Here is a 143320-nt window from a genome sequence, read left to right as displayed (position 1 = left end):
TGAAAATTATTTTGGCGTGTATTAAATCCAAACATTCTCCCATTAACCCATCATTTTGTACACAGAGAGAAGGTAGAGAGTAAAGGAAAAATGAAAGGTAGCATCACCCAAACCCAAAGCCTTTTGTGTCCCTGCAAGGAAATGGACTAAGCTTACTGGTGGCCCTTCCTTGGATGTAATTGTTGGTTGCACCCCATAACATTTTGTAGAAAAACAGAACACAATAACAACAGAAGTGTGAAGACCAACACTATTTCTATGCAAGTCAACACAGAAAAGAGCTGACAAAATGAGAATGAAAAGGTCTGAGGACAAAAAAAAATAAATACTAATATCTGACTGCCCCTGCTTTAGCCAACTGATACCTTCAGACTCTTAACCTCACAGGCTTGCTAACAAAGATTCTGCTATTTAGGAAGAAGTGGAATTGCTAAAATTTAACTAAGCAGCAGTAAAGACAAAAAAAGTTCCACTGGCAAGATATTAGATGATCCAGTGGAAGCTACAAAGAAACATCCTTCAGGTTGCTAAACTGTGACCAACATTTCTTCCACAATTTAGTTTAAAATTCTCCCAGATTGAGTAAGATTAATATTATCTTGACAAAGGAGATGAAAATATCAGCTCAGACAGTCAGGTAGAAGGTGTTGTGGTTTGGACAGGCTACAAATCTGCTCATCTTCGAAAAAAACACCCAAATCTTTGAAAGCTTATCTGAAACTCAATTTCTTCCCAATTTTTGCATGTTCACTACAGTAAGACCGTGAAGTTAATTTGAAAAAGGAGTACCTAGTGAGTGAAAAAGGCTCTAATGTAGATTGAATTTAGTATTATATATTTCAGTGCAAAATAATGTAAAATAATAACATTCATTATCAGATATTTGATTTCAATTATGAATTTAAGCACAACACAAACACAAATGAATTATATTCTCTGCCATTAGAGATGACCTGTATTTGCTTTCTGTGTTACTGAGCTTTCTAGAAAAAGGTTAGTCTTCTGCTAGCTACACATTAGAGCTGCTTTCTCACATTTCTCAGAAAATAAACTTTGTACACTGACAGGTGAAGACTCAAGCATGTACCAGGCTGCCAAATTCAATCAGGCAGAACTATAAGCAGCCTCCCTTCAGGGCTGTTTCTTTGAATTAAAAGTTTGCAGAGGTCAACAACCTTTCTGCCCCAGGTTTTGTTATAAGCCAAGGAGGTTTTATACCAGCCTGTCAGCCTACTCAACTGGAAGTCATTAGTGTTCTCTGCTACAAAAGAAACTCAGCTCAAGCCTTAAACATATTATAGGGTTAACAACTGTCAGGGAATCCCACAAATGAAATTAGCCACTGTGCAAAACCAAAAGAAATCTATCATCAATATCAATTCAAGCCACTTACAGATAGCTAGAACATCCAGTGAATTACAGCCCTCAATTTCAACAAAAACATGGTTTGTTTTATAACTGTATTTGGATGAGTGATGTAATTAGCATCTGGAGTAACATAGCTGCATTTTATACAAAGTCATTTAAACAGACAATTCATTCATACATGTTACCTGAAAGGTAAGGCTATATTGTTGATTTTTTCCCTATTTTCACAAAAGTAAAAATTTCACAGCAAGTTGAAGAGTGCATTTCTTTTCCTTCTTAAAATCTTAGAGAATAATTAGATTTTCTTAAGTCATTTTAGACATATCCTCCCCTGAAGGAAACTTAATTATGCCTATAATCCTTTCTCAAGGAGTACCTGTATCTTCCCAAACAAATGATGAATGACAACCCAATATATAAGGAAAGGGAGAACAGGGCATCCTCTTCTTTGGACTTTGTAAATAAAACCACTGCTGAATCTGAAAGTTACAAACTGGGCCACAACAAGTTGTTTAAGCACATCATTCCAAGAGAACTTAATTCAGAAGTATGCTATGTTTTCCAAACAGAAAAAGCCCTTTTTTTAGTTCTTGTGACTGGGAGGAAAAAGAGCACTCCTGTTCCAATTGACAAAGCACACCCATTAACTGTCATTCCAACTATTCTGGACATGACTGAGAATCAATTTTTCCTAGGAATACAGGAGAGATACTTACACAGCCTCCAGCAAGGACCTCTGCAGGGAATGGAATGGAACCATCTTTCTTAGTAAATTTGTCTCTGACAAAGTCATTAACCTAATAAAGATACAATATATTACACACCATTTTAAGTTATTTTTCTTCCATATTAATATATATCAAGTACATCTGCAGCCATATATATTAGAATGCTTATAAGTGGTCATCTTTCACACATTTTAGGAAATAAATCCCGTATATGTTAGCAAACAAAGGGATGCCAGGGAGGAAAGAAAAAAAAATATACGTACAGTGAGCTTAATAGCCTTTTCTGGAGCAACACCTATCAGCTGTGGTAACAAGCCTATAGAAACAAAGACATCATAAGGCAACATTATCTTCCTAATAGAGAAAATAGTATTTTATCAGTGCTGTACAGAAATGCTTTTCTGCACAGGGAATACCCTTTGAGGTGGATGGCATTTAAGTATGGAATGCTGCTAGAGCACTGCATATTCATACCAGTACAATTTTATATTACAATTTCTGTTGAAAATTGTTATGAAATGTGTGATCAAATCTGCCTTCCTCGACCATATGAAGCATGATGCTGTTGCTGTACAGAGGAAAAAAGTTTAAGGACCAAACACATAGCTTGTATATATTTATTACATAAGAATTTGTTTGACTTTTTTAGCCCCTTAGCATCATTTTCTCATAAAGCTTGCAATCACTTTTTAAAATGGGATAGTAATTGTGAGATATACACATGACTATGATAAATTATCAACTCACTTCTACTTGACTCACTAACCTGAGTTTTCTGAATACTCGAGTCAACTAAGGGTCTAAAAGATTTTCTCTTGTTCAGTTCAACATGGTAGCATGAACTTCTTTAAACCCTATTACTAATAAGCATATTTTACCTTACTAAGAGGAGCTATTAGTGGACAGAAACTGATTTTGGCAAGGCCCTAGCTCCTGGAAAGTAGCGACCATTAAAATGAACTGTCATTTGAAAAACGCACATACACTTCTCTAGGAACTAACAGGTTTAAGAAAAAAATCAGTAGATGGCAGTCTTAACTTCCTAACATAACACATTATAACAGCAGCTGTTATTTTTAAATCTATTTTCTCCACGGTTGTTTTGGCATAGGTATAGACCATAAAACTTAAAAGAAAGTTGTTTTTATTAGATATGGTCACTTCCTAACGTTATTCCATGGTTATGGAATATCATTTTGTCAAAGGTGTTTGCCAGTTAACTAAAAAAAAAATCCCACAGCAAAAAAACTATCGATGCCACTTTCCATTATTTGTTAAGTACAGAGAAATCATAGCTAAAAATGTTAAATGTTCAAAAATCCCAGAAGTATTCATTCTGCAGAATTTTTAAACTATTTCCTTAAAAGGCAGCTCAGAACAAAGGTGCCTTAATAGAAAGTGTGGCAGTTAATATATGCAGTGTAATGTTTTCTTCCAACATAGTACTTTCTGTGCAATTTACAGGCTTACTATGCTCAGGAAAGGTAGTTATTAAACACAAAGAAAGGTTGACAGTAACGAAAAGAAATGGTGCCCTCCCAGCCTGAATTTCTGATCTACCATGAAAAGACAATCTAGTTCTGCAATGCTTATACTTCAAAAAACCAAAGTCACCAGATAAAACACCACAAGACAATTCCCCCACTCCCTTTTTTTATGTAGCTGAACTCATTGGGCCACACATTTGGTGTGCCAGAGACCCTGGGACACTGCAAGGTCTAGTGAGGCACCTGAGAAGAAACTTTATTAGTTCTGAAGTTGGATGCCAAGACTCAAAAGTGCCTTATTTTCTTGACCAAAAATTGTAATTCTTCATTTAGAATTGTAACATTTCCAGTTTGTGTTCAGTTCTATTTTTTAAACTGCAGAAAATAACTACATTGTACCATTATATTATGGTACAGATGTATTGTTATATTACAATACAATTAGGATAATCCAGCTCAGGAATATTAGAACCCAGTAACAGACCCACAGTCAACTCCCTAAATGTTTCTGCTGTTTGGTTTAACATACTTCCAACAGACCATCTAAATCTCGGGGTCCAAATCTTAGCAACATGTTGACCATTAACTGTAACAGTTTCAAAACAACTACATGAACTTCTTATCCTAAACAATCTTAAAGACAATTATTAAACAGGCTATTAAAAAGTTCAGCAAACTGACATTCTTTCAAACAAGAAATTTTTTCCAAGTATAAAACACTGCTTTTAACTCATCAATCGAATCATCCTTGATTTCAAAGTGTTTGAGTAAGGTCAGAAAACAAAAAAAAAAACAAAACCAAGTTATTTTAGATGCTGCTATGCAAAATTGGGTGTGGGGGCAAGAGAAAGAAAACAGTACTGTAGAACAGCACTGAAGAATCAGTCTCATAGATGTAACTCAGGTATTTGTTTTTAAGAAAGATTTAGAATCAAAAAAAGAAGACAATTTACCAGTAGGACATAATTTACACAGACTGCAGCTATTTCATTGACTTTGCACCAACATATTCCTTCCCTTACTTACTTGCATAGCGAAATCCTTAAAGACTAAAAAACACTCTTTAGCCAGAACACACAGACCTTCATATACAAAAACTTCTTAGGTACTGCCCATAAAGGACACTGTCCAATGTCTTCACTGCCAGAACACATCACAAAGCAGAACAAAATGCTGTAGCCATCACATGATTTTGCTGCAGCTAAAGAAACTGGTGTGCCAATTAATAAATACCTTGCTGATCCTTATGAATAATATGAACTATGGGAAATTACAATTAAAATATATAATTCAACTAAGTATCTATTCAGAGGGCTGGCAAGCATGTACCCTCTATGTAAGTCTCCTTACCAACGTGATTAAAACGTGGCCTAACTTATAAAAAGCTGAATTCTTAACCTGTATCTTAGAATTTTATTCTTTTTCAAAATAAAAATTTTCTGAGTTTCACTGGTGATATTTAAAAGTAAAACAGAGCAACATGATTCAACAGCAGAATGCAACTTCTGTTCACCAGATAAAATCATAAAACAAGTCCCACTACCTGCAAAAGCATGAGGCAGAAGATCTTGCATCCAGTTTACAGATACATTTCCAAGTTACTGTCTTTTGTCTCTTAACAAAAAGTACTTGCTGTAAAACCAGTATTTATTCCTCAGATGCTAATCTGCTCCTGATATCTGACCCCAGCTGAAAGTTGCAATCCTCAATATGTGAGATAACAATTACATCCTCAACACTTACACCCCAAAAATTAGATCTTTAAATTACTTAAGCAGCAAGGAGCAAAATCACAAGGAGCTCATCAGTAACAATAACAAAAAAAGCCCAGCTTTTCCAGCAATTGTCTATGATGAAGGGTGTGCAACGTAAGACAAATACTGAGCTCAGAAATGAGAGCAAAATTAGACACGATATCAAGTAGTCTGATTTTCCCATAGTAAACTAGCTGTAGAGGTATTAAAATAAAAAAGGGACAGAAAATTACTGACTATATATATATACTTTTCTTTTTAAATTCACTTACCTCTGTAAAGACCAAAAAAGCCTTCAAAACGCAAAACCTTTTTAAAGCAGTCAAAGCTGTTTTTATACATCAACTCTCCTACGACTGAACCTGTGGTGCGCTGATTCTGCATACGAGTTTTCACCAGGTCTATGGGATATACTGCAGTAGCACCAACAGCTGTAAGAAAGCATCTGGAGTATTATTTCTACAACATCATTGTTGGTGTAGTATATAATTATTGTGATGATTTTCTACAGCATTTATTTCAACACAAACATTATATGAGCTGATTTATTAGTACGTTGGAGGAAAGAAAGAAAGAACAACAATGAAGGTCTAGGAAAAAAGTCTCAAGGAGAATGGATTACACTGTTACATAAAACAAGGTGTGTTGATGAAGAACACCTATCAGAATTACCACTAAAGAAATTTGCTACTGGTGTAGTTTCAAAGGACTGTGGAGGGATTTAGAACCCAAGTGATAAGGAAAGGAAATAGCACAACCAAAATGGTTCCGACATCCAATTTTACACATCTATATCCTAAACATCCACCTCAGATGAGATCAAGTAGTCTGGCAAAAGAGTGTTAAATTAACCCAAGCTTGGAAACAGCAGAAATATTACTCACCTCCAGCAACTGAGCCTAAAGTGAACCTGTAAGCTGACTCAGCTATCTGGAGCCAAATAGGTCTGCCTAATTCTCCAAAAGATTGCTGTGTGAGGGAAAAAAAAAATGAAAAACAGCTTGAAAATCTGCACAGGAAAGCAAAAGCATCTCTGAATTGCTTTCACAATGGTACAGAAAGAATATGATAAAGATAAGCAGCTTTATGTTCAGGAGGAAGAAGAAAAAATAATTACTAGAAAATATCTATTGTGCCTAATGGATGAAGCATATTTTCCAAATACTCCTTCTAGAAAATATTCCTTACATATTCCTGGTTGTGCCAAACCAGTACACTGGTATAATCAAAACACTGATGCTCAAGAAAAACAAGACAAAAACTCTAAACAACTTCGCTGTTTTCTATTCTGTTGCCTTTGAATTTGTAAGGCATGGAATTCCCTTTTGACTCAAATCAAATTCAGTACTTCAAAAGGAATTCACAGACTATCTCACTGACAGGCTCTATCAGCACAAGACATATTTTTAGATTACATACCCATTAATACATAGCACAAACATGAGATTTCATGTCTTCAAAACAAGCAAAAAGTTAATTATTCCTAAAAGTACTGTTCACAAGATATTTTCATGCAGTTTCTAATTTACAAAGCAATGCTGACCTCAATCCTTTCAATTACATATACTATTATAAATGTGTCAAGTTTTTAAAATAATAGTCTGCACAGAAAATATCTGCAGAGACTCATAATTGTTATTAAATGGCTATTAGAGACAAGATAACTGATTAACAAGACATGTTCACAAACTTGCACTATAAAGTATATAAGATGGGCCAAGTTTTCATCCAAACATAAATAAGACAATTAGAGAAGAATTGGTATTATGCAGTACAGCTTGTTTGGGCTATCTAAGGGGCCAAGATATTAACTGTTAAATTCCATAGTAAAGCAGATACTGAAGTCCAGTGTCCAAACACAAATCTTTTTTTCCTAAAAGTACCCTGTATTGTTAGCAGATGTGCTCCTGCCAGCATAGCTGGAATGTCCACAGACCCCAGACTGATGCATATCGGGAATTTTCACGAACATTCACACACACACACACACACACACACACACACACACACAGACACACACACAGACACACACACACAGACACACACACACACACAGACACAGACACTTCCCAGCTCCCTCTCCAAGGCCACCCAGCCAAGGCACACTCAGCTCACTGAGGCAGCACAGAAAGACAGCACAGAAAGGCTGCCTCAGCACAAGCTCCTCTGTTTGGGCTGGTGTTACACTGGATATGCAAAAACCTGCCTGCATTGCATAAGGTGTTACACAGTATATACTCAATAAAGGACAAAAGCCCACGAGGTCAAGATGAGATCACTACCTGTAAAAAACCATGGATTATATTTTATGCCGTTTTTCCACAGAATAAAAAGGTACAGCTAAAACCACTTCCCTTCACAAGACATTTTCCTCCCCTACAATATAGCTTAACAGAGAAGAATAGAGAAATTCTAGGTAGCACCAAAATTACATACTGCACATGCAGACCAGCATAAAAAAAAGCCTAAATCAAATGTACTGCCTTTACAAGCAATAGAAACAATAAATCCAAAGAATATCCTCCTTATTGTAAAACCAGTATGATTTCCTACTAAAAAAAAATCCACATACAAAATCCCCCAAAGGAAAATAAAACCAAAATAACCACAAAAAATTATAAAATTCAGATATATTTCTTTTGATTAATGTAAATAAAAGATACATGCAATAATATACCCCAAAAAGCCTTAGAAGCAGAACTAGTTCTTCATTCCACTGAAATTTCTCCTAGTTTAGCACACCTGCTGCCTTTCAGCTGGTTTAAGATTATTCTTTTTTTTGAAGCTTCACACGGTTCTCATCAAAATCCAATCATTGCATTTAGACATTAATCTTAGTGAATGCATCACTGAATGTTAAAAATCAAATTCTTTCTGAAGGAAATGTCACTTTTATATTATTAAATAAGTGTTCACAAAGTTTTCAGTTTACTTGTGTGTTCAGATGGATATGTAAATGAATGTAATTAATGCTATAGCTTTCAAATCATGAATATTTATAAAGAGAAAATTACTGTAGCTGTCATCCCCATAGGATATTCAGCTGCTAAGCTTTAAAAAAATCTTACACAATGAAAAAAATTGACAATAAAGTAAACATGGTTGAAAGCAGGCTAATTTTCATTTCTACCAAATCTATATAGAGTGATTTCATGTAAAAATTTAGATTTTTCTTTACAAAGGGATTTTTAAATCATATTGGTTTGATTTAAATTACCAATTAAAGAATTGGTTTTACTTCCCAGGGACAGCTGGACCCCATTGAGATGATATTTGCTCTTCATGAACTGGTATCTTTCATTTTGTCAATACACTTAACTTACTGTTCACTTAGGATAAAGTCTTACAAAAGACTGTCCCTTATAAACTAAACAAAATGAAATTATTTTGCTTTCTGGTGTCTGGTTTTAACATAGAATGTTGAATAAGATGAAAATATAATGTACTACTTCACGAGTGTGAAATGAGTATATTCTGTTCTAGTGATGAGGGAAACTTTTATCAGTGAGCTTGTTTTAAGAGTGCTAAGCTACAAAGATAGTTCTGAAAAGTGAAGTAAGTCAGTATTTTGTTCACTCAGAGAGGTGAGTATGAAGACACTGATTAAAGCTGGCACTGGAATGTCATTACAAAACTTTTTAAAAAATATTTCTTAGCCTGGATAAACATTGTATCTACATTTCTGGGGCATTCCATTCCATTATTCTTGTCATCAGGAAAGCACAGGAAGACCTTTACCACTAAGTAGGTTTTGGACATGTATTGGCTCAGCTATGTCTGACTGCCTAAGGACAACCAAGGACATAGGAGCAGTAACAACTGGGTTCCATGGAAGGACTCACACTGGAGAAGTTCATGGAGAGCTGTGTCCTGTGAAAGCTTTTTCAGGAGTGAACAAATGTATTCATTGTAAGGAATCCAAGTATCCATACATGCTCATATCTGAACAGGCCATTCTGACGTCTCATACCTTGTCTAAACACATACAGTATCTAACAGCCTGCCCATTTCTATCCTTAACAGCAATACACACAGCATGTTCCACTTGTCAGGAATCTGTTTACGGTGCATTATTCTTACTTTTCATTTGCAAGAACATGTTAACATTCACTCCATTTCAATTTTTTTTTCTTTACCCACCTGCCTTTGGAGCTCAGCCAGGTTGTAAGGTAATGCACCTTCAGCCAGTGGTGCTATTCTCTCAATATCTGCCAAAGTTAAGCGCCTTTACACAAGGCAGAGAAAAGCAAATTCTGGTTAGATAAAGCATTAAACATGTTCAGTACAGTATTCATGGCCACACCCCACAAAGTACATCTGAGTTTAAAAAAAGACACTTGTCATATCTGAATGCAGACCTAAGAAATCTGCTACACTGCATTGAAGAATGCTTGGAGATGAAGTGAACACGGATAATTCAGAAGCAAGTTCTTCACTACTAGTAATAAGGAATATAATACACAATTTAAACCATTTCTAGCTACTTCTAAGTAAGATTTTTGCATGCATTGAAGATCTATGCAAAATATCAACCAGTGCAATGTAGCCTTTTGGGAGTATTGTATTTTGCTACTTCATATGTATACCTATAACATATACCTGTAACACAATTAATAATTGTGCTTGACATACACAATTCACTTACAAAACCCATTCATACAACAAAATCAGTTTACACTGAATAAATTACTGTAGCAAAATATATACGAAGACAAAACCTTCTAAAATTAGGACATAAATAAGAAGTCAAATGGAAAACTATGATTACAAAATGATAAAATTCATTATTATGTTACCCTGTAACACTGTATAAGTCTGTAAGTTGGTAGAGAATATCTATTTCCAGTGGTGTAATTTGTCCAAAGCGGATTGCAGAGTGTGTAAATTCCTCTGGATTTAAAAAGGAAAGAAAAATACAACATTTGTGTTATTTGTCACTTTGAATCCTTCCATAAAACTTTAATATAATAAAAATGAAGTCTATCACCAAGAAGCAAAATCCATAATGCAAAAGGAAAAGGTATCTTTAGGAGAACATCTATCCTGAAACAGGCCTTCCCAACACAGACCAAGTCTGATTCCACAACTGTGAGTTATGGTAAGTATTCACCAAAGATAACAGAAATCTCCAAATTAGCAAGCTTAATAAAATGACACCCACAATTTGTCATTCTTGCTTCTGAAGTTCTGCAAAACAGAACAGAACAATGGTCCATTATTCACAGTTTTAAGGGCAACTGACTGATCTATTCCCATCATGTCCAGACTTCTTCCTCTCATAGCTCTGAATGACTCTAAGCTTAGGTATTCATCTGGCCAAATCACACATAACATGTTTATGACTTAATTGGCAAGTTTCAATTAACAAGTCTGAGCAGTGAAACACAGCAGCCTTTTTTCTCAAAACAAATCCAAGCAAGATCTATTTATGCATCTGTATCAAAAAACATTGCTAGGCAATTTGTTAGGACGATTTGGAGGATGAGAACAGGCATTTAATGCTTTCCTTTAGGGAAAAATATGCAGAGCATAAGAATATAAGCTAAACAAAAAAGAAGAATAAAAAGAACTTGGCATGCTTTTTACCACACAATAGTTTGGCTGGTCCCATCCATGCAGGTAGTAAAACTGGTGATAAAATCTGTCATAAAATGGCTACAAAAGTAATCTGCTTATGTCTGTGGCAAGACTGAAATAAAGCAACCTTCCACATGCACAGGGGTTTGTTATGTACTAACTGGGATAACCTATATATAAAACCACTCGGATTTTCAAACTTAACCCATTCCACCACATTCCCTAGGAATTTCCTATCTCTAATGTATCTCTTTCAAAGAGCTGTAAAATCCTCAGTATTATACTGACTTGCAGTTACTCATTCAAACAGTAAGACCAACACAACTCCTGCCAGAATCTTCCCCTTAATCAGCTAACTGAAAATACTTACTAACCTGTGAGGATGAAAATCACCTACAGCTAAAAAAACCACTTTCCCAGAAGCCATAAACTCACTTCTGACTCACCTTAACCCACAAGCATCACCAATTACAAAATGGACAAAATTTAAACATTAATAAACTGTAGGAAATAGATCTTACCTTTTGTGACTTCAACATCTCTTCTTGTACCTGCTATATTACTGTATATCTTCCTAACAAGATCCATGTTATTCAAAAGGGCATTAAATGCATTGAAAAAGGAGAAGCTGACCTGATGTGATACAGTTCCACCAGCTACCTTTGAAAATTAAATGAAAACAGTTAAGTGCCTTAAGCACTTTTAGAATATTTTATTACAATTACAGAAACATTTGAGCAAATTATGAAAGAATTAAAGATATCTTTCTATTCCTGTAATTTTAAGATATTTTTAATAGAAACATGAGGGGAGAATTATTAGACAGGATACTATTTTTGTGGTAAAGATTGAACACTAGGAAACAATTAGGAAATAATTATATAAGTAGGTTATTTTTCAAGTTATCTGATAGACACATTTAAAGTGTCACCGAGTAATCTTCTGAGAAAGAAATGCATGCAAATGCCTTTAGATAAAGGTACTAACTGATTTCTTGCATCACATACATCAATGACCATTTACTTGGAAGTCTAAAGTTAGTAGATACTCTAAATTTTATAGAAGACAGTATGCCTTATGAATAAGGCAAGGCAAGATTTATAGGTAAGATAGTAAGATAAAAGTTACTACTTCATCTTTTATATAAATTTCATTCTTATGTAATTTTCATACTACATGCTTTCAGATTATAACTTGTATGTTATTACTTTACCTACAGATCTTGCCAAACTACCAGGTCTGTAATCATTCTACCTCTAGAATCTACATACTGATTTTCCAAATTCTGATCTGAAAAAGAAAAGAATGCAAGAGCATATGAAAGGACAAAACTGTAAGGAGTCTCCAGCCCTTGAGATGTCATATGACAAATACAAAAACTGTATGTTTTTGTCCTAAATAACTTCCATTGGATTTGATGATTTTAAGGGTCTTTTCCTATATGGTTCTACGATTTTATGATTCCTTCTGTACCAAGCAGTTTGCCCTGCTCCAGTGGAAAGTATAGTAGACTAACTCACACTACTTCCAATGGCACCTTAAACATGTAAACCAGAATGCCAATCTTTTCACTACTGCAGCCAAGGAATGCTGCCAGATTTCACACTGCCCACTCTATTATGAAGCTGATAATCTCTAGCACCAAGGTAGTGAGTGATAAACAGGTAGAAAAAAAAGGGGAGAGAATCAGTGCCATCTTCAAACATCACAGCTATTAAACACTGAATTCAAAGCACTTTTTGTTAACACTTACTGAAACTAAATTTTCTTCCACGAATGGAGTTAGCATATGGGAGCGAATAGTAACCATGATCTCATTGAAGTCCAGCCCAGTTATGACACCACTTTTATTTTTGTCCTTCAGTGCAAAGGCTTGTCTTGCATGTTCAGACTGCAGCTCCTAGAATGAATATTGAGAGATAGCAGATGAGAAGCAAATTCTGTAACCCACTGTTCACAAAACTTTTACTAATTTCATACTTTATGGTCCAAAAGCTCTGTGCATATAGACAATAGCCTAACTACAGTTTAAATTTCAAGGCCAGCTCAACTAAAATAAGAAGTCTGCACACTGATTTTATCCACAGTTCATTCCTCTGTCAAAGAAAAACCTCAATTCAACTGTAAGGAAACATGCATTTTCACTGAATGATTTAGGAAATGAACTTCACATACCCATGTCCTGCCTGCTATCTATTCCTTAATTAAATACTTAAGTGCTAGAAAAACTTCTGATACTGCTCTTAAAGACACAAAGTGAGCTCATCTCTCACATATCCAAGACGAAATATGACTGGGCTATTATATACTAACTCATTGGAAAGTACTTGAAAATAAACAGGAAGACAGTGAAAATTATATAATATGGATTTAGATTGGCCCAAACAGCTATCTCCCATAATGTCACAAATGGTCACTCATTTCAGACAATTTAAAACTCCTATACAAACTGTAAAAACCTTCATACAAAGATCACTGTGGTAACCTAACCTCAAGATAATAATGATAGTTGTAAATCCTACGTCCAGAAAAAGTTGTTTCCTTCTATTCAAGCAAACAATAAAGCCCATTCAGCTGTCATTCAGACCTCTAGAAGCCACTAAAAAAATAACCACGTTCTGACAGACAGTAACAGGGCAAACCATCTAGCTTACATCACCTTTACAGTAATTTCTCAACTCTCATAACCTCATGGACAATGTTTTCTAGATCAGGTACAACAAACCTGCTCTGATTCAAGTCCAAAACCCCAAAAGATGATGTTAGACCAAAAGAGAAAAACAATCTCATATAAACGGAGGGACAAAAATATCCAAATTGTGTACATACTGAAATTACTGCAATTCATACTAGCCTTTCCTACTAAGGCTTTTTATTATATGATGACATTAAGAGGCTGCTATATCTTACACAGCAGTGTCTTGGAAAAACAAACATAAAACCAGAATAGATATTTATCACTCTGCTCAGAGCTCCCAACAAATCACTTTGGAAGCAGGTGCAGAGAAGGGTCATAAAAATGATAAGAATGGAGCACCTCCACTATGAGAAAAGGTTCAGAGTTGGGGCTGTTCAGCCTAGAGAGAAAAAGAAAACAGCAGGCTCCTGGGAGACCTCACTGCAGCCTTTCAATACTTGTGGGGGGCTTATCAGAAAGTTGGTGACAGACTTTCTAGTAGGGCCTGCTGTGGTAGGACAAGGGGTAATGATCTTAAACTAAGTAAGGGTGGCAAAGCACTGGAACAGGTTACCCAGAGAGGTGGTAGATGTTTCATCCCTAGAAACACCCCAGATGAGGTAGAACAGAGCTCTGAGCAATCTGATCTAGTTGAAGATATCCCTACAGATTGTAGAGGGGCTGGTCTAGATGATAAAAAGGTATTTTTATCTTGGACAATAATTACAGATTATGTCAGAGCACGTCTATCACTCCTTACTTTTAAGACAGTACATACAAAACTTTTCTCGCATCAAAGGCAGCTCTAGAAGTGCATAGTCTATTTTTCTTCACGTCTAATAGCAATTGTAAGTTGTATGAAAAGGTGGTCATTGTATGTTAATTTATAGAATTCAGTGCTATTATTAACAACTCTGTGAACTTTTTCCCATGAATTACAATGTAAATTTCTCCTACTTTTTCTCCATCCTTTATAGATGACATTTTCCTTTCTGTTCTTCTAGTATAATGTCCAATTCATATGTTTTAACTATAACTTTTTGGCACAGCACAAAGTGCAGTTCAACAAGTGAAACTCTTTAAGGCCCAATCCCTAAAGGGTCGTTCAGCAACATCACAGGAAATCAGATTTACCTCCTGCAATCTGGCTGCATTTAAGACCAAACTCCCAGTATATGTGTGGTAGCATGCATGCCAGTGAGAGAAAAAAGTGATAGATATTAGAATGTTTCTAAAGCTAAAGAAATCCTACAGAAGCTAGAACGAGCTTTTATGGTCAATATAACTGGCTGTATTAAGGACGTTAAGTTTTTCTGGTAGAGCTCATTTTTGCTACTGAATTCCTATGACAGAAAAAGCAGACCCTCAACCTAGTTTAGCAACAATCAGTAAAATGGTTAACTTCATAAACAGGATGTTTTGTCCCATTCTTTTAAAGGATGGTATTCAAGTTACAGCACAATGAGTATACACTCCTTACAAAATGGTATGGAGAAATAACAGTTCATCATTAGCTGTTAGGATTAGTATGAGATAAGATTATCACTACCAGAATAAGCTCAAAATTCATAATGGTATTAGTGTATTATTAAAAGTTAAATGACTTTCAGTTCCAACTTTGGAACAAGGTTAATAACTGACCTGAAGAAACTGAGTGAACTCTGAATAGTTAAGATGCTTCTTCCTGTTATGTCCAAAATGCAGTCGAATAAACTCACAGTCCCAGTTGAATGGGATTTGATGATGAATAAGAGTTTGTTCAAATATTTCTTTGACATTTGCTTTGGGGAGGGAAAAACAACAGGTGAGCCTTGGGTACAGTAAAACTACAAACATTCCAGGAGGAATACAAAAAAATTATTTCAGTAGCAGTTTAAGAAGTGTTTTAGCTTGTTAAGAATAATTGCCAACCAAACCTCTACAGACCTGTAAAAGAACACATTTGAGACACAAATGATATTTTTTGTATTATTGCATAAAACCATGGAGTGTTTTATTTAGTTTTAATTAAGAAGCAATTTCCCTCACACATGACAAATAAACGCTATTTTGCATTCTGATATAAAAATCAATAGTGGTTCTCTGTCTCTGCCAGGAGTCAAATTAAGCCCTTTATCAAGAGCACAAATACCTGCACTACAATCTCAGGCAATATTTGTCATACTAAGTATGGTTTGATTGAAACTTGATTATTACAATCACACTGTCTGAATATGGCTATTGAAGATAGGTATAAGAAATTACATCTAAAACATATCATTAACTCGGCAGAAAGCACGTTATTAGATGCTTTTGATAAGGCCTTAGAACAAAAATCAAATCCTATAAAACATAATTGGTAGTCTCAGTTATTAAAATGTTTTAAGTTAAGTGAAGATAGAGATGTCCTCCTTTAAATGAAGTAAAGAAAAAACCTGCCATTTCAGATTATGGAATTCTCCACATGTATACTGTACAACTGAAATCTCAATGCTAAACACATTATCTGACTTCAGGCAAAAACCTCATCTGAAAAACAGCATGCATTATTCATATACAGCATTGCCATGCTGCAAAACAAGCCTGCTTTTTGTGCAGATTATCAAACACGTGAACTGTATAACAGGACATCCACCCAATACCACATGAACACTTTTCAAAATTTCCTTCACAGTACTTGAAATGGTTTATCAACCTAGAATCTGCTAACAAAATAAAATGTGGCATACAGTCAAAATTTAAAACAAAATACAAAATATTTTAGCTGATAACACACCTTTTATACGTTTAAACAGTTTTGTGAGACAAAATACAATGAGAAGAACCTTAATTTTCATATGATAACTCTATCAAGACCTATTTACTTGAAGTAAATGTATTGCTTTCTCTATGCTAAAGGACTATTGGATTCATTCATAGTTTCAATTCTGTAGTCTATTAGTTCTAGAGCAAATCTAGGAAAACCACTATATTTTTCAGTGAGAAAAGGACAGTAAGTGTCCTGAATGTATGTCTCAAAACAGGGGTATACACAGTCAGATTCCTTGGCTAGATCACCTCCTTCCGTTAGACTGAGATTACGTATTCAAAGGGCAGGTTATGGCTAATGATTAACTCTTATGTAAAGGTCAAACACAAGAGTCAAAACCCTACAGTTTAAATCAGTTTCCAACACAAGGCAGGCTGAAGGACTTGTTAGGCTCAACAAGAAATCTAAAAAAATATTCTGACTATTTGTAACTGTCTACTCATACCTACTCACCAGTATCAATGTGCATGGTAAGGGTTAAGGAAAAAAGGGAGAAAGCAGCAAATACATAGTGCTAAACTATTTTATTTTGCCATACTTCCTCTGAATGTTCTGTTTGCAGTAGATTTATTTATCATTGTTGCAGATCAAGGAATCAAGGTATGCACATTTAAATTCCCCACTTACAACTAATTCACTGCAGCTTCTGGCTAAGCTAGAGTCTCCATGTACTACAAACACAAACAGGTCAGTGCAGCTCATTATGGAGCCTGCAAAATGGCAATGAACCCTGAACAGAGCAGAAGACAGGCTGGCTTCATTGGCTCTACTGCCTTGGCCACTAATGTACAAACAGGGTGCCAACTGGCTACTACGAACGTGTATGTAAAACTGACTTCTAATGCACACTGAGATCCCCAAATGAAAACTTAGAAAACAATGTGCTGAAGGAGCCAGAAAATCTAAATCTTATTTTCACTGTTTCCAATAATTGCTTCTCTTAACCTTAGAGAAAGGTCAAAAAAGCCTCACTTTTTTCTTTAAAAATTTTATTTTCTTATTTATCCATGTTCACTGAGACAGATTTTTCACTTGTTTCTAGTGAGACTTAAGCCCCTGGTGTTTTCATATCTCTCAAGCAATTTACTGTGTACTTAAAAAAACAAGAATCAATTTCCTACACTCAATTCTTTTCTTAATAAAACATTTACAACTACTCATCAACATATATCAAGTCAAGATTCTTCAGCATATAAAAATAATAGTCAAATTAAGTAATACATTTATATTCAATAGTTGAGTGTATTGCTACTTGATGAATTCCAGAAATGGCTAACTAGCTTTAATAAATGGTATCCAAACTAGCTTGTTGTCTCTCTGAAAACTGAGGTGCCTTACCCATTTCTCTTTTCCAGGCAATCTCTAACACTCAATATATTCTGCATGTATTACTACAGTTGGGGTTTGAAGATACACTCTTGTATATATGCTTAATTACTTCCATGTTGGCTTGGTTTATGAAACACTTGGGGTACAGAGGCAAAACTGTGCACTTGTTCTGAAAAACCACTGAGCCACAGAATGGTTTGAGATGGAAAGAACTTTAAAGATCCCCTAGTTCCAGCCCCCCTGCCATGGGCAGGAACACCTTCTACTAGACCAGGTTGCTCAGAGCTCCATCCAACCTGGTCTTGAGCACTTCCATGGACAGGGCATCCACAACTTCTCTAAGAAACCTATGCCAGTGCCTCAGCACCCCCACAGCAAAGTAACTGACCTAGTTAAACCCATGGGAACATTAAATACAATTTACCAAACCCACCTGACAGTCTCAAACACCTCTTGTTAGGTGCTAAAACTTACTATGTCTACCCAAGAGCAGGTGTGCTTTCTTCACAATATATCAACAATACCTTTATAATCCAATTCTCTTGGCTCTTCTATTACATTAATGGAAATAGCCATCACCACAGCTTGTGTGATGAGAAGCAGCAAAAAGCCAATCACATTGCAGAAATTATACACGGGATCATCACCTACACTTTCACCACTCTGAATTATCAACAAATGTTCAATTCTTAATTTTTTGTTTCCACAGTAGAAACAAAGCACTGACAACAAAGAAAACAGGCAACATTAATGTACAGATGCTGGCTTTGCCTTTTTTTTTTTTTAGTCTTCCTCAGTTAAAACCTAGTAATGCTTCTAAATTAAGATAAACTACAAGTGTTTCAAATTTCCAACAGAGCTATTCTGCAGGAGGCAAACAGCAAATTATTTTTCAAGCCTTTCATTTTAGTAGGACATTTTACAGAACGCATTCATTGTCCTTGTCAATACATGTTGCTCATTTACTAATGTCTTCTACTCTTTGCTCACCTTTCTGTAGTAGAATTCTTTCCTACTGAGCTGATAACTTTCTTTCCAGGTTTATAGTAATGCATTTTCTTCTCAGATAGGCATACAAGTCAGCAGCCTGATGATATACTCAACTTACCATCAGCCCCAGGAACAAAAACCTACTACTCTAGTGTACTAGTACATTACCTCCAAGGCGACACACATTCTCGCAAGATTGCTTCAGAATTTCCCCACCCAATCATTTTAAACAAATTATAGATGCTTGGAGCAGCTATCTGCAGGCAGCACACACATGACTGGCTCAACTTCCATCAAACAGTGCTACCTATCAGGCTCAGAAAAACGATACAAACCCCCAAAGATTCTAGGCAATAATCAATTTCATATAAGGAGGAAGAATACTTTAAATTATAAACACTATGAGGCCTCGTTGGTGGCCCATTGTGGGCATGAGCTCAATACTCCAAGTAAACCTTGCAGCAGTACCTATTATTTATTTTGACATATCAGCTCCCCAAGAAGCAGAGTGGAAAGCTCATACAATTCTAGTGCCATCAACTTGTTAACAGAGTTTGCCATTCCCTTGCACCAGTGATAAAAAGCGATCACACTTCTTTGGGACACAAAAACAGAAAAGTGGTAAGTTTTAAGCAGCAGCATAAGTATGGTAAAGATTTGTTGTTTAACGGGGTTGTTTTGAGTTTCTTTAAATCTGCCTACTCAGTAATCTAATGTCCAATTTGTGCATATTTCATGCCTAATGTACATAATGAATTTTAACACTTATATGTTGCTATTGTTCACTATTTCTGCTAACAGCATATTTTCATTTTGAAGGATAAAATAAGGAACCACAATTAAGGCCAGAAAGACATTTTTGTAGCACTTGATGCAGGAGAAGCATATTAAAAGTAATCCAAATGTAATACAATAATTACTTTTATGTGAGAAAGTTTAACTAGAAATAGTTACATTTCTACTCTCATTTTAAAAGGATTACTGAGTCTATTGAAAGATGAATGACAGCCATAATAAAAAGTTGTCAATACATATAATTTTAACTTGAAGTTCTCCTTTTCTGTTCCCTCTTGTGGAACTGTGGTTTTGAAAAATTAGTAGTAGTAGTGGTAAGAGGCGTTCCCATTCTGCTTTGCTTACAAGCATTAAGAACTGTAGTTTAAGCCTGAAAAAAAATCATACAACACGAAACGAAAAAAAAAAGTCCTAACAGTGACATTTCCTACATTATCTGCATGTGTTAAGCAAGACACTTTGAAAACAGGCAACTAATGTAGAACTAACAGGAAGCCAAAACAAATAGCAGTTCTGGTTTATAATACTTGATAAAAACAAGGATTTTTCCCTCACATCCTCGTGTATGTAGTAATGTGATTATGAGTATTTTTCTGTTTATATTTTAAGATATATTTCCAGTCTTTATGGTTGCCAGAAATATTTCTGAAAGCAGAACTTTTAAGATTAAATCCAAATCCTAGCATTTTCAATGCAGCTGTCCTTTTAGAAATGGTGAAGGACCGAGTACTAGAACTGATCCCTGTTCCCTGAGAAATAATACTCAAGCAAACACGAACATGTATTCAACTCCTATCTTTTTTCTTGCTCATCTTCTTTCAGTTTTCTCAAACTCTAGGTCCTGATTAGGGAAACCTGAACTTTCTCTCTCAGATTAAAACATGTCTAAGAAAACAGATTGGGCAAAACTTCAGCATCCCTGTATACTCAAATTCTGAAACTATTAAATTGATGTTTATTATTCTAGTTCATCAATATTGTACAATTTTCACACAGTTGCATTATAAGGCATCTGATCACCTTCCTCCCCCCAATGCTTTTGAAGAAGATGCTGTTATACTTTGCAAAATATCTGTAATTAGATTTTGAGTGCAGGATGTTTTTAAAAGCCTTAAATTCAGTTCCACAAATATTTTCCAATTATCTCCAAAATAATTCTGAATACAGAAGAATCACAGACATATTTTAGCTCTATCTTTATATCTATACTAGCATGTGTATTTAACTGAAAAAGCATCTCTCAAACTTTCCAGTTTATCAGAGAATGGCTTTCTTTGTGGTGACTCTACAAGAAAGAACAGCTGGAAAATGCCTTGAAATTGTATATTCCAATTAAAAGTGATGCAGTCCAGATCACTGTATGGTGTGCCAGAGAGATAAATTACAAAGAATCCTTTTACTTCCAGTTAGACAACTTATTTTTCAGAGAAGTTTTGCAGATAACAGACTTTACCTTTTAAACACAGTTAAGATTATCTGCTTCAACATCAGAAAAAAACCCAAATAGCTTGAGCTGATTTAATATTCAGGTTTGCTTTAACCTGAATTCAGGTTAGAAGATCTGCACAGAATATAGAAATAAAAACAATATTCCTTAGTACAATAGTATTAATTTTATGGAGTGTTTTTGAATATTTCGCTCATGTTAAGCAGCACAGTCAATACATCCCATAATCAAAGGAGCAAAGCACTTGTCAGTCTTCTCTGGCTACAGACAACAACCTGAAAAAAACATCACTTGTCTTCATCAGCTTCAGCTGTTATCATTTAAAGATTTTTATGGATAATGCAGTATTGTAAGGACTCAGCAGCAACTCATTTAGCATAAAATATTCACCTAGGAAGCATTGATGAAGATGTAGGAGCACTCGGTTAGGAATACATGCTTTTTCCTCTATTTCTTCATGATTAAAAACTTGTTTAAACTACACTGTCACTTGTATCAATGGGTTACTAAAATAGTAATTTTACTGCTTTTTATTCACCAAGCTGACAGCAAGTCCAGTGCAGCTGAAACATGCAAAGAGTACTGAGCATGCTGTGCAGTTTGCTCAGGCAAAGTAGGTCCAGTTTCATGTTCTTGCAATGGACCTACTTTACAAATGTTGCAGAATACCAACTACACATCTATGGCAGCCATTCACAAAGGATTTCTGGATGTCCAAAGCTCCTGGAGAAGTGTCCAAAGCAGTAAGAAAACAGTAGATAACATTAAAGTGATAGAAGGCTTCAAAGAAGGCTTCATGTTTCAATATATGATATGGCAAAGACATTGATTAACATAGCATACAAGTATTTCTCCAAAACAGTTTCTACAGTCTTCTTCTAAAGCAGTTCTTCTGTGACACAATTAATAGTTTCATCACTGGAGAGTTGGAAGCTAAGTATTTTAAGAGACAACTAGAAGACTGAGGCTCAAGAGGACTGCAAAATGCTGACGTGCTTGAGAATGGTTCAAAATCATGTCAGTAAATAAATCCTGAACAGAAGTAAACCCAACTAGAGCAGCTTGCTTACAAAAACAGACACAGCTCTAAAATTCAACAAGCACACCTAACTTCCCCCAGATAACAGAAAATTTGAGTAGACGAGAGCATTTTTTGAGAACATGTTAACTCATACAGGCCAGTGTTGGTTGTAGTTACTGGTCTAAAAGACCCAAGTTGATTCTGTCCCTTGCTTTGGATGCACAGTGCAGAAAAACCTCAATAAATCCATGTTGCTTCTGGCAGGACTTACGGGTTTGAGATAGCTTTGGCATCAATGCAATCACATCCACATAGCATTTCATCTGAGTTAGAAAATCTTGACTTGCATTTGCTCTCACAACAAACACAATTTACCTGCAGACTGGATACATTACACAGTCTATAAAAGACCTGACTTGTCTGACTCACACCAATTGGCTAAACTTACTGCATTTCAGCGTATTTCCAATAATTTATTAAAACCTTTAACTTTAAAACTTATGTTTCTATACTGTCTTGTTTTTACATTAAACTAAGCTCTGTGCCTGTCTGTTTCTGTGGTATGAAAATGAAAGGGTGCTGGTCTCATTTATAACACAGCCATAAGAATGACTTGGAAATCGACTGACAAATTCTGAAGATGTCATAGATCATCACTGACATTTTTCACAGTTGTATTAATACATATGATATGCGTATGAAGTAAAAGTAAGTAGCCCATGTTACAAACAAACAAAGACAAAAAAGCAGCAGCAATTGTGGGAACTGTAGCACAAAAAATATGTACCACATTATGTTAATAACATAATGTTAAATATAGTAATAATTGCAATATAATTAATTTTGTAAAAAAATCCAAGATACCAATAGTAAATGTAAAATTCCTTCAAGAATTTCCTTTTCAAGATTTATCAGCCTTACCAAAAAATCAGCAAGGAAGATACAGAAAAAAACCACAAATTTTCTGTTTTACAGTTTCTCTTATTTGTGTTTTCTTTTAGACTTTAATTATATAAAAATAACAATCCTCAGTCTAACAGAGGAATTAGTATACAATCTGAAATGGCTTATTGTTCAATTATGGAACCAGCTATTTCAGTGTGTTCATGAGAGCTACCAAATTCAAACCCCCATTTTATAAGATTATTAAATAAACCATCTTTAACACGGTCATACTGATTGTAGTAGTTTGTCCAATTCCTTATGACTGCATTTACTGACTTCACCTTTATTTAAATTCTAAAATATTTTCTTTTCAAGATGTTGAGCTTCCAACCTGCTCAGTATCTGACTCTTCAGTTAACGATGTCATTTAACAGGCATCAGAAGTCAAACAATTTGTTTCCATCAAAAGACCTTTGCTTTTTTTTCCCAACAAGTTACAGCAATTTTCATAATAATGAAATAGTACAAACAGCAAGTGGTTACAAATCCAAACATAGTTTGTATTTTCTTTATTGAGTGCTTTATTCTTTTGGATATAAATAACATTTAATTCTCATTCCATTTTATTGAAATTCTTACCATTGATTTATCCAATTTTCATAAACATGAAGTTTTAAAAATAAAGCCTAATCCTCCTTAAACTGCAATGTTAGTAACAGTTATTTAGCAATATCACAAAGCAGTATTATAAGCCTCAAGACTTTGGTCTAATTACTATCTTATGTGATTAGGTAACAAAACCAAAGGCCAGATTTTGCAAATATATAATCTCGTTGTAAGTTACACTCATAACATTAAAGTAAGTTTTGATTCTCAAGAAAAGGAACACTACCACAGGAAATCAAATTATTAGACATCCTTAATTTCTATATTGAGCTCTTACTGTATGAAATGAGAAGTATTCAAAAGTATGTGAAGATCCAGAACGTATCTTAAACTCCCCCATGGCTGCAGGAGTTTGAAGTCCAGGATATAGAATTTTAGTCAGGATGACACTGAACATCACTGTATTTACTACTTCAGGAAAATGAAAAAACATTGATTCAAGAAGACAGAGAAAAACGTATTTTGTCTCTGTGTACTTCTTAAGCTTGAATTGAAAGAAAAAAAAAGTTCTACTCATGCAGAGTCTTAGGAAAACAGTACAGTACTGCACAAAATGCATTTCCATGCACCTGTGGTCATGAACCATTATTATGACAGATACCATTATAATCACTTTCTTAAAACTGTTTTTCTTTAGGTATTCTTACCAAATGTTACTTCTCCATTGCCATTCCTGTCAAATAACTGAAAAGCAACAATGAATATTGCATCTGGAGTACACAAAACAGATTCAAATGCCACAAATTCTTGAAAGGAAATTAACCTAGAAAGGAAAACAGAAAAGTTATAAAGATTTTTTTCAACTGTTCATAATATCAATGATATTTTGCACTTGAAACTCTAGAAAACAGGGTGATCCAAATAGTAAATAGAATTCTAACTTAAAATAATTAACACTCTAGAGACTGAAAAATATGTTACATTTAAGTAGTTAACATTTATGCAACTCAGTTTCTTCCTCTATGAAGGGACTGAATTCTCACAGAACACCTACAAGTTATTACTTATAAATAGAAATGTAATCAGCACCTGAAAATTAAGACATAAAAACATCACAAAAATTCTAACAACATGAAATTTACAATCTATCATTGTATTACTACATATGTATTTCTACTAAGAAATGATACTGTAATGCAAGTACAGGAATATACCATAATACATGCATTTTCTTAAAACAATACATAACATTCATAAAAAACAGGTTCAGAAAAAGCTACACTTTACTATGCATATGGAAAGAATACTACACTCCAAAAATAACATGAGTCATGCACTCAGGGCCAAATATAAAATATCTGGACTCAAGGACAGGCATGACAAGGCAGGGAAGGATCTGAGTGTAAGAGCAGATCACAAGGTTCTGGGCTGTGTATGCAAGACAATCACTGTGCACAACTCAGGATGCATGGGTAAATCCAAATCCTTGTGGTCACCACATACAAACTCAGACTTGAATGTATGCACAGACACCTTACTAGGATAATAATAAATAACTTTTACAGAAGAACTCTACTTATTCTGACTAACACCAAAAAAAAAACCTTCAGAAGGCATCCTAATGCTGTATGTATGAACAGCTGCAGGAATATAAACCTGAAGGTAAGTGTAGATAAAGGACAACACTGGCACAAGAAAATAATGAGATAAATGATAGGATATATATTTTAGCATGAAAAAATCAATGGGAATAAGAATTTCAATTACATCTTTTATATTAAACAAAAAATTTACTACGTATCAGTAAATGTTGTTAAAGCAGAGATTAACACTCTTTCCTAGAAATTTTCCTAGAAAATGTACATAACTGATCTCAACTTATTACTCATCATATGAGATCATTAGCTCACAGTGATGACTTCAAACGTTACTGCTCACTGCTAAAGAGCAAAATATAAAGCCTGTTCCCCCCAGGAAAAAAAAGGAGAAGAAAAATCACAATATTCACACTATTCATTACTATATCTACTCCTTCTCTAAGTACATGTGAAGTACAATTGAGATATTTTAAAAAGGTTAAATACGTTAACATTCTTGTACATATGCATTGCACAAGAAGACAGAAAAAAACTAAGTGACTTTGAAAATAAGTAAGATACTGAAAATACAAAATTATCACATTTACCGCATTTTAGCCAGAAAAATCAGAGACACGAGAATGGCTCTTCACATGCAAAGTCAATTTCATCCAAAGGATGATCTTGATAAATAAAGAGTTAGTATCAAAGAAGCAAATGTTCTTTTATAATAACTGTAAATACATCTCACATACATACATAAAGCTGACACACAAATTAACTCCTAAGCAGGAAGCTTTATAACTGACAAAATCAAGTGTTGATTTCTGTAGAATGTATTCGTAGAAGCCTGAACCTGAAAGAAGACGTCTTCAGCAGTCTGACTATAACAGTGCCTACAGCAAAAGGAGATGGATACATTCAATTTCCTTTCCACATATTCAACTTGCAATGCCTAAGAGCAGGGATAGCCTCTGTGATCCTCCATTAGCCACTAGGGCAGAGATAACAGGAGCTGGATTAAACAGAATGATAGAGCTTCCCACCCAATCACTACTCAAGTATCATCCAGTGAACCCACTGCATTACAGAGTCCATAACAGTATCAAATCACTCACCTTTCGTTTTATCTGTAACATTTAAAAAAATTTCTTTTCCTCTGATTTCTTCTGTACTGCTACCCTTCAAAAGCACACAAAGTAACCCATGTGTTTGCAATTCTCTGTCTTTCCTTTTTTACTACAAGTCTTTTCTAATTTTTCCCCACACAACATAGCCTTTTAGACTATTTTAGATTATGTATAGCTGTGTTGTGACTCTCCATTAGGTGAAATATCAACTTTTTCTTGGGGACTTCACTTAAGAACACATTTCCAGATTTAAAAATGATATGCTGATAAAAAGAGTACCCAGAAACAAGCAGTTAAAATGAAGAATTTTGAATTACTACTGCGAAATTCTGTACGTTTCAAGGGGGTAGAAAATATTTTAGCTAGTTTTTATGTATGTAAGTATATTCTTCATAAAAGGAATTTATCCTAATTTCAAAACCAGTGCTGGCAGTCTGAAGACACGGGAGTGCTTTCAGCATCAGTGAAATCCTATTGCACTAAATAGGTAACAGGCAAGTTTAAAGCAAACTCTAATTTAGAGGTGATCACATATATTTCTAAGAACATGCACTTGTAACTTGTAATGAGGAATAAAGATTTTGGAAGTGAACAGTCATCTGTTTTAAGAACTACCTTAATGAGTTCCAATAAGCAAACCAGTCTTGTAGAGCAGTAATGGGAGAAGGCAATAGTGCTCCGGAACAGTTAAGTAAGGATCAAGCTACCATTAGAAAAAAAGTAAAAACATTTTTTTTTAAACACATGCCTACAGAGAGCCAGATCCAAAACGTGCTGTTTCTGTAAAGTGCCAAACTTAAACCTAAAAGAAATAAAAAAATATTAACAATGGAAGCAACCATCAACACTTAGTATTTAATTCAAGGGCAAGCAAGGCTAAGACAATATGGTAGCAGATACAGGAATGGAATTTTGTAACAGAACCCAAAGCTTCTCAAAGACTTGCTGCATGGAATTGGGCTGTCATTTAATGCAAAAGTGCATGTATAGAACAGGACCACTGATACGTCTTTGGACTTTATAAAGTAAGTCCTTGGAAAGATGCAATGCATCCTGGAATTTAGCTGAAGAGTACAACAGTTATTCATGATATTAGAGTCTGGATTTTGATATATTACAGCTCACTACAAATGAAAGAACGTGAATGTAAAAAAACCTGATGTTGATAATGAGGATACAACAAATTCTTCACATAAAATATAGATTAAATATACATATAGACTAAAACATTTAGAAAAAAGTTTCAGACAAGTATTCAAACATTTTACGCTTTGAACGACATGGCAGTGTAAAATAAAAAGTCCACTCTTCCCATAAAGAAGGTGGTAAAGCACACTTACCCATACTCGATTATCTCACTTCAAATATTACTCAAATTTTTTTAAAAAAGCAATAAGCAAAACCAACAAAAATCTTATTCACAGGAAATTAACAAAAAGCAATGCCTAAAAGTTCTGCTGTAGCATCAAAAGAAACTGATTTCCGACTGTAAGAAAGACCGTTTTATAAGACATTTTCTGAAGAAATGCACACCATAAAAGATAACCAACAGCTTTCAGAGAAACAATATGCTAAGCATGTTGGTTTACTTTATCAATTAAACTATTTTGAACAGATAGATACAAAATTACCTTTTCAATCCATAATAAAGCAACAAACTGCAGCCATGTATTGGAAACAGAGACAGGTTACTAAAGTTTATCAAATATATGTATAATCAAATATATTATCAAAGCGCTGCAGCCTTATGAAAAGAAAAACCATATAGCATTACATCAAACAGGAAATCCTATATTTGTCCTTTACAGTAAGAAGTACACAGCACATACAATTTCATTTCCACAGCACAGATACTAGGCAAGCTGCTCAGGATACCAAGCAAACTAATTAAACGTTCTATAGCAGAATGCAGGAAAACAAACCCAAAATTTAAATAACCAAGGACGCTAAGGAGCTTTCAATTTAAAATAAGTTATATTTATATATTCAAAAATGTATTGTATATTATTTTAACAGCATTTTCTTCTCAACAAAAAATAACCACTCACTGCTGCATTCTTGACCTCTTCTCTGATCCATCTTAACCTTCTCACCTTACTTTAACCATGCCCAGGCCTCCTACTACAATCCAAGGCCAAAACTAGAAGCCTACATACAGCAAAAGAAAAGCCTCCTTGGAAGACAAACGAGTTAGAGGGCACTACCTCAGCAGAGCAGATATTTTGTAAATTGTTTTCAGGGAACTCTCTAAAAGCAAGCAGGAGCATCTGTAAGCAGAGTTGGAAAAGCTTTATGTGGTGTGTCCTGACCTTCTTTAGGCAAACAACTTCTTCCTTCATAATGCCACTAGTGTCTCTCTTTTCTAATAGTCAGTACTTTTAAAAAAACCTTAGTGGTTGGATTTGAACTGCACACTACAGAAATAAGAAAGTTCTTCCATATTTTTGTGTTTAATTACAGGTACTGAAGACTCTACACAGTACCTGATGATGGACGTGGACATACTTTCCCAAGGCAACCATACTACCCTTAACTTACCCACTGTTCAACCTCCTCAGCTTTTGTAGAATTTAACAAAATATCATCAAAATAAATCTTAGCTTTAAAAAAATCCATGTTAAACACCGTAACTTTTTCTCAGTTTTCACAAATGTATAATCCATTGTAGTTGTGAAAAAAAATTCTCATTTAAATAAGCCTAGAATGCAATAAAACCAATAACGTATTTTAGAAGATGAAGTTATTAAGCTCATGCACTCACACATTTAACAATGCACTACAAGTTTAAAATGGAAAGCAAAATTCTCACCCATCCTTAGTTTGATCTGCCACTCCAGCCAACAGCTGCACTGTTTTAGGATTGTGATGTGGATCCGTATGAAGTCCCAGGTATTTCTGCACAAAATCCTCTGGGGTCATGTAATGCTCGCCATCTTTCTCAACACTTGCATACTAGAGTAAAAAATAAAAAACCAAAGCCACACAAACAAAAATTAAACCATTTAGATGCTAATTATCAGTGACAACCAAATTAGTATCTTTACTGAATATAACTTAAAACGGTGCACAACAGTCTGCACATAACTGCTCTGAAACTAAAGGGCTGGATAAAACTATTAGTGTTATTGTACTAGTTTTATACTACCAGTCATCAGATTTCCCTGTACAGTAGATGTGTTCACATAATGACCAGTATCTTTTAATTAAAAGACAACTACATATTCCAGAAACTGTCAGATAACTGCAAAAATGTATAAAAATTACAATCATGCTATAGCATTCCATTTGCAGCTACACTGAAAACATAGTACATAAATTTTCTTATAATTTCTAGTACCAGATACCTTCTGAATAATTGTTCCTGATCTTTACTATAATTATTTTGGAAAACATAAATTATTTCTTTCCTCTTTTGAGAAGATAAGTGAGAAATAAGTGTTCAGATTAATTTTTATCCTGAAACTAATGTTTTTAAGAAAAAATTCACACACACAGACACACAGACAGTGCTTGCTTCAGCATCTCGTGTATCTCTTCCACAGCATCAGCCCTTCACATCACCTCATCACCTCTTCCACCCTGCAGCTGTGATGACAGCTGTTTGCAAGACTACACTGAAACCAGATTACTGAATTTATGGAGAAATAGAATAGAGTATTTCCACAAAAACAGGAAGACAAAGCAGTGGACAGGAATCCCTTAATTCAGCACTGCTGCCAATATGACAGCACAACGAAACTGTGGCTTCCTTGAATCAACTCTGAGAGGTTCTCTTCTCAGCCATACACACAAGTGAGTGAAAAATGCCTTACAAAGCACCATTCTGCTACAAGACATGAAATCCAAAGAAAACATTATGTATGAAAGCCCATCAAACATGCAGAATAAGGAGCACATCTTCAAGACTCACTGAAGTCAACTGTACGACAGTAGAGTGCATATCGAAGACAATTAAAATCTAAACATTATCGGTTTTTCTCCAGACACCAATTTCTCTAAGTTTGTCATAGATAATAATTTATAATAATATCTTCCATGATAAAAAATGTTTGGGGGAAATTTTGTTAAAAAATTTTTGAGACAAAAATAATTAACTGACAGATACATTGAGCTCCATATGAGAAGGTCATGGCATTTTGGAAGAGTTTGGCAGCAAGTCACTACATTAAGGCCTGACACAGTAGCTAAGCATGTAAATACATTAGCCCTATGTTTGCACCATATAACTTTAGTCAAGAATCTTTTAGCCCAAAATAGGCAATTTTAAATTGTAACATAACTTGAATACAAAACATAACACATCAATTAAATCTGTGTTTTTCTCAGTCTTGAATACTTGTTACCTTATAATATAAAATTCTTAGTATACATTTGTAGATTGCCTCAGGTAAGCACTTGATGAATTTCCATGAGAGTTTTTTTAAAACATCCTCACATAAGACAAACATACAAACCCCCTACTCTAGTTTACAAGCTGGTGCTAGGTATCACCACACTTTCAGAAACAATGCCTTGGAAATATCTTTTTGTTTCCTTCTCCACCTTACTTGAATAGGTTACACTTGAATTCAACAGGCAGGGAATAATTCAACAATATTTTCCAAAGGCTGGTTGTGTCTTGTCTAAGAAAAATAAAGAAGATTCACTAAGAAATCTAGTAACTGTTTTTCCACCCAACACTTTTATCTTTCTGTGGCAATTTGTTACAAAATTTGTCTTTTATGGTTGTTACTGAAGTCTGTGGTTAGCAAACACCTAAGAGGTAACTTACGTCATAGTGCACAGAAATGAAATTTCAAAGGCTGCATTTCACAGTTACAGGATTAAGAGAAACAGCCTATCTTTTTAATGCAAATCAAACTTTATCTTTTTAACAGTTTAAAATGGTTAGAAGAAGCAGATAGGACACTTCAGAAAGTCTGAAGAGAAAGGTATATATTAAATATCCTTTAAGATACGACATAAACTGCACGGCAAGAGGGCATGTATAATACTGGAAGACATGCATGAACAGAAGGAAATTTAAGTAGACACTCTATGATTAAGGTGGATGGTGACAAGGCCTAGAGCTCACATCTTCTCTTCTAACCATTTCCAAGGGAAGCCAAATTTAGGAAGGAATGCACGACCTTTAGCTGAAGTTCACTAGAGGCTAGCACTCTCAGCAAAGAGTACAACATATCTGACCCCTAAACACTTGCAATATTTCATAAAAAGACTTTCTACAACTTAGTCTTGAAAAGAATGATTTTTCTTTCGTTTTAAAACCTGCAACTAAGTTCAATTTCTGAGCATCAAACAAAAAGACAATTTCAAACTCAACAGAATGCAGAAGAAATACAAACTCTTTTTCTATGCTTTTGGTTTTTTACTGCAAAATTTCAAGATACTCAAAGGGAGAATAGGAGAGCTTTCCTATTTTTCATTCCTCAGAGCACCAAACAATCCACAACTTCAATTGCATGTAAAAGCCATTTTTTTAAAAGACTGTCTGCTTTTTAGGTCAGTAAAACATGTACTGTCAGGAAGAAAATTTCAACATCCAGTGAAAAAATGTTCTTCCTCTCCACTGTTCTCTTTATGGCCACTATCAAGAACTTCAACTGCTCATTTCCAGAAACAAGAATTTCTACTGATAGGATGTCAAGAATCATAAAGAGTTCACATTTACAATTGAATAGAGTGTTTTGACACCTCATTTCACTTTTTTTCATTCAAATGTGCAAAATCTTGCAAAAAGTTGGAAAAAGATGTTCTAGAATCACATTTTTATACTGTATTAATAAATATTTTTAAAATTATATTTTCATGTTGCTAATTTTATTAACATACTCTACTGGAATCTATCTACAAAAGCTGAATGCCATGTCAATCAACAATGAACCTTAGAGTATTTTATACCATAAACTAAATGTTGAGCTTCCACAGTTCGATGCCAGCATTCTAAGGTTTTGCACTCCAGCAATGTCACAGTGTAATCCAGTATGCAAAAGAACAGGCCACCAAAACTGATGATATATGATATATTTATACATATACATATATAATATACTTATCACATATGGAAATTGTTAGATGATATAATAGAACCAGAAGATAGGTTTAAATAATTAAATAATAGGTTTTACTAGTGACAGTATTAGTTCCAATTTTTTTAATAGAGAAAAGCTTCTTGAATATACTGTCTAAAACCCAACATTAGGGGAAAAAAGATATTTTAGTAATTTTGAAATATCGGTGGCCCTATTAGGGACCTAAGACACAGTTCTTTTTCTTCTTATTCCATATGCCTGATTCAAACCTTATCATAAAACTTGTAGGATTGACTGGATTTTCATTTCTCATCACACTTTACTGAAACTAAGGGAGTGGAGGAAGCTTCATACTATTATTTATATGTTAATCCTAAGGCCCCACAAGGGACAGTATCACGACATATATAAATCTTGAGAAATCAACTTTAAGTTCTAAAAACATTGCCAGTGGTCCCACCATTTGTAAGAACACATATAAATTCCAGGATAAAACATACAGCCAAGGAAGATTTTTTTTTAATTCTGCAAAGGTGTATTAAAAAAAACCCCAGTACTTTGTTATAATTACTGCTTTATAGAAAATTAGAAAATAATTCAGGAACTTATTTAATATTATAATTTGGAAATGGTTATCAGAGTTTGGGCCAGCAGCAGTTTCTCCTCAGTGCCTGACAGCCCCTTCAATACCCTGTGCCTGCAAAGTGAACTTTTAAGTGTCCCATCAGCACGACACGAGTTTGATGCCATGGCAAACTGCTGGAAGGGCTAAACACAGAAGTCTGACAAACAACATTAGCTCTTTTACCTGCAAAAAAATACTTCGTAGTTCAGCAGGGTCCGCTCTCTTGGTTGAATGCGTCTGTAAATACAAGCAAATTAATGCTCCGCTCGGGCGGGCTACTGTCAGAGCGCAGGTAAAGCCCGGCCAAAGGCGGCAACACGGGGTCCCCTGTCAGACCGACAGGCCCAACCTCAGCCATGACCGCGCCGTGCAGCCGCGGGACGGCTCAGGGCTCCGCGCCGGTGACAGCTGTCAACAGCGGGCTGCCTGCGAGCGGCGCGGCTCCCCGGCCCCACAGGGGACCGCCACCGCCACGGCCACCGCCGCCCCGGAGACCCCGGCCCGCGACCCCCGGGGCCCTTGGGAGGGCGGGGGTAGCGCAGGCTGCGCTGCCGCTCCCCCGGGGCCGCCCCGCCATCACCGCCCCCGTCGGCGCCGTTCCCCGGCCCCCGCGGAAATCCCGCAGCGGCGGCGGCCGCCTCCCCCCGCCGCCCCCCTGTCCCCGGCCCCGCGCGGGATCCGCCCGGCTCCTCCAGCCACCAGCGGCGAAGGGGGAGAGTCACCTTGACCGCCATGCTGCGCCCGCCGAGGAGGAGGAGGAGGAGCCGCCCGCCCGCCGCGCCGCCGCAGCAGCCGCCGCCTCAGAGCAGCGCTGTGGGGTGAGAGCCCAGCCCGGCCCTGCCCTGCCCAGCCCTGCCCCGCCCCGGCCGCGCCGTGCGCTGGCCGCGCCTGCCCCACCGAGGACCCACACCCGCGCCGCCGGAGCCTTGGCGGGGGGCTGCAGGTAGCGCCTCCACAGTGCAAAACTGAGCCTTTTTAAATGCTGCTGAATCTCACTTCTGGCGTAACAAATGCAGCCGTGCCCCTAAGGGTCAACAGATGTGAACGTATTGGTTTCAAGCGCCGAAACTGTTCGTAGACTGATGTTCTGACAGCTTGGCTGCAAATCGGTTGTAGCTGCGTATTTCAAACATAGAACTAGAGGCCCAAAATCTGGCTGGAATTCAGTAACTTCTGACAGGGTCCTTTATCAGCAGAGCACACATATGCTTTATACTTCAAAATGCAGATCACAGCCTTAAGAAAAGGTAAGTTTATACTTTGTTTGAACAGTTCAATCACAGTGCTTATAAAACCTGACTTAAATAATACTGCATATTTTGTCTTGCTGTGCTATTTCAAGGGCCCAACAAAGTGCCTTTTATTAGATACTACTAGAAAACATAAAAAGGGCAATTCTGGTACTCCGTAAATAACACTGATATTAAACTATAATACAGTACCTGATAGTTTATAATGGTGGTCATGAAACAATGACTCAACTTTGGAACAACTTTTCCCTGGAAAACAACTTTTTTTTTACTTGCATATCAAAACAAACTTTCTGCATATAACTTGCAGTTCATATACTACATATATGCCCCAGCTAGCAGCAGCAACAGTTTTGCTAGAAATCTGCCTATTTGGTAAGCATCTGACACCACCCAAGCATCTTGTTCAGCAAATCCATATATATATATATATATATATATATATATATATATATATATATATATATATGCTAGCTGCAGTGTCATAGGTTAACCTTAGCCAGCAGCCAAGACACAGACAGTCACTCACTTGTTCCCCCATCAGCAGGACTGGTGAGAGAATTGGATAGGTAAAAAGTAGAAAACTTGTGGGTTGAGATAAAAACAGTTTAATAGGAAAAGCAAAAGCCACGCATACAAGCAAAGCAAAATAAGGAATTAATTCACTGCTCCCCATGGGTGGGAAGGTGTTCAGCCATCTGCAGGAGGGGAGGGCTTCATCACCTGTAGCAGTTGCTTGGGAAGACAGACATCATCACCGCAAACATCCTCTCCTTTCTTCCTTTTTCTCCCCACTTTTATATACTGAGCATGATGCCATCTGGTCAAAAATAGCCCTTTGTCACTTGAAGACACCTGTCCTAGCTGTCTCTTCCCAACTTTTCATTCATCCCACCGTGCTTACCAGCATGGCAGTACAAAAAGCAGCAAACGCCTTGGCTCTATGTAAGCCCTGCTCAGCAGTAACAAAAACATCTCTGTTTCACAAGGTATGATCTGTGCTGTGTTCAGCATAAATCACAGAATCATAGAATAAGCCGAGTTGGAAGTGACGCTCAAAGATTGAATCCACCACCCTACGCAACCCATCGTGGAAACTAATTCTACACCAGCCCACACCAGCAGAGAGACTACCAATGTGCATCAAAAGCCAGGCCTTTGAAAGAAAACGGCAGAAATCCCCATGGTCCTTCCCGCAGTGGCGGCAGCAAGCGGTTCAGTACAAATAGGTTTGTTTTGGTATTTTTTTAACTTATGACAAAGCTCCGCTTGTTTTCTCGGCCAAAGCGTAACTGCAGCAATGAGCAACTAGGTCAGTGCGTGAAGGAGGGAGGCGGAGGCGGCCCCTCAGAGGGTCGCTGCCGAGCCAGGGGAGCGCCCGATCCGCCCCGCGCTCAGGGCCGGACAAGGCCGGTGGCACCGCGAGCGCGACGCGAGCCGCCCTCGCGCAGCCGGCGCACGTGAGAGGTGCGAGCACCACTGCGCACGCGCGCCGGCCTGCCTGCGGTCTGGGGGAGCGGGGCGGGGCCGATCGCGCAAAGCCAGCGCGAGGCTCGAGGCAGCGCTGGGCATGCGCGCGGGCTGCGCGCGCCGCACGCTGCAGCCATTGGCTCCCCGCCGGGTTTCGGCGGGCGGAAGCGGAAGCGCATGTATGCGCACGCGCTAGTTTCCGCCGGGCAGGCGCGCGGGTTGATTCGCTGCGCGCGGGGACTCGGACATGGCGGGTGAGTTCTGGCCCGGCCGCTCGGGGGGCGGACGCTGTCGGCGCCTCGCCGTGGGGGGCAGGGGGGCCCCGGGGGTAGCGCTGTGACCGGGGTGCGGGGCAGGGGAGCGTGAGCTCGGGGCTGGCGGATGCGGGTGAAGACAGACCGCGGTGAGCGCGGGCGGATCGGGAATGGGGTGTGAGCGAGGGAAGCGCAGCTGCTTCTCTGCCGCCCGGCTCCCCTGGTCCTGCTCCTGCATGTCCTTGGGCTTAGGGCTCCCACGGTCTGGTAGTGTTAAACCAGAGTGTATCTCCGTGTCTGCGGCCACGAGTTTGCTGGCAGTGGGCAGGAAATTAAAAACCCGAAAATATTTGCTGTCTGAGGTAAGACGTATAAGAACTTTCTTATGGTACTTCTTAGATGAAGGGGAACTATGTTTGTAAAGCATTTGGAACATATCTGAAATGAAACATGTTTTCTGTCCTGGATTAGGCTTTGGAAATCAGATTAAATGCAGTTTATTTTGCATTTTTTTCTTCCACATCCGCTTTGGAAGACTAGCGCTGGCTTAATAACTGCTTGTTGTGTACGTGCCACTGTAGTTCATGAACAGCTGTTTATGAAAATTACGTAAATGCTTGAAATGTCCTGACACATATTACTTAAATAACATGTTATAGTGAATTCTTATTTTCTTGCTGACATCATTAAATATATACTTAAATTGATTGTAACTTAGGATACTTAGTATTTTTATAGTAATGACTTTAATTCTCAGAAACTAAAAAGAGATACTAGTATGTTTTCTAGTTCCAGAAAAGTGTATGAGCTAGATCTCTTTAGTTTCTGTATTGACGTGTTGTGGCATACTGTAGCTTTTTTAAACTTTCTTGTTCGGTGGTTTTGTGTTTTGTGTTTTTTCTTGGTTTATGACCCTTTCTTTAATATATTTGTTGAGTAATAATGACAGATTGGACACCTCTTAACTCTTAAACCTTTTTTTTTCAGGACTTACTGCTATGGAGAAGAAGTTGGCTGAATACAAGTGTAATACAAATGAAGCAATTCAGCTGAAGCTAGGTAATAACACTTTTTAAATATCGTGCCACTTTTTAAACATCATTCTAGAATACGGAAGTAGTCTAGTGCCTTCCTATGAAACATATATATATGTATACATCTGTGTCAATTTCTCAGTTCTAGTCTGAATGCTGATTTGATATTCTCGCATCAAATAACATGCATCTAAATGGTATAGGACGCCTTGATTTCATTTGTATACCACCTTCGCATAGTTTCTTAACTAAAGTTTTCTGACTCTTGTGAAAACATGCATAAACAGCAAGCAGAGCATCTGTGGATAAACAGATAGAAGGTGGTGACTTGGTCATGCTCTATTTTTTTTTTTCCTCAGTTCGCTTTCCTGAGGATTTGGAGGATGAGAACACAACATTTAATCCGGAGTACAGCCACCAAGTGTTTGGAGATGAGTAAGTTAAAGTTTCCAGAATCAAATTAATAGGTTCCAAAGGGCAGAGTTGCTTCCAAATCATTAAAAACCAAGAATTTTGCTAATACTGAGTGCAGGGGAAGAAGTGCTGCCCTGGTGCTGCTGCTACATTTGCTGATACAGGCCAGGATGTCACTTTATGGCCACCTGGGCACACACTCACTCAAGTTCAGTCAATTGTCAACCAGCATCCTCATCTCCTTTTCCAACTGTTCTTCCCCAAGTCTGTCACCTGTTGTGACCCAAGTCTAGCAGATTTACACTTCTGTCCAGCCTATTGTTGACTGCAATCTGACTTAAAGAGCATTCAGATCACTGATCAAGACATTAAATAGGACTGTCCCCAGCACTGAGCCCTGGGGAACACCACAGGAGAATAGCTTTCTGGTGCATTTAACTCCATTCCCCACCTCTCTTTGGGCATGGCCATCCAGACAGTGAAGAATACACCTGTTCAGGCCAGAAGCAGCCAGTTTCTCCAGGAGAATGCTGGTTTCAAAGTCTCTCCTAAAGTGTTGGTAGAAGAGTATTGTTTCTTTTATTTTGAGTATGCTGAATTAATTAATGCTGAAGTGTCACTTACTACTTTCAGTAGAGTGATATTCAACAATCTAGCCGTAGATTTAAAAAAAAAAACACAAAGCAAAACAAACATACAAAAACCCCTAAGGAAAATCTAGCTGCATGTTTCTGTGGACTTATTTAAGTAGTAGTGTTTCTTAATTTCAATTTCCTTTTGAAAGCATTCAAAGTACTCCAATTAGAATGAACTACCTATATTAAGTGTAATAGATTAGTTACATTACCAGACATTTGCTGCAGCTACCATTGACAATAATTACAATTTAGTAATCGGAGAACTCTTTCCAATCTGTTAGTTTAGCTAACAAGCAAGTTTTTCTGGCACTTACATTTCAAATTTTAAATTAGGAATGTACTACCATAAAATAAAAATCCCAGTATAAAAAAGTTTTAGCTATGCTTTAACAAAAAAATGGCCTTTCTTTGTGAGCATTACTATTTTCTGCGTGTGTTTTTCAGAAAAGAAATTCTCTATTCTTTATAAAAGTATAGTATATTTGTGTTCAGGCAACTTGTATTTTCAAAATATAAAAAAGGCTTTCGTATTCTATACTTCTTTTGCACATACTAATTTCTGGTTAGATTGCATAACTAAATAGAAACCATCAACTGAAAACTCTGCAAGTTGCTACTCCTGGTTATCTGTGCTTTGTACACTGTAGATTGAAATAGTTTATTTCAAAATATTATACTACTCTAAAAAGTAATTTTTAATATATGTTAGCAGTCAATTAATATAAATAACTGTTAATGAGTTAAAGCAGTTGAAAAAGCATAAGCACAGTATTAGCTGTTTCGGGTGTTCTCTCCTGAGCTGTCACAGTAAGGACACAGGCACTGCCTTACTGAGTTCAGAATATTTCCACTAGAGAAGTGAAATAATAGAAGCAGTGTAAGGCATTTTCTCTGTCTGGATAGTGCGCATCCAGTTAGATTCCTTTTCCTGTTAGGAAGATTACTTTACCTTACTGGGAAATATTATGTGAATGTCACATGAAATGAAACCACTGTGATGTGAATGCTCAGTTATGTATTGAGTTCCTGGTTGTTATTTTCTCCTTTATCAGTGAAGTTGCTTTTGGCTACAAGGGACTCAAGATCCTCTTGTATTACATTGCTGGAAATCTGTCAACGCTCTTCCGCATTGAATACGCATCAAAAGTAAATGAAAAGTTTGACTGTGTGGAGGTAAGTGCGGGTCTGCTTCTGTCTTTAACATAACATTGAGAAGGTTTACCTTGGTATGGACAGGAGTTCTAGGTTTAGTAATTGCCCATCTAAACATGGTTTAAGTTAAAAGGAAATAGACAAAGGTTTTGTTTGCTAAGCTAATGAAAGCTTTGAACTTCATCTATAGATTTCCCATTCCCTGATGACAGTATAATCAAAATTGTGTCAAACAGACCAGTCAGATGTGAAATGCTGATGCCAAAGCCAGTTCCACAAAATCAACCCCAACTTAGCAGGTCTGTATTATCATATTAACTGACCAGGAGGAGGACTACCATAGGTGGGGTTTATGATGGAGAGAATCAGTGAGCAGGAAAAGGAGGTTTCTGTAAGAACTTCATGAGACAGAACGCTTAACTGTCTCCCTAAACACGGCGAACAAGTAGGGCAGGAAAGATTATAAACTTCTGTATGGGTATCATGTATGCTTTACATCTTAAAGGAATGTGGTAATACAGTTACCTGCAGGGTTTTTGTTGGGTTGTTTCTTCTTTTTCCTGCAAGTTTTCTGAGCTTATAGAATACTTGTAGAATAGCTTTTTATTTTCCTCTCCTACTGTCTGTATGTTCTACAAATATTATTTCAGACTGCATTTAAGTTACTACTTTCAAATTTGTTGGAATCCATTTAAATTATTTCAAGGAAAGGCCTATTGTAAAGGAAAAACACATTGGAATGACTTCATTAAAATGATTTTAAAGATTTGCCCTTCCTAGTTTTGAAGGTGTACTAGAATATACTCAGTTCAACAATCTAAGTTCCTGGACATGTCTGAAATACTTTGGAGGCTAGCACAATATGTCTTAGGAGTGAAAGGTCATGCTCTTCAATCTTAAGAAGGATTTTTTGGAAATAAGGAAAAAAAGGAAAGGCTGTTTGCCATATAGTAAACATCTATAAATCAAATTATCCAACCTTTCACTGCTATAATTTCAAAATAGAATAGGAATCTGCACCATAGCACTTTTTTTTACTTCATCTATTTTCTGTAGAAATGCCAAACCCTATTTGCTTCTCTGGAAGTCTAATAATGATATGTCTTGCCCTATGCACACTGCAACTTTTCTGATTGCTCAGAATGGTTGCTTTTTTCAAGCCCTGTTTCCTATACTGAATTATTCCTCCAATTCCTTTAGGGACTGAGATGGGGACAAAAAAGATCTTTTTGAGCAGTACTTCTGTATGCTTTCCAGAGCATTTGCATGCCTTGACTGAAGGGGAAGAATGTGGTTGCTTGCCCTGTGCTTCCCTTAATGTTACTAGCACTGTACATTCAAATAAACTGCTTATATTGCTATATCTAAACATATGTAGTAAAAAAGATATGGCTATAGTCAATCATTTTCTGCATTTGTATTTGTCGTCAGTTTAACCATCCTAAGATAATTCATTTGCAGAGGTTGAAACATAAGCTGTCATTACAGCAGAATGTGGATTTGAATGAATAGTAACATTTATTTTTCTAAGTTAACTCTTTGCTGATATCTCCTCCTTGATGATAATTATACTAAGATGCAGACTATCTGCCACACATGACAGATAATCTTGTGCTGCGAATAGATGGCATTCAGTAAAGGGCAGCAGTTTCTGCCTTTACACCATAACTGGTTACAAGTAAGTTGGATTAATGTGCCACTAAGTTATCACAGCTGAGGATTTTGTATCCAAATACCCATACAAGCTCATTCAACAGCAGTTGGTTTTGTTCTGTAATATTAAGTTTGGTTTCATTATTGCTAAAGCAGCTGCTGCTATCCCTGCTAGGTACTGACAGAAATATTCATCCCAATACCATTATTGTTTTTTTCTCAAAGGTCTTTTTGAACATGAGGGAGAGGTACAATCCTGAAATGTCAAAAGTCAGAACTCCAGGCATATTTATGCATCTTAACATGGTTTAGATCCATCCTAAAGGAGATGATATTATTAGGGAAGCCTGAGCAAAGTATGATCGTGTTTTGAACAGAAGCTGGCACTTATTTAGTGAAAGTAAACAGAATTTATCCCTTGAATGGAGTTAATTCTTTCAAATAACTGAAGAGAAACTGCTTTCTTCTAGTGTAAATATTAATAGCCATGACCTCTGAATTGCTTGCTGCTTTGAGATTTGCAGCTGTTCCAGTATCTTCCATTCATCTGCATATGATGGGGTAGGGGTCAAGTAAAAACTCCATATCTTGCTTTGCATCTACTGTATGCATTTGCTTTATACAAAAGTTAATTTTAAATTATTTTTTCAATATCTGGCGCTTTTCTAGTGTAATACTGCTGATTTCTTTTCTTCATTTCTCCCCTCTGAAATATGTGCATACAATTTTCAGAGAAATTCAACTCTCAAATATACTTCTACAGTTATTTTAAATTAAGTCACTTTGAAACAGCATCTACATGGTATGCAAATGTCATAGCTGCCTAAATAATAATTTCTAAATTAAAATAAAATCAGTAAGTGCAAAGAAAACATATTTTAGCTAATATTGGTTTATGAAGAATAGCGAAGACGCCAACAAATTATCTTTGTTTTGAGAACTAAATGAGTGTAAAGACTGTACACGTTTTTACTGAGCTCTTACACCAGGTATTGTAGAACTGTATTTTAACTGCTTAATAGCTCTCTCTCCAAATATAAATGTAAATGTTGGTAGTACCAAACCATTAAGAATAAAACTTGTTTGTGCTGAACTAAGTCTATCTTTCTCTACACTAAAAATGTAACTGAATGATAAAGTGCTATTCATTTGCAGGTGCATTGCTTCTGCTTAAGGGCCCATGGTTGAAAGGACAGGAATTAGTAGCATGTTGTATTAGCCTTTTGTAGTGTATTTTGTTCTAAGCATCTTAATTTCCCTGTTTTGAATGCTAAGTAGCAAGGGTCTTGGTTTTGAATTAATACCCATCATGCATGTAAACGGTGTGAAAGAGCTGCTTAGTAAGTTAACACAAAGTGTTCTTGTGTCCGCCCTTGTGGAAATAGATACAATACAAACATTACAGCTGAACTCACGGCAAACTCCATTAAGTAAAAACCTGGATTCATTGTCCAGAGAAAAGTTTGAATTGAATGTAAGCTCATTTTGTTGAATGTAATGTCAGGCTTTTAGGGGTTGTATTGAGGAGTATGGTTTTGTTAAGTTGAGACCAATTCATTAAGTTTTATTGCCTGGTGAGAAGCAATAATACATTATTGTGAAGCTTCATCAAATATTCATGGTTAAAAAGAAGTAGTAAATGTATTCAATCAAGTGGTCTTTTGGGGGTCTGAAAAGGATTATGAAGTCTGCTCAGCTGATAGTCTCTAACTTCGGCTATCTGAAAAGGGTAATCTCTGAATTAAATTTTGGTGTCAGAATATTTTGTCTTTTGCAGTATGTTAGACTACAGGTCAGATTTGCTGACAGTATTCATAAGTTGTACTATTTTATGTCAAACTTTGTTTTCAAAACTTTCTTTTATTACAATGGCGGATGTGGTTGTCTGAGTTTGTACTGTGTTTAGCAGCTGATTCTATAGACAGGCATTTCAAGCAGTGGGCTGTAAGAATGCCAGAGTGTGCTAGCTGTCGCTTTGCTATTTGGGAGCTACCAGTTTTGATCTTTGTCCCTTTTTTTCTGCTTAGTTCTGCATCACCTAATACCTCTTGTAAGCTGCTTGTTTGGGAACCTGGGTTCTACAAGGCCATGTAGCATAGCATAGTCTTGGTGAATTGCTGTCTAGAAAGTCTTGGCTTCTGAACATGCTGTGCTTACAGAATAGCTACCAACGCTCTTAGTCAAGCTTGAACAAATACAACAATCTCTAAACATAAAAATGTTCATGAACTTGGGCTGTAATCAAGAGCTTTTTGATGCTTACAAAGGCTGGATGTGACATTTGTGATCTCATGAGTAGAGCTCCTTTACTTGCTTGGAAGATCTCTAACGAACAACAAGAATGCTTGCTTTTTCTTTTTCTTTCCTTTTTGGTTTTTTAATTACTGGTAGATATAGTGTGTCTCAAATATTCATTTCTTAAACAAAACAGTAACATTAATGCTGTCTTTTTTGAATCTTCCTCCGATCCTTCCCCTTTTTGTAATCTCCAGGCAGATGATGTTGAAAGTAAAATTAGAGAAATCATTCCGCCTGGTTTTTGCACAAACACAGATGACTTTGTGTCTCTGCTGGAGAAAGAGGTCAACTTCAAGCCCTTTGGAATGCTGCTACACACATATTCTATCCATAATGAGGAAGCTGGTGAAGATATAACATATCAGATATACAAGGTATGAAAAATTAAGTAAAACTTCTGCTTTTGAGCAACCAAATTCAGTTTTATTTTGCAGAGATGCACCTTCTGTAGTGATTAAATACTTCTGTAGTGCATAAATACTATAATTTTACCCATTTAGTAATCATTGACATGCTTTTTTATATCAGAGAATTTAATTAGATTTTGCATAGGTTTTCCTCTTGTGTCTGTGATAGGTTTCACCTGACTTCTCCTGGCTTTTTCCCTAGGCTGACATGACATGTCCAGGCTTTCGAGAATATCATGAAAGGCTTCAGACGTTCTTGATGTGGTTTATTGAAACTGCTAGCTTTATTGATGTAGATGATGAAAGATGGAACTACTTTCTAGTGTAAGTACAGTTCTAAAGCAACAGTGGACCTTATTACCTCCACAAAGCCTGCATTTTAATTGTGGCTGGCCAATTATTGGAGCAGTATAATGATATTTTTCCCAGGAAAGAAAAAACATTGTTTATGAGGCTTGAGTTTTCCTCCATTATGCTTTGGGAAAGCTTGAGAATAGAGCTGAATTAAATGCTGTTGTCCGTTAGAGCCCTGAATGTAGGCTTAAACAGTAAAATGAGCTTTGCCTGTGTTTTCTTTTACTTGCCACCTATTCATCTTTATAATAGGCAAGTGCACTGAAGTGCTGTAAAGAGGTCTGATTTATCCAAGTTGCTGCACACCAATTAAGTGAATTGTACATTCAGAACATAGCAGGTGTACCCATTGGGCCCTCACAGAGTAGCTTGCTGACACTGAAAATTCAGTTGGAGAATGGAAAAGAAAATGGACACTGCATGGGAGCACAACTGTAATTGACCTGCTTGGCTTTCTGTTTTATCTGCAGATTTGAGAAGTATAATAAGGACGGAGCTACGCTCTTTGCGACCGTAGGCTACATGACAGTCTATAATTACTATGTGTACCCAGACAAAACCCGGCCACGTGTAAGGTAATTGGCGGTGTAACTCGTGCCTTGCCTTTTATTTCAGAAGAGGGAACTGCTGAAGTTCCCAATACTTGTTTATAATAGTGTTGATTTGTTTAAAAAAATCCCCATTATTGCCTGTCTATGCACTGATTTATTTCATTGTTCCCTTCTTGAAGCAGAGGGAATCTCAAACAAGTTTTGAGTATTTAACATTTTTAAGATTTTGTTAAAAATTGCACTTCAACATGAAGATTGCACATACCTTAATCTAAAATGAAATACCATTTTGTTTTTAAGACTTCGTATTGTTGCCAAATGCTTGAATTTGAACTGAAAATGCATTCCTTTGTCTGTAGCCAGATGCTGATCTTGCCACCATTCCAAGGAGAAGGCCATGGTGCTCAGCTGCTTGAAACAGTTCATAGATACTATATGTCTTCTCCTACAGTACTTGATATAACAGGTTTGTGTTCAATTTTTAATAAGGATCTTTGACAGATTGTTGGCGCACAATCTAACTTTTATGTTTATTTATCTGAATTAAAAGCCTTTTGAAGATTTAGCTTCTGCTCAGTTCAGGATTAATAGTACCCTGGTTTACAGAAGTGTATGTAGTGTAGCTTCTTAAATACTTAACTCAGAGAACAGCTCACCAGGAAAATTCAATCCCTAGCATGAACGGATTACCAGCTAATTAAGTATTTTACTGTGAGATATACAGCTGAGTTTGCCAAGAGATCAAGCATTGTCAAATTCCTTGTTCAACTTACCCCTATTAGCCAAAACTCAAACCTGAGGGGTGATTCCACACATCTAACTAAAATAGCATGTTAATATCAGTGTGCAAGCTGAAATTTTACAGACAGTAAGAGTTTGTAGAGAGCTTGTGTTCTAGGAGCACATATTACTGGCTGAAGGTATCCATGACATTAGATGTGAGTGCATAAATACCTAAAAACAAAAGATTGTGGAAATGGTAGATAAAGAGTTCATGTGCATAACAAAACCAACGTTAAAATTGCTACAGGCATGACATCAGTCCTGTGGTTTCTAGTCTCCTAAAGGAAGAAATATAGTTCAAACACAAGCTGACTATTCGATTCTATGTGTAGTCTCATCTAGGTTAGAAATAACTCCATTCTAATTCAAACCCAACAGACCACTTGATTTCATAATGCCTTGTTGCTGGATCATCGTAACAAAATAATCCACCTCATAATTTCAATCCAGTTCATGGGAACCTAAGAAGGTTTAACTTAGTGTATGCAGCAGGAACTCATGTGCATCATTCATTTACTTTTTTCTTTTAATAGTACAAACTTTTACATAGCTTTTATAATTGAGGATGAGCAAAGTCAACATACCACTGCATAAATCCTATGAAGTGTTCATGGCTCAGTGCCTTAAGTGCAGGGTTGTAGCAAACAGTAAAAATGCACTAAAACAGGGTTCAATTTTTTTTGTGGAATGAAGCAGGAGAAAGCTTGCAATATTCTACATGGCATTCAAGTTATGAAAGTTAAGGCTCTTAGAGCAGTATTTATTGTCCTTTTTGAGAGGGACATTGGGCTTGGACAACTTCAGTATGGCTAGGATATTTAGGATATATCACCTAAATTGTGAAATAAAGCCTTTAACTTTTCTGTAAAGAGGAAATGAAGATCCAATTAATTTCTTTGAAAAAGCTAATAATTTACTAATTTAAATTACTTTTGAGTTTCACATTTACAGCAAATATTTTGTTCTGCTCATGCTTTGTCATCACACAAGCAAAATGTATGCTGATAGTGCTTACTGGACAGAAACTGCCTCGTTCTTCTTTTAACTAATCTGAGTGCAAAAGAATGAATCAATTTACTTTAGTGCACTTCTCCAATCTCTTTTGCAGAATAAGTGCTATAAGGCTTGCCATACAAGATTAGGCCACTCATGCACAATACATTTTAACCCAACCCAGAAAAAGAAATCGTTAGTTGTGCAGTGCCACATACACTATGTGGCAAAAGCTTCTATTCCAGTCCTTGGTAGCTTTGTTTTGCTTTTCATTATCCTAAAACTGCAAATTTTAACTATTTACAGTGTACCTCAAAACTAAAGGGAAACATTGAGATGTAAGCTGGTTAGCAATACTCCACAATGCTAGCTCCCAGAAAAGTAAGTGTTAAGGGTAAGCATGGCCCTGCTACTACTTGTTTGTAGTGAGCTTGTCTAAAGCAACAAAAAAAGAAATATCTTCACAGTGTTGTAAATATTTTCTTGCTGCATTAAATAGTTGCATATGGGCTCATGTTGATCTTAACTGAGGCTAGTTCTCAATTTCAGTGGTTTTTTTTCTAAAGCAACACTTTTGATAGCTATGCTGTCTTTTTAAGTAAAATGGAAGTAACTTGAAATCGTGATCAGCTTTTGTTTAGGTCATTTCAGCCTTTTAATTTTGGATAATCTTGTTCTTTGGGTTGTACCTTTTCCTGCCTTCCCTGCTAACAAAGACTAACTCCTGCTGAATATATGTCTTCAGCTAGTTTACTTGCATACAATAGGATATTTTCACCAGTTTTTTTCCCACATTTTCCTTTTTGTTTGTGTTTTAGTAGTTCTACCATTGTCAAATATAGAATAGATGAAAGATACAACAAAAAAAAGGTTTATAGGCTAGTCGTCTTTTCCCAGGGAATTAAATGGGTTTTAAAAAGTCAGTTTCATAATATATATGTGCAGCCCTGCATACACAAAATATTAGAAGTTTCTCTTTCTGGGACCTGTTTGATGTCTACTGTCAAACATAGAAACTTTTGATAACAGTGCTTACAGTTAAACACATCTGTTTATATACCAATGAATACTGCACCTGCTTTTGTTTTCCATAGTTCTTTGTAATTGCATACCAGAGATGAGAAAACAAATAATGCTGATAAGCTTTTTTTATTCTTTCTAGCTGAAGATCCATCTGAGAACTATGTAAAGCTTAGAGACTTTGTTCTTGTGAAGCTCTGTCAAGATCTGCTTTGCTTTTCCCCAGTGAAGTTAATGCAAGGTTTCAGTCAAGAAATGGTGACAGAAGCTCAACAAAAATTGAAAATAAATAAGGTATTAAATCAGTACAGTTGTAGTTTGACATATTCTTATCAAAGTAGTACAATACAATTTAAACTTAGAGAGAGACATGGAATTTACACATTTATTTACACATTTATTTTGACCATTGTTAAGGATGTATCAGGAGATACATGGCTCATGGTTGTAGATAAATGCCTTTTTTACCTACAAATTCTGTTGTAATAGAATTTGACATGATTTGATTTCTTTCAAGAGTATTTGTACAAATAAGTGTTGTTTTGGGAATGCAGAATGCTAAAGTGGCAAACAACTTAATGCAACTCTAAACACTTGGAGAACTGAAGAGTTAAATTGAACAATTAAATTTGATGGTAATCTTAAAATATTAACTCGATTTTGAATATGGTAGTGAAATAGAATTACTTAATTAAAAATGTTTTTGAATGTGATGTGCTGAAGACTTTAAACCTTGAAGGATGGACAGTGTGAAGCCATATTCAGATGTGTTCATGAAAACAGTATCGCTTATATAAGGAAATTGCATCTGCAGCCTTTTTATATTTTAAATCTGAAAGGATAAGTAAGTTTCATTTGTTTTTTTAACAGTATATAAATGTGGTAGTATAGCAAACAAACCACTTTATTTTTGTGTTCAGAAAAAATATACTTGGTCTTAAATTCTGTTTTCATACAGATGCAAGTTAATACTTTTAGTAACAACATAATTTTCTCCCTAGATGTCTTACTTTCTGATCCTGATACCAAGAGCACTTCAGTTTTCCCATTTGCTAATTAATTTTCTGCCCTAGTAAACAGGAAGCTTCAAATATTGTTGTTTCATTTTCATATTTAGAACTTTCAGTGGACCTTGTGAAGGACATTAGGTATATGTGGATTGTTAAAATTGGCAAATGGATACTGCTTGGTATTGTTTAATGTCACTCTAGTTCCAGTCCTTGCTCTTAGAAGTGTTTTTGGACTCTGGCTTCTGGGTTTTCTGCTGTTCACTTAGTCCTTGAAGCACCTCTATGACTGGTGCAGCACTTGAGAGATCAGACACTGGGTGCATGGAATAAATTGTTTTGAAGTAAAAAGAAAAATATTTATTCACTGAACCCACCAGATACGAGGACAGATTTATCCATGCCCTTGTGTTCTGATAAGATGAAGAATTACTCAAATATTTCAGTATTTCTCCACTTGGAGTTCTGTTGAGTGACCTCTTTATTCAGATGTGGTTTTTATTCTCCTTTCTGTTCATTAGCAACACACAAGACGAGTTTATGAAATTCTCCGATTGCGTGCAACAAATATGGGTGATGCAGAACAGTCCAGAAGCTATCGGTTGGATGTTAAAAGAAGATTGATTGGGCCCTATAAGGTGTATATAACTTAAGTATCATTTAATATTTATTTCAAGGCTAATTATACTTGATTTTACTTTAATTTCCATAAATGTAGTTGATGCCAATTATGTTGCCAATCAACTACTATTAGTTATGCAGTGTTCAGCTGACATATATACAGATGCAGAGGACATTTGTACATAGCAGCACTGAAGATCCTGTGTTTGGCTCCTGACTGTTTCCTGCCCATTTCTAGCAGGAGGTTACTATGAAGCTTATGCTATCTAGCTACAAGTGGCATTATGCCCAGGTAGGTTTAAAGGGAAAAATGGTCAATTTCTTGAAGAGGTTAAAAGCATACCTTAAATAGACAAGCCAGAAATTTGAAGAGAGGTAAAGTTTACACTGCAGGTATAGTTTAGATTCCTGTTGTAATTGTTTGCTAGGTCTTAAGAAACCAGTTTGCTAGAAGTAATCAAGTCATGTCAGCATAGGACTAACTCCATGCAGACGGAATATAAAATAATACCAGTGGTAAATTTCAAGCAAGTATTAAACATAGTACCATGTAATTTTCTTAGCTCCTGTTACTAATGCATCCTGGATTTTCAATGTGGCTGGTCTGTGTTGCATAAACTGACCCTTTGAGATAGGGATTTTAAAATTTATATCATAGTTGCTAATGGCGTCAGCCTTTGTATCAAGAGTTAAAAAGGCCACAAATAAATCTAGGTTAATTGCTGTAACTAGCATGTTAGCCACTGTTGTCAATTAAGTACTTGCCAAGCAAACCAAAATCCTGCATATAATTGTACACAGAACACGAGGAGTAGCTTGAAAATCTTCCTAAAGCAGCATTTACCCTGTTACATCAAAATAGCAAAACTTTGCTTGTAGTCATGTTGGACTTAGAGGAGCTGTTAGTGGAAGTGAGAGGCAAGCATTGTATTAAATACCTATCTGATCTGGTGATAACTTCAGGTCATGCTCAGTGCCAGGACCTTAATCAAAACAGTGTCACGAGTGTCTTGTCTCATTTGCTAAATTTCACTCAGTGTCCACTACAAATAAGGTGATTTTTCAGCAACTGTTTTTCATGACTATTACATGATTTCAATTCAGTCACTCATCACTGAGGTCCTGTAGGCGAAATCCAAAATTCCATAAGCAGCTTCAATTCTAGTGCTTCTAGCAGGTGTTTCCACTTCAAGTCTTTGTACACAATAAATGCATAGATAATGAATGGATTTTGTATTGCTAAATATGCAATATTGCTACTTCAGAACATTGCATTTTTAGTTTTTTGTTTTTTCAATGTGAATTCAAAAGAGTCCTTAAAGCAGCCAAAACCTTTTTTCCCTGATTTTAAATTTCACGTTCTGAAATAGTCATCTTGTTTATGGTAGTTCTACCTAATAAATAGCTTACTTATACACTCATTTTAAACTATTTCCAATAAATTTTAGTTACAGTCCCATTTTCAAAAAGTTTTCAGAAATATAATGAAACTAACTTCAAATATAGGGAGGGTAATTTTGAGGGGGGAACCAAACTTTATAAACATAATCAGGAATATTACTGCATACTCTAATATGGTGTCATTTTATTACATAAACTGTTTGATAGCTTCATTTGAGCAGTGCTGTACAGATGCAGAATAATTCTAAGTTGACTGCCTTAGTTTATTAAAAGTGGTATTCCAATTATTTGCTGGTTAACAGTAGCAGGGAAAAAACTGTATGCAGAAACTTCAGGGGAAAAACATACGATACTTCTATTCCTATTGAAGTCATTATATTAGCAAGGAGGTGGTGGCTAAAGATGCTGAGATCTTTCTGCATGTGGCATCACTAGATTGGGATGTGTTGCTGTCTGTATAAGTAGTACTAATAGAGGAAATAAAAGATTTGGTATATTACTTAACAGGGCATCACCCCAACATAGTTCAAAGGGTAAGCAGCTTATGAAATTTCTGTTTCACTGTGACTTCTCCATTTCTGATGAACTCTTCTTTTTATTAGTGGATCATGCTGGTAGACATATCTCCTTGATCATGTCTTTGTTCTTCATGTTCCTCTTGGAAGTAAATACCACTGCTGCACTGCTTTTCGTAATTGTGATACTTTGTCTGCTACTTAGCCCAACAACTTGCTCCCAAAGAATCCTCTTGAAGCTGCCCAGACAAAATGTTACTGATGGCAGTTTTCAAAATCTCGTGTACCTGGATATGCTTGTGTAGTATATTTGGGGGTGAAATGGATAATGAAACGACTGGTTCTCTGAAACATGCGGAGTTTGCTTTTTAGCAGGAGTCTGGAACTTAAAGATGGCCTAATGGTACAGTATCAGATGTAATGGGCATTTAAAAGCTGGCACCCTTTTTTCAGAGCTAATGTTTATGATCTAAACAGACACTTCTGTTAATTAGGCAGACTTTGAATTAATTCTAGAATGAAGTTTTAGTTGTTCTACTGACAGAAGCTTGGCCAGAAGATACTCATCTCTATTTTCATTTGGGCAGCTTGTCAAATGTTTTCAGTATCTTACTTATTTTGAGTACATGGAGCTAAAGTTTTGAAATGAAACAAAAATTTAAGCATCTATGCTGCTTTTCACATCCTTTTAACAAGGAAAGGTTTCTTAATTATTGGCCAGAAATATGCCAGAACAGCTAGTCAGGATTTAAGTACAGAACCTCCTTTTCTGAACTGAACTTTGCCTCTGTCTGGAAACTTTGGGAGATTGTAAAAGTTTTTCTGGTCTTACTCATTTGCAGTTTACTTTAGTTTCCACTTGTCTCTCCTGACTCTCAGCATCAATCACAGAAAGAAAACAAATATTCCTTTGGGAGATAAGCATAAAACCAGAGCACAAAAGGGCTTTGATTTTGGGACTGTTAGAAATAGTAATTTGGTGAAATTTTGTTGTTTTAATACGTTGATTCCATAGGTATTGTAAAGGTTTATTGGTAAGATACCAGACATATATAATACTTTTTTTTTAATGAAGTGTTGAATGATATTCTGCTTTTACAAAGCTAGAGAAGACTGAAGAATGGAAAGTACCTGAAGAACTGAGTAGTTCAGAAATAGGTATCAGCTCTATAAAAGTATATCTGGGTAAAGAAAATACAAAAGTATTTTGGGGTGTTTTTGAGAAACAGGTAAAAATCACATGTGGCAGAGCAAGGACAACTCATCTTCCTGTTCAAATATGTTTATGCTTATAAATAATCTTACTGCTTTTCAGTAATGTTACTGCTAGTCCCTGATAACGTGAATAATTTGTAAGAGTTTGTGAAACTTTTTCTGTGTACTGGAGGCTTAAAATTAATATTTGATAGTTACAGGGAAATTAGTTGACTGAACAGTCTTGTAATGGGACACCAATGTAATTAATATTAATGTAGGACTAAATATTTTGGTCAGATTTCTACAGTCAAGTTTTTCGTAAAGTACGTCTTCAGCTAATGTTTGGTTAAGGAACAAAATTTGAAACCATTCCTCCCTTCACTAGCTAATTGGCAATATAGAAACTATGAGCCTCTAACAGAACAAATGTATTAATCAAATATGGTTACTGCTTCTCTTGGGATTAGGGACATCTTAAAGAACCAGATACTGAAATTGAATGAATTTTAATGAAACACCATAATAAAATACCATATTCTTGATAATTACTAGCTGTGTTCAAACTACTGTTTGTTTGATTGCTTAGAAAAAACAGAGAGAACTTGCCAAGATGAGAAGGTGTCTAAGACCAGAGGAGATGACTAATCAGTTGAACCAAATAGACCTAAACTTGCAACGTGAACAGTTAGAAGAGAGCTTCCAACAGCTTGTTTCAGATTACCGAAGAGTCCTAGAACGGCTTGCACAAGCGTGAGGATCCTACCTGTACAGGAAACTTGCAGATATCTATACAGTGTTGTAAAGCACATCCTTAATTGCCACTTAACTGCAAAAAAACTCATGTGACGTTTTAATCACATTAAAGGTGACTTGTGTTTCTGTGCATTTTGAATATTTTCTATTTTTGTGTTGTAGATTTAAAAATGTTGTACTTTAGGTTTGGGGGGCACTTCTTGATGAAATAAACAATGTAGATTCTCAGATACAGTGTTACTTCAATTGTATGAATTTTCTTTTACCCATTTGTTTTGATCGAGACTTAATAGATACTTGAATAGCAAGTTAATATAGAAATCTAAGCAATCTCAGATTTCTCCTAATGTGATTGTCCTCGGGCTGTTCTCTGTGGATCCCATTGTACAGTGTAGGGCCTGTGCAGATTTAATGTCATGAGCAGGTTACGAGATTGGTTCTGTGGTCTCTCGAATGTTTCCTGTGTACAGACTTTACCCTTTGCTAAAAGTGGATCCTCCTGCTGGAAGCAAACAGACACATTCTGTTTAAGCCTCTAAAGTGCCTCAAGCACATTCTTTTTCAAACCCCCAAGTTTCCGGGTTCGTGATTTTCAGGAAGATACCTCACAACTGGGGAACCAGCCAAGACAAGTCCAGTGAGGATTCCAAAAGCACTTCTATTAGTGAAACATAAATCTGTAGGAAGCAAGTGCCTTTATATAGTTCCTTGATCCTCTTCTGCTATCCCTTACTTCTCAGACCTGAGATTAGTTCTTAAATATCCTGTCTGTCCTACCTCAAAGGAATAAATTGTTACCTTTTCTGAAGTTCAGACTTCAGAGGATTTAATCTGAATAAGGAGCATTGAAATTTATTAACCATGTTTGCTGGTCCTAATGGGATTCAGGTCCAGCTTTCAAAACTGGAACTTGTAGGTTGACAGTTCTGCACTATCTGATGTGATGTGGAAGAAGTGAATTAATTTTTAAATGTTTAGAACCGTGGGATTTTTTTTTGCATTTTCTATTAAATTATTTTTAGAAATTTTAATTCTGGGTTAGGGTATCTTGGCTGTATTATACGTCTTTCATCTACTGTAGTATCCAAATCCATTAATCAATAGTAACAATTGTTAAAAGACGTTTCCTGATAGTAGCAATAAGGCTGAGGTTAAGTTGAGAAACTTGGAGTTTGGTTTTTTCTGTGGACGGTTTTGTTTTTTTACTGAACATGTTCAGATCTTGATGATAAGTCAGAAGTGGAAAAGCTAAACTGAAGAATTGTGCTTAAATTTGGTTCCTGCATAGAGGTCCAGGATACTTCTGGGGCAGCCTGTACTAACAGTCCCTGAGCTTAAGCCATTGGAAAACCTGTAGGACTGTCAAGAAAAAACACTGCCTAATGGGCTGTTTGCCCACTTAGAAATTACTGAGCCAAAAAGCACGACATTGCTTTCCTTAATCACAATTTCCTTTTGCCGTTCACAAATAGTGAAACTTCTCTCACACAGTGACAAGGGCAGATTTATTTTTTCATAGCAGATGAGATTTTTTTTTTTTTCTTTTTACGTTGACAAAGTTGAAAGCGTTTGAATTAGTGCATCCAGTTCCTATAGTAGGTTCTCGTTCTGGTAAGGCCTTGGGAACATTCTAAGATGTTGGGATGTGCCTGTGAACTGCAAAACTTCTTGGCATGAAAAATAGGAATAAACAGCTTTCTAGAGGTCTAGAAATTTTGAATCCTTCCATCCTGCAGCAGATTACAGCTTCTGCAGCTCTGCTACCAGGAAAAACCTTGTGAGTACACCCTAGTCCATTACAGTAAATTAAGCCAATTATCTGTAGCAGATTAAACTAGCCCTGCTGACTTTGCCTCAAGTCAGCTGTGTGGACTGTCCTTTCCCTTGGCAAAGAGAAGGTGGCAATAATCTTATAGGATAGCTAGAAAACTACAGCAATACTTCTGACACTGCTGGGGGACATATGCTAGTTGCCTTCAGTAGGCTTGTGGGATGCATCTGTTCAAGCTAACATTTTAGAGACTATGCATTCATGGTAAAATTGACTGAATACCCACATTTCAGGATGCTGCTAGACAAAGTCCTAGCCTGCCAGTCTGGATATTTTGTTCATGGTTTTCAACAGGATAACGAATTTCACCTACAAGTGAACTGCAGGATGCTTGTCTCACACACAGTGGCAACTCCAGCTGTTCAGTGAGTCATATTGTGAAATAAAAAAGCATAATACTATTTATAAAAGTTCAGTAAGTTTTGTGTAATGTTTGAATTTTTGTATTAGCATAACTAAGAACGGGGACCTTCTATATTTAAACAAATACTTTGTGGTGTAGTACACAACTAGTGTTGTTTGACTTTTGTATGCTGAGAAGACCTGTGAACTACTAACAGCTGTCTGTATGGAATTGTAAGTAGGTACTAGAGGGTTTCAATTGTGTGGATTTGTGAGCTGACAAATTAACACAGGCTTAGTAGCAGCTCTTTCACTAGATATTGGGGCCATGAGAATTGGAGAGCTGAAGCTGAATGCTATTGGAGTCCTCTCCTATTCTGAGCACAATATGATGCTAAAGTAATCCTGGATTAAAAATATTTTTATTCAAATACTTAAGCTGTAATCCTAGGTTTCTTAAGGTGCTATTGTTCTTTTTAGTTATTACTAGCTAACAGAAACTTAAAGCAAATACTAATAACAGTCTTATTAATAATAGGTTTACGTGACTTTTTTCTGCATTTCGATAAAATCCAGATTCTTCAGTCACTTCACTCAAATTTCAAGTTAAACTTTGCACGACATACTGATAAAACATTTCAGAGAGTTTTTTTACATTTGAATATTCACAATGTGCATAAGATCACTGAGTATGTTTATAAAGTTTTTCATTGTAGAGGCTTCTGGCATCAGGATGCTGGCTTGCCCTTCCATCACTTACTAATCCAGCCGTGGCAACAGTGAATCTACTTCCAAGTAATTCAGTAAAATAGTGAATTTAGATCAATTGACAGACACAAGTTTTCTTCCAATGTAAAGATACTGTCAATGGTGCTAATGCAAGATTTTGTCTTAAGAGGTAAATAAAGCTCTGAAAAGTGTTCTATGTCCAGCAACCTGGGTCAAACTGTTCCCTTTCAGGTATTTTGAAACATAAAAGTTACCTACTGCAGATACTAGGAAACAACTTCTTGTTCAGCAACTAATAATCTCAAAAAATACAACAGAATACCTATAGCTTCAGAACTGAGAAAGTAAACCACCTCAAGCTGCAGGATTTGAAGAACACTAACTGCTGTATTTGTGGGAATAAAGGTCTGTGTGCTGCTGAAGGAGTGTCTTGGGCAGCAAATGTCTTTGCCTCCTACGAACCAACACACAAAGCTGCTATGTGGCAGTTTAGGCAATTCAAGACTGACCTATTGTCTCTCTCTGCAATATCAGCAGGAGGGTAAGCAGCCCATAATGTCTGTATGAAGGATTTGTGTGTGCTTATATGGATTTTTTTCAATTCCTTTTTTTGTCTCTTACTGAGACTTTGTTGTTCTTTATGCTTCTCTTTTATCATATTTTATGACTGTCAGACACTAGAAAGCTTGAAAATCTTATGTTGCATATTTTCCCATTTTACCTTTCCTCACAGTGTCAGTTCTGACCTCCTTTCTTCAGTATCAAACTGTTAGAACTAGAAATACCTGTTACATTGGTAAGCCTATCATATAAACCCTTGGAGTTTCAGCTTTTAAATTTAAAATTATTCTGTAATGCTACTGCTTTGTGAAACATTGCTTGCTAGGATAATTTGGACTTGAAGTTGCAAAAAAGGATAGTAAAATATTAACATCTGTATCTCATAAGCAAGTATGTGTCACAGATATTTCTATTTTCTGAAAAAAAAACCAAAAAACCACCAGCCCAAAGTCACCAGAAATATTTTTCCTCATGCTGTCATTCATTATTTTCAGTAATTTCAGCTAGTTTACACTGCTAGCTCTTTTCTCCAATGATCAGAAAGATTTCAATCTAACCCTGGGTTCTTTCTATTAAAACATTCCATTTACAAAAGACAGTTAACCACACCAGTGACAATATTTGGAATTGTGAGGCTAAAAATTTAGTGCAGCCAGTAAAAATGGAAGGCTATTACACAAAGCAATACAAATGGATGCAAGCTCGACTCAGGCAGGGCATGCTATGCTATCTGCCTTCATACTGGCTTATAACTGGTGGGAAAATTGTAGGCATGAGCTTGCCTCCCTATCACTCATCTTTTTTACAATGTAAAAAGAAAAATAATACAACTACCAGTTTCTACTCATAGCTACTCATTCAAATACATGCTTACCAGGTTCTTTGTTCCTTGCACTAAAGCCTTCAGTAATACACATCACAAGAAACAAGATTACACACTGTGTATCAGAGCTTCCTTTTAGATCTAGAATGATACAAACTACTGTAGAAAAGTTAATTAATACAACAGTTTTCAGATTTCCATGTTCAAAATATTTTTAGTTCTCCAGACCAAAGGCAGAGAGAAGAGGTTGGAAAAAATGTCCTACTTTGGCTCTTCAAAGCTCATTTCATATATAAGGCTCCCACCCAAACTGGAGGAATCTCAAGTAATGAAGACAAAGCCTTGGGAAGAGGATTCAGAATTCCCTCTTTGCCTTTATAAAAATTCTATGTAACAGGAGCAGTACTGTGCACTGTTTTTTTCTGAGAGTAGCACTAGCTTCTTTTTTAAGTAAATAAAGAACATGTAATGCTGTAAACATTCCTCTCACAGGAGGTACGTGCTCCATTTGTGGTTGTTGCACAGTTTGAGCTGAAGAGATAAAATGTAAAGAAAATCTGGATCAATGGGAAGAGCTTGACATCCCTTTTTTTGTTTCTAAATGGTAGGGCAATAAGGGAGGTGTTCCATGCTCAATAGCTGCTATTTTTAGATGCTTCCCTTTCTTCTAGTTAAGCTTTTCTCTGAGCTATATGGGGTGTTCATGTTTTAAAACTTCATCGTTGCATAGAAAAGAGAAAATCTTTGCCTAGAATGAATTTAATATGATGGGGACCTGTAAATATGTTACTTCATTTTCCCTCGACTTGTAATATAAGTTTTATTTGGTGTAGCTTTAGATTATATATCACTGATACAGGAGATTTGCAAGCTAAAGGCTCTAAACCCTCTCACCCTGGATCAGATGAACATCAGTGCTGAAAAAAAGAACACCTATTTGTGATTAGAGCAGGACCCAAACAGCACCAGTCTCATCAGCAAAAGCTGCTGTGGAATTAAATCATCTTTTAAGACTATCTTATATAGGAAAGTCTAAGCCTAACCTCAGCTGCTATACTTACACTAGAAGTGTGTTTCTATATTGCTGTATAAAAGATTTCATGTGTGCATAAGATACAACTCTGTTGTCTTACAGGATGTTACAGACTGCTTTGAAACTTGCAGGTAAAAACCTGGCTTTATGTCTTCTTTAGCACACTTGTGCTTATTTTAATATCAGCCTGCCATATTTTGGGAGGAAATAAAGTTGAGATTCTACATTTATTGGTTGGTGGCTTTGACAGCACAAAGCCAATATAAGTGAGATGGGATGTGAAACATTCTTCAAGGAAAGTCTTCCACACCAATGTGGAAGACTAAATAAATCCTAGACTGAAAAGTGATCTCTCCAAAATTGCCTCTCAGCCTGATGCTCAGGACATCTTGAAACATCACTGTCCATCTTAAGCATTTCAGGAGATTGTCAGTTGTAACCAAAAGACAATTATACATATGAAGAAGAAAGCGATGTATTTACTTTTGGTGACAATTTGAACACAGCAGAGTATGATTTTTTTCACGTTTGCTATGTTAGGATCTGGTATCTCTCTTTTCTGAGATATTCACCCCCATTTTACTGCTATAAAGGTCCTAAAAACTATATCTGTTGTTTGTATTTCTTAGCAAAAGGAGAAAACCTGCATGTAAGCATAAATTAGAGACTACTGAATAATGACTGTTGTTAGGCTTAAGATGCATCCAGAGACTGCAAAAATTACACAGTTCGCTTGAAATGTTATTGATCGTAATTTGATTGATCCCCTCTTGTTTTCTGGCATGCAAAAATAATTGGTCCAATCTAACCACTAGTCAGTACCTATAAGTATTTGTGAAATAGCCTGACACTTAAGGACAAGGTAATTACAAAGGTGGTAGCAGCATAACTAGAATTGCCTCCATTTTGTTATGCCATCCACCAATTTTCAGGCTGTTACAGTAAAGAATTTAGGGCTTACAGATGCAGACAAAAGCCAAGCATTCACTTCATTTTCTCTAACAGTGGCCTCGTTCCACTGAGTAGGAAATACTTGCTGACTCAAATAAGAAAGGTGAGACTAGGCTGCCTTAGAGCTCTCTGTTTCTTTCCTTTAGTGACAGTTAAGGAAAACGTGGTGAGTAACTCATCATACATGGATACTTTCACGTTCTCTTTAAGCACATACAAGCACACCCACTCAAGAGTACATATAGTTGCTTAGGCCAAGCAGCAGAATGCGTGATTACTTTACACTGCACATTGATGTTATAAAACTAGTGGTTGAGTGTCTGGATTCCTAAAGCCTTGCCAAGATACAAGAGAGGATAAAATGATGCCTAATGGAATTCACACTCCTGAAAAACCATATTACATTGTAGAATTAGGAATAAAGTGAAGACATGCACATTTCAGCCCTGCAAATGAAATGTGTGCATAGCTCTCAACAGTGAGCAGTGGGTAATGGTGCTCATGAGGTGTAACTGATCAGCTTAGCAATGCTCTCTCTATACTTATTTCTATATCTGTATTTCTGTGAAAATCTTATCATTCTCCCCTCTCTGAATAATGATGATGAAACATGTCAGTTCATGCAGAAGGCGGCTGTAAGAAGTATAAGAAGTGGAATGTTTTATTTTTTGGAGGCAGTGCAAGGTATTGTATTGATCTTTAAACTACTGTGTAGTATGGATATAAGCTATATGATAGGCTGCTTATCATGCTGTGGCAGCTGATTAAGACATGCACTTTTACTAGCGAAGTTTAAAAAAATGTGCTGTGATCCTCTTAATCAGTGAATGCTTAGAATTTGCTCCTTAAATCAGAAATGCTTGAAGTGTAACTTTCAAGTTCATAATTTTTGGGGGCTTTTTCTAAAGCACATGTAGGTAAATATGCTCAGTATTCCCATCTGCCTTGGGCTTTGAGTCTATTCTTAACTAAATAATAAAACTTGTACATGTTAAGTTAAAAACTCCTAATGGCTGTACCAGGAGGTAAATAAATCTGGAGATAAGCAGCCTCAGTTCCCATTTAACAATTTTCTTTCTTCTCCCACAGTTTACCACTGTGTATGTTCACATGATCATTATGTATGTGAGGATGTAAGAAAGGATTCCTTGTATTACTTCTGTATTTTGGAATGCACCCAAGTGGGTTTTGAATGTCTCCAGAGAAGAAGATTACAGCCCTTCCCTGGGCAGCCTGCTCCAGTGCTTTGCCACCCTCAACATAAAGCTCTTCCTCATGTTGAGATGAAATTTGTGTTTTAGTTATGCCATTGCTCCTCATCCTGTCACTTGGCACCACTGAAAAAGGTTTGGCACCATGCTCTTGGCACCTACCTTCGAGATACTCCTTTGCATTAATTAGTTCATGAAGAGCAGTTCGTATTTTATTCACGCAAGTACAAGTTGAGGGGAGAGTGGTGGTGTTTGCTTGCTTGCTTGCTCAGTTGGTTGTGTTTTGTTTATTTTTAATGGCAAGAAATTACGAGGTAACTCCAGCACTCATGGAATAGTATGGCTGCAACTCATGCGGGACGGAGCCCCACTTCGGGCAGCTCTGCCTCACTGCCACGTGTCCCGCTGGCGGCAGGAGCAGTGGCCAATGCCGCTAGGGATGCTGTGGAGCCGAGCAGGGTGGGGGCACAGCAGGGCAGCTGGCAGCACCTGCGGGCACCGGGGATCCGCGGCCGGAGCGGATCGCGCCCGCCGCCCTCACACCGCGCCCGCGCCGGCCGAGGGCGGGAGGGGGGCGCTCCCGGCCCGCCCGCCGCCGCACGCGCCCACGTGACCGCCTCACATGGGCAGCATGGCGGCGCCCAGAGCCGCCCGCGCGCTGCGCAGCGGAGGTGAGTGCGCGCCGCCGCCGCCGCTGCCGGGGTGAGGCGCAGGCCCGGCTGCCGCTCTGCCCTGCCCTGCCCTACCCTGCCCGCCGCTGCTCAGTCGGGTCTCGTTTTGAAATCGAGGAGCGAAAGGTCCCGCCGCCGCCGCCGCCGCGCCTGCCGAGGGCTGCGAGAGAGCGCTCCGCCGGCCGCGGCGCGCCAAGGCGGCCGGGCGGGGCGCGGCCTGTGGCGGCGGGGCCTCGCGGCAGCGGCCGCAGCTGTCAAGTCTCGGCTTCTGTTAAAGCGTGAGGCGGGAACACGGCAGCTCCCGCCGTCCCGGGGATCCCGCCGTGCGGGAAGGCTGTGGGAATGTTTTGCTCTAGGCTTGTTGTGGTGATTTTTGCTGCTGAAGTAATCTGACATAAGTATGTGGGTTTATTCTACCAACCCATTCAACTGCAGAACTTCTTACCTGCTGGCACGCCCGTCTGTGTAATGGCTTTTCCGGGCCCGTTTTCCGCCGTGCCCTGGGGTTCTCTGCCGAGCCCTTCTCCTACCCCACAACCTTTCACAAGCTGAAGCTTTGTGCCCATGTCCTACATCCGTCATTAGCCCCATGCGCACTGAAAAACCCAATGTCTGTCATCCGGTTAAAAGAATTTAGCGAATTAAAGTTGTTAAGCCTTCCTACCTTCCGTTCCGGCATCAAACTTTGTTCAGCTTCCCTAGGGAATATGCTTTGAGATTTGAGAAAGTGAAACTGTCATAGTTAAGACAAGACTGATTAAATCAAATTTTCCCCGAATTGAACAGTTCAGTACAATTTAATTTGCAAATATTGAAAGACAAAAGTAATTTAAATTAGATTTCTGTTCACCTAAGGGTATCTGTTCTACCATAATTGAACAAAAATTACTTATTTATTACCTCCTTTGTGTTTTCTTTTTAATATATCTAATACTTTTTATAAAATATGAAAGTTTTCTATATTACAGAATTGTTTCTGCATAAGTTCATTTGAGCAGCAGTGATCTTGGAAGTTTGTATACTGATTAAATGCTTTCTCCACTATCAGAAGGACTTAGGCTAGCCAAAAAAAAATCCATTATTAAAAAAGAAAATTGGCTGAAAGATGCTAAGAAAATAAAAAGTACTTTTTGGTAATCATATAGGGAAGTTATTTGAATAGTCTCTGCCTTGCTAATGTCAGAATTCAAACACTTTCAACCCAAGGAGAAGGAACACAACTCTTTAGGGTGTGAGTAATTTCCACAAACCTGTGTGAAATTCTGTATGCTCAAATGCTGCATTTCAGAGTGACCTAGCAGTGGGTTGAACTGCACTTTAGCTGTCACCTTTTCTTGAAGAGTATTCAAAAAAAATTTTGCAGATGATGCATAGGTATGTGAATTGAATTTACTGTTTTGTAAAAGAAAGCCAGGAAACACCCAGAACACAGACACATCAAATCACTGTCACAGTTTGTAGTTAGAAATAATATGGATTGTGTGCTGATTCACTGGCTTGTAAATGGTCTGATTAGATACTATCACCATTTCGGGTATTATCATAATTGAATCTGTGCTACTTTATTGGTAATAAGTAGAAGACATGAAAGAACTGCATTTATATCTACAATTGTATCTTATATGAATTAAAGCATAGTAATCTCTTACAGATCTATTTATTTTATACAGGTAAATTATTGTAGAGTAGAAACCCCTAATTTCTTATAATGAAATTTCAGGGTTTATAGCCACAGGAAAATAATTGATGAGAAAACATTCCATGTAAAATGAGTTACTTTTGTGTTACATCCTGATATAACTGATTCCTGATCTTTCTTCCCTAGCAATGAATAAGAATTCTGTGGTAATCTGTGTGACTTGCTGTGGGCCAGGTTTTTAAAGTCACTTCAGCATAGACTGACAGGGTGTGATACATCCCTTGCCTATGTAGTTTGTGTTCCCAGGCTGGCTATTTGCTTGGAAGGGGCTGAGCTGCCTTGTTCAGCCCCTTCTGGAACTGGGAATTTGTCCACAGGCTCCTCAGTGGGGAACCTGGAAACTGCACCTGACTAAAAGCTACAGCTGTCTCCAGTACCACAGAATGTGAGACGTTGTGAGATGCTTCTTCTTCTGAGACTACAGAGCCTTTTAGAGATGGAGATGTTTGTTTTCAAAATTTTTCTGAGAATGTTACTGTTTCCCCTCTGTTAGTAAAATGAGGAGGAAGTACATAGGTATTGTTTTAAACTTGTTTTTTTATTTTTTATAAAAACAGAGGGGCATAGCTAGAGTTGATTCTGTTGCAATACAGCTTCAAAGCCTCACACTTTGAAATTTGCCCAGAAGTGCCAAGTCTCATTAGAAATGAGTTGGGGTTTGGTTTGGTATTTTTTGGTTTGTTTTTTATGTTTTGTTTTTGTATTTTTTTGGGGGGGGGGTTGTTTTGGTTTGTTTTGGTTTGGGTTTTTGGGGTTTTTTTCCTTTTTTTTGGGCCATATAGGTCACAAGTTTGGTTCACAAGCCTTGTCAGTAATGCATGGTTGAGTATTTTCCATACTTCATAGTTAGGTTAGCCAAAACTGTGTATATTAAAGGAATAATAAACTCTTCTCCAGCAGGGTATTTATATGAAAATCCTCAAACTATCCTGAAGCACCACACAAGTTAGAAACATTAGTAGGATTAATAAAGAAGTTGTAGCAAGTGGCTGAGGCAATGTGAAGTGATCTGGTTTACATGCTCTAGATAGTGCAGATGTAATTTTCCGTAGTTTTTCTTTCTGGTCAGACATGGCTTTGACATTTAAAACTGGTAATCAACTTTTAAATTGTCATTTTTTGTTGGACTCTGTGTGTTACTGTATGAAAGTGTATTATGAAGTCTCCATCTGGGAAGTGATTAAATAGATAAAGTACCTGCTTTACTGAATCTTTACTGAGCAGTGTTTCTGATACAGTTAATTTCTTGCCTTTTTTTAAATCTGCGGACCTTGATAATGCTCATGGTTTTACAAAATTCAGACTTTTCAATATTTCTAAGAGGAAGTCAAAGGACTCAAAATTAAATTATTTTCTTTTTTTTTTCCTGAAATCAAAGTATTCATTTTAGCTTTTTTTGCTGCTATAGGCTACTGAATCAGTGTGTTAACATCTTTCTGATGATGCATTTTGAAACAGGTGTTGTATTTCTTTATTAAAAATTGTTACAGCTTCCTCTTTGATAAGCATATTTAGTCACAAATTTCAGCATATTAGATACCATTCTCATGTTCAGAATTATTCATAAAAATCTTCTTAGCACTGTTAATATTCAAATGATAGAAGTATCTCTGTATTTTTCTCACTGTTAAAAAGAAATTCAGAAATGTACAATGCAAACAATTAATCCTCACCTAGAGTAACTTCCAGTACTTTTAACCTAATGCTTTTTTTAAAATTAGCCATAGAATATACAGATAACAGTTTTGGAGAGACTTGACTGTTTCCTGGTATTCCAGACTTACAAGTAAATACGTACTGTAATTCTGATTTATTTTAGCTAATGAGAAAAAAATATTTAAAACGTGTGCAAGAGAGTTTTCAAGATCAAATGTGCTTGGCTGCATTGTGCAATATATGAGTTGGGCAATTAGCTGGAAGAAAATATTAATTCACATTTTCCATTAATTTGTAGACAGACTCATGTCTCCAGAATTTAACATTAGCATTATGAGCTGCAAGTGATGCATGGTGGAAGTTCAAACCATTTGATTGTAGTACACTTTCAACATTTTTTAAATGATCCTAAGGTATTTTCATCCCTGTTTCAAAAATAATCAGGCGGGCAAGGAGTTATTCCCATTTCAACTGTGCAGCAGCTCTGGGGAAGACATCCACTTTCATGGTTTGAGGCACGAGAGAAAAATATTCCCCTTTCAATAAAGTGTTTAATTGTTCTCTTTTTTCAGTTGAGAGGTAATGTATTGTTGGCAGCACACTGTGTCTTTTTTTCTTACGAGATCTATCACTTCTGGGCTGTGGGTGGATGTGTAGGGTGTGGTTTCTCTGTGAGCTTAGGCTTCTCAGCATTAGCTAAGATTGCCTTTAAATGAAGGAAAGACATTAGCAGATGTCCTGGACAGCTGCTGAAAACCAACATTTTCTGCCACATCAACAGCTTTAGTGACCCCCACACCTTCTCTTGTAGCCATTCATTTCAGACTAAGAAGTCTTTTCTCCTTTGTAGGAAGGTGCCCATTGCCCTGGCACCAGAGCATCACCATTGTGGTTACATCTAAAACCCACATAGAGACAAAGTTAATGACAAGTTCCTGAAGAGTACTAAGTTTCAGCTTTTTGATAATGCTTTCTCTGCTCTGTATGCCTTATATATTGTGTGCCCAGGTCCCAGGTAGTGTCCTGTATCTGCCAGTGTTTAGTCTGTGATCAATCTATTAGACAGGTACATTTTCATATGCATAAGTTAAGGAAAGTAAGCCCAGCCATAATCCTTCAGGCAAAATTGACCTTGTTTGGAAATGTATTTTGCATGTATCACTTTTCATTTTGCAAAATTTTCCTTAAAGCTCACCTGGAGCTTTCTCTAAGCAGAAAAGAGCTACTTCCTCTTTCCATTGCTGTGGCAGAGCTCTGAGACTTTTCCACCACCTGCAGAAACTCTGTGCCCTGGTGTGGTGATTCACTGAAGGATGATTGTCCAGCTTTGTGCACAGGCTGCTGACCCTGAAGGAAAATACCAGAAAGCTCTGGGAATTACTCTAGCAAGAAAGTGGGATGCCCCATGGTAGGGAGTTGTCTTGCTGCTGTGTTTCCAAAGTGGATTTTACGGTGCTGTCTGTCTTCCCAGTTGGACACAGGGATATCTGTGAGCGAGGACTGTTAGCATTCACAGCTTCTACACTGCCTGCCAGAGTCTCTTGTCATCTGCCATTTCCTTACCTGGCTGCAGACATAAAAGCAAAGGCTCGACATAATACCATGTCATAGGGTGGAAAGTCTGAAATGGAAATTCATGTCTCTGATTTTAATTCAAGATACTCAGTTCATTGCTGCCTCTGGGCAGCACAGAAGGCAAATTTTGTCTCTCCTTTAGGTGTTGCTTCAGTCTTCTACTCTTCAGGCTCACAAATGCAGTGTTAACCAACACACACTAATGTAATGTTGTTTTGCAAAGAACCAAATAACTGATTTTAGTTCCTCTATACTCATACAGCAAATCAGTGAAATAAATAATAATACCACTTCACAATCTTCAGAGATTAAATTAAAGGGAACAAAAATACAGTCTTCTAAAATCTATCCTTGAATATGATCCTGCCAAGGCTATGTGCAGGATCAAACTGTGAAGTGTGTGGCTACTTGGTCCTTGCATGTTCTGTTACTTAAAACATCAAGTATAGTGGTAGAGTATATGACATCTATGGTGGCCTCTAAGCTTGTTTAGGGTAATATATAGCATTTCAGGAGACAAAATGAGGGATTGAATCATTCCTAAAGAAATTCTGGACCTCAAATAGTGAATTACCTTGTATTTTAGAGCAGATAGCTTCACTGCCTAAAGTCACAGGATCAAATGTAAGCATATAATAAAACTTTTTTTTTTTTTGCATCTCAGAGCTCACAGTTCAGATAGCTAAAGCAGACAAAAGGGGCTGAAATCATGACCACTAGCTGATAGATGGAGAAACTCTAGCACTGAGGGAGTAGTTTCTGGAAGGTTTTGTGGCAGCACAGCATCAGCAGGATGAAACAGGGCCTGAGCTTGCCCTGGTGCCTGCTGCTCCTGCTACCAGGCAAACATGCAGTTTAGCCATGGACCTAGGTAAAGTGGTTTTCTGGATTTAGATATTGAATATCTTTTACCCAAGTTTTTGCACTGAATTACTCTACCTAGACCAGAAGCTGAATTTAAGGTGCACATAAAATCAACATACCACCTATCTGTAAAGTTTGGGATTTGTGTCATGGGTGTTCTCTGGCTGTGCAGGGGAAGCCCTACTTAGCCAGTTTGGCACACATAACCTCATTTCTTGTGTGACTTTCCATGTACAGCTATAGTTGGAGTGTAGGGTTGAGGCTACCAAAAATATTTCTATGGTGTCATGCTATTTTATTTTTTTTATTCTGAAGAGATTTGAATTTTGGCTGAAGTCACCTTAAAGACAAGCTACTTCTGTTTTTGAACCTGTTTTGATGCTAAAGCTGCAGTGGAGGTCTGTGTCATGAAATCTAAACGGGTTTTCCTTTCCTTGATATTTGGATATAGTAGACACGATGTTCTGATTGTGACAATTGTGAATCAAGAGGAAATTTAAACAAAAGCTTAGGAGCTTTTGAGCATTCTTCAGTGACAGTGCTGCTGGTCTGTGATTTCAGAGTAGTGCTTGATAGTGTATGCAGTCTGAAAAGGCCTTTTCTGTGCTAAAACTACCTGTAGGACACCTATTACAATGATCTTATCAACTGGGGATTGATAATTTTCCTTTTTTTGGTTCCTCCTTCCTTCTTCACTCCCAAACAAGCACATTCCTATAGCACTTCAAAATGCACATCTGGTGGGAGTCTTGCTGCCTCTTCTTCTCTTTGACAGTTTGACATGTTGATGTGCTATGATGGGTAGCTTGCAGTGCTTCTAGACACCACATCCCAGTGCTGTTGATCTAGCAATACTTATTAGCATGAGAATTTAATTTGAAAATATTTTGAAGTAATGTAGTGGGAGGGAAAGTGGGTTACAAGGCAATGACTTCTTTTTAGTGTTTTATCTATTCAATCCATGTGTATTTGTCACAGTGGTTTCTTTCCTAAGCATTTCTATTTAAAATCAATGTTTGTTAAAATATGCTTGTCTGCCCAATCCAGCTTTCTTATTATCTTTGGGAAAAGGCAGGAGAATGTATATAAGGAACAGTCTGTATGTTGTAAACTCTTTGCCTTGCAGTTATTGCATCCTGTAGAAAGAGGCTGTTTGGCTACAGCCTTGTTTTAATTTCATTTTTTAGTTTTCAGTTACATATTTCTGGAGTCTCCCTGACCACTGCTGTTACCTAATGGCGCCTATATTTCATCAAGTTTAGACAAGCAGTCTACCTGGACTTAGGCCCAGAGGAGCTGCCGTAACTGATGAACATGATCCCCTCTGCCTGGGAATTCAAGACCTATGGAATCATGATTCCCAAGGGAATTGAAAGAAAAATGTGTTCAGACCTTGCCTCTTGCTTTTTTTATTTTCTTTGTTGTTTTTATGGAGCATTGCCTTGTACTGATGGGTAGCATACTTTACCACAAGTGAAATCTGGTACTGGTTTGCTGATGATTAGGAGTAAAGATTCTTTTTAACCTACCCTGAAAACAGAAGCAGGAAAGAATAGAGCACACAGAGACAGACACAAGTTGCTGTGACATTCCTTCATTACTGCGTACAAATAAAGTGAGGAGTTATTGAACAAAATAGCAAAAAATGTTGCGGCATCACTGTTATGATGTTGGGTGGTTTTTCAGCTTCCAGAGTTTAGTGGATACAGTTGCACATTTACATTTTGTTCTTGCTTGCTGCTCTTTAATCTGTTTTGTTCTGTTGGAAAAACTGCATTATATAAAGATTGCGTATTATTTTAGCTGTATAATATTATGGTGGAGTTTTTAATTTAGAAAATGTTTTTAGAATTTTTTTGTGTGATTGCAGAATGAATGTTAGTGTTCAGTGTAATTAAATTTAATTGCATTTCCTGTATGTGATATTTTAGTTTGCTCTTATATGCCTTTATTTTCATTGGGAGTTGTAGATTTGACTTTTTTTTTTTAAAGGATGGTGTTGGTGGTCAGACACCAGCTCACTTTAAATCAATGAAATAATAAGCTTGGAAGTCTTCTAAATTTGAGGAACTTGTTTCTGCTTAAAGATCAGGAGTTGTTTCTTCATGTTGTTTTGAATTATATGGGCTTGTTTTTGTTTTTCTTTTTAAATGTAAAACATTAAGATAGGGAAGAGTAATTAAAGGCTGCTTCTTTCTTCTTATTCTGCCTTTTATACCCAGGTTAACAGGGCAGGCTGGCAGAGTTCTTTTAGCTACATACATTTTTGCCATTCATTTATCTTTTGCTGCTCGTGTTTGCTTAACTAACATGTTATACTATTACCATTACAGAGAGACTTTTCTTTGATATCTTAAGAAAAAGTGGGGTTTGTTTTTCTGTTATTGTAACAGTTTGTATGACTGACCTATATTTTTATACATGAGCTGTTTACCCAGGGAGGAACTACAGTGGCTGGAGAACTTGCTAAGCTCTGGATTCACAAATGTGAAGAGTGAACAGATAAGAATTCTCAGATTTATATATTTAAATCTAGTGACTAATAAACATCTGAAATCAAGATGTTATTACTAAAAGTTAATTATTTGTTTTCTCCATATAAGGGAATATAAAGTCTGCTGTAGCACAGTACAAGTATTGTTCACACCTTCCACATTTCTCATCTGCTCCAGGTTTGACATTCCTGGTATTTCTGAGGTTTAAGAAAAATCATATCAGGTATTTTTAAACTTCAGAAAGTTAAAAGTACAATCATGCACTATAATCACGTTAAGATTTTTTTTCCAGATACCAGCCAGGAAGAGAATTACCATTCTTGAATGGAAAATGTCATTACAAGTTTTTAACAGTTAGAGAACACCAGAAGAGTGAAGCTTTTTCTTGAATTGTGGCAGTACTCAGAGGCCAGAGGCTTCAAGGTTCTTCTGTTGTCTGACTTGTAGGGATCTCCTGCTCTGGAGTCTATGCAGCAGTTAGAAATAAATAGCGAGAGAGAGGCAAAGGCTTCTGCCAGCGCTGAGGGTTTTTCAGCTCACTGCTTGGTGGTGAATCAGTTTGAGAATCTATGTTGTGAGTCTCACTTTGGCGTCTCATGGACTTCCCACTTCCTGGGGCTGGTGATCCTAGTGGGAGCTAGCAGTCCTTGGGAACTTTTCACCTTTGGAAAAGGGAGGGTCTCCAGCTAGACTAGCACTCTGCCACTGCCTTGCAGTGAAACAAATTCTACAGCTGTGTGGCTGAAGACAAGGTATGATCTCAGGTCGTTCATGGCACTAGGAGCCAGGAGGCAGGGCTATCTGGGGCTGGTAGTGTGCATGGCTTTGGATGAGTCATTGAACTTTCTGTCTTTCTCCACGTACAATGCAGATATTTCTCTACCTCACAGGTGCATTGGTTGAGATTAATGAGTTGTTTGTAAAGCACTTTGAAGATGAAAAGCTCTATAAAAATGCTAAGTATTATTACATATGAGCTCTTGAGTGAATAATGGCTGTTTGCCTGCCAGTATTTAAAGCAATTTATAATGCACTAAGTATGAAGGCACTCTATGAAGTCAGCTTCTAGTTTCCATTTAAGAAAAGTCAGATTTTGTGTTCACCAGTTCAGGTCACACCACTGGCCTTCGGTGTTATCTAGGGTGAAAACAGACTCTAGAAGATTTTTTAGAAGGAGCTGTTTCAAAGCATTAGAATTGTGTTGCTTTATAATAAGGGCTTCTTCTCAGTTGGTAATTTTTTACCCTCTTTATATGACTTGTGTTTTGACCGCCAAATTCCCATGTTAACAACCTTGTTTTGTTTTGCCAGCTGCTTCTTCTGACACTTTCACTTTTGTCTGTACTACTGTAACTTTTCTCTCCCTGCCCCTTGCATCTGTCTCTGCAGTTGCCATCAAAGCTTATGTTCCTCTGCTCAGTGGCTCTTGGCACTCAGGTTTCCCTAGCCCTTCGTCTGCCCATTGCTTACTTTGGGGCTTCCACAGCAATCCTACCCTGAGAAGTCTCCTTGCCCATCACCAGCCAGTGCTGCACACTATGGTGCTTTTCTTCAGGGTGCTTCTCCACAAATGTCACAGTGAACTGCCTGGCAGGCAGAAACTCCCCAACAACAGGAGGGACAAAGCTGCCCTGTGCTTGGGAGCAGACCACCCTGGCTGTCACCTGTTGGTTCACTGTTCTTCAAGCATTTTGAGCACTGTTTTTTTTAAGCATCCTTCAGTGGCAATGTGGACTCTCATTTAGAAAGCTGAAACAAACTGATAATGGACTTGCTTTCTAAATAAAAGTTTTGCTATCAAATTCCCAGGTTTTGTCGAGTCACAAGTTGAAAACAACTGCATATTGTTTGTTATGTATCAGAACCATGTAGTCTGTCTAGCTTGCATAATTAAATACTCACTTTAGCCTCATTCTTGGTTTGCTGCATCGGGTTAGAGATGTGACAGAAACAAATGCCCCATCTTTAATAGATTCACAGTCATATGTAATTACTTAACTGCAGTGACCTTCACTTCATAAGATGTGTCATGTAACCAGAATAGTGCATGTTTTAATTGTAGGAGTAAAATGTGAGAGAGTAGCATGAAAATTTGCATACCACAGGGTAAGGTCCTGTAGTTTATTGGATGCAATTCAGGCAGGAAAATATAGTATGTGGTTATGTTTAGTATAATAAGAAGTTTCTGAATTCTCTATTTTGTCATAGTTATTATGTTATATTGCTATGTTTCTAAAATTATCTAGTAGATGTGATTGGTAAATGTTACCAACTGAACTGTTCATTAGCAGAGGACTTTATCTGCATGATAACTGGCTGTTCCTTGGATGACAAGGCAAGTTTGAATTTTTTTTTTATTCTCTCAAGGTACTTCATATTGAAAACATTATTTGAGTGAAAAACACTGAAAATATTTTATGACATAGAAAACAAGGTATGGAAAGTTTGTTCATTGTCCTTTTAGAGATTATGTCCTTTCCAAATCAGTAATGTCTTTCCCTTTGTAATTTCTGAAGAAAAAGGAGGCTGTTAAAAACCAAGTGTTCAACAAGCAGCCCTGCTGCATCGAAGCCTTAGAAGGGAGAATAAAGGGCTCTTCTGAGCTCCTTGGAGGTCTTTTGGCAGACATACTCTTCTGGTATGCAGCCTGAGAAAACTTCCATGGGTATTTTTGGAAGTCGCACTGTTCTCTTTTGAGTTTAGATTATAAAATAACCAGCCACTCTAACCAACTCTATAAAGACTCCAACTTTCACATTTTAAAAATATTTATGTTCAGGTGTTCGTTGTTAAAACCTGTTTAAAGCTGTGTTTTGTTTTAGATCAAGCTCATTTTGAACCATGAAGAACTATTGCAAGTCATGAACATGATCTGAATTTGTACATTAATACTTACAGCATATCACATGTTCTCTGTAGAAATTTGTACATTTCTCAGATTATCTGTTTCATGCTTTCTTGTACATAAATTTAAATTATGTCCTGCGCTATGTATTTTCTAAAAAAGTCAAGAGATGTGGCATAACATTGAAAGAAAATGGCAAGTTTGTTTCTCATATAAATTCCAGCTGTTCAGTGTCAGATTTACTGATAGACAGAGGTGAAGATGGAGTTGGGCAGAAGCAACAGAAGAACTCCTAGCTTTCCCCCATGTAAAATGGAGATGCTTTGTGTAAGAAATGGTGCAGTCACTGCAGATCTGTTTGTATTCTGCTTCACTTCTCAGCTCTTGAGGGTGCTTGTAAACTCATCTAGAGCTGTTGAGTTGAGGTCCTTTCCCACTGGACAAAGTGGAGACATGCTGGGTTGGCACTGAGAGGAGGTGTTACCCGTAGCCATTTGTGCAGATCTGAGCATTGAGTCACACTCATGCCTCATGGATGAAATGGTAGGTGATGACAAGACTTAATGTCACTGCCATGTCTTTTTGGAGCTAATACCTGTGAGGTGGCTAGGCAGGTCTAACCTCTCTGAGCCATTTCTGGTTGTTCTGCACTGATTAACATAATTCCTATGAGTCATGGTAGAAATGGGTGTTCTTTAAAGAAGTAAATAGAGTAGTGGGTCTTGTCTGGGTTTATAAAAATTTATTCATGCTCTAACACACCCTGCTAGATCAGCAGAAGCTCATCTCAAGAGAGTAGTTCTCTTAAATCAGTTGCTCAAAAAGATCAAGTAGTACCAGCAAGAATTATTTTACTGGTATAACTGTCCCAGCAGCTTTCTGAGTAGTACCATTATGTTGTCTAAGAGTTTTGAGTTATAGAGTACTCTCCTTAACTAATACTTGTTTTCTGGCAAGAATGTAATTGCAGGGCAAACCGAAGACTGCAGAAGTGGCTGTTTCTAAAATCTTCTTGATAAAGATAGTCTTGTTTTTGTTCATTTGGAGGCTGTTTTGTCCAAATAGCTCTTCTGTAAATCTGCTTCACAAAATCAGGTATAGAATGAGGTAGCTGATGGACAGACTTGGGCAGAGCTTGCTGCAACAGCTGTGGAAACCAGCTGTGTGTTGCAAACAGGTAGGTGGGGTGTTGGCAGCTGGAAGTTCAACCAGATGAAAATAATCTGCTGGGGTGTCTGGGGAAAGGCAGCAGTTCTCTCGTGTCTCCTCCAGAGTGGCAGGTGGTGACTGTGGACTACCAACCTCTGCAGGATGAGCAAGCATGGCCCAGGCACTGGCATAAGGCTTTCAATGACTGTGCCATTGCCACGGGAACAGCCACATCAGAATCAACTTTATTGTAGCTTTTTGCCTACTGAATGGAGATCAGGAGCCTTGACATTTATGAAGTTGTGGCCAGGGCTGTAAGACTGAAATTCACAGTCACATCACTTTTCACTAGGCCATGCGTGTAGATTGAGATAGACTTCACATTTTCCATGTGAAAAAATAATGCAGCGGGTTTCTTAGCGTGTGATTGACTGAATCTAGAAGTTCTGAGTTGAGTTTACAAATTAGTAATTGATTAAATGGATATCCCTATAGAGAATTTCATAGATTACTGCCCAGTTTTGCAGACAAGGTAGCTAAACATGCTCAGGAGAATTGCCTGTCATATTTTGCTGGCAAGTTAGATTATCTTCATTTTATGGAAAACAAAAAATTTCTTCTTCTTACAGATTTACTATCTGTGCAGAAAAGACTGTGTAAACTCTTTATGGTCTAGAAAAAGGAGTTTGAGACCTAACTTCTTGCAAAGACTCCTTGCTTACTCTGTCTAGCTTAGAAAATCAGACTGTAGAACAATCCAATAAACTATGCAAAGTGAGTGAATAACCTGATGAAGATAGCTCAGAAATTAGTTGGGGGTTTTTTTAGCTTAAAAATAAATTTTTTAAATAAATGAGTCTGAATGTTTGGTGCACAATCATTCTGTTAGTTTCTGCCTGTTTTATACTTACATTCTTCCCTTTAGCATTTATTAGAACAGCTTCCCTTTCTACGGAAGGGCTGTTATTTATAAATTGCCATTTTATTTGCCATAAGCCGTATATGAAGTGGGCCGTAGATAGTAGTTACATAGCTTGAGAATAGAACCCTTAATTTTGATGTGTTTTATAAACAATTGGCAATAAATGGCCTCATCCTGTGTCCTTTGACTTTGGTGGGAGCTCTGACAAGTGTGTTTACGCCAGAAGAAGCCGGCTGCCAGCGCAGCGGAGCAGGCAGCGCGCCTTTGCTTTCAGCACAGTTGTGTGTCCCCGTGCCAAGAATGAATTTTGCCGATTCAGATTTGCTCAGTTTGTCAACACACAGCTCCCATTGAAGTTGGCAGGACGAGAATGATTCTTGGCACGGGGCCGCGGGCAGCCCGGAGCGGGCGGGCAGCGGCGGGAGCTGCGCGCTGGCGAGGGGAGCAGCGCCCAGCCTGGGTCCCCAGAGCCCGGCTGCTGGAACATGTGCTTGCTGTTGTTGGAGTGGTGGGAAGAGTCACTGAGAAAAAGAGATTTCCTAGGTTAGTTTTCAAGGCTATTTTTTTGTGTGTGTGGCTGTCTAGATGATTAATGTGAATAGGAAAATACTGTTGACCCATTTAAATCATGTTAGACAACTTCCATTGCTCATCTACATAATGAAATACACACTGAACATTACAGCCTAAGTATAAGAGCCAGTGAACTACAAAAATAATATTTTACTCATTTAGATTATGAAGTAAAATATAGGACATTAGTACTAATGATAGTATTAAATTTTAAGCCATGCAAATTGCAATTGTCAGTGAAAAAGAAGTATAAGTTGAAAAGGCTATTAGCATTTCAGCTTTAACAGTTAATTTGAGTAATTTCTCTTTTCTGCTGGTGTGCGGCTTAAAAAAGTCTATATGCAAAACATTTAATAGTAAGTGCAGAAGTTTTTGTTTTACATTGTTATTTAATTTCAGTCATTAAAGAAATGTTAGAAATTAATTTGCAATAATAAAATTTATTAACCTTTTATATTACCAGAGTAAACTGCAATTTTTACTTGGGTAAAATCAAATATAAAAGGCAAATTCTTAGTAACCAACAGATGAAATAATTTTAAGCATTTATTTAAGTACCAAAGCAAAAACTGAAGCCTTTAAAAATACGGATTTTGTCAAATAGTAAGAGAATTGTCAGCATTTTAAGCTAAATACAAATTTTGAAGTGCTGAATTTAGGCTGACAGGTTTCTATGGTTACCTACCTTTCCAATAGTTTGGTGAGATGTGTAAATAGGCCGGTGAGTCACTAGTAATTATTTGGGTTTTGTTTGTTATAGTTGTAATTCTGTGTTCAGTTTGAATCTAATACAGTTCATACCACATGCTTTGGTTTATGTATATTTTGGTGTGTATGATTGACAGTGATTGAGCATTTCTTATGGAGTGCTTGGTTTTTTTGTCATAAGTGATGTATGTTGGTACTTCTGAAAACGTAAACAACTTCTTCCTGTATCACTGTTTGATAAACAGGGATTTTTATGCTAAAAAGAGATCTTTGTAAATGTTGAGCAAGGAGATAAGTGAAAGGTGTTTAAAAAACATTTAAAACACCTCCCAAACATTATACTGTACTCTTCCAAATTTGATTCATAATTCTATCATTACAATTCGCTCAGTGACCCAAATGTCACATATTTATGAATAAGCTTCCAAGTTATGCATTAATAGCACATAGTAATGACTGACAGGTTTAAAAATAAATGTTTTAATCAGGATGCTACAAGTTATCTGCAGCAATGTCTTGATTAGAACATCTTCTTGTGCAAAGCATTTTCTTGAAATAAAAATAAGGGCTTATTTCTACCACCACCACAGCAGTTTAACAGAAAAAACTGTAAACTCTTAGACCTCTCTGCTCATATATTTTGAAATCTGGATTATAGGGTGTAATTCCCCAACCTTAGACTCGTCACTCTAGCAAAGGACACATGCTTAAAAGACTTACTGTCCTAACTTAACTTGTGTTTTCATGTGAAAATAGGACAATACAAGTGATTAACAACTTTTAACTCAAGGCAAGAAGTAGTACTAGCTGTCAATTTTACCGAATGAGTAGTAATGTAATCTTATTTTATTACAGTATTCATCCCAAAGTTACTGGCCGTGTGCACTTTTCTCCTTGATTCTGAGATAAGACTGACCTATGATTCAGAAATCATCCTATGTCCTTAGAGATTTGGCTGCAGGTGTATGGAAAATACTTATTGCAGAAAAAAGACTGACTGCCTGTTCTCTTCCCATGTGTCAAGCTACGCAAAACATCCTGATACAATGTTCAGGAGCATTCCTAAATTTCCTAGGCAAAGATTACTCTTATTACAGATATGTTACTTGCCTACTGAAAGGGTGGGAAATGGATTTTATGGTGATCCAGACATATTTTTTCCATTTCAGACAGAAATTTAAGAGGTTAAAGTAAAAAAAAAATTGTAACATTTAGTATAGTGTCAGGAACGTATACAGAACATAAACATGCCAGTTGAAAACCAGTTGTTTCACAGGGCACCTGAAAAGATTTTAACCCAGTAGGATTCAATGAATGTTAGAGCTGTGGATGGGTGCATATAAACAGCAAGATTTGATATTGTGCTGTGTGTAAGGACTGTTTGAATAGCTTATTATTTTAATCTGAAACTACTGCTATTTTTTAAACTAGCTTGTTCCAACAGTTGTTACTTCCCTACAAAATCAAAATCATTAATACAACAACCAATCTTTCAAGCAAAAGTAATTTCTCTAATCTTTTAAAAAATCTAACGATAGATAGAAAATGCTTAGAAAATGTATTTAAATATGGAAGCCTGAACAGATATGTTTCTCATTCTAATTTATTCATTTTATGATAAATTAATTTACTCAATAAAGGAATGCAGTAACATAAGAGGAATGTTTCTCCTGCTAGTCAGAGAAGTTGAAACTTGCCAGATGCTGTGATCTGGAGCCTGAATTCCCTTGATAGTAACTGTGATTGAAACCCTTAATATTGCTTTGTCCAGCTTTTGTACTAGACTTATCTCATTTTGCAGTGATATTGCTTTAGACAACACTGTCTTTTTATTTTCCTGCGTTTTTCTGTCAGAGACAGAAAATGTAGTAGAAATAACACTGGGATGGAAGGCTCTGTTGGAGGACTGCAATGCCCTGTTCCCAGTGTCTGTACAGCTTGATCCCGTGTTCTGTAATAGACAATTCATTTCCTTTGGTATATTAATGAATATCACTCAGCTATAGTTAGATTGTACTCTTTATTTTTAAAATCCTATAATAAAAGGGAGAAATACTGTTTAATGATAGCAGAATTTTACTCAGTAGTTAATTTATTTCTTATACTGCCTTGGTGTGACTCCATGTGTGTGTATATATACAGAACTGCTCAACTGGTCAAAGGAGATTTTGAAGGATATAATACTAATTTTTTCTTCTTGTTTGTTAAAGTTGCACTGTCAGTTGCTGCTGATAAAAGGTGGCATCGAGCCAGCTTCCTGAAGGAGCTATGGGGAGGGTCATGGCTTGTCATGACCTGGGCACCAGTACTTGAATGTTGTTATTATTGGGATGAAGTACCCTTAGGCTGTCATCCTTCCTGTAAATAGAAGGGGTTCTGATTCTCTGTGGTTTCCCAGTTTACCAACTTGCAGAACAGCTATTTTGTCAGCCCTGAGTTTGACTGGATAATGAATTTGAAGCACAGCACTATTCTAGAAGGCACTGATTCATCATTTTAGCCTGTTAGTCTAGACTAAATCATAGTAAGTAAAGCCAAACAAGAATCTGTTTCCATGTAGTTTATGAATTTACAGATTCATTTGTATTGGCGTATAGCCAACAAATTGCCCAGTTCCACTCTGCATGAAGTAAGGGCAGAATTGTAATTAGCAAGGAGTGTAACTGAGGGCCAGAACTGACTTTTTTCAGTGGCATGGAGGAGTGACAGTGATGCTGGCAGAGGGGCTGACTCTTCTCCCTTGGAGTTGGTTGCCGTTCGACCATTGCTTTGCTTCATTGCCTCTTAGGAGAGTAACAAGAACAGTTCTGTTAATGCCTCTATTAACTAAACAAATTCTGTCGTTAATTTCCAGAAAAATTAAATAAAACAATCCCAATTAGAATATAATGTTTGCAAGATACTGGCCTGTGTTTCGGTTTATCAGGGTAGGGTCGTAAGCACGCTGTTGTTGAAGTTTTCACCGATGTGTTGCTGTTGTAACTGAAGTCACATCTATCCTGATGAATATTTCATTTCCCCAATCATGCTATTAAAAACAGAGTGTTTTTACCCTTTCATTTCTGCTTGCTTTTTTCCAGTACCATCGTGACAGCTGTGGCTGCGTCCTGTTTACAAATTGCTGCTAGTCACATTTTCAGTAGTCCTTATGGGTTTTGCTTTCCCCTAATACATCCAATTAGGAGGAAATATTTCTCACAAGCACGGACTTGCTCTTCTCCTTGTAATGACATAGTTCTGCAATCCAGGAAACAGTGCTGCATGGTGTCCATGTCCACGATTTCCTGATGTGGGAAAAACGTGTGGAAAGCATCTGGAGAGGAGGAGACCCCCTTTACCAGCTTGTTTCCTGTAAGCGAAATTGGAAGACCTTGTCTGTGCAAATAGATTTCAAAATAGAGTCTGCCCTTTGACTGTCTCCGTAATTACACAGCGCTCTCTGTATTTTATTTGGCTGCCAGAGCAGTTAACCCCTGGAAGTAAGGGGCTGATGATGGCGTGACCAGCACGGGTATGCAGACATGACCATGTGAATACACTCTTGTTTGGAAAAGCCTGTCGTTAAGACCTTCTTACAATATGCTTTTACCAAATTTGAGAATTATCATGTGTTGGATTATGTTGATTAAGATACATTATATCCGTAATGTACAGAAAATGTGGAGGTATTAGTTGCAAAAAAGGAAAAAAAAAAGAGAAACCAAAAAAAAAGTTCTTTCATGGCTTTGATGTAATCAACATCTGTCAACAGAATGAATTTGCTTTTGTTTAATTTCAAGGGCTCTTGTCCTTCTACTTTGCCCAATCAGTTTCAGCTTCTGCCTCAGGCATTTCCCTATGTTGTTCTTGGAGGTTTTTTCCTTTCTTCTTTTCTTTTTTTTTTCTTCTTTTTTTAGCAAATGCACAGGTTATTGCATGTGAAATGTGAGCTGCTCTTCTGCTACACAGGTTACACGGAGCTGGAAAGAACCTTTAATCTTCCCCATCCTATTTTTGAAGCTTGGACATACATTTGCATGGGGGGTTACAAAGTCAGTGTTTTATTAGACAGTTAGAGTTACAATTACAAGTAAAGATCTTTCAAACCACAGCCATTATTTTGGATTGAAAAATGGGAACATTTGGCAATTAGCAGTAAGAAGCTATGTATTCTTACCTAGTTGCATTGGCTGGATTCCACATATTGTTACCCTTAGTGATTTTTAATACCTAATTTTAAACTTTAATTCTCAGAAGTTTCAGCAAAATGAGTATTTGCACAAGAACCTAAATGATGCTAGAGTATTAAAATTACCTGACAAGCCAAATGAAAGATCTCTAGTGTTTTACCTCCAAATGATTATATAGTAAGAAAATCTCCAGTCATTCTTTTTTCAGTTTACAAAGAAAGATTAAATCACATATTTTGAAAAGAGTTGCCAGAACAATGCTTTTGATGTTGTTAACTTTATCAAGAGCAAGTTGATTTTATTTCCTAAATAGTTTTGGATGTTAATTCTTGTAATCCTAAATAATTTTGGTACTCTGCTTCTCTTGATACTATGACTAAATTATTTTAAAATATGTTAATTTATTTCTTATCTTCTTTAAGATGCACCCTTGTATTTATTGTAGCTCAGAACTGGTATGAAGTTTATCCATTGGTACTATTTCTTTGTTAATTCCTTGGAAAATTGAAATCTTTCATGAATAAATACCAAAAAAATGGTTGCTAACAATCACATTTGATGAATCATGTAAATGAGCAGTTTTTTGCCCAGCTACCCCACACTTCATTCATTGGAAACATAGCTTGATAAATTGCTGTAACTGTTAAACAAGAAGCATTAGAAAAGGGCTTATGTGAGAGTTCATTTTCAACATCTCCCATTCAAAATACTTCTTGACCAGAGGAAAATCACATTTAAATTACTAAAATCAACTTAATTAAGGGTCATTAATAGAGATACACATAAAAAACTCTCCACTCTAGGAGTGAAATGGGAGCATTTCATTATATAGTGTAACATGCATGAACAGATAACAATTAAAATAGCCCTAGAGTAAAAGGCTAATAAATATAGGGCACACTGTGCTGCAAAATCAGTCACTTAAAAATGCTCCCACCCATCATAATTCTTGAATGCCATATTCAGCCCCTCTGACTGACTCGTTTAAAAGGAAAAGAAATGTAATTTCCACACAAGATAAATGCATCTGGTAATTCCGAAGAGCTCACGGTGCATATTTATATTATGAGCGCAGATGAAGTCTGGAAGGTGTGCTGAGGAATGCAGCGGCTCCGGCAGGGTGCGCGCACCGGGACCGCACGGTGCCCTTCGGTGGCGGCTCAGCGGAGCAGTTGTCAGCGATTTTCTGTGCTCCGTGCATCCGAGCTGCCGATGTGACTCGCTAACACTGCTGATCGTTCTCCTTGGTGCAGCTGATTGTAAATATTCTATTGCACATGGCAGGTGACGTCGCCTTGCTGTTGGGGTACAGGATAAACACATAAAGGGTCAACTTTGTATCCTGGCTGTGCTGCTCTGTTACCAGCCTGCCCAGCTTCACACACCATGCTCTCCAGTGGCTGCAGCTGCTGCTGGAAGATGCATAAATGCCATGGTTATGAACTATCTTACAATAATTGGTATACACGGAAAGCTTAACAAAAGGATGTGCTTGAGCACCCAGTGTTGCAAAAGTAAATAAAGGCACTGAGAAAAGCTTTGATGGATGTAAGGGGTGGGGAGGAGGGAATCTCTGAGCCAGACTTAGAGAATACAGACAGTTGTTCCTGTCTCAGGTGATTGATGATGTTGCTATATCGAATTAGCTGGGAATATGGGAGCTTGAAAAATAAAAGGAGCTGTGGAGGCATTAGAAGGTCTTCTTAAGGAAGGAAGTGTCTAGATGGAGTCCAGATTTTCATTATAGACCAGTAACTTCATTGTATTTTAATGCCATTTTATTTAATTTTATTTTTACTTTGTAGGAGAATGTTTTCTCTTATAATTTTTTATATTTCAAATAAAGGTTTAGTTGTCCTGTGTTTATAGTTCTTGTGATATAATTTGGGAATTGTATTTTAGAATGGTGATACTTATTTGCTTGTCTCATTTCAACTGTTTAAGCAGTAGATATTTTTGTATGCATCTGGTTTATAATGAGTAGTTAGTAGAATAACAACAGGCTACAGTACCTTATTATCCTGTTATTTTGTGACAACACTTGCAGTGTATCTTTGAGAGAATAGAGGTAAAAATTTTATTCCGAATAAAAAGGTATCCCTTCTGAATGTGAGCTAGTCGATAGACATGCACCCATGAACGTGGTTTAATGTATTTAAGAGTGTGTATTTGGAGGAGCACGTTGGAAATAACTGACAAGCACACTTGCACCTTTTCTTCCCCAATTAAATTGTGACACAATAGGCAAGGTGCCCGGGGAGCATTGTGGGCATCAAGCAGAGCATTTAAAATACATGTTCACATATTGATATCCATGTGGACCTCAGCTAACCACATTAGTGAGTGTGGGATTTGGATATCTTTGTAATACCTTTAGCTGTGCTAAGAGAAGGTACTTTAACTGCACTTTGTAAGAGAGGCAACTTGGCCTACACTGTCAGAGTGATTGCTACTTCTTGGCTACTTCTGATGGCCCAAAAGTTGCTGCCTCAGCAGATTATGTACTTCCAAGTTCCAGAAATGAGTACAAACCAGACAGGGAGTTTGTAGGATGCTTTGGATTCTTTGGACGTGCTTACAGTTGCAGTTTAGGTGATCCTTTCTCCTTTTTTTTTGTATGTTTGGGTCGTTTTTGTTAATTGGGCAATTATTTTCTTTCCTGTGAAGGAGGCTCCAGGAAAGTAGATTGAGTCTGCTGTTTAAATTCTGGTTAATAGGCTACCAAGTCAATCCAACCCACTGCTAACTGGGCAGCTCCACTTCCCTGGAGACACTTTCTTCTGTTTTGAAACAGTCAGCTTCCATTGGGTACTTAGGTTATACTGAGAGCTTGAGGTGAACCTCACCCTTCAGCTCCACTTTGTTATTTATCAACAAGTAAAACAAAACGAAAACAAAGCAAAAGACAAAAATTCAAGTGAAAACCCCAAACAAAACAAGCTAAAAACACAACAACAAAGTAAAAATTTGCATGAGTTGAAGTTTCTACACCTAGGTTTTAACTTTTCAGATATTGGTAGCTAAATGTAGCCCTGACCAGTGCAAAGAGACAGTCAGGATCATTTCTAACACAACCTCAATGCAGCTATTTCATTCAGTCCGGGTTTGGTGCATAACTCAAGTCTTCTGTATGTGATAGAATACTGTAAAAGGTTTGTCTTTGGAAGATTGCACATGTGGAAGGATAATTTCTGCATCTAAACATGATAAATGCATCCAAAGGAAAGAAAGGAAGGTACAATAGAATAACAACATGCAAGATATGAAAGAAACTCTTCTGGAAACAAACATTTTTACATAGTTACAAAATATGCGGTAGATTAATTTCTTAATTTCTGTGATATAAAAATGTTTAGTTACTTCTATTTATACAAACTTTTTACTGTAGAATAATTATTAATCTGGGTTACTTGCCACATGATTGCTCTTGTATTTGTATACATAATGACATTTTTCAGAAGCAGATCCACTGTTATGTTAAACTTACATTTCAGATAAAAAACTTGTGTTTATATTGTAGAACATTTGAGTAGTGGGAATACACAGTGTGTAATTGTAATGTAATTGGGCAGTGCCAATAATACTTTTGAATTTCCTGGTTTTGATGCTAGCATTTTCTTTTGTGGTGCATTATTTTGGTTTTGATGTCTCTGAGAGCCTTTGGGCCTCAATTACCCTTGCTTTTCTCTTTTTTCCTTTTTTCTTTTTTTTTCTTTTTTCCTTTTTTGCAGAGGCAAAATATGTCATTGCCCAACAACCAAGTTCGAGCTATGAAACTTTTGTCCCAAATTCCCATGTGAATTAAATGGAAATCTGATACAAATACTCCAACTAAATTGCAGATTTTAATCCCTTCAATTACTTCTGGCCAAGATTAAAAATATCTCCTGAAGTTTCTTCTGTTATCCCTGAACAAAATGAACTGTTCTCTTTGTCTTGAGCAACAAGACAAAGAGCAATATTACCTTTGTTATGCTCAAATCTGTGACCAGTTCTGCAAAAATACAGCTGAAAATATTGTATGAAATAACATTAAATCTTCTTCTTTTGTCTTGTTTTGCTATTGTGACTTATTAACTGCTTTGCCAAGCCTTGAACAGTACAGCCGTGCAAATTGCTTCAAGCAGAGGCCAGTTAGAGCGTCACTCCTGTCTGTAAACTGTGGGGAACTTACCCACACTGCTTTGTAATGCATCAAACCAAAGCAGATTTGGTATTTTATAAAGCTTCAAAGTATTGTTTGGGAAGTTTTTTTGTTCTCATTTCTTCTTGTTCTTTCTGCACTTTCTTAAACAATACAAGATTTGAATTTGGCAGCGATACGAGTTCTGTGCTTTGTTTTACATGGTGTTCTTCTTTTTGCATACTTTCCATTTTGTAATGTGGAAGTAGAAAAAAATATTAATAATTTTTAATTTATCTGTTAACAGGTTCTGTGACTGGCTCCCACATAATCTTTTCTTTGTGCAATCGTAACTACCTGCACAGGCACTCAAGCAATCATCAGCAAAGATGCTTCTTCTTTCAGGGACAAAGAAATGCTGCTTATAGTATAGTTTGGCCAGCCATGGTTTCTCCAGCTCACCGAGTTCCTAAGGTACTGCAATTTCTGTTACCTAATCTGTTCTTCAGCCAGCGTAGAGTTTGATTGCAGTCATGATCAAGTGTATTTGTTGTCCAACAGCTGGGGGTTGGATCATTGTCCTGTTGCTTGGTCTGGTATTTGAAATAGGAGAGCTGATGTTCAGCTGTCTACCATGTTAAACACAGTGATGTGTTTAGTTATGAGGGAGTTCAAACCTGGGGCTTGCTCAGTTATAGTAGAATAAATGTAAGTATTATAATTATCTGTCGACAATTCTGGGTCCAGATTCTTGTTTGGAGCAATTGTAAACATTCTTACCAGAAGTCAGTAGGAATCATTCATGATCATCTGAGTCCTCATCTGTATAAATCTCTAGCAAGCTAATTATAAAAGTGCTTATATTTTGCTGATGATTTTATTATTTGGTTATGTCAGAAAGAGAACATACAATACCTGCTGGTAGCTGTCCCACAACCCCACTGCATGTTTTAAACTTGTCTTTTTTGTGCCTGAGTGTTCTTTTTCCTTGCAACGTATATTTTTGTTTTTATTTACTTTAGAGCCAAAAGGGACTTTTTGATGCAAATGCATATTTAACATGTGCTCCACTTCTGGTTTCCTTTTTTTCTTTTTCTTTTTTTTTTCCCATTTAATTACAGCATACAGATTAACTGTTTAGTGTCTTTCCTTTAGCCAAAAGAAACCAAAGTACCCTTTCTAAACAGTGCTTCACAGGATGTGTATTAGTACATTTTACAATTTTATTTTTCATTTTAATATAGATTTTTTATGCCAAATATAGGGCATTTCTGTGGGCCAGATATACTAAAAAGTTGTTAGATAGGAAAGCAGATAAGAAAGTAGGGCTCTTAGCCCTAAGAGGCTGTGGAAGCTCTGTGTGCAGGGAGAACACAGGGTTACATGCTCTATATATTTTCAAAAGCTTAAAAATCACAGAATTTAAAGACTTTATTTTCTGTATTTAGATGCTTCTATTAGGATAAAGAGGGAGAAATATACTGTCATAATGAAAAGTTGTCTTCCCAGATCAGAGTTCTCAGATGTCTAAAAATCAGTCCATGTCTGTGAACTCTGAAAACTTGAGGGCAAAGTTATTACTTTTATTCAGAGTATGCCAGAAATCACGTTGAAATAACAGGCTTTTTTGAGATGTTGGTGTGAAACTGTCCACATAGACATTTGTATGTACTGCAAATGCTGCTTTGGGCTTCTCCCTTCACAGTACTTAGAGGTCAGTAGGATCATGTCTCAGTTAATAGGTAAGTTCCCTCCAAGGGGAAGGCAAGGATGCTGTGTATGGAGTTGCTAATTTAAATGGTGTTGTTTTGTTGGGTTTTTTTAACTAAGGCCCAAACTACTTCAATAGGACGTTGTTAGGGTTGATATGGCATTAATTTGAAAGAAATGGGAATCCGAAATTCTGTTGACGTAAGTTCACTGAAAATAGTTTCCTAGTTTTTATTGGATTAGACATAAAATACCTGTAACAGTAACAGTAGTCTTCCTATTTAAAGTCCCAACAGAGCTTATTAGTTGCCCCACTCTTTGTTACTCCTACACCCTGTTGTTGTTTGGTTGTTTCGTGTACAGCCAAAATGCCTACTTTGTTTTCTGCCTGCCAGCTTGACTATTTCGTGAAGTCAGTGCAAAAGTCACCCTGCAGCCAGCATGGCAGAAAATCAGGCCGGCTGTCATAGGTAAAGGGATTCTTCTGCAGCCAGTGAAACAGCCCAGACCCTCTGAGAGAAAGTGCATTTCCAACTCTGTGCAAGACATTGCTGTTCTTATTAGCTTTCATGTTTATAAATGTTGTTAAATTGTTGTGGATTTAAAAAAAATCACATATTAAATTTCACCTCATACAAGGGCTGAGAAGTTCTTGCATGGAAAAAATGAGGTTTATTACACTTCCCTTGACATAGCAACATTACCTTTTTGTAATGTTGTAGATGGACAAATTTGGGCACAGCATATGAACTAGAATAATGTGTAAAAGCCTCTAAATGAAAATCAGTTAAATCCTAAGGTTCTCATGGCTTTCTCAATAGGAGTTTTGTTTGAGAAACACAGGATTTGATGAGGTTTAATTTTGAGACTAGTTCTGTGTGTTTGTCCCATCACTTCCAGTTTTTAGGTGCCTTTTGTAGAAAATGTCCCACTTTGCAAAAGAAAATGAAGAGTTTTTAGGTGTTTCTCCCAGTTTTTTGGCTTGAGACTGTCTGTGCTGGAAGTCAGCTGCAGTATCTGGGGTTTCAGCACTGGAAGGCTAGCAGACTGTGTAAGTCAGTAGTAACAGGCAATGTTAAGTTCAAAAGGGCAGGGGAAGAAATACTGAGGCAGCCTTGAGGGTTTGCCCTGATGGCTTAGGAAGGTCGATACTACGACAGAAAGGGCAAGCTGCCATGAAGCAGGAGGCAGTATCTGAGAAAATGATCCCATTGTCATGCTCAGTTTTCTGATCTTCATTTTCAATCCTTTTTCTCCAAGCACATAAAGAAGCCAGACTATGTGACGACAGGCATTGTACCAGACTGGGGAGACGACATAGAAATTAAGAATGAAGATCAGATTCAAGGGCTTCGTCAAGCTTGTCAGTTGGCCCGTCGTGTGCTGCTTCTGGCTGGAAAGGGCTTAAAGGTAACAATTACAGAAGTCCCATAACAGCTTGGGTGTCTTTTATGTTTTCACTTATTTAGGTTTTGTTCCTACTTTTCTGTTCCTTTAACTTTCCTATAATGTGCATCCAACTTGAAGTTTAATCCTGAAAAAATAAGGATTTATTAACTTTTGATTCAGGTCTTTATATGCCTGTTAAATTATTTCTGTACTTTGGACCTACGTAGTGCATCTTTACTGGCTCAGATGTAATATCTCTGTGTTTGTAATCTCCCTCTCTTCAGATTGTGTCAAATCATGTGAGTTTCTCCTAAAGCACATGCTGCATTTTTTCCTTTCATTTCATGGCCCATCTACCTCATATGTCATGCTTTCCAGCTTGGCATGTGTACAAGCCCACACTTGGTCTACTTTCTCCATTCCTGCCCATCCTTCAGCCCTCACTGTACTGTAGGATCTGATACAACTCATAGAGCTGCTGTTGGAAAAACAGCTGCCAAATTCTACATAGTTTCCCAGCATGCATTGATAATAAAGCCTCATGATTTCCAGAAATTTTCCTACAGCACGCTTTTTAGGATACCTCCCAAGAAAAAAACGTAGAGGGGAGGAGCCTACTACCACCAGGTTTTGCAGATGAAGAAATGCTTTTTTAGCCTTTCCTTGGTATTTCATGTAATAGCATATTGGATAAGGTGAAATGGGTTGAGTAGCTATGAGATGCAGAGATAGATGGGGACTGTAGGTCAATGCCATTGACTTAAAAGGAGATTTTTCTTTCAGCTATCATCACTCCTTCACAACGGTTTCGTTCTGGAGCTGGGTTGGCAAATAACAAAATTGCCTGAAGCTTTACTCTTACATAGCTTTGTGCATGTTTAACTTTTTAATGTTCAATTATTTATCAGTATAATGAAACTTACTAATTTAAAGTTAAAGGCATATACATGCTTCCAAAGGATCAGGGTGCAATGGGTTTTGAATGAGAGCAATTTTTCACAAAGAGTTTTTGGTTGTTCTCATGTGTAAATACACATATATGCAGTATGGTGTAGTTTATAACACAGTTCATATTATGTCCCAAATCATACATAACAGCAAAATGCTACACACACATAATGAATGTTTTGGAGCAAAAAGGTATATAAGGTAATAATTACATAACCAGGACCCGTGTACTGGGAGAGAGGTGGCATTTGGGGGTTGCAATGCTGAGCCATGGCCCAGGTCAGTCACAGACTGGTGGTGAGCTCTATTTTACACAAGTAAGTGTTTGTTCAAGACTCCTCTGACTGGGAGGATGCTCCAAAACCCTTCCTCATTGACAGAGCATCTTCTGCTTTCCAGCCTGTTGCTGCACATGGTCAGTTTATACCCATCTGTTCTTGTGCCAACACTGCTCTTTAATTTAAAGAGCTTCCTGCCTTTCCTTGAATCTCCCCCTTCATGCAGGAATTAGTCTGTGCACCAGACTAAAACAAACCAAGCTCTTTTAGCCTATTCTCATAAGCTAAACCCTACATTCCTGTCTTACCTGAAGAGTCCTATCCCTCCACCTGTTCCTTTTATCTTGCTGAACCCACCTTGTACACAGTCCTCTAAACTGGCTCTTGCCTGTGCTTTAGCTAGTGGCAAGTAAGATCCCCCAATATAACAAAGGTGCATTATAATCCATGGATACAGAGAGATATAGTTTGAACATGGTTTTGATGTTGCCATTACTGCCTGTGGGATTTCAAATTACAATACAGTATTATATATGATAGCTTTCCTGGGTTTGAGTTACAGATTTGGGAATAAAACTGCAGATTCTATGGCATGAAAATATTTTATTATATACTGTTGAATTGCCCTGTTCCGAATAAGGAATTAGGGGCACAGCAGGTGCCACCCCAAACTTGCCCAGCTAGCAAAAGTATCTTTAAAAGTAAAGCACATACTGTTAAAAGCAGAACTTTTCACAGAGTGTAAGCCATGCAGAGACCAGAGAACTTTCTGCTGAGTATCCAAAAACCACATCAAATTGCTTGAGCAGAGCAGCAGTAGACAGCAGCCAGTCGGGTACATAGTTCAGTTTGTTTGTCAATGGGAAAGGTGAAGATGTTTGAGCAAAGGCAGGAGCAACAAACCTGAATTTATCCAGTACCAATGGCTCCTGTACCAAATCCAGACAGCCTGCCAAGGCTGTGGCTGCCATCCCAGCACTGAGGCTGCCATGGCTGCTGCAAAGCAGGGGACATGTGCAGTAATCCCAAATCCTGGTGTTGAACCCACCTTCATTGCTCCTCACCTGCCCAACAACGTTTCTGTGCTGAACAAAATTCAGCTGAGTAAACAGATCTGGTTTTATCCTCAGCACAGTACACAAGGGCACCCTCCTGTATTGACTGTGCAGCATTTCAATATATAACTGTCCCCTGCACCACAGCCTACCTGTATTCCACTTGTTACTCCAAAATCACAGCCACTGATATTTCTCTCAGTGTGCTAAGAATGGTACTTGTATCTGTACAAAGTATGATTTTCAAAGGCTCGCAACTCATTCAAAGCAGAAACAATTTACAGAGGAACCCTCAAAAGTACCTCTCAATTAGAGAGGTTTCCCCGCCAAATTTCAGCTCCAACCATTCCAGAGACACAGTTGATCCAAAAGAAAAGCAAGAATGTTATTTTAAGCATGTGCACTTTGCACTCCATGGATACACAGAAAATGGCTGAATTATTTATGAAAAGGGGTTTTTTATTATGCAAAATCTTGAGGAAAAGATGAATCTAGAAAACATGAAGCATAAAAATGATGATTTCTAAAAATGATGGGTCAGAACCTGTAGATTCATTATGATCATCCAGGCTATGGCAACTTTAAGTAAAATACCCTTAAAATTTGAATCTAAATATTTTGATGTTTAATAAAATTTAGGAATACCTGGAAAACAATTTCTTAAAATGCTTAAATACATTATGGTGATTGTACTGGGCAATTATAAGACTTAATATCCTTTCCTTTATAAATAAAAGGAGAAAACAATGTTGTGTTTTCAGGGACCGAAAGCATTGAATCAAGACATTTCTATAGCAGCTACTGAAATGATGCCATGGGAAATTGGTGTCTTTGAGAAAGTAGATATGGAAAAAAGAACAGAAAGGAAGTAGACAGGATTTTAGGTTTTATAGGAACCTTTGAGTGCTCATTTCTACTGCATGCTTTATTTTAAATCTTTTTTTTTTTTAAGTCCATATATCAATAAAGTATATCAGACAGTATAGCATTTTGTATCAAAGCAGGGTATTTGAAACATCCAATATTTCATTGAAGCTTGGCTGCAATCACATTCAGTAAGTATGAGAAACTGTCTTTGCTTTTTTAACAGGATGTTATGTTTGATATTTTAGGTTGGCATGACAACTGAAGAAATAGATTCCATTGTTCATCATGAAATAATCAGACAGAATGCCTATCCATCACCTCTGGGCTATGGAGGTTTTCCAAAATCTGTTTGTACTTCTGTAAACAACGTGGTATGTCATGGTATTCCTGACAGGTATTTCCTCAATAATGTACATTTTGCGACTGAAAATGAAAATGTTAAACTGAAATTAATGAATTGTGTTTAATATTGAATATACTTCAGCTTAACTAAATGTCGTACTTAAACACATTGTAGATGCAGAGCATGTTACCCTACGATGCTGATAACTGTTATAGAAGTATATGTGAAATAGGAAAAAAAAAGACATTAGCTTGTTTTTCCAGACACTTAAAGAAAAATAGCATATTGCATTTTGAATTTAGTTTGTGTGGGGAAAAAAACAGTATGGTCTGATTTTTTGTTCATCCAGCAAAATAAGTATAGGTTAAGGAATATAAATATATTTGAATTTATGTGGGATATTTTTTTGTATTCTCAATACATTCAGCTACTCACAAAGTAAAATATGAACCCTAGTGAGAGAAAAAGAATAAATATAATGGTAGATTTTTCAGGTAGATTTTTTTATATGTTTTTCTGATAGTTGTTTCTCATTATTTTATATTCAGCTACACTTGTTCTCTAAATAGTCAGAGCTGAGCATTAAAAATGGTTATTCTGTTTGCTTCTGCCTTCCTCCATCACAAAATATCTACCCCTTGATTTTTTATGTATGTGTCATTAGGTGTTTATTCTCATATTCCTTTTGTTGGAACTGTCTGTCACCATTCTTTTTTTTTTCTGTTTATGTTTCAGTCGACCTCTTCAGGATGGAGATATTATCAACATTGATGTCACGGTGAGTAATTCATATAAAAAATAGTCTTTGATCAACTTTAGAATCACTAGTAGCAACAGGAAGAATAGTGGATTGGAGATGGGGGATGCACAGATGGATGTGCTGTTTACTTCTGAGCCAAGGCACAAGCAGCTGGTTTCCTTTTTTGTTTTTAACTGTGTGTTTATTCCAGCTAGACCCAGGCCTGACTTGAATTTAGGACTGGAATCAGATGCACTGAGATCAATGTTGGCCTAAGTGAAATGTCAACCCAATCCTGCTATGTGTCATGTTTTTGAGAAGGTGTAATTGTTATTGATCCACTGTGTAGTTAATGCAGAGCACCACAGTACTGGGCAGCAGCTGAAGATAGATATGTATGAGATGAGCTAACATGAAGAAAGCCAGCATTTTTCCTTCACTCTGCCAAGATTGATCTTCCTCTTCCTGCTGATTTTGAGTGGGGCCTGACATTATCTTACTCTGTCATTAGAGGCTGCATTGGCCTGGGTATGTCAGTCTATTTGGACAGCAACTCTTTTGCTAGCAGTGTTCCCTACATTTATTAAAATCCCCGAAGGTAGTGTTGTGTTCCATTTCTGGTATAGGAGCCCTGAACCTTTTGAGCAGAAACAGAAATAGTGTGATATACTGTGACTTAATATTTCCAGGGAATCATCAATTACAGCTATTTAAATAAACACAGGCTGGGTTTTCCTAGGAGCAAGAAAGCACAGGAACTGAAAAATAATTCTCATTTCATTTATGAAAAGAAAATTGTATCTTGCCTAAGTTTTTTTTCTTTTTGCTGTGCATGTTTTTATTTTTCTGAAGTGCTGTTTATTTCTAGTATGAACACAGAGGTTTTTTGAATCTCAGCATTATTTTGCAATAATATGTCACATACAAGGGAGTAGAATCTCATAAAAACAAGTTTTTAAAATCATTAAAGGACGTATTGGTAATTTGATATTATTTTTACTATTTTCATATTGGCAGAGTGAAGAAATATTCAGAGACCTACCTCTGAGCATGAGATTCAAGCTTTCTAAAATATTTTTTCTATTAAAATTAGGGTCAATGACCTTTTTCCCATTATATACTCACATGTGATCCAGAACTGGATTTGGTTTGACTTGGGTTTTTGATCTTTTAAAATTCTTTCCCATCTCCATACTTTCTAATTGTAGAATTCTGACTATCAGGTTTACACAGTGCAATCTAGCATTTTTAAACTTTATTTTTTGCCTTCATTTTTACTTTGGTGAACTGATGTCACTTTGTTCTGTTTATTAAACTAAAACAGTTTGCAGCAACTAAGGATTTAAATCATATTTCTTTGTACCTCCTTAAGGTTCATTTTACTTTTTGTTCAGTCTGTCAGGATAATAATGATACCTTAGATTTAAAAAATGCATGGACTCATATCACAGATACTTTCCATGATAAACTAAATGAAACATTTTTATATTAACATAGTGTGCATATCTTGTCCACTCGGCTTCACAAATGTCTGACTAAATGTTACTGGCCTTTTTGCAGACATATGTTTATTTGCTTTGAATTTACTCTCATAAAATAAAATAAATCTTGACATTTCTGTGAATGTGAAGATTCCTGCAAGGATGGGAATTGCTGACCATCTTTGTAAGATTCTTTTTATCGTTTAAAACTGAACTGTGCTGCATGTAATAATTGCTTAGTCTAAAACAGCTGAGGAAAAAATACTATTTTTTAGCATTATTAACTGATCTCTTAGCTTATTTTTAATGAGCAAAACTGGGACGTTTCACAGCTGGACAGAAAAAAATCAAAGTAAACATTGCACAACAAATTGTTTATAATTGTGTACAGGTTATATAAAGTAATTAAATAATACTCAGATTGTTAAGTATAAATACCTAGCACTATGTACAAATTATCTGAACAAAAAAAATCCATTTTAGCATAATTAAGATGGTAGCATTTCATAGATGAAATACGAATTTTGTAGGCTTGAAATATGTAGGCTTGAAAATGTGTTTTAGTATAGAGACAATAGTGTTATCCATTACTGGATCCTCAGCATAGTGCAATTTTCAGCCTATTGTTACCAGGTTAATGTTTCTTACAACTTGGTTCTTTCACTGAATTTTAAGGAAGTAGTATGTTACAAATGCTGTGGTTGTAAATTATTAACATCAGAAATACGTAATTGCAGCTGATGGACTGCAGTAAATATTATTATTTGGTTTATTGTTGGGTTTTTGTTGTTGTTTGTTGGGGCTTTTTTTTTATTCTCCGATGTTTTAAATCTGTGTTTGCTTTTCCAGGATGATGATGTTTATGTTGGGTGGTTTTGTGTTTTACTTGATAGAGCTGAAAACAAACTAGTTCAGTTTAAATATGAACTATCTAGTTTAAAACCTGCCCAATGGGCATTAAATAAAAAAAAAATACTTTCTGCTAGTCTGAACTGGCAGAGGAAGGTGTAGAGCAGAGGATTGCAGCTGCTTTTTGCCAGAGCAGTGGCAAACACAGTTGGGCCCTTGCTGGCACTCACCTTTCTTTAAAATACCCCTTGCTCCTAATGGCCTGCATTTTCTTTATATCTCAGCCTGGAGACAAACCTGGCCTTGAGATAAACTGTCTCTAGCATGGGGTTCTTGGGGTTGTGGGGTTTTTTTTAGTTGGGAATCAACCAAAAAGAATGTGAGTCTGTCTTTCACAAATAGCTTGCCAGTGGCAAAAGTTCAGTGGTTCGAGCTCGGTGAGTAATTAGTTGTAGAAGGATAGTTGCCCACTGTTTGGGGGAGGAAAAATGTTTTAGAAGATCAAAACTGTGCACCATTATAATTTGTCTTTTTGTAGGGAAATATCACTTGGTCTTACAATTATGGCCTGCCATGTGCAGAGCTGCAAACCCCATTTTAATAGTGTGTTGCAAAGCTCCATAGTGCATGGCTAGGATTTCTTGTGCTCAACTGAGAATTTCAGGAGGACTAACATTTAAAATCTATGAAATGTTGAAAAGAAAAGAAAAAAAACAATATGTAATTAATTCAACACCGTGTTTCATTTTCAGAACATTTTCCAGTGCCACAGCGGTACATTTATTATCTCAAAATTCATCTCTATAAATCAGAAGTAAAATCCGATGTTAATGCCACGTTGTAGTTTAAAAATGAGATTAAAGAAAACCTGCAGCAGCTGACAGTGGATTTGGTGCACGCTTTCCATGGGCTTTACTCTGGCTGTTGGTAGCAGGGCATGGCTCTCACCTCAGAGCTCCAGCGGGGGCTGACTGTGGGCATTCGCCTCCCTGCCAGCCACCAACAGGTTCCCCGTGCCCATGGCCAGCGCTGGGGCTCAGTCACTGCCTCTCTGGGGTGCCAGCAGGTCCCTGGCCGCAGGGGCCAGCACGGGTGGGCACCTGCCAGCCCCCAAGGCCTGCTTCAGCCCATGCACGGCCCCCAGCCATCTTGTCACAGTTATCCTCATGTCCTGTGGCTGAGCAGTGGCACTGCCTGCTGCACTGCTGGGCGCTGACACAGCTTCTGCTTTGCTTGAATTTTTAATTGGCCTCATTGGCAACCCTTAGGCACCTTGCAGTCTTTCAAGTTGTTCTGATTTTTTTTCCTCTGCAATGTTTTGCTTTTCCAGTCTTGCAAATATAACTTACCTGTCTATCTGTTGCAGTATACAGCTTGTTCCTAGAAATAATGGATTTAATTAAGACTGCGATTTGTTTCTGGATGCAAAATGAGAAAATGTCTTTACATTTCTGCGTATGTTTAGGTGTATTACAATGGCTACCATGGTGACACTTCTGAAACCTTTTTGGTGGGCAGTGTGGATAAATCTGGTGAAAAGTTAGTGGAGGTTGCCAGGAAATGTAGAGATGAAGCAATTGCAGCTTGCAGACCAGGGGCTCCCTTCTCTGTAATTGGAAACACAATCAGGTAAGCCTTATATTGACAAGTAAAAGGAGGGCTGGCAAATGGGACAAAGGTTATTGGTGGTTTGGTATAAAGCTGATGACATGTTTTATGATTCAAAACCATCATTTCAGTCTGATATCAGTATGTGAACTGCCAAGCTATAATGTTGTTCCTTGGGTAAGAGGTATTTTTTTTTAAAGTGAATTACACTAGGGTCAGCAAAGATAACTACAAAAAGACAAAGATATTCATAAAGTAGATTTAAATTAACAGATGTAATTTGCAGTGGGCTTTTGTCTATTTTTTATTTGTGTGTGACACTACACCACATATGTCTAACAGTGTAAGACAGCTAAAAACCATTGTTTTCATTGAATGTTACAAAGGAATTAGTCAACATAAATAAGCCCTTTGTTTAAAAACTACGAAAATATTTAACTCGAGAGCTTCTGATCTTACAAAGAGCAGTGCCTGCTAACGTCACAGGGAAAAAAGAGCTGACATTCAGAGATTTTTTCCCTATTTTGCATCTCTTCTAGCCTTCACATAAATGCAGTCATGACTCTTCTGCTGATGGCTTTAAATAAAAATGCGTCTTAGTTTTTTGAGGGTACCTATGGATTATTTTAAAATGTTTGCCAAAAGAAAGAAATAGACATATATCATATACATTTCATTAAGCAATACTTCTTTGGACTGCTAATGGTCCCAACAAGCTATTGAATTCATTCTGATTACTTAAAAGCTGCAAGGCTTAGTCATCTTGAAAGGATGCTGCCTTTTTTTTTTCTTTGTAAATCTTCAAATACTTTAAGAAAAAAAAGAGAACGGCAAAATATCAGTTAGATGTATTTATAGCTTTAAAAATATTGTAACAGAGTCTGAATCAAACTTTAGTAAAACCTCTTTGGGTTATATCTGAGAAGCTTTTATTGAAGACTTTGTATAAAATTGTGTTTTTGACAGTTTTAAATTATAGGCTAACTAGCCTGGAGAAAAAGGATAGTGTCTTTCTGTTCTTTCATAGGAAATGTTGAATCAGACCCCTACTGGGAAAAGAAATTTAATGCATATCTCACTATCTTACTGTCCATGAATATAATAGAAGTGAATTCAAAATGTAGTTTTATTTTTGCAAATGGGATGAGTCGATAGATGCACCTCATATTTTTGAACACCTAGGGTTCAACAAATTTACTGGTGGTGCTCTTGCATTTTAACAAAATTTATTCTTGAGTAGAAGGGGGCACAGAACACTGGATTCTTATTCAAGCATTCTATCGAGCTCTGCATTCATGGCTGTGTCTAAAGGGCATGTCAGCCTTTGATTCTCTCTGAGAGGTAATTATCCTTTTCCTGTCACGGAACAACAAATGATAGCTAACTACAGAGGCACATTTGCAGTAGTCACATTCATCAACTGCAGAAAAAAAATTCAATTTAATTGTGCAACACAGCTGCACATAGGCTTTTTGAGCATTTCTGTTGTTCTCCCTGTCTTGCTATTCCTCCCTCCAGATCTATTTTTTAAACTTTTTTTTCTGGTTATTTTTTCCCCCTTTTTGTCTCTTCTTCCATTTTTACTCTCTGTACTTTCTTGTTAAAGTAATTTTCTTTTGTGGCTCTCATTCTTTTTTCCCCATTGAAGGCTATGAATGTAGAAAATTATCACAATTACTCATATAATTGAGCCTCTTTGTAGCAAGTGCAACTCCAGTAGCCTTTCTCCATCATGAAAATGGTTTCATTATAGGGTTTTTCATATTCTCTGACACCATCTACACAGAGGAACAGGCGTGCAGATGAGATGTACTAGGAACAGGGTAGATCAGTAAGGTCACAGTAGGAATAATTAGCTCTGCTATGGAAAGAGCATCTAGGCCTTTTACTGCTACATAAATGTACTGTCCATGGCTTTTAGTCACAAAAAAACTTACTAACAAATGGAGCTCCCGCCTACTACTTTGAAAAAAAGATTTGTATCAACACTACAATTTTCCATCATTAAGACTAATAACACAGAGCCTAGTATACATCAAGGGGAATAAAAAGAAAAATCTCACATTCAAGTGGCGGCTGGGTGCTGACCTTTGTTCCCTTTTTTTGTGTTCAACTTAACTCTTTACAAAAAAGAGCCACACGCCACACCAACATGCAGGTGAACTCCAGCTAGTGCTAGCAAAGCATGGCATTCAGTTGGAAAATCTGATAAATCTCCATGCAGGATAATGCATTTCATTACAGATTCACTACATTAATTCTAGCTGTTTTAAAAAAAAAAAAAAAAAAAAAAAAAAAAAGAAGAAGAAGAAGAAAAAGAACAGAGCTGAATGTGACATTGGATTTTTGCTGTGTTGTTACAGAGGTCAGTTTACTTGCAAAATGTAAATATATAGTCAGTGTCCCCTTTGCAAAGCAGATTAATTGAAGCTAGTAGCTGTTCAAAACTGCATATGAAATTGCAGGTCATTAACTTTATTTCTCAAGATTTTATTGTGTTGACGATTTAAATGTGCTGATTTGTTTAGAACTACTTTAACACTCCCTCTACTGAAAGCTCACCTTGGCTTGGTGAAGCTGTGTGTTACAGATTGTCATTTGACATTTGCTTGCAGACGGACATATAATACATATATATATATATATATACACATCAAAATCTCAAGTTTCACAAGAGTTAGATATTATGAATGCCTGAGAACAAGGACCTACAAGCTGAAAACATTTAGGTCCATCAGAATGGAAATGTGTCTAGGTTTCTTTCATCAGTTTTTCTATAAAGCTGGTCCAGTCATATGCCAAATGCATCTTATGCACAAATAATGAGAATATTTCCTTTCTACGGTGTGTCTCAGAATAATTATGTCTCAGAGTAAGTTTGCAGTCAATATTCTAACATAGTCTTTGTTATGGAAGCTCAATAGCTGACACTGAGTATTTCATTGATAGTGGTTCATTCTCCCATCAGCTACAAGTTACAAATAAAAGATTGCATGGATTCATGAGTTACTTTGCTTAGAAAAATTTGTGTCTTTGCTAACCTCTTTCTACTGGAAGGCATATCAAAACTATTGATCAGTTCCAGTGTAAATGGAATTGGTCCCTATGGTCCATTTTATTCTACCATTTCTGACATTTTCAGACAAAAATATACCTAGATTGAAAACTGCTTTTTGGAGAGTGAGTTAAAATGCATGAAATTGTTATAAGCGTAGAGAGCTAAAGAACTTGAAGTAATGTTGTTAAATAAACCAAATTTCAGCTCCTACAAAATAAACCAGTAGTGATGAAAGTATTAATAAATGGTTTAAAATGTTTAACTCATAAGTATATGTTTTGATATTAATTTAGAACAATATAAAGCAGATTTTTTTAAAAATCTGTTTCTATCAGATTATGCACATTTAAACAATAAGTGGCTCAGGCAAAATAAGTCATTTTAATGTCATCTGTGATAGATTTTCCTTGACAGCTACTGTAAATTACAATTACACTGCTTCTCTCTGCACTTGAAAGTAAGCATTGCAATAAATTATCTTTTATTTCAATCCATCATGTCTGCTTTCAGAAACAGAGAACCTCAAATAAAAGTTCAGCAGTATTGTAAGAAAAATATAGTAATTTGTGTTCCAGTTTGAAACTAAAATGTACCTTTCTTTCAAAAAACAATTGTTGGCTTTCAAAAATATTACTAATTATACCTCAACATTTATTGTCATTATAGGGAATCCCTGAACTTGTGCATTCCCTCAGTCTAGGATTACTATATCAGAAAAAAAACACTTGAACATTTTCCCTGTAGAATTTTGTAATTTCTCAAATTAGATGCTATGGTACTATTCAAAATAGGTATTTTTATCACAAATAAATATAGTTTAGGATGAGTCTGGTTTCGATACTTTAAAAAAAAAAGTATTCCATTCAATGGCCATTTTGTTACTATTATAGCTAAGACAAACGTGATTACTTCTAATTTAAAAAAAAAATCAGATCCCTACATAAGAATGCAATTATCATGGGGCTCTTACCAGTTTCAGTGTTTCTCAAGTATATTCATTGTCAAGACGTGTAAGACAAATTTGTTTAACTTAGCCATTCATGTCATGCTGCTCTGCAGGATAAAGTTTCATCCCTGGTAAGAGAAGCTGGCACTGTGGGAAAAGCATCCCTGGCTGAGGATCAGTTCACCAGGATGCTCATCCTTGGCAGCCAAGTAGTCTTTGTGCCATCTTGTCCAGTCAGTCAAATTATTTCTTCCCTTGTGCCACCACAGAGCCCAGAGAAGCAGTAGCTTTCAATGCTGAAAATTGTTTCACCTTTTTTTCTTCAGTGAGTGCTAAGAATACTAGACGAGACCTACCTTGAGGAAAACATGACAAAATCTGGTAAAAAAACCCCAAAATGCTCCTCTAGGTTTTCCTAGACGGTATCTGCACAGGACAGCCCCCTAAGGAAATTCTTTCAACCTGCTTTTCAGCTTAACAGGAGGGATTTTTCACCCAAGAGCTCCTTTGAGGGGAAGCTTGACTATCAGGGAAAGCTTTCTAGAGAGTCAGTCCTGCCTGTTCCTCCTTTGTGGCAATTTCCCTGTTAGGCTGCTGTCAGGACAGCAATGCATGTCTCCACACTTATCCATCCTTTCAGAGAATTAGCTGTTGTCTGGCAACATGGGAAGAGGATGCTCAGATGGCAACTGACACCCATCTCTCCTGTCTCCACTCTCTGAAGCATGACACCACCATGTGACAGGCTCTGACAATGGCTTCAGGAGAATAGCTTGGCCCTCAGTGATGTTCCTTTACCAGCTTGGTCACTGCTGGTCCATCCCAATGCCAGACACTTGGCCTGGCTTTACCATCAGCAGAAGAAAAGCAGCACTGCAGCTGCTCTTGACTCCGCAGCCACTGGGCTGGAGCACATGGCAGCAAAACATAAAATCAAGTACCAGCCTCACTAAATAATTATGCATTTAATCCCGCCCAATTCACCTCTGCCCAAATATGCAACAAAGATCAATATGTGTGATAATAAATGTTGTCAATGGGTATTTTTAACAGTGATTATTCTGAAGAACCTTTTTTTTTTTCCTCTTGATGCTGTCTTGTGAGGTACACCTCTGCTGCCCCAGCATTTGCTCTGGAAATGATTTCCTGGGATGTGCCCCATCCAAGGGGAACTGGCAGACTGGCAGATCCTTTCCCACAGCAGATGCCAGGCAGCCCAGCTCAACCATGCCAACCTCTGCCTCCTGCCTTCACTGCTTTCCCACTTGCAATCAGGGCTCCTCCAGCTGTCTAAGCTTACGCTGCCTGTCTGCAAGAAGCATCTGATGAAAGCTGGGGCTGCAATCTTGTAAGATTGTCTTCTGGGAAAGCTGCAAAGAAAGGCCACCCTGACAGGCCCTGAACTGGGCAGCAAGACTGAGACCAAAATGTTGAGCTGTTGTCAGCAACAAATGGCAAATGTGTGAAAAAATACTCCACTCCTTGGCATCTTGATTTTTTAATCAGATTCCACAGCCTGGGAATCCTGGAGAGGGAGGAGGCTAACTGAGACCAGTAGTTCAATTCACTCTTCTCAGAGCTGTTTCAAAGTTACAGCCAACATGTACATTTCCATGATTACCTTTGCAAGTTGTAGCTAGGGTTAGCAGCTTTATTTTGTTATGAAAGCTGGATGTTTTACTGTAACTCCACAAGGATATAAGAGCCAAAGTAAAGCTAGTAGTTGTGGAGAGTTCAGAAGGTACTCATGGACCTTCAAAAGCACATGCAAATACTAAAACCAGTTTGAAAGTGGCTGAGTTTCATACCTGCAGCTTATTTTCTGTGTGTCGCTTCATATCTGTTGACCGTGTTACATCTTATGTAGAGAATACCAAGGCTCTGCATGTAAACAAGAGGGGAGAAGGAGGGGCACGGTGTCTGTCAGGGTAGATGCCAAAGCCCTGTGATGAGCTCCAGGATCTCCTCTTTTTATCACAGATAGTAACCACTGAAGTACTGATACTAACAGAGCTGTTTTCAAGCCGTTTGGCAAGAAAGTAGTAGAATTCACCATTGAGATGCATATGAACCATTTCTTTGACTGGATGAGGACCGGATACTGTTGTAACACTGCCTTCTGTGTGCCCCGGTGCTTGTGTGCTTGATGCCCAACATGCTGCTGCTGCTGCTACTGCCACCCTCCTTGGCAGCAGCTAAATGCTGAGGCTGGAGCTTCCCCTGCTCACTGGAAAGTATGTAGCTATGGTGCTCAGAAGAATAGCTGCACAGAGAGAAACTATTTCTGTCTTGCTACAGAACATTAATTTTTCTGGAAGAAAAAATTCTGTAGTAATGCAAAAAATGACCATGCTGTCAGTGGTCAGGGATGCCATGTAAGGACATCAGCAAAGCTGAACAGTTAGTGTGATTGTTTATGATTTGCAAAAAGACTGGCAGAAGATGAAAGAAAACCTTAACAGATTTTGCATGGATGGCTTCTCCCATCTCTCTTCAGAGAATCACTTCACTCACATGGGAATCATCATCTGCATTGCTCTGGGTGTGGTCACTGGAGATCTTGGATTTTGAGTATGTTTCTGAGGAATCTGGCTTTCTAACTCATCGCCATTCCCTGTACTTATTGCTTGGCCTTCAGCAGCATCATAGCCAGCAGGCCAAGTCTCTGACCCAGATAAGGGGACATGATAGAAAGGCAGGGGAGAAAGTCTTTTCCTCTCTAGTAGGACTTCTCATTGCATAATCCTTCATGATTTTTTTAGAAATAACTGATGTATAAAGTTTATGTATATATAAATAATTTATAAAGCCTGGACTTTGAGTGCAAACAAATGAAGCCTCAACTTTTAGCTTTTTTAGTAATCCTCTTTGCCAGTACTTTGGAGTTTGGGGGTAGCTAAACCTTAAATTTCCATTCTTCTCCAGAGTTAATGAAGAAATGTGATGAATCTTTATATCAGAGCAATGGGTAGGTAAAAGGTAATACACGAATCTTGTTAAAACATGTTCTAAAGCCTGACCACTGCAGCATTAACCAACTCTACTCTCTCACTGCCATTTTACTGTGGTGGAGCAGCATGTTCCTCAATTGAGTGGCATTAAATTCTGGGACGATGACCCATGGTCACTGGAGCCAGCACTGCAGAGTCTGTGGAGCCTGATGTGCAAAGGGGATTACTTTGTACAGCAAGCTGAGGCCACTTTGCACCTGAATAAAAGCTACCCCATGGGGATTAACAGGCTTTAATTTCTGCAATAGCTTTACCTTTAGATGAGTTTCTTAACTTTTTCAGCTTTCCACCTGTAGTGAAACTGAGAGAGCATTTCCTAAGATGTAAATACATGCAAACCTGAAGTTCTTCAGTGCCTACCTTCATTGAAAGAAGGAAATTAAGCTCTTAATGTTATAGGCAAAATCTCTTCAGGCTAAGTGCCTTCCTCTCTTGCTCCTGTTTGATTTTAGAAATAGGATGCGGATGATATGCAGGGACAAAGGTAACTTTCTCGTCTCTTCTAATCCGTCTCCAGATCTTTGTGAATCTCTTCATTTTTCTGGTTTGGATATGGGCGGGCCTCCTGGCTGAGCTGCCTCAGATCACTCTGTCCACTGCTGCTTGAGTGCTTGAAAGTGAAGCCTGCAGATGTGGGGTGGGCTAGCAGCCAGAGGATGCCCCATGTATCTCTAGGTCCTCCAGTTTTGGGGAACTGAGATAGGAATTTGCTTTCCTACCATGAAATTAGTGCCCAGCCGTAGTCCTGCAGGCAGTTCTCAAGAGATGCTTCTACCTGAGGCAGGCCGTGAAAGACAGGGCAGATCTCGAGGGCAGAACAGAAACACTGTAATTGTTAGGATTTGGCTTTGCCTCTGTGGCAATAGGTTCATTAGAAATACATTGTTATTTAGCATAAATGTATTTGCTGGACTTTCAATAGGATTTTATACTAAATATTTGAAGTATTATGAAAGTGAAGTAGTAGGGCTCTTAATTCTCCCTGTTGGCAGCAGGAGCCTCTTCTGCAGGAAACCCAGTTCAGGCCCCTGGGTGTGCAGCCCAGTGCAGACTCAGCACTTGCAGAGAGCTCGACAGAGGCTGCGGTTTGGTCCTGTGCTGGGATCTTGGCTGCCCGACTTGGCAACGTCATCTGTGGCATCTTAAAATGAGTTCCCAGTTGCTTGTGGAAAAGGTTACCCTCCATCAAGCAGGGAGACAACACACTGCCGTTTTACCTAGACAGCAGGGCTGGCACGGGAGCTGCCAGCCTCTGTTGGCAGGCATGTTAACTCTGAAGCCTAACAATGGCTCAGCCATGCTCGCTTCAATGACTGGCTTTCGGAACGGTGGCGAAGTGGTGACCCAGTGTCGGTAGCAACGCGGTAGCCGGGGCTGGGGCCGTCTAGCGGGGGTGGTGGTCAGGGCACGCACCATGACACGTCCTCTTTGCCCCCGCAGCTCCGTGGCATGGCAAGGTGGCTTCCAGGTCTGCCCCTTCTTCGTCGGCCACGGCATCGGGTCGTACTTTCACGGGCACCCCGAGGTGTGGCACCACGGTAAGTGGCCCCCGCCCGCCGGGCCGTCTCCCCCCGCGCCGCTCCGCTCCGCCCGGGCGATGAGAGGGCTCCAGGGAGGGGGAGAGGGGGAGAGGGAGGGCGGTAAAGGGAGCAGAGCCTCCCCCACACGCATACATACACTCCCCACGCACGCTGCCGGCCCGGCGGGGCGGGGGATTGCCGCTGGGGAGATCAAATCGCTGGGAAGCTCGAGGGCATCCCTGGCCTCGTTTGCTGAGGGTCGCGTGGATGTTTTTGAGGACAAGTCTCTCGTTAACGGAGTTGTCGGGGCAGCTGAGCGCCGCGGACCGCCCTTCCCTCCCGCTCCGGGAGGCAGCCGCCGTGTCCCGCAACTCCGCATCCCCCCCCCGCCCCAACCACCCCGGCAAAGTTTGTCACGGGGCAAGAAAAGCCTCTACTAAAACATTAAAGCTCCCGGCCTGGACGGAGCCGCCGTCGGCGTGGTCTCGCTGCGGCTGGGATGGGATGGCTTTCGGCGGGTGCTCCGGCTCATAATGGGGCTCGGGTGCACAGTACCTGCGAGCTAAAAAGGGGTTTAAACAAAGGGCTTGGTTGCGTTTTCTTAAAAAAAAAAAAAAAAAATAAAAAAAAAAAATAAAATAAAATAAAATAAAGGACCCCAGATGCATAAACGCGTATTTTTTTTTCTTTTGTAGCCAATGACAGTGACTTGTTAATGGAAGAGGGAATGGCGTTCACAATAGGTTAGTAACTCTCTGCTATGGTTTTCTGTTAAAAAGCACACACGGAACAGCCCAGATCTGTAGCATTTCTTTATTGGGATATAAAAATCACCGTGCAGACAGGGGACGTCGGTGAGATTGACCTTTTAGGAAATAGATTAAAATATCATTTAAAAAATGCATTAGGGACTTTTTGGATTAAATAATTTTCAAATTACAAGTTTCAAGAATGAAATGTTAATTATAAATTTTGGTAATATTTGACTCATATTTTTGGCAAGGCAGAGACTCTGCCAGTACAGCTGATTTGAGGAGGGTGAGAAGGATGCGATCGTGTCCCCGAAGCCGAGCAGCCTGGTGGCACTTAGTCATTCGCTGCCTGCCAGAGCTGCTGTTGAGTTTGGGGACTGCGGCGGCGGTAACCAGCCGCAGCCTCGCCCCGCAGACTGATCGTGCACACTTCTAGTCGTGGAGAACTGCTGGGGGAAAAGCCTTCTTTCTCACTGTGTGGCTAAATGGCACGGCAATTAGAGGGAAATAAGAAAATTGTTGTTTTGCTGATTTAATGAACATTTTAAGCCTGTTTAAAAAATTCAAATATTTAAAACTATCTGTTGTTTATAAATGTGGTTGGTGCTTTGGTTATTATCCACACGGCCTTAATTAAAGCTTGATTAAAATTCCATGCTTTTACAAAAGAGGAATGGGCAACTTCCTACCTTGCTATTTTGTCTTCCCTTTTAGTTCACATTTTAGTGTGTCAAGCAAATGCCAGCCCAGGGAGATGGTACCTGTGTGGAAAGGGAGCTACCTGCTGGGATACCCCCCATTTCTTGCTTGTTCCACAATCCACACAGGAGTGCAACTAACTTTAGAATACATTTTGTTTTTCTTGCTGCAGAGCCAATAATAATGGAAGGATCCCCCGAATTTAAGATTCTGGAGGATAAATGGACTGCAATTTCTGTAGATAATAAAAGGTGCCTGATTTTTTTTCTTTTAATTAATTTCCTAAGACGTAGAACTGATCACTGACAGCCCAAAAAACCCTAATATATGAGTTTCTGGGCATGGTGAATGTATTTGCCCCCTCATAACTGCTAAATATGAATTTCAGATCGGCCCAATTTGAACATACCCTTGTGATTACCTCAGAGGGAGCAGAAATCCTCACTAAACTGGTGGAAGAAACCTAAAGATGGAGCAAGGAGTGGAGAGACTTGCTGTACTTCTGGGATTTCAAGTTTCATTCGGGACAGAGAAGAGGTTTCTGTAATTTCTGAGGGGAATGGGTGTTGCATAAGTCACTCTAGGGGACACAAAAAGCAATCTGAAGGGTTGGCTCTGGACATAGTTCTTTCTGTGTATTACCTGGTGAGTATTTAATAAAAGTCCTTTTTTGTGACCCTTGGAGCAGCCAAGCGCAGTCTGCAAGTGGCAAAGGGTTTGGGTTATTCGGGATTAGGGGCAGAAAGTGGCTTCCCTCTCTTCCAAATCCTATGTGGGACAAATAGATATCAGATGATACAGTCTTTAAGCAGCTGAGAGGACAGAGAAACGTAGCATTTTCCCTTTATTGCTGAGGTATGGAGTCAATTTGTCTTCATTGCGATTAACACAGTGCTGTTTCCCAGGCTGTAACTTCTACTAGGATGGGAAAAAAAGTTTCCCAAGTGTCAGGCAGAGGGAGCAGACTCTTCCCAGCATCATTCCCAGCAGGAATCCCCCCTTTTTGCCTTTTTTTACACAGCACAAAAAGTGATTAAAAATGAGATGCAAAGCATGCCTCTCCGGGGATCAATAATTGCCCTGCTTGAAGAATTAGCCAGTTTGGGATAATCACTGCTCTGTGGTGCCCATGTTAGTTAAGGGAGAGGCACTCTGCAGTGTAAGTATTTTATGGAGGCAGAGGAGTTTGCAGTCCGGGAGATGAGGCCTGACTCCTGCACAGAGTTTGGAACCGATGGACCTCGTAAGTTGTGGCTCTCACTTGGCCCTGTACACTCTGCAGTCCTGTCCCGGGGCTGCCAGGGGTGCAAGGATTGATTTGCAATTTAGCCAGTTGCTGAGTGCCCTGTGGGGCTATACAGGTCTGGCATTGATATTTGGAGCCTACCAGAGCAGGACCTGGGCCTGTGAAGCATGGGGTAGCCTTGTAGATAATTAAAGGACTTACACAAGTTCCCCAGGCCCAAGGCAACAGTGATGCGGTTTGGTACAAATAACTTGCCCCTCATTGCAGGCAGATGGGGTCGCATGCTGGCCAGTTGCACATTCAGGCAACCAGAGTGGCTCAGCACTGGCTCCTTCAGTGGTCCTGGACAGAAGTAAACTGCTTTCTTACAGCTTTACTCTGCTTATTGCTTTCATTCAAGTATAGTGAGCTCTCAGCTCTAATAGTTTCTAACAGCAGCTTTTCAAAAAGCAGGGACCCCCCTCCCAGAATATGGCTAACACGGCGGGGCAACCACTCAGCTTCATCCTCCCCGAGAGGAGCTTGGAAGGCCATAAAACCTGCAAAATAAACGATGCAGCCAAGTTTACAAATATGCAGAGATTAAACAATGCGAAGGACAGTCGGCATTGCCCGGAGGGGCATGTATTTTGTTATATTCCGTCGCCCAGCCACACTGCCCCTTCTGAGGGGCACTGGGGGCAGCTGGGTGTCCGGCGCGTCCCAGAGGCGCACCAGAGGCGCCTCCTGTGGATTTTGGCCACGCCGGCAGCCCCTGGATAGCACCGCAGGTGCCAAGCTTCTCACCATCATTTGCCCTCTGCCTCCTGTCCTGCTCTTACCGCGGCGTGGGATGAGGCGAAGCGGGGCAACCGGGAACAGGGAACCTGCCGCAGCCCGTCGTGGGGGGCATTGCCGGCAGCTCCTGGTAATCACTGCGCTCCGAAGTCCCACCGGTAACTCTGGTGGGACTGCGAGTTTTACCGACTGCTGCGGAGCGCTGGCGGCCGGGCGGAGGCATTGATAGCGCACCTTTATAATCCGAATTACGGACGGGCCTAAAGAGATGTCTCGGCTTTTCGGGGACAGCCAGCGCCTCGCACAAACCCGTCATGCAGAAGGGCTTGCCGGGCCAGCACGACGAGAGTCCCGACGTGGAAGTGGCTCCTGCGGGGTCAGGACGTCCTGTGGCCGCGGCCCCTCCGCGCCCGCCGAAGCCGCGCTGAGCGGGGCCAGCAATGCACGGAGGGGCGGGGGCCCTGCTCAGCAGGATGGGTGCAAGTAGAGCCTCAGCGGCCAATCCTCGGGGTTTTGGCGAGGCTGGAGGGACTGTGGTTCGCCCCGGACTGCCTATGTCCAGCCGATCGGAGAAGATGGCAGCCCCCGCGGACGCGGAGCGGCCTCCCCTCTCTCAGTTGTCAGGCTTGAGGTGGCGAAGGTGCCGGAGCTACCGGGGCTCCCTGTTCCCTACCCGGTGAAGCTCGCTGACCCGCCTCGGGTGGTCACTTCCATGGCCAGGAGAGCAGAGCTGGCTGCCGGGGGAGACCGCGTGCGTGCGGAAACACCGCCACTGCCCCTTCCCCGCCAAGCCTCGGAGAGTTAGTGAGAATGAACTTTGCGTATTGCGAGCAAAGCAAAAAAAACCCCAAACCACTGAGAAAAAAAAAAAAAAAGAGGGGGGGAGGGAAGGAGGTAAAAGAGTCGTTAGGAAACGGGCAATTAAAACCGACAGAGCCACTAATGAAAGGGGGGAAAAAAATTTAAAAAAAAAAAAGGCCAGGAGCAGAGTCGGTTGTGCCAGCTTTGCACAGTCAGGGGCCGGCGCTTCAAGGGCCGTCGCTGCCCGAAGGAGCCTGAACACTATGCGGGCTCTGCCGGGGGTGCCCCAGCCCCGCTGCCGGCGCTAATACTTCTAACGACATCAACGCTGCGATTTGTTTTGAATATTCACTTTTATTGGTGTTCTCCGTTTGCCAAAATGTGCTTGATTACATAGATGTAGTGCCATGATAACTGCGCACCCTAGACAGCCTAGGTGTAACCGGGAAAGTTCAGCCCAGGCCAGATCAAATCCCAGGCTGTTTAATGCTGGAAGGCTGCATGTTGCTATTAGTGTTAAATATATGGCTAATTATGCGTATGAAAATTAAACATCAGTGTTATGCTAATGGGGCCGCCTTCAGCTGTGGATCAGAGCACTTGAGACTAGCATTTAATCAAATGAATCAGTAACTAATACATCTGCACGTGTGAACTTTCACAAGATCATTTTCCTGTTACAGTCACACCGCAGAATTATGAAAGAAATAATTATCAACACTTTCTAATTATCTAGCAAAGTAATTTGGGATTCATCGTGGGCTTTCTGGGGAGGATCTCCTAAGTCCCACCTCATTTACCGCTCACGCACGCGGAAGTTTTCGTTTTAAGCTCAAATGCGCCTTTGGGCCCTTTCAGGGCGATTTGGTTTGGTTGGATTGCTTGGATTGCTTTTTTCGCTTTAAAACAATGACGGCGGCAGCCGGGCGGCGCTGGGACCCGCGGGCCGGGGCCGAGAGCCCCTGCGCGCCCGCGAAGTGCGCGCGGCCTGGCGGGCGGGGGCCGCTCGCTTTGTCCGCGGGTCCCGCCGCCGTCTGCCGGAGCGGGCCGGGCAGCTGCAAGAGCCCCTGCAGCCCGCCGAGGCCGGCGGAGCACGGCTGCTGTCCCCTCCGCGCCACCTTCGCGGCGAGGGGTGGAGAAGGGCGGAGGGGGTTGCGGTGCCTTCCGCCGAGCTCCGGATCGGCGCCGTCGGTCGCCGGCGGCGGGAGCGGGCGGCCCGCAACGGGAGCGGGCTCCCCGGCGGCTCCATGCCGGGGCCGGCCGGCAGCGGGGCGGGCGTGCGGCCGCCGCCGGCGCTCGGGCAGGAGCGGCGCTGCCAGCCCGGCTCTCCGCGCTCACCGGGGTCCGGGCGAGCCCCGAGCGCCTCGGACCAATCCAAAGCGATTATGCAAGACGGCGGACCAATCAGCTCCGCCGTCTCATGAATATTCATAGACTTGGCTGAGTCAAAGCTTTTAGGCGAGTTTGTGTAGATCTACAGCATCATGCTTAGACTTTTCAAAGAGACAAACTCCATTTTCTTATGAATGGAAAGTGAAAAACCCTGTTTCGCTTAAATTGGGTTCTTTCCTGTCCTGAGAAACACAACAGACCCCAAAAAGGCAAGCTGAAGAGAGAACACACACACAGACCAAGCGACAAGAAATGACCATGACTACCATGCCAGAGAGTCTAAATAGCCCCGTCTCAGGGAAGGCTGTCTTTATGGAGTTTGGGCCGCCCAGCCAGCAAATGTCTCCTTCTCCCATGTCCCACGGACACTATTCCATGCACTGTTTACACTCAGCGGGCCACTCTCAGCCTGACAGCTCGTACAGCACAGCTTCGTCCTTCTCCCGACCGCTGGGCTACCCCTATGTGAACTCGGTCAGCAGCCACTCGACCAACCCCTACATCAGTTCAGTGCAGTCCTACCCCAACAGCTCCAGCCTGACTCAGACCCGGTTAGAGGAGACAGGTAGGTGCACTCGGCTTTGGGGAGGGGGGGAGGGGAGGAGGGAAGGCAAGGCGGGAGGGAGGGTGTTGTATTTAAAAAAATCTATCGGGGGAAAAAATTAAATTAAATTACAAAATATTAGTCAAGAGAGGCTGAGGATCGCAGGGGACCAATACACAGAGCACACAATGCTTGGCTGGAAAAGAAACCAACCCAGATGTGCACGTATTAGTCTTCGTAATTATTTATTGCGTAGCGCTATAAACAATGTATGCAATTAAGGGTAATTAAACCTAAACTGCAGCCTGTAAAAATAGCAAACTTTCTCTGGGAAGAAGCCTGGGCTGCCATAATCGCCCGGAGCCTTTGTTAGCGTTACTCGAGCTTCACTTTTCTTCCTTCTCATTATTGTTATTGTTATTGTTGATGTTGCTGTTGTTATTGTTACTGCTGCTGCTGCTATTACTGTTACTGCTATTATTGCTATTGCTGCTATTATTATTATTTATTCTGCATCGTTTGTTGTTTATAGGGGCCGAATCGGAGAAAAGCACTGTGGTAGAAGGAGGGGAAGTTCGCTTTAATGGGAAAGGGAAAAAAATCCGCAAACCCAGGACTATTTACTCCAGTTTGCAGCTACAGGCTTTGAACAGGAGGTTCCAGCAGACTCAGTACCTGGCTCTCCCCGAAAGAGCCGAACTCGCAGCATCTCTGGGACTCACCCAGACCCAGGTACAGCTCCGACTGAGCCGGCCCCTCTCCCGTGTCCCCTCCGTGTCCGCACCGTCGGCGTGGGAGACCACACGCGTAACGCACACGGGTCACAGCCGCGAGCAACGGGGCGACACTCGTCCCGCCACAGGGCGCTCCCGGTGCTGTGGAAGCCCCCGCAGAGCCCGCTGGAGTGGGCCCAGGAGGCTCCTGCTGGGTGGCTTGGCGTCACAAAATAACACAGAAGTCGCGGGGGGAATGAGGGAGAGAAGCTGGGGGGCCGCCGGGTGGGGGGGTCCGTCGTGCCCTTGGAGGGATGGGGGGATGCTGGACCGTACCGAAGGATGCTGAGCCCTGCCCCGTTCCCCTTTGCAGGTGAAGATTTGGTTTCAGAACAAGCGCTCCAAATTCAAGAAGCTGATGAAGCAAGGAGGGGCCGCCCTGGAGAGCAGCGCCTTGACCAACGGCAGGGCTCTCTCGGGCAGCTCGCCACCCGTGCCTCCAGTGTGGAATACCACCTCTGCCTCCGGTAAGGCCTCGTCGGGGACCCCGGGCACCTACATCCCCAGCTACACGTCGTGGTATCCTTCGGCCCACCAAGAAGCTATGCAGCAGCCGCAACTGATGTGATTATATATATACGTTTTCCCCTAACGCAAGCACTATCGGTCCCAAAAAGAATTAAAATTATTACGGGGGAAAAAAAAACCAAGAAAAGAAAAAAGAAACTAAAACAAATAAAAGGAAAGGGGGGAAAAAGAGAGGGGAAGAGAGAGAATTTAAAAAAAAAAACAAAAACAAAACAAACAACAACAAAAACACAAAAGAAACCCAAGCAAACAAACAAACAGGAGGTCTCTTGCCCATCCAGCCATTAGGACGCTGCACGGTAGCTCGGTGCAGGAGAGCACAGATGTGATGCGGGCCGGTTCCCACCGCTGACAGCTGACGGAGCGGCCCCGAGCACGGCACAACAGCATGGGAGCAGAGCGAGCGCCGGCCGCGGCTTTGTGGGACAATCAGAAAAAGATGTCTGGGGGGCGGGGAAGCCCTCTCCTCTGTCCTGTCTGTCTGTCTGTGTCTGTTGAAATGTAGGTCATTTATTTACTACCCCGATCTGACGGTCTCTTCAATTGCAAGGGGGAAGGAAGCTGAACAATTTACCAGAGCTTCTTTCCCTCGACACTTTCTGTACCTTTCACTATCCATCTGTATATTTTTTGTTGTTGTTAAAAGGGGAAGACAGGGGGTTTATTTATTGATTTAAATTACCACTATGAGAGTGCTAGAAACAAACTCAGCTTGCTGAGTTTACTGCTTGGACGCACAGTTTGAACAAAACCACAGACGGTCCGTCGTCCCGTTCCCCCCCTTCACCCCGAATAAATCACCACGAGGGAAGGATGCGATTTTAACTTTTACAATAACTTTTATACTTCGCTGGTGTGGAGAGTTTTGGTCCGAATGATTTGCATTTCTCGCGTATTTAACAAAGGAAATAAATGCACATTGTTTGGTTCTCTGAAGTGGAATTGCAGCAGCTGCCAGCGCTTTGCTGAGGTGAAGCAAGGCGCAGAGGACGGAACGAGGGCCCGGAGGGCGGCGGGGGGGACCCACCGGGAGGGCGGGCGGGCGCGCACACCCTCGCAGTCCCGGCGCGGCCTCCCCGAGCAAAGCCGGCCCGAAGTCGAAATGCACAAACCGACGTGCAGGAGCTACTCACTGTACATATTTTATTCTTAATTATTATTATTATTATTATTGTTCTGTAAACATGTTGCACAAATTTAGCCTTTTTTAATTATTATTATTATTATTATTATTATTTCCGTTCTGTTTCGTGTGGCTGTAAAACATGATGCTTTGTGTACTGAGATCTTGACATTTTACTTGTGAAATTCAGAAAATGTGATAAATTGAGCTCGGCTGTGTTTAGTGTTCTATATGTCAAAGTTTAGTTTTATATTGAGAATGTTAACTTATTGCTTTGTATCTGGGGGAGGAAAGGAAAAAAAAACCACACAAATCTTTGTACATAAGTTATAAAGTTTCTTTGAGACAGTAAAATTATGGTTTGGAAAAAGAGACACCCATGCTCTCTGTCTCGTAGCGCGGCCGGGAGCGGGGTCCGGGCCAGGCTCCGCGCTCCGCGGCGGGACGGCGATGGCCAAAATCGGGAGGCGAGACGGAGGAGCGGCGCGCCCCGAACAGGGCAGCCTGTCCCTGTCCACCGGCCGGGCCCAGTTAGGCGGCGGCAGCCGTCGCGATGGTCGCGGGACCCTCTGCGGAGAGGTCGCTCGGAGCCGGGGGGGAACCGGGCACAGCTGCTGGCATGGGAAGGGGATGTAGTCCAGCTGGGAGAGTCCCGACCCCCGTCCCGACAGCCGAGCCGGCTGCCTACCCGCGCATCCCACGGGAGGCGAAGCTGTGCCGGTTCCGCCGCGGTCATCCCAGCCCCAGACTGAGCCGTGCCCGCTCCTCGGGCTGGCGCAGTGCCGGGCGCAACCCGTAGCTATTGCTGGGGTGCGTAAAACGCTGCAGAGCGGAGGGAGCTGCGCTCGGCCGGCTGCCCGTGCGCATCTCTGCGCTCAGGTTCCGCGGGGGATCGGCTGTGCAACCCTGCGGGGGCCGTGCTCACTCGCCCGGAGATACGCACCGAGTCCCCAGTGAGCGGGGTCGGTGCGCAGCCGATGCACGGCGGCCCGCGGGGTGCTGTATCCGGCATGGAAAACCTCCGCAGCTCCGCATTTCCCGCAGTGCCACGGCTCGAGTCTGGTCCCGAGCGACCCGAAGTCCCGAGCGGAGCCGGAGGGCTCCGCGGCCCCGTAACGCCCCAGGACCCGCACAGCTCCCGCGGCGGGTCTACCGGAGACCAAACGCCTTTGACCGGGCCGAAGCGGTGTGGTCAAGCAGCTCGGAGGGCTTTAAAGATATATTAGCTTCTCCTAACTCAATAACGTCTTTCTAACAGTTCAAATAGAGAAATTATCAGTTTTCTCTCAGCGAGGCGGTCTTGAGTTAGAGGCTATTATAATTGTACATTTGAAAATGTTAATCTCAGTACAGGCCTAATTAATTCTGCCTTGTTGCTGATAAGTAGTTCATCAAATATCTGATTCGAAGATTTTCATAATGAGGATATTAATTAAACTATGAATAATCCAAAGGTGCTTATATTGAAACAATACCTCATTACAATGATTAAGCCCTGATTTCGAATATTATACCTTTACCAATTGTCACCCGGCAAATACAACCTTATGGATGAGCCCGTAAATGGCAAAATGTAATTTTGGGATATACTTTTCCTTGTTGGGAAAAAAAAAAAAAAAAAAGTGTCCCTCATTTTCAAACACTTCTGAAATAGGTTACACACAGCTTAATGATGATCAAAATGACTCTTTTCTGCAAAAAAAGACCCCAAAGTGCGCGTACAGCTGCAAACCCAAGAGGGTCAGCATCATTTCACTGTATTCTCTTCTTGATTACAAGCCGAGCCCATCAAACACAACATAATTACAGTAATTTCAGGTTTATTTATTCTAATGCAGTTTCCCCATCTCTCTGGTAATTATGAGCAATTTTTTCGCCCAGGGAATCTTTTTGCATTAACAAAAGAGATAACGCACTGAAAGCCAAATTTGCTGTGCATTGAGAAAAGCGAAGAAAAAAAAATAAAATAGGTGCGAGCTGCCATCTCTGCAATTCTCCTATATTGGAGCTCTGCAAATTGCTTGCAGGTGTATGGAGCAGAGCTGTCAATAGGAAGGGGCTTCCAAATTAGCAAATGCACAATGTTGAAGTAATGAAGACAGACTTAGCAAAATTGCCAAACAACAGATACCTCTTTAATATCTTCCACCCAAAAAGAAAAAGGGGAAAAAAATCCCCTTGGAGTGTCCCTGCGAACCCCCTTGAATAGCTGGGGATGTTGTACATGTGTCAATCTAATTGCAGAGCACAGAGCGGCCCCTGAAACTAGAAAAAAATCAAATATCAGAGCCCAAGCCCGTTTGCATTCGGAATTCGCTCCCTTCGTTTGACAGAGGGGGATAAGAAATCCCCGCCGCCGCCCGTTCCACTCTCCCCGCCGCCGCCCTCCTACCCCGCTCCTGCCACCACCGCCACTCTCATGCCAGTGAAAAAGTGCCATGTCCCCCCCGCGCCGGCGCCTTTCCCCCCGCCTCCCGGCTCGGGACCGGGCAGTAATGCTCCCCTTCGCAAGGAACCGACAAACGCGCATCACGAAACCACCGCCGAAATCGAGCGCACGCCGGCGCCGGCAGCTCCCGGCAGCGCGGCAGTCCCGGGCGGCGAGTGCCCCCGCGCCGCTCTGCCCGCGCCGGGCTCCGCGGCTCGGCTCGGCTCGGTCCGCGGGATGCTCCGGCGCGGCTCGGCTCGGCTCGGCTGTGCACGACATCCCCGTCGCCCGGCCCGCCGCCCCACTCCCTTCCTCGCCCCGGTGCCGCCGGCGGGAAGTTTTGCGGGGAGAATGGGTCGGCGGAGCCGCCGCCGGTATTTCCCCCCTCTCCCGGCCCGCGCGGGGCATCCGTCCTCGTCGCGCCCCGTACACTCACCTACCCCCGCGAGAAAGGAGCCTGTGTCGCCACCCTTACCTTCCGCCTCAGTCCCTGAGGCTCTGGGCACAAGTCTTTGCTTTACAACAAACCAAAGGACCGAACGCGGCTTTTTGCTACGAAAGTTAGAAGAACGAGAGAGTGTGAGAGAGAGGGAGAGGATCGGGGAGGGAGAAAGAAAGCGAAAAAAAAAAAAAAAAAAAAAGAAGTCGAGCACAATAATAATATCCTGAGAGTGCAAATGTGGATTGAGATCCCCCAGAGATGCACATGCCTCTGAGCGCAGCAGCCTTTTTGCAGCTCTGCTCTTGCAGAATATGACTGAAATTTTCTGCTATATAGCCTCTGTCTTTATAGCTGATGAAAAAAATTGCAGATTATTAGCATAAATGTTTACTCTTCATTACGCTGATGACATTGTGCACTCGAGATCTTGGTAATCTTTGGGAAAATTATGAGTAATTTTTAAAAATTTTAAAGCAGCAGCAGTTACCATGCAATTCAGGCTAATTCTGCGTAGGCTCCGAACGGATATAATTATCGAGGAGTCAAGATGTTATGCTAAAAACTATGCATTGATATTCCCATTTATTATGTACATACAACTTTGACAATGTTGATGCTTGAAATAGCAGGAAATTGTCTTGCGCAAAAATTACAGTCCATATTAGGACATGTGAAATTGCGAAGAATTATATAGTAATTGCAGGCTTTCAGATGGGAGAGCCAGAATGCTCAAACTAGTGCAAATGTGGATAAAATTACAGATCAGAGCAAAAATTAGGGAAAAAAGGGGTCTGGGATTTTTCAAGTTGGCTATAGGATTCCGGAAGTGTCTAATGCCACATGATTGCTGCAGCTTTAGGGGAGACATTCATGCCTCAAATAACTCCTTTTGCCAGAGCCGCTTTAATTGAATTTCTCGTGCTTTCTCTTTTCACCGGGCAAATGAGTAAATTGCCTCCCCACGGTACAAGCCCGGCCGGCCCCGCCCGTGCTCCGGGGGGGCAGAGGGTGCCCTTCGGCCGGGCTGCTGCCGTGCCGCCCTCCCAGACCGGGCTGGTCGCGGAGCCGTCACTTATCCCTGCCGCCCCCCGGGGACCGGCCCCGCTCTGCCGCCCCCCCGGCCCGGAGTCGGGACCGGGCCCGGCGGGGGGCGGAAGGGGGAACCTCGGCTCTGGGACGTGGGGTGGAGTCGTCCCAGCCCCCCCACCAGGCTCCCTCCCCCGCTCCGCAGCCCTTCCCGGAGTGCTGCGGAGGCCGGGGATAACTCGCCCCCCGGTTATCCTGCTGCCCGCCACTTTGGCCGGCTCCGGATGGCCGATCCCCGCGCAACTTGTGCGGGGGATCATGGCTCTCAGCGGTACGTGCCCCGTCCGGTCGGACGGGAAAAGAGCAGAAAAAAACCGGTTACAAACACACGCATTTCTATACGTGTGCAGCAACGCGCCTCTGCATCCACTGGCCGTCGCCGACCCCCGCACGGTGTGAGCCGCATCTGGGATGCGAGCAGCGGGTGAAATACGGAGCCTGGGAGGACTCTGGAAGATACGGGGATGCTGAAGCACGAAAACCCTCATGGCATACACCAGGTGCAGATAGCCCAGAGAGGACTGATACCAGCACACAGCAAATAAATAGTAATAAATAAATTATAAAATACAAAATAATAGAAAGAAAGCCCGAAGGCTCCCGTCTTGGGTGTGGTGTGCTCTGCTCCCCCATCGCTGATAGCGTTCCCCTGTTAGTCAGGTCCCTGTCCCAGGGACCCCACGCCGTTCTCGGCATCCTGCCCGACCCCAGGGAGACGAGCAACACCCCGCACCGCAATGCTGCATCGGACTGGAGACACTGGGCTAGGAGAGACCGGGGCGCAGATGTTTGAAGGGACCTTTATTTAACTGCGTGAAGCCCCTGTGAAAGTGATGGGGCGGGGGGACGGGGAGGGAACGGGAATGGGAATCGTCTCCGTCCTGGACGTGGCCCGCGACCACGGCTTTCTCGTGCATCCCGGACAATCGATTTAGTAAAATTTGTCACCTGACAGATAGTGTATCCCACTTTTCCTCCCTCTCCGCCCCCCACCTTCGTAACCCGCGGGAACACCGGGCTGCCGGGAACAGAGCTCCTGCCGGACCATGGGGCCGTGGGGCTCCGCGGTGCTGCTCTCCACGCGTGCCGCCCAGCTCCGTGCTCGCTTCCCCAGGGCTTCGCCGTCTGCCAGCGGGGAAATTTCTTTTCCCTGGTCCGAGCGGGCGACTGAGGCCCCTGCCACCAGGTCTGCCCGGGCCGGCGGGCGGGGGAAGGAGGGGACAGATATGTGGTGGGTCGGCCCCGCTGTGTCTTGGGGGCGACTCTGGGCTCTCATCCCCGTCCTCGCCGCCGGGTCAGCGCCGGCACTGGAGGACAGCTGCCGCTTTCCCCTTTGTCTCTCTCACTCCCTCCTCTCCCTTTCTTTGCACCCGACCCTCATCTTCCAACATCCCCTCGTCATTCTTCGCTTTTCTTCACTCCTCCTTCGACCCCCGCCTCCTCTCGCCCCCAAGCTTTCCCCAAGCTCTCAGAAGCAATCTGTCCTTCCGCTTTCCCCCCTTCTTCCCCCCTCCCTCTTTTCCCCCTTCTTTCCCCTCTCCTCCCGACGTGTCTCCTTGTGGGGCCGCCCCCCTCCGCCTTCCTCGGCCCCGCCCGGGCTCCTCATGCGAAGGCCTCTCGGAAGAGTGTCGGCCAGGCTACGCATTCCCGACCTCGGGCAAGCTGGCCTGGGCCTTCATCTTGTCTGCAATGGGATCTTCAGCACGGCTCTCTCTCCCCGTGCCCTCTGCAAGAATGACGGGGTTCTCGCGGTGATGAAAGCCAGATTCTTTCACCCGCTTTTGCCTCTTCCAGCAGCAATGCCTCCAGGGATGCAGCCCGCAGGGGTTTGCCCCTCGGGGTTACAGCTTGGAGGGGCACAGCCGGGAGGTGGCATCCCAAGTGGGGCGGCTCTGAAAGGGTGCAGCAAAGGTCATCAAAGTGAGGGTTCAGCTCAGAGGGGTGCAGGGAGCGTTCCAGATGGTTGCATCCTGGAGGGGTCCAGTCCTTGATACATCCCAAGAAGCTTCAACTTTGAGGGGGTGCTGCCTGGGAAGGGGTTCAGCCTGGAGGGGTGCTGCCCTTACGAGGTACATCCCAGAGGATTTCAGCTATGCGGGATGAAGCTGAAAGGCTGCATCCCAGAGGGGAACATCTTGAGGGGTCCAGTCCTCAAGGGGCATATCTCAGAGAAAGTCCAATCGGTGCCTCCAGCCCTTGAAAGCACCGCAGAGGGGCTCGAGGCAGCCACCAACTCTGGCCCAAGCAAAGATTCCATGCAGGTTACCAGCCTGGGTGCCATTGCCGGAGGGGCAAGGCGAAACGCGTCTGGGTCAGGGCTGCGCCCGAGGACCAGCTCCAGGACTACTACAAATCCCGGGAACGGCCCTGCCCCAAACCCCTTCGGACCTCCATGGGAAGCTGTGAGACGGCAGCAGTCTGTCCCGGGTGAAATGTCGCTGGCGCCAGGAGGGGGGAGAGGGGGAAGGGGGGGCAGCTCTGGGCCGCTGCCGGCAGCGCTGAGTGATTCATGGCCTCGCCGAGAAGACTGTCAGGGGCGAGATTTTATTGTAGACGGGAAAGAGGGGAAGGAGGGGGAAAGTCACAGGCTTGCGGCAATAGTTACAATGAGGAGGGGGTAAGAGGAGACGCAGCTCTCCCTCCCAGCGAACACCCGGGTCCGAATTATCACCCTCAACTTCCTCTATCCCCCAAAAACTCAGCCTGGGCACCATGGAAACAATAATTTATTTAAATAATCTCTGCTTATTGTAAAAGAAACATTAATGAGTGTATAAGTTTTCCATAATAAATAACCAAAAAATACCGTTTTGTTTTTTTTTTTTCCCACGACGCTAGACATGAAACAGATCAGGGGCATGTCAGTGGCTAGGTTGGCGGCAGGAGAAGAGCAGAGGGGTGCAGAGAGGAGAGCTCGCTGCGGCTGGCGCCCGACACGGGAAAGCCCCGTCGAGGCCCGAAACCAGTCCGGAGGCAGCACACGGGCAGGAGCTGCACGGGTACCGCCGCCTGCGACCGGCCCCCGCCCCCGCCGGACTGTTTCGTTCACAGCTAAAAGGGATACCTTAAACACGGGAGGCTTCTGTTTTAAATCTACATATAAAAATTATTTATCTTTTTTTTTTATCGTTTTATTTTTTAATCCCCAACAATGTGAGGTTATCCGCAAAGGCACCTATCAACTTTAAAAAAATAAAAAGTAAAGTTAACCAGAGTTCTGCACCGGTGGTTTGATGAAAATGCCGGGGAAGAGGAGGAAGGTGGACGGAGAGGAGAGAGGGAGGTGAGTACTTGATCCGTAGCGTGGTTGTTTTCACGGCGGGAGGGAAGACCCCACGGGGCCGAATGCACACGGGCCCCGCCGGCGGCGGCAACGGGGCGAGACGGGGCGCGGAGCTGTTCGTCTCCGCCGGGACGGCCGGGGCCGGAGCCAAGCTTCACCAAAACACCAGTGTTGCGCGTCGGTGCCCCGCGGCTGCCGGGCGCGGTCCGCGGGCTCAAGTCTCTACAGCGCCTAGAAGATGCTGCCGCTACCGTGGTGATGCGGGGGCTGTGCCGGCTGCGGGAGGGGAGCGGCCGCCGGCAGGTGCGCCGGGCCGGCGGGGCCCGGCGGGTACCACGAGTAACTACCGAGGAAGGCGGCGGCGGGGCTGGGGCTGGCGGTGCCGGCGCCGCCCGCGGTACGTGGGTGCGGAGCAAAGTCCCAGGCGGGGGGCGAGGAGGGAGACGGCGGCGAAGAACTGCGGCGAGGAGGCGGCTCCGCTGGGATCTCTCCGCTTTTCCACATCTTCTTGAACTTGGAGCGGCGGTTCTGAAACCAGATCTTTACCTGCGGGGAAAGGGGCGTCAAGCGGCCGCTGCCTCTGCGGCGCCTTCCCGGCGCCCAGACCGCCCGCAGCGGGGCAGAGACGCGCAGCTTTCGCAGCCCCGAGCACTCCCGGCGCTGCCGCTTCGCTCGCACTCCCACCCCAGGCCGTCGAGGCGCCATGGGCCGGCCTTCCTCCCACGCTCGCACTGACTCCGCGGAGGGCTCCCGGCGGGGCGGCACGTGCCTGGAGCCCCACGGCGAGAGAGCCTTACCTGCGTTTGGGTGAGGCCGAGCGAAGCCGCCAGCTCCGCTCTCTCGGGCAAGGCGAGGTACTGGGTTTTTTGGAAGCGCCGCTGCAGAGCCGCCAGCTGGAAGCTGGAATAGATGGTTCGGGGCTTCCTCACTTTCTTCGGCTTCCCGTTCACGATTCTGATCTCCGGCTCGCAATCTTCCTTCTCTGCTGCGGCAGAAACGGCAACCCCAGTGAGACGAGGCGCCCCCGCCACCCCGGGCCCTGCTCGCAGCTCGGCATCCCCGCCCGCCCCATCGGGGCGACCCACCGGGAACGAACTCTCTCCCGCCCCTTGTCCAGAGTCCCGTTCGCCTCCCCGCCAGGCTCACCGAGCCGTCTTCCACGCGGGGCTCGGACGTACCGGAGTCGTTGTTGGCTGGAGAGGCCCTGCTGCCGTAGGGCCCGTAGGAGCCGTAGGCGCCCCCGTAACCCACGTCGTAGGCGGCCTTGGCAGAGTAGGGGGCGGTGCCGCCGCCCGCGTAGGGGTAGGAGCTCACGGGGCCGTAGGGCGGCCCTCCCGCTGCCCCGTGCTGCTGGTTGGTGTAGTAGCTGCTGTCGGTGGCCGTGGAGACGGGCAGCGTGGGGGACTCCTGCGGCTTGTGCAGGCCGCCGTGCTGGTGGTAGCTGCCGGCGGAGATCTGGCTGGTGTGCATGTCCGGCATCAGACTCTCCAGCACCCCCGTCATCCCGCGCCCCCGCCCGCCGGGGCACGGGTCGCCGCCCCGCGGCCGTCCCCACCGGGGACAGGCGGTCAGAGCCGCGCCACCATGCTCGCCGCGCTCCGCCCGGGCGGTGCAGCCGCGCTCCCGCCGCCGCCCGCGGGACGGACTGTGCGCGCCGCGCGCCGCCGGGACGGCATTTAACACCGGTCACGTGGCGCGGCGTACGTCACCTAGCAACAGCCAATGCGGAGCCCGCCCGCGCCGGCTCCCCGCGGGCTAGCGGAGTGCGGGACGGGACCGGCGCCTGGCGTGGAGACGAGCGACCGCGGGGTCGCCGGGGACCGGGACCTTCCCCGCCGTACGGCTCAGACTGCTGCCCCTTTGGTTGGACGGGGCGGTCCGATCCGCACCAGCGAGGGCTCCGGGCCGCGGCTCAGCCCGGCCGCTTCTGCCATGCTGTCTTTGGTGTGTGTGCCCTCGTCTGGCCAGCAACCCTAGGGAAAGGCCCGCGCATAGGTCCCTCCGGGGACCGATGCGGTATCCCCATCCGAGCGCACCTGACGACGGGCGCAGCTGGGCGGCCGCGTCTGGGGGTCAGCTGTTCCGGCCCCGGGAGAACGTGCACGTCACGGGAGATCAGTAACCTGGTGTCTGTGGCAGAGCTTTCCAGTGAAATCTCCGTAACGTTACACATGGAGGGGCGACATTCCGCCTAGAACACGTGTTTTGTACAGCAGTTGCTGACGGCGCCCGCGCCTGTTGCAGCCAGAATGGCGAGGCCGGAGGTGTCAGGAGGTGCCGCCTGTTTCCCTGCCCTGTCCGCTGGCGGTTCCACCAAGGCCGTCGGGGCCGGCTGTCGGTCGGGCGCGGCGGCGATGCCCTTGGCCGCCCTCTGCCGGGGGCAGCGCCGCGGGGCAGCAGCCGGAGTAGTGTGTCAGGTGCGCTAAATAGCGCTTCGGAACCGATTTTTTTTCTGATATGTTATTTCCCTTGCTTGGCTGTCCCGCCGCGGATCCGGGCCGCCTGCCGGGTAGCGCGTTCCTTTCGCAGGGAGAAGGCCCCGCGCTGCCCGGGGCTACCGCGCGCGGGTGCGCTCGCGTCCCTGCGGGAGTCTCACGTGCGTTCAGCGCGGACAGGGAGGGAGGCGGAGGTGCGAGGGTGGCTGCAAGCGTTACCACAAAAAGCCGCTAAAAAGTTAAAAGAAAAAAAAAATAGAGAAAAAAAAAAAAAGAAGAAAAAAGAAGCGGCCGGCCGCCGTCGTGTTGTTTGCGAGGGCCGGGGGTACGCGGTGTACCTGGCTATCCCCGCGCGCCCTGAGCCAGCGCGTGCCCCCTCAGCACCTCTCCTCGCGCTCGTCTCGCCCCGCCCGGCGGGGGCCGCTCCCTCACGGCGCCGGTGCCCGGCATCCCGCTCCCGCCCCGGGCCGGCCTCGCCCCGGCCTCGGCCGCTTTGAAGAGTACCGCGGCTGGAGCCTGTCCGTCTGTGCCTGCGGGGTGGCGGCGCTGCGGCGAGCGCAGGTGAGCGGGGCTTGCCCTGGTCGTCTGCCAGCGGCAGGTGAGGCCGGGAGTGGGGCTGCGGGCAATGGGGCGCTCGGCTGAGGCGGGGCTGAGCCTGGGGCGCGCGGACTCCGCGGAAACCGAGGTGCCCAGAACCGGGCGTGATAACGCCGAAACCTGGCGCCCGGCCCTGCTGGCCACCGGGGCCCGGGGGGCCGGAGCAGCCGCGGTCACGGAGAGAGCTCGGTGCCCGCAGTAGCGGCTCTCGTGCTGCCGACTCTCCCAAATGTAGCTGGTGCTTAGTGCAAAAGAAAACCACTTTCTGCAATGCGCAGTGTGAACGTACTGCTGTCCCAAGTGGCAGATATCTGTGTAGGACTGTTTCTGTCCATCGCTGGATGAGGGCCGGCAGTCTGAAACAGCCGCTGGCTGGCGCGGGATAGGGGCAGACAGCGTTTGGTGACTGTCAGCAAACAGCGGGACAATCTACCCTTCATTAGTCACGTTCTGAAGCGTGTGAGATGGTTTAAAAAATACAGAGGAGAAAGGACATTTCATGTCACACTGAGGATTTAATAAAGAAAAGGACTTAGTCGGCAATTTGTCTTGCTATGTGGCAATTTGTATTTTTAAATGAAAGTAAATAGTGCTATATAGCATGTACATGGTGATCTGTACAAAAAGTAAAGGACATGATTTTGTTTGCTTCAGTTTACATTAATAGTCTTTCTTGTGCAAGTTATTCCTCATAAGTTGATGCAGGGCTCACAGATTTAAATGACTTGTGAAATGATAGCTGCTCCAGAGTCTTATGGCTTTGTTTCTGCAGTTTGTTTTGCCAATGTGGAGGCGCAGACTTGCTGGAATGACCAAGGGGGAGTTACTTTTTCATGTATTCACATGGCTGATCTTGTAGATCTGATTTTATTATTTCTAATTTATTTGGACTTTTCTCATGAGATGGTTGTTTTTAAGCACCAACTTGCATAAATAAAAGCATGATTAAAGGAGAGATGGCATCCGGCAGCAGGAAGGAAGGAGAAAGGCTTGTTTTAGGTGGGAGATGACTACCATGAATGTTTTACAACACACTTCTCTGAATCAGTCATAGTATTTTTGGGAGTTAAAAAAAAATAATGACATTAAGCTGGTCACGTGTTTATGTGTTTTCATGTTCTCGTGTTGAGCTAACAATTATAATTTTGATTTTTTTGTTCCCTGCTTTGGGAATTGTGAATGTTACATGGCTGGGTAATTAGAAAACACCCAGAGAGACTGGGGAGTGAGGGAAAAATCAGAGGAGAGTAGCAGTGTTGTGTGTACCTGCTGTTAATACTCGGCAATCCTGCTTGGTTTTGGTGTAATAGATCATGCCTTATTATTTATATCCTGTGAGAAGGAGTGTTTGTATGACAAAATACATATCTTATGCACATTGGTCATTCAGCTGCACACGGGAGAAGGATACTTGCCTTCTTGCTGCAGAGCAGTTCAGTGGTCAAAAGTTTTGGTCATGAGGTTTATATGAATATACAGCGCTTATTGCCAGAGGCAGCAAAACCATTGAGCTGGCTTTGTTGTTGTTGACTTGTTTGTTTTAGAAGCATCCTCATGCTGACTTCGGACATATTTCGTTATCAAGTATGGTAAACACAGTGTATGTATAAACAGAAGAGACGACCATCAGTCTTCAAAAGCATCATCTCCAACTGATCAGCCTATATTAACTTTTTATTATTTAAAAAAAAGGCAGTTGTAAATAATTCATAGAAATTGCTGTGGTAACTCTGGGCTGGTATATTTTGTTTAATTCTTTTATTAACTATTATTCCTTCTCTTCCTGAAATAGACTTCATCTGAGAAAAATGTGACAAGCACTTAAGGGATGGTATCCTGACTCTATATACGTGGTATAGATTTAACCAAGGGATCAATGGAACGAGTTGTTACACGTTGTTTCATCTCAAGTTTCACTTGAAGAGAACTGCACTTAACATTAAGAATGAGGTTAATTTTTAATCTGCTGTATTTCAAAGTATAATTTTACCCATTACGAGCCACATTTGGCTGAACCATTTCACTTACTTCAGCAAGAATTCGGTGAATCTTAAGAGATGGGCCTGTTATTTCGGATAATACTGCACAAAAGAAATTGGACAGTAGTCTCTACTGCAGTAGCATGTTAACAAGTATGGATTTCTTGCCATGGCTAAGGGAAATGCTTTCCAGTGATATAATGCATGGTATAGTCTTGAGTGTTTGCCTTAATAATTGAGGAGTAATATAGATCATGTGCCAGATGAAGCTATGAGGAGGGTTTATGCTTGCATTGTACGTATGAAATCTGGTATTGCACTCAAGTATGATGGTAACAGTTCAGTCTTCCTTTTCTGAGGGATTAAGTGTATCAGCTTTTGGGAAATTGTACCAATCTTTTCAACACCCTTTGGTAAGCTTGCTACCTGCTGTGCTTAGTTTCAGAATCCAGCGTTATCATTTTCCCCTCTAAAAACTGTTTATTGTCTCATTCATCTGTACATCAGATTACTTCATTCCAAAAATCACATAACTCTTCTTAGAAGAATATGCCCCCTTGTGTGGCTCCCTGAGGATTCCTTTCTTAGCCCCTTGTTGTAAACAGCTTATACAAGCGTGACATGAAACATGGGTTCTGTAAAATCCTTTCAGAGTTGTTTATTAAGCTGTCTTGGTCTCAGATTATCTTTCTCAGTGATGATTCACTGGCAGCTCAGCACCTTTCTTCAGCGGAAACCTTTGCAGACTGGAGCACAAACTGTGACTTTTAATAGTGGATTAGTCTGCTGTTATTTAGCACAGGTGTTTCTCAGTTGTTCCCTTGTACAATGTTGAGGAAGTGCACAACCTGATGCATTGGGCTGAATGTCTAATAGCAGCACATTCTTGGGTCTAATAATTGCTAAAGATGCTTGGTGTGGGAAGGCAGGTCTGTGTGCAGAATGTGAAGGCAGTAGAGTGGCAGTCCTTGTGGGTTTTGGGAATAAAGCAGAGCATGCCCAAACAGTCCCTCTTGCCTCCTTTAAGACTGAAATTCTACCTTGATCTGTGGCGGGGTCTTTGGATGTGTTCCCATCATCTCTGGGGGTTCCAGGTTTTTTGTTTTCTTTACCAGATGTATTGTAAGTAATACTACTGACAAAAATAAAAAGCTATGTGCTTTTTTTTTGTGGTTTTTTTTTCGATTTTTTCCCCCCTTAACAGAATGAGATTGGTAGAATATCTAGAAAGTAATCTTTTTAGTAGTGTTCTGTGGGAATGTTAACTGGCCAGAAGCTGGGCAATCACAGCTGCAGGTACATGTATACTCCAGGGCAAGTGCTGTGAGCCCACTATATAGTGGATCTGAGCACACTCAGGTTCAGTCAATAGGTAAATCTTTGTCGAAAGTGTTTTGTGTGTGAATATTTAGATGAAAAAGAAGTCTTAGTACAAGCATGCATGAAAAATGCTTTCAAGATGAATCATTAGATAATTTCTAATACTGCTGTAGATGACAAGTGTGAGAGAAGCTGAGAGGCGTATTTTGTGGGAGCAGATTTAAGCTGAGTTGATAATTTGTATCATTATGAGCTCTTGTTTTGCATAGGTAGTAGAAAACATTTTTTTTCCTTGACTGTAAGGTCTGTACAACCTTTACCTATGTGTCTAAGCACAGTTTAAGCAAACTTCAACACTGAGAATAGCCTGCTTTGGTGTTAGCTTAAATGTGAATATTTTAAGGGTTCAATTTAGTGGACAATGGTGTTTGGAGCTCAGAAATGCTACATCACCTCAGTGTACTGGATGAATTTTGATTTGTAGTGCCAGTGAATTGCCTGACATGTGAAGTGTGCTTTCTTCTACAGAATCTTGTTTGAGCTGACACCTCCTATGACTGGCAAATAAAAAAGTCTGTTCCTGATGGAAAACATGAATGTCTTGCTTGGAAGGATGAGATGTGTGTTTTGCTTTAAAGAAGATGTACAAGAGCAGATCTTGTAAATGGATTGTACAGCTGCAAAGTACTTGGGGCAAGTCCTAGATTGCTACATTCCCATCTGGAATGCTGCACTAAATTGACTCAAATTGTGGACCATGCAAACTGCAGAGCCTCTTCATGGCAATACTTGGACACATGCTCTGGGATTTGGCACTGGCTATTCCCTTTGTAGGCATCTTAAGTAGAAATGATTAATTGCTCAAAATTGTAAATTTAAAAGAAAATCTTCTTTCTTGTAGTGAGAAAATATGCACATACAAACCTTAAAAATTAATTTGCTTTGAAGTTAATTTGCTTTTTTCTTTTTTTTTTTTTTAAGTGGTGAATTAAATGTGATCAGAAGTGTGTTGCTATGACCTTGACTAGTGAAGCCACAGCTGACCCATGAACTGGTTGGGGGACCTTTTCTTCAGGCTCTGTAGCTGAAGTCTGTCGTGTAAGTATGAAAACAGAGGGAGTTTGAGGCAGTGAATTGTCTGTGAGGAGTGCTCATGTCATAATCTGCACACATATCTGTCTTGAAACTGCTCCTCCCTTGGAAGGAAAGGAACTGTGTTCAGGCTCACAATAGTTACTGGCCTTTTGTGTCTTGTGGTTGCTTCGCTTACAATATTGGCAGGTGATTTGCACGTGTATTTCACCTCATAGTATTTTTCCTGTTGGCAGAATGCCTAGATCTGAGAAATACATGCCTTTTATGAACACTGCTGTAAATCTAAATAAATTAAATAGAATGTTGCTTTTTGCCTGTATGCATGGCTATCAGGGGTTAATGTTGTCACCTAAGGAGACCAAGCTCCTTAATTTTTTTTTCTTTTCAGCTTGGAAGTTAAGAGGATATCTAAGAAGAAAAGATCTTGAAAACTGAGAGAGCAGAGCAACTGCAGAGATAAGGTGGTAGGTGGGAAGTTAACTAAGTAAATTGTATTGCCTTCAGGTCCTCTCATGACTCAGTCCTTATGCGACTTTGCATGTAATTTGCAAAAGTCGTTGAAATGTGGATTAAGAATAACGTAAACATTAATGTGTAAAGAATCTAAGTGGCCACAGGGTGTCCCCACTGTTCCATGCTGATGTAGCCTGATGGGCCATTTGTCCTGTAGTACAACGCTTGATATACTTCTTAAACATGCTATTTTACATGTTGCAGGTCTTAGCATTTATTTATATATTTCCAATGGTTATTAATTAACATCTGGTCTGATGGAGGGAGAAGGGGAAAAAAGGAATTTCTTTTCCTGGTTTGCTTGCTTGCTTTTAACTTACAAAGGTTGCGTATGGACAAGACTTGATTTTTCTGAAGTAAGTTATTCATGCCATGTGAGTGAAATTTGGTTGCTGAAATTGGAATGAGAATTAATTCAGAAAGATAGTTTTCTGTCCACTTCTAAAAACCTGCTACAGGAGGTTTGCATGTTGACCAAGAAAGTGAAATGGCATACTTATCTAAGGGCTTGTCTGAACAACATTGGTGGCATCAAATTAAGGGGTGAAAGTAAAATAATGCTTTTGGGCTCTTATGGTAGCTTACTTTAGATACAGTTTAATTTAAGCAGAAGTGAGGCGTTCTGCACAATAAATGCATTGAAGTGGGAAGCTGGTGCAGAGAATAGCTATAGTAGTAAAACTTACACCCTGGCTTCTGAATGGTATATGTGTCCCAAAACTCTGAATGCACAGTATGTGATTGATCGGACTGTGGATGATACTGCACAAGAATGTGTGCCCTGTTCCTGCAAGTGTTCAAGACCAGGTTGGACAGGACTTAGCACAGCCTGGTTAGTGGAAAGTGTCCCTGTCCACAGCCAGGATGTTTGGGCTAGGTCATCTTTAAGGTCCCTTCCAACCCAAACCTTTCTGTAATTCTCTAAAAAGTATACAGCATAAGGAGCTCTGTGTTAGGGCTGTGACTTCATGTTTTACTAAGACTGTGCTGTTACATGTAGGCTGTGGCAGTGATGCTTTCCTTAGGAATTCTTTATAGCTACATTAACTATATCCAGCTGCTTTAGATTTTCAGCACCTCTGAAAATCACAATGTATGTTTTGAAGTCAGATAGTACTTGAGATGAGAAACAATGATATTTTCGGTAGTCTGTTGGGCTTGAAAATCCATGCAGTGAGGCTTTGTACTCTGGGTACAGACACATGTATTCACCATGGCGTTTTTTACATGCATGTGGCCATTCAGACTTCCAGGAAAGCCTGAAGAGAAAACTCTTCCAAACAACTTACTGCCTTGGTTTGTCCCTTCTACAGTGCAGGAGCTGTGAATTATATTTTATTATATCAGTAGCATACCTACCTTTTCTTACTGAATTTAATCGTGCAATACCAGCAGTGTTCTGCAATCTTGTTTATCTGGTAGCTTCCAGGCTTGGATTGTCTGTCCTACTTCAAATAGCTCTATAGGCCAGACTGATTTAAATAATCACAGTAATTGTGCTGCAAACAACAGATGACTGGAATTTCACCTAGATGTGCTTCTTTGGGAGTTGGTGATTTTGAATTTCCTTTCTTAAGAACTGCTCTTAGAAGTAAGCTTGGAGTACAGCAGTGAGTTAATATGTAAGCTAAGTCTATTCTTTTCCATGAGGACAAGCAACCAAAATCGACATGATTATATATGTGTGTTGTGGGTTTCTGCTGGCCAGATACCAGACACCCTTGAAAGCTGCTCACTCACTGCCCTCTGCAGCTGGACAGAGGAGAGAAAATTTAATGAAGCATCCATGGACTGAGATAAGGGCCAGGAGAGATCACTCATCAAATGCCATTGTGGGCAAAACAGGCTCAGCTTAGAGATATGAAGTGAATTTATTATGAACAAAACCAGAGCAGGATAATGAGAAGTAAAATAAGCCCTTAGAAACACCTCCCCTCCACTCCTCTCTCCTTCCAGCTCTACTTCCTACCCCAGTGGTTCAATGAGACAGGGAATGGGGGTTATGGTCAGTTCATCACCTGAAACTTCTCCTGCTGCTCAGGGAGAGTTGTTCCCCTACTACACTGTGGTCCCTCCCACAGGAGAAAGTTCCCCGTGAACTTTTCCAGTATGAGTCCATCTCACAAGGAACAGCTCCCTGCGAACTGCTGCAGTGTGAGTCCATCCCATGGGCAACAGTCGCCCTCAAACTTCCGCAGTGTGGGTCACTCTCTTCCATGGGGTGCAGTCCTTCAAGGACAGGCTGCTCCAGTCTGGGAGCAGGGCCCCTCTCTCCATGGGTCTCCCATGGGCTCACAGCCTCTTCTAGGCGTCCACCTGCTCCAGTGTGGGGCTCCTCCTCAGGCTGCAGGTGGATCTCTGCATCCCTGTGGATCTCCATGGGCTGCAGGGGCACAGCTGCTTCACCATGGTCCTCACCACAGACTGCAGAGGAATCTCAGCTCCGGTGCCTGGAGCTCCTTCTGCCCCTCCTTCTTCACTGATCTTGGTGACTGCAGTTGTTCTCACATGTTCTCAATCCGTTCTTCTCTAGTGACCATTAAAACTGTGCCACAACTTTTGATTCCTTCTTAAATATCTTATTGCAGAGGCATTATCACCATTTCTGATTGGTCCAGCCTTGACCAGCAGCATGTCCATCTTTGGAGCCAGCAGGGATTGCCTCTGTTGGACATGGTGAAAGCTTTTAGCAGCTTCTCACAGAAGCTACCTCTGTGGCTCCCCCACTAAGGGGGAGGAGGCCATGCAAACCCAATACAATGTGTTTATTATTGAAAGAGCTTGAGAGGATACAAATGCTGTCTCTTTTCTAGTGTGCTATACCTTCTGGGTTTTTTACTCGGAAATATAAGTTAGCTCTTTTGTATTTATGTTTTTCATGACCATTGTGAAAGGATTTTTATAAAGAAGACAGAGGCTATTACCTAATTCAGTATATGAAAGATTTCTGCTGGACTAGATGCATATTACTGCTACTGCTGCCTGCTTAGTCAGTTGTTTCATTGACATCAGGGGTAGTTTTGCATGAAAGAAAATATCTGATGGAGTTGTTAGCACTATTCAAAACAATGAGACTCTTAGTGTCCAGTGACTGCAAATCCTGACTTGGATCTAGTCTTTCAGCTCTTGTGCTGACTGATGTGAAGGATTCCAATGATGAAAGCTGGTTACCAAGTAGATGAAACTTTCACAGTGCTTTTGGAACCAAAAGGCTGCAGTTGCCATACAGTGTGTGCAAGCTACCTATGAGCTGGGAATTGATGCGTGGGCAATTGGGCTGTTTAAGCTTTGAGTGATAGGTTTTGTAAGGGGCCTGCAGCGCTAACAATCAAGAATCTTGGGTGAACCTTAGTGCTTGGAAGAGTGAACTGCATTGCTAAGTGCACTGCAGCAAAGGCAAAGGCTACCTTACAAACGAGATTTTTTTATGCTCTGATTGAAGAACTGTGAACAGTTGTTCTTGGACAATGCAAGACAGCACATATTGGAGGAATAATTGCCCTCCAGACATAAACTATACAATATAAGGGTTGCATGCTTGCTTCGTAATACTCTTTCTTGCTGTCTTCTTTTTTTTTTCCCTGCATACACATACCTTCCTGGAAGGAGAATAATAAGTGCAACTTTTCAAAGAGAGAACTAGTTGCCCAGAGGTTATGAATTCTCTCATTTTCTCATTTCCTGGCAGGAATGAGGCAGGAGATGGTGTACCTCCCTAGGTGGGTTCAGGTTATGTTCCCCATCTCATTTGATATATCTGTCCCTGTAAATGGTTAAGAGTAGGCAGCAATAAAAAACGTTGTCTTAGGCCCTCTATATATAAAATATAATGTCAATAAATACTATAAATATAAATAAATAAAAATAAATATAATAAAATATAATGTCAATAAAATGTCGGGCCCTCTATATACAGTATGACAACGATGGCATGACTCTTTCAGCTTTGTGCCTGTCTTTGTGGCACAGGAATGTGGTGATGCTGTGGTTGGAGTATAGCAGCTCTCAGCTTGCTGTGGTAATGGGGATTTGGATATTGATGTCTCTGACCTGAGGAAATGTGTGCCATGTCCTCAGCCAGCCTGACTTTGGGAAAGAAAAAGTGAGTGAGGGCCATTTCATGTCCAGGTGATTTACCTTCAGGTTACTGGTCCAGTCTTGATAAATACCCAGGAGCAGAGACCGATAGGAAGGTGTATTCATAGCCACGTTGTCAGGAGAAAAAGTTTTCTCCCAGGAGAGGGCACATTTCCACTAGATTTGTGACAACACAGCTGTGTTGGTAGGCAGACTCCAGCCCCTAGGGGATCTGAGAAGGAAATGCTGTCTTTTACCTTTCATTCATCCATCGATTAAACCAGACCTCTCCTGACAAGCCCTGGAATGGTAAAATAGATATGAAAGGAAACATTCCTCTAACTGTTAATTGCTTGTGGCTGCCAGTTGGTACTTACCTAACATACCTGTACATATTAAATTCTGTTATTATATCAATGGTTGGGAAGTTGGGGAGGGGAGAAGAGAGTGCTGGAGGGAAATGGGAAGGAGAGAGCACTGTCATCTCTCAAACGAGGTGTGGGAACAATGTGTTTTAAAGTCCAGAGAGTTGCTGTTAAGCTGAACAGGAGCTTACTTTACTGTTATTAAACTTTTTGTTATGTGTGAAGAAGACATTGAATACTTTTGAATTTTAAAAGTGTCCTCACCGTTCTGGGGAGAACTGGATAGAGATAAGTAAAGAGTTTGTGGGAGTGTCTCTCTTTTAAAAGAAAATTGTTTTTGTTGATCCCTGGTTTACTTGACCTAGTTAGGTAGTTAAGGTTCTTAGAGTTCTGCAGATATTTAATAATAATTTTGTATTGTAACTAGCGGTTCTTCAAAGAAATACCAAGCTGCAGCAAATATATAACCATTGATAATTTAGAGAACTGACAGCAAATACAAGTAACGCTGCTGTGCCAGCTTCTGCCCTTTTTGCCTTGCTTGTTTCATATGCTGCCCAGTTGTTTTTTTTTGTTTGTTTGTTTGTTTGCTTGTTTGTTTTGTTTTTGTTTGCACTGTAAGGCTGGGCCACATTATCATAGAAGTTGTCAAGGATACACTTATATTTAAAACCACATTGAAGAACAAATGTACATTGTATCTGTTACCTAATTGCACAGTGGTATATAACAATACTCAGTTCATCCACATGCACAAATGTGGGGCTTGCATTGCCAATTTTAACAGGCGATTCAGGAAACTTAGTCTTTTTCTCTGGTGATGGTATCTGAAGGTGAAAAATATGCCCATATACACATGAAAGCTGGCAGAAAAATCTCTAAATCTCTTTTACAATAACAGTGGTTATCCTCTTGCATCCTTACTCCCTTCCAGTATGCATTATTGAAAATGGATAATTGAAATTAGTGTCAGTATAAACCACAACAGTCTTCATGAAAAATGTGAAAAATACTTTTAACAATTTTTTCACATAGCTTTAAGCTGTACTTAAGGGTAATATCAGGAAATCTGTTGCAATCTTCTACAGAACCTGCAGAAGGAATAGCAAATATCTTGTAGACTTAATGCAGTTCCTTCAGGAGGTTTTGTGAAAGTCGTGTTTGGACTTAGTATACATACTGTGTTCATGAAGAGAAGTATCCCTGGGCAATTCCCTACTTGCATCAGGAGTTTCCGCTCTTGCCTGAAGGAGAAAAGCAATTCCTGAGCGTTCTTTTGCATGAAATTGAAATTTCAAAACCATGCCATTACCGAATGTGTCTGGTGTGTTTCACTGGTGCATGGCAGTATCTCTTGAACAAACATCACTATTGTAACAAGATGGTTAGCAGGTTGGTGCTTTCTAAATGTGCCCAGTTGGCTGCACTGTAGATTTATAAATGTTGCCTGGAATACTTCCCTCTCATGTCTTGCTTCCTGAATTAGTACTTCACCTGAGCTTGAAAAAGTTTTAACTTCTTGGGATATTTCCAAAGTTCTGGTATCACATCAGTGGACCTGTGGGGACAAGTGTGGCAAAGGCAGTGGGACTTGTGCACTGTGGGGACATTAAGGGATGGTGAAAGGAGGTGAAGAAAACTGGTCTAGTGGAAGGTGTCCCTGCCAATGGCAGAGGGGTTGGAACTAGAAGGTCTTTGAGATCCCTTTCAACCCAAACCCTTCTATGATTCATGGCTGATCTTAGTAGCTTCATAATGCTGTGACCTCTTCTGGGGTACAGTAAAATTAAAATAAGAGCAATGAACTGTCACAGATCTCTAGTGTGATATCTATCAGTGTGTTGCCGAGCAAAGATCTGGATCCCACCTGATTTGAAAATTGTTTTGATTTGATAGATTCTAGCAGTTCTACTTGTTTCATATCTCCAGCATTGAATATCATAACCTGGGAATTATGTTTCAGTAGAAATTACACATTACATATCTTTATTGGGATAGAGCATATCTATCAGTTTATGGATTAATTCATTAAAATAGTCTATATTATTATTACATATTGCTCCATCAAATAACGTATTAATATTAAAGATAATGCACAGTGGAACAGTGTTTAGTAATGTATAGCATTAGCAAACAGCATTCCTTTGCATTCTGACCACCCTGCTTATAACAAAGGCTTTGCCTTTCACATCAGTGAGATCTTTGTATTGCTGCCAGCATACTCTCCACAACACTGCTTCATGGTTGTGTAAAACTTGTGAGATGAGAAGACTTAGAGAAATAATAGGCTGTGCCATTATGCATCAAGTTTATTTGCTGCTTATCATAAATGGCATGCTAAGCACTGCCTGAGTCATCAAAGAGATGATGTGTGTGAGTGGATGGCTGTGCATTTAACTTCTTCCTTGTGTTCCTTGGTGTAATATTGTTTTAGTTGTTGAGCCTGAGTACTTTCACTAAAACTTGGTGTATTCAGCTACTGCCAGTTTTGACTGAGCACCAGCCACGAGTAGAAGTTTTCTAAACTTGTTTTTACTTAGTTGTCTGAGAGCTAATAAAGTAATTTTATCCTTCTTGCTTAGTACTTTCAAACAGTTTCCAGATTACATGGATTTATTCCTCTGAAATGTGCTTGATCAAGATTGGAGGGTGACAGTTCTTAACAAATATTTTAATTCTAAAGAAGTCTTTTATTTAAAATTAAGTAGCTTCTTCTCCATTATATAGATGTATAGGCAGTTTCTCCCTTTTTTCTTGTGTCTTTCGATGATAGGTTTACTTCAAATACCTTAGTTATTGCAATGGAATCAGAGATTACAATATGTCTGCATAGGCGAAACAGCGTCTTGACTTAGAGCCAGCAAGAAAATAATTAATGACGTCAGCTATAAAAACTTAAGGCAGTAATTTCTCCAAACCTTTTTTTTTTTTTTTTTTGTCTGGAAAATCAGGAGTCTGTTTTACAAAGTAGTCTGGAGCATTAAAGAAACTTACAGGTCATTCAAATACTCTGGTGCTACCTTGAGAACAACCAGTGACCATGACAACTTTATTTTCCGGTAAAAACCCTGCAGTTCTTATTATCAGTGAGCATTAACATCTTTTATATTGGGTAAGGAATGCTAACATGTTAGTAATACAGAGAAAGCTGTTCAGCAGAAAAGAAAAGCTTCCTATTTCCTGTACAACTTAGGTAGCAGTAGTATGTGTATTTAGTTATGTGTTCTATGAGCACTGTACAGAACTGAGGGCATTTGTTTCTTTGTTTAGATGCTAAAACTTTGTTGGTTTTGTTTTTTTTTTTGTTCTTGCCTGTCAGTCAGTAACTGTTGAAACTGACAAGCAGTGCTCAACAATCAATAAACTTTGCTTTCAAGGCTGACTGAGATGCTGGTAGTAGTGTCTGTCAACCACAGCTGTTGTCTGTAACACCAATTCCTGATCTTATTTTGGAAACCTCATATGAAGTCTCTGCATGACTACAAAGAGCAACAAGTGAGAAGAATTAAAATCCTAGGATCCTGATTTTTACACTTTAAGAAAGTAAGGGAATCTGTAATCTTCTATAAAAATGTGGAATGAGAACTGAGAAGAAATAAAGAAGCTGCAGGAATCTGAAAACAACAGCAAGTGAACTAAGAGCCGTGCTCAAGGGTTAGGGGGTTTGCTGACTTTTAGACCTCTGCCTATTAGGTCGTTAATGCCTGGCTTCAACCTTTGATCTTTCTGTAATTCTGGAGGCTCCCTTCATTTTTTTCCAACACAAGGCCAAAGTTGTGTGATTACAATGAGGCTGTTGTACTGAACATCCCACATATGGATGCAGCACAGAAGACTCTGAGAAGTGACTTATGTTGCAAGAATGCAACAATCCACATTGTAAAATGTATATTAATCTCAAACAGCCTTTATTATGTGAGTAAGGTGTGATTGTTTTTGTTTAAGTGAAGCTTTTTTGTCAGGAGGGAAGTTGCTCCTCAGAACAAAATAAAGGATTGATAATCTAAGCTCCACTGTGACATATTAGGTGGAGAGGAAGAAGCTGCTTGTCAAGCCAGGACTGTTGGAGAGCAAAGTTCTTGGAAGACAAAGGAGCAGCAACGCAAGACTACAAAAACTTGGGGCCAGCAATGCTGAAGTACAAGTACAATGAAACTCAGACACTCTTACTGTTAACTCCCAATAATGTTATGCCTCAAAAAACACCAGAGTTGATAAATTGTGCACAGCAGATTAGTTAGAGACTTGGCTAACTTGAAATTACACATATCTCAGAGAGAAGTATGTCCTCTGGGGCAAGGCAGGAAGTGCTGGATGTATGTATTTCATAAGAAATGTTCCCCTGTTTAATTTTTAGGAAACATTTTCCCTTGGTATTTGGGTGAGTTGCATAATAGTGTCTTTAGTGGTTTCTTGGACTGCCATGCATGACAGCGTTCCCTGTTGATGTTTATGAGCCAGATTCTTGGTCCTTTTGGAGTATCATTGACCATTCAGGAGCATGACTGTAGATTTGGGAGTTCAATATAGAGATTATAAACACCATGGCTTCCCCATGTCTTTGAGGTTGTTCTGATTTGTGGAGTAGGGTCAATATGGGAACTCTAGCCTCTTTCCTGAAGCTGTGAAGGAAAGAACTTGGAAATACTTGTATTGCCTGATTACCCAAGGCTACCCTTTTACTTATTTGCTAACATGTTGTCCTTTCCTGCTTCTATGGAAATGCCTGACTTTTTCCTAGCTTTGCTTTTATTCTACTCTACCACCACTGACAGTCTGAACCATAGGTCTAAGTAAGCTAATTGTTCCCAGAGCACAGTTTTTGAACTACTTGCCAGTTCTGACTGAAGCACAGACATCTTGTTGGTGTTGCAGCACCTCTTGATCTTTCTCCTCATCTGTATCTGGTTTGGATATGCCACCCATCTCTCCTTCCTTCTGCCCTTGAGGTGCTCAGAGAGCCTATCCAGGAGTAATGGGTGAAGCACAGTCATGGAAACAGGAGCAGTATATGCCACATTCACAGGTTCTTGGAGCATGTTGGGGCTGACTCCAAGATAGACTCATTCAAGCTCAATCTTGCCTTTCAGACTTAATCACTGACAGGCTCTGTCTTGTCCCACATACCAGCACCTGGACTCACATGGGGTTACAGAGAACAATCTCAGGATGTCTGTGCTGTAAACAGAGGTGTAATTGTGGAGCCAAAATCTACTGAAATCTTTTGAAGGTCTTATAGGCTGGAAGAGTTGTGCCATGAAATTTCAGCCAGTTTAGTCTAGTGACTTTTAATATTTTTATTTTTCATTTTTTAAGCATAAAACCCAAAAGGGGCCATTAGATTATCTTTCTTGGCCACTATCTGACACTTAGTCTGGCTAACAACCTACTTAGCAAACAAAACCAAGAAAATGTGTAGTGAACTCCTAATTAGAAGGAATCTTTGTACTAGTGTAAGGATTAATAACAGTAGGAAAGTTAGGGAGTCACATTGTAACTGGGGGATGGTATAAAAAATAGTATCATTTAAAAGAAAAATTAAAAAATAGAAAAAGCTTGCTTTCTTTGAGATCACTCTCTGCCAAATATTTTTCTATTTGACAATTATATGCTTTTCCAGTATTAAAAAAGGAGCGTGACAGCATAGTGAGGTTTCCTGTTAAAATGTGGTATCTCCCTACACAGTCAATAGGCAGAGTGTATTTACCAGGAAATTACTAAAAATCTTCCTGGAATATGACAGATGACCTGTCCAGAGCCAGCTGTCGCCAAAATTCCTGGTAAATGTAGACCTCTAATAGGGTCCAGTAATTTGAGATATATTTTAGTTAGCTGCACCTCTCCTTTTGGGTTCAAAGAGCTAGATTAGTGACTTCCTACTGTCAATTGAGAACTTAATTTACATGCTGTATCTTGCTGTGTTTATTCTGAAGAGTGAAACTATTTGTTTCAAGTTGTTGTTATTTAAGCGCTGTCACTTAAGCTGTACTTCAGTGCCTGACAACGTGGCATTAAAAAATTAAGGTTCTTTAACAAAGTTAGGAACCCAAAGCCGTGTGAATTTGGCTCATCTTTCTGCAGAGTTGCTGTGCAACTATGCGTGCTTTCCTTGGCTACACTAGGTTTGATCAGTGTGAGTCTGCAGAAAAAAATAGCTAGCCCAGTGGGGTCAGACTTCTTGGGGAAACCGGCTGCTCTGTTGCAGGGACTGCCAGTTTTTTTCAGGAACAGAGGAGGCAGATGGAGCTGAATATGTAAAGAACTGATCTGTTTACTGTTTGGGAACGGTTTTATATGTGTACATTGTTAAAAGTTTGTTGTGGCATAGCCAGCCCTCAGTAGAAATCGGTATGTAAAAATTGCAGTCAGCATGCCTTGCTTGTGCCATTCAGAACAAGTAAAGTAAGGTGGGAGCCTGGAAACCAAGAGCAAGCAGGATGTTCCCTTTGCAGGAAGAAGCATGCCTGTTGCTCTTAAAACTCAGTAATTTGAGTTACTGAGCCCAGCTAGTCTGCTGTGTGGGTGGGGAGTTGGAGTCATGGAGACGCTAGAGGTAGTGTTTCTCTTCCCTTTTCGTTTTCCACTGCTTAGTGGTGCAAAGGCACTCCCCTGTATCCTGAAGCTGGCTGTGATCCCCCAGACATCTTTGTGCTGTGTTTGTGCTGCAAAGGGCAAATCTGTCCGAGCAACTGTAAAGTCATCCCTATCCTTTGAATCAGCAATGAACTGGTGCTGAGCATTCCTGTGCAAGGTGGAGTGAGACAGGGAAAGGCAAATGAGCCCAGGACATAGCCCAGGTGCCCAGCTTGAGATTTCTCTAGTGACCACTAACCCTCCCAGCATCACTGCTGCTTACTCTCACACTGCTGCTCACCCTCAAATAGCCCATCTTATTTTCTGGTCTGTATGGCTTATTTCCACTTTATATCATGCATCTTGTATACCTGAGTACAGGACCCAGAGGCACTTGAAGTCTCTCACAGGTTGGCTGCAGTTGCATTTTATGGCTGCAGTCTCATTTTCACCTCTAAACTCTTCCCAGAACCCATGGTTGGGCATATTGAGAAAGTTTTAATAAATCCCTAAAGGAAGTCAAGTTGTATGCGATTAAGCTTGTCCTTGCACACAAGCACCTCAGATTCGTGGTCACACTGGCCTGGCAGAGGCTAGCACTGTGTCTGAGTGAGGTGGTCCTGCTGTCCTGGTTGCTCTTCCCTCTGCTGTACTTGACCCCTTCATGTGCTGGCATAAGTGTACTTGTGGCAAACTGTGCATGCAGCAGTGTGGCTTAATAGTGAAACGACGGTCTGGGTGCCCTTAGGTAGTGCATTTCTGGGTGCAGTTGGCACACACGGAGTTACATAAGCCTTAAGGTGTGTTCAGGAAGCAGAGTGAGACAGTTGTGTGGCTTGAGGCAGAGGACTTAGGTTTGAGAAATGTGTTGCAACATTTTTGAAGTGGAGGAAAAGGGAGAATTGACTTTTTTTCCCCCCTACTGCTATCCCTGTGACTTGGAAACATAGGTCTGAGCTGTAAGGGTTGATTTGAAGATTTCAACACTAGGCTCTTAAATCCCACTCTTTATTCACTTTTTGTCTCTGGAAGTGACAGAACTTAAGATGGGTTTTTCTTTCAGTAGGGCAAGTGCAAACTCCTTCTAAACAGGGAAGACATTTTAATACTCAGAAACATTTTTCTCTAACTGAAATGCTTTATCTCTTGTGTCTCTGGTATTTGTGCCTTTTTCTGGGTTGTTTCCAGGGCTACGCAGGAGAGAAGTAGCTAGCAGCAGAGGAGACTGTCATGGGCTCTGGAAGGACTGGAAACAAAACCAGCTATGTAAAAATGCGAATTATCTCTTTCTTTTTGCTGTTTTTTGATCTTTTTACAAGGTGATGGCAGACAGTGACTTGCTGGACTTCTGTTTCAGCTGCATGTAATATATTCCAACATTGCAGAAGACACAAAAGCCATTATACTGGACGTGTAAATTAGCTTGCACTCAGGACTGTTGCCAGATCACAGAACAGTGTGTGAAGCATACCAAATGATGAAGCCGAGTATGCAGCAATGATACTCAGTTCAGAGAGAGGCTGCCACCTTTTTGCTCCTGTTATACAAGAATTGGCAAGGAGAGAAGGTGCAACATCTTGGAGCTATTCATGAAGAGGAGAGAAAAAGGCATTGAATTACCATTTAGTGTCTCTAGCTGCCAAACTGTCTCACTTAGGCTGAATACCACTGCCAGGCTGTGTACTCTCAGCAGCATGTTTTGGAGTGCAAGGAGCCTGGGGAGAAGCTGGGAAGTGCCCACGATGTGGCAGAGTGAGAAGGTGGGAGTTGGCTGCCAATTGGTAACTTCTGCTGGATAGTTAGAGCATCTAGCCCATCTGTGGAAAGCTACCTGGGGTGTGTATGGGGCTAAATGGAGTGACAGAATTCTAGTTGAAACTTCAGCTTTCAGCTCTGATTTTTCATGATTAAAGGAAAGACAAGATGTCCAAGAAAAGTCTGCTTCCTTTGGAGTAATTAAGTTTTTTAAAAATGGCATTACTTCGACACCTAGGAACTAGGGACTGTGATTGTGTTGTACAGGACAGACACAAGGAAGTGTACGTAATCAGTAAATAGCTTATTGATATTACTTCAACAGTTACCTCAACAGATTTGCAAAGCTGCATTGCCTTTTTTTTTTTTTTTTTTGCAATTGTGTATCAAAGGTTTCATATTAGATAGCCTGGTACATTTATTTTGTTTGTAAAAGATGCTTGGTGAATCTTGTTTTGGTGCAGGCTGGTCAATGAATGTGTGTATCAAAGTACCCTTAGGACACTGGAGTGTATATTAGCAGATTATTATCCTTAGAGTTGTTTTGTGGATTTTTAGGTATGCTTTAATCTCTTGCTGCCTCTTCCCTGGAAGATTGATTTTTAAGTAGCAAAGCTGTTTAAAGCTTCTTAAGTTTTGGGTTTTGTTATTTTTTAATTTAAAAGGAAAGCACTACCTGCTTTTATCTCTTAACCATTGTTCACCACAGCTGCAAGTAACTGTTTACTCTCATAGTTTAAAATATAGCCATTGTGATAGGATCTTGTTCTACAATGTTCATCTGTCACTCTGGTGCTAATTTATTCAGTTAATCATTAAAAGAACAGTATTGCTGACCAGTAGCAAAGCAGAGTTTGGGACTGAAATGAAGCTGCTGCACAATCTAAGGTGGAAACTAGTATAGGAATAATAACAATAGACCACCAGCTGGTTAAGAGTTGGCTTTTATGTCTGTTTACTCTTGGAAGTAAAGGGAAAGAGTAGTTTGGAAAGAGAAAGTACTTCTTAACTCTCTATATGGTGTGAACTCAGTCCAACCCCTTTACTATGATGTGTAACATTTAATGTTACAAATTCATATAATATATGGCAGATAATGTTAGAAATTCTTTTTTACCTATACTTGCTCAAAAATGGAAGTGTTTATGGCACAAGCACATTGTTCTGACCTTCAATGTCAACATTAACTGAACTTGCCAGTACCCACTCTGAATCATAACTGAAAGACCTCTGATTTATGATAATGTAAAGCACCTCTTTGCATTTTGTGTTTTTTTTTTCTTTTAACAACTAAAAAGTAAATAATATTTAACAGAGCTACATTTAGTAGTGATAAAACAGGATTCATCCTACTGAACAACAGTGAATACTGGGAGAAACCTGCATTGTGTAAGTATGATTTTGTGGCTAAGGCCATGATTATCCATTTTGCAGCTCAGTTAGCCAAGTATTTAGTATGGTCTGAAAAAAAACCTGCTTCCCTTTTCTTTGCTTAAATCTCCAAAAGCTATATGTGGAGAATGCTTCCTTTTTCTTATGCTTGATCATCTGTCAGTTCAGACTGAGGATGATCCAGTTTGTATTCAGCTGGAATATTACTGTGTTCCCCAGTACAATTGAGATTTTTGAGCTTAATGGAGGAACTAGAACCATTCTGGTATAGCAACTAAGGTCATTGAGAAGCAGCCTACCAGGCTGACTTTTGCAGCCACTTAATTTGATTGATTCTAAAAGATAAACTAGGGGTGTTGATGGGAGGAGAGTTTTGGGGACCAGCCTGGGGGAGCTATCAAACATTCTCTTATCCTGAGAAGCTCAACTTTTGTTCCTCACCTTTTATTTCTGAATGCAGTTTTCATGATTCAGCAAGCTCAGAATTGAGAAAAGTGCCAGACTGATGTTTGTAGGCAGCTCTGTTTTCTATGTCCTTTCACTGTACCTGGTATCCATAAGTGTGACCCTGCTTGACAAAGCTTAAAAGTACTTATTCCTGCACATGCCATCTTCGGATCCTTTTTCCCAGTTCGTTTTGTGTGGCCTGGTGATACTTGTGACCTTGTTATGTGGTGTCCTGTGTCAAGGCCCATCTGCTGCAGTGTGCCCAGGCACTGGCAGCCATCTCCATCTCATTGCCTGGGTTAGAGTGTGGGTTCATGGTTCCCTGCTGATGCATGCACTCAATGCAGTTTTTGGTTGTGTTGTAGTTGAAGAGTGCAGGTGCTGTGCTTAGCTGCTGAAGGGGAACAAAGCCGGGAGGTGTCGTGCCTCATTTTATTTCCATGATAAAGGAGTTACTTCAGGAAGTGTCAGATACAGATTAAATGCAGTCTTTATACCTGCATTTCTTGGTACAGTTATTAGTAAGGAAATACTGGCTGTCTTGGTCAACAATTTAGTGTTGTTTTTCTTCATGCTAGAGGCACTGAAGGCTTTTAAAATTGCACTTAAAGGGTGTTTCTCTTATATGCTGTTTGGATACAGGATAATGAGATTTAGAGAACTTTAAGAAGCAATTAGAAATAGAGGTGTGATCAGCTGTAAGTTTCTCTTGATGCTGCAAAGTAAACATGCTGAAAGGAAGGCTGAATACTAATATGGGAATGGTCATGGGATGAAAAGGCTTACATAGGTGCTTTCTCCAGCAATTGCTCGGAGAAGACTGGAGGAGGCATGTAAAGAAAAAGCAAGGGAATTAAAGATCACCCCTTCTGTGTTCTCCAGTCTGAATCAATCAGCAGCTGGAAGAGATCCCAGGGTGAGATGTTCCATGTAAACTGCTATATTTTACTAGCCATCAATCAACTTACTCTGCAAGAACATGTCGGATTACATTTTGAAAGTGTTTATACTGTTGCACGATACCATGGAAGCTTAAAAACATAGAAATGTAACTGTTTTTTACATGAAAAATTCTGCCACCTGATGTGAATTACTAGTAATAAACGAAATCGTTTATGAGAGACCGAGCAGATGTTTCCTATATGGCTTCTCCTGTACAGAATACTGTCATGTCCCTTGGTCATCTTTGGATGAAGACAGACAAGTTTTACTTCTGATACTATAGGGAGAGATTTCAGGGACTGAGGAAAGACAGCTCTCAGCTCTACATGCCATCAAAAAACAGCCTTCTGTGTGGAGCTATGATAATGGTTGGAGAATATCAACAATTTTACTTCACTCCGGAAGATTCTCTCTACACAAGATTCAAGGGACAGCTGACACAGAGTAGTCATAAACCAGCTACTTATTGGTGAGCATAAGCATTATTAGGGATAATACCCTGTTCCTGTGTGTAGGATATATCCTACATTAGTGATGCTCAGGCATAAGAATGCCAGCTGTTACTATCTGTTTCACACTGATAGAATGATGGGACAATTATTTCACCCATTAGGGAGAAGAACCCTAAAGGACCTGCAATCCT

At 40.4% G+C, this 143320-nt stretch overlaps 5 protein-coding genes and 1 long non-coding RNA gene across 16 annotated transcripts in view; 3 read left to right on the top strand and 3 right to left on the bottom strand.

The window, feature by feature from the left end:
• SLC25A12 (solute carrier family 25 member 12) overlaps positions 1–33669 on the bottom strand; it is a 45326-nt gene extending 11657 nt beyond the window's left edge. For 2 of the 3 annotated variants that reach the window (XR_015804852.1, XM_014880184.2), the window contains exons 1-13: positions 33539–33669; positions 33000–33053; positions 28969–29111; positions 24160–24275; positions 15233–15372; positions 12668–12814; positions 11436–11574; positions 10134–10227; positions 9478–9562; positions 6222–6306; positions 5610–5768; positions 2360–2412; positions 2085–2165 (exon numbers count right to left, since the gene is read on the bottom strand). Coding sequence is in view for 2 of the 3 variants with exons in the window: in XM_014880184.2 (XP_014735670.1) it covers positions 2085–2165; positions 2360–2412; positions 5610–5768; positions 6222–6306; positions 9478–9562; positions 10134–10227; positions 11436–11574; positions 12668–12814; positions 15233–15372; positions 24160–24275; positions 28969–29111; positions 33000–33053; positions 33539–33550 (1308 nt within the window). In the remaining variant the exon portion in view is untranslated. Of the gene's footprint in view, positions 1–2084; positions 2166–2359; positions 2413–5609; positions 5769–6221; positions 6307–9477; positions 9563–10133; positions 10228–11435; positions 11575–12667; positions 12815–15232; positions 15373–24159; positions 24276–25637; positions 25767–28968; positions 29112–32999; positions 33054–33538 lie in introns of those variants that run through there. The other variant, XM_014880185.2, reaches the window with a different exon arrangement.
• HAT1 (histone acetyltransferase 1) lies at positions 33529–52811 on the top strand. Of its 2 annotated transcripts, XM_088168075.1 has the most exons (12): positions 33529–34063; positions 35056–35295; positions 36778–36849; positions 37184–37259; positions 38929–39049; positions 43174–43353; positions 43589–43710; positions 44211–44315; positions 44651–44757; positions 47230–47381; positions 48616–48732; positions 52415–52811. In XM_088168075.1, the coding sequence occupies exons 2-12, from the start codon at positions 35250–35252 to the stop codon at positions 52580–52582; spliced, it is 1266 nt and encodes a 421-aa protein (XP_088024201.1). In that variant the 5' UTR covers positions 33529–34063; positions 35056–35249; the 3' UTR covers positions 52583–52811. The 2 variants fall into 2 exon arrangements, with proteins under 2 accessions (XP_088024201.1, XP_014735672.1); XM_014880186.2 differs by lacking the exons at positions 33529–34063; positions 35056–35295 and adding an exon at positions 35704–35790.
• Positions 52812–60663: 7852 nt separating this feature from the next.
• On the top strand, positions 60664–105444 carry METAP1D (methionyl aminopeptidase type 1D, mitochondrial). 3 transcript variants are annotated; one of them, XM_088168043.1, is made up of 10 exons: positions 60664–60733; positions 83819–83985; positions 86482–86631; positions 90004–90152; positions 90837–90879; positions 94636–94799; positions 103234–103331; positions 104009–104056; positions 104937–105015; positions 105153–105444. In XM_088168043.1, the coding sequence occupies exons 1-10, from the start codon at positions 60685–60687 to the stop codon at positions 105229–105231; spliced, it is 1026 nt and encodes a 341-aa protein (XP_088024169.1). In that variant the 5' UTR covers positions 60664–60684; the 3' UTR covers positions 105232–105444. The 3 variants fall into 3 exon arrangements, with proteins under 3 accessions (XP_088024169.1, XP_014735715.1, XP_014735714.1); XM_014880229.2 differs by lacking the exon at positions 60664–60733 and adding an exon at positions 74352–74481; XM_014880228.2 differs by lacking the exon at positions 60664–60733 and adding an exon at positions 78492–78570.
• Positions 79237–115786, bottom strand: LOC148223200 (uncharacterized). 4 transcript variants are annotated; one of them, XR_015804843.1, is made up of 3 exons: positions 115306–115786; positions 114852–114928; positions 113752–114213 (listed from the first exon to the last, which is right to left on the bottom strand). It is a non-coding gene; the product is annotated as an uncharacterized LOC148223200 (long non-coding RNA). The 4 variants fall into 4 exon arrangements; XR_015804844.1 differs by lacking the exons at positions 113752–114213; positions 115306–115786 and adding an exon at positions 79237–80800 and having other exon boundaries at positions 114852–115299; XR_015804845.1 differs by lacking the exons at positions 113752–114213; positions 115306–115786 and adding an exon at positions 79237–80797 and having other exon boundaries at positions 114852–115299.
• On the top strand, positions 109030–111761 carry DLX1 (distal-less homeobox 1). The gene is made up of 3 exons (XM_014880230.2): positions 109030–109545; positions 110057–110256; positions 110611–111761. Exons 1-3 carry the CDS (start codon positions 109233–109235, stop codon positions 110863–110865), a joined length of 768 nt encoding a protein of 255 aa, XP_014735716.1. The 5' UTR covers positions 109030–109232; the 3' UTR covers positions 110866–111761.
• Positions 115787–118612: 2826 nt separating the features above from the next.
• On the bottom strand, positions 118613–120722 carry DLX2 (distal-less homeobox 2). Of its 3 annotated transcripts, none has more exons than XM_088168034.1 (3): positions 120273–120722; positions 119985–120169; positions 118613–119733 (listed from the first exon to the last, which is right to left on the bottom strand). In XM_088168034.1, exons 1-3 carry the CDS (start codon positions 120688–120690, stop codon positions 119419–119421), a joined length of 918 nt encoding a protein of 305 aa, XP_088024160.1. In that variant the 5' UTR covers positions 120691–120722; the 3' UTR covers positions 118613–119418. The 3 variants fall into 3 exon arrangements, with proteins under 3 accessions (XP_088024160.1, XP_088024161.1, XP_014735633.1); XM_088168035.1 differs by having other exon boundaries at positions 120366–120716; XM_014880147.2 differs by having other exon boundaries at positions 119985–120172; positions 120366–120715.
• Positions 120723–143320: the final 22598 nt, after the last annotated feature.

The sequence above is a fragment of the Sturnus vulgaris genome, chromosome 7, assembly GCF_052056855.1.
Source record: "Sturnus vulgaris isolate bStuVul1 chromosome 7, bStuVul1.hap1, whole genome shotgun sequence".
Taxonomy (NCBI): domain Eukaryota; kingdom Metazoa; phylum Chordata; class Aves; order Passeriformes; family Sturnidae; genus Sturnus; species Sturnus vulgaris.
The sequence above is the reverse complement of the archived record's forward strand: the minus strand, read 5'-3'. Positions and strand labels throughout refer to the sequence as shown.

Coding starts and splice junctions, on each gene's coding strand:
- HAT1 (XM_088168075.1), top strand. CDS start 35,250: ATGGTCCTTCCCGCAGTGGCGGCAGCAAGCGGTTCAGTACAAATAG. Junction 37,260..38,928: donor CACCAAGTGTTTGGAGATGA/GTAAGTTAAAGT, acceptor CTCCTTTATCAG/TGAAGTTGCTTTTGGCTACA. Junction 43,354..43,588: donor TAACATATCAGATATACAAG/GTATGAAAAATT, acceptor CTTTTTCCCTAG/GCTGACATGACATGTCCAGG.
- METAP1D (XM_014880228.2), top strand. CDS start 78,507: ATGTGGGAAAAACGTGTGGAAAGCATCTGGAGAGGAGGAGACCCCCTT. Junction 86,632..90,003: donor TGGCTGGAAAGGGCTTAAAG/GTAACAATTACA, acceptor TTGATATTTTAG/GTTGGCATGACAACTGAAGA. Junction 90,153..90,836: donor TGTCATGGTATTCCTGACAG/GTATTTCCTCAA, acceptor TTTATGTTTCAG/TCGACCTCTTCAGGATGGAG.
- DLX1 (XM_014880230.2), top strand. CDS start 109,233: ATGACCATGACTACCATGCCAGAGAGTCTAAATAGCCCCGTCTCAGGG. Junction 109,546..110,056: donor GACCCGGTTAGAGGAGACAG/GTAGGTGCACTC, acceptor TGTTGTTTATAG/GGGCCGAATCGGAGAAAAGC. Junction 110,257..110,610: donor TGGGACTCACCCAGACCCAG/GTACAGCTCCGA, acceptor TCCCCTTTGCAG/GTGAAGATTTGGTTTCAGAA.
- DLX2 (XM_088168034.1), bottom strand. CDS start 120,690: ATGACGGGGGTGCTGGAGAGTCTGATGCCGGACATGCACACCAGCCAG. Junction 120,170..120,272: donor CGGGAGAGAGTTCGTTCCCG/GTGGGTCGCCCC, acceptor CTGCCGCAGCAG/AGAAGGAAGATTGCGAGCCG. Junction 119,734..119,984: donor TCGGCCTCACCCAAACGCAG/GTAAGGCTCTCT, acceptor CTTTCCCCGCAG/GTAAAGATCTGGTTTCAGAA.